Source organism: Sapajus apella, unplaced genomic scaffold, assembly GCF_009761245.1.
Source record: "Sapajus apella isolate SASKATOON/1434 unplaced genomic scaffold, GSC_monkey_1.0 scaffold3, whole genome shotgun sequence".
In the NCBI taxonomy this organism is placed as follows: domain Eukaryota; kingdom Metazoa; phylum Chordata; class Mammalia; order Primates; family Cebidae; genus Sapajus; species Sapajus apella.
In genome coordinates, this window is record NW_022436943.1 from 4,432,260 (window position 1) to 4,576,438 (window position 144,179).

Here is a 144,179-nt window from a genome sequence, read left to right on the forward strand (position 1 = left end):
CTGTACTTAACCTTTGCAAATAATTTCATCTAGTCCCATGGCTTTTAATACCATCTACATGCTGTTCGCTCCTGTGTCATCACCAGGGGTCCAGGAAGGAAAACAGAACCCACACCTGGTAGCGCAATAGAATTTAATACCAGTCGGTGCAAAAATGTTGAAAAAGTTTTAAGGGCAAACTGGAGAGAGAGAGATAACCCAGAGAATGCCAACATCAGGAAGTTGATGCCTCCCCAGGGGTAGAGAAACCAAGGGGAAAGTGGAGTTTTGAGAGTTCAGGAATAGCAGGGGCTAGGGCCATGGAGGAGGGCTTACCTGGTGGGAATTTAACCGCAGAGGAGGTGAACTCATGTGAGAGATGTTGCCCAGAGCAGAGAGAGGGAAAAGCACTCTGGCTTTTTCCTCTCCTGGCAAAAGTATTGCAGTCTTTTGACAGTCTCTTCCATTGACCAAACTTTCCCAGAGGCCAGTTGGCAAGGAAACTTGGGAGAAGTAATTTGCATGGGTCAACCTTGCACACCCCACTCTCCTGGTATCCATTCATCTTCAAGCCATACAGAGTAGAGCAGGAAAGAGCTGGAAATGAATCAGAGTGCCAACAGGTAAATGAACACTAATACTACCCCTAAATTAGTATCTCCAGCTCCAAGAGAGGACGTCTTCTCTGAGCTCAGCTCTGACATTTGTTTACCTGACACCTCCACTTGGTTGTCTAATAGTCCGCTCTAAGTTAACATGACCCAATAGAAACCCTTGGTTTACCAACTAATTCCCCTTGGTATTCCTTCTCAGAACATGATTTACCCACTGCTCAGCCAAAAATGTCAATGTCCTTTTGATTCTTTTACTTCCTACTTCTTCCAACCTTTTAGCAAGACCTGTTGATACTTCCTCCCCAAACAGTTCCTCTCCATCTCCACTATGACCACCCTGGGCCAAGCCAACATGATTTCTTCCCTAGTTGACTATAATGATCTCCTAACTGCCCATGCTACCCCCACTGTGTCCACTTACAATGCATTGTTCAGGGGTCAGTTCCTGCAGACCTTGAGGGCAAGGGTAAGCAGCAGGGACTTTATTCCAAACTAAATAACTTCTAAACATAAACTAATTTCTATCTTAATGAGATCAGTTTAGCTTCCTTGTGGGAAATAAAATATAAGGGAACAAAAGAGGAAGACGACCAATTAAGAAGGAACTGCACTTCTCAGCCCTCTTCTTCTACCCCTTCTACCTCCGCCTCCTCACTCACCAGCTAACTGGTCTTCTCCCTGTTACTCCAACATGCCAAGCTTGTTCCCTCTTCAGGATCTTTTCACAGCTAAAATCATGCTTGTCCTGATTTTAGCACAACTGGCTACACATCAGTCAGAACTTACCCTCTCAGAGGTCTTCGCTGACTCGGCTGTAGTAGTGATGATGGCTGCCCACAAATATCCCCTCTCTCTCTCCTTCTGGGCACAAAGAAAGATTGCACTTCTTTGCTCCATGGACATGAGATGTGGCCATTTGACTTGCTGTGGCGAGTTAAGTATGGGTGGGAGCTTTCAGATCCCACTGTGTGTTTCACCCTTTTTCCTTCTACCACAGTAATAATCAGCAGTGTCTCAGATAATGGCTACTCCATCAGCCTAAGCCCTCGAGAGAGGGTGACAATGATCCAGAGCACAGCTCCCCACCAACCAACGGGACAGAGTGGGAGCAAGAAAGGAATCTCTACTGTTTTAAGTTGCTGAGACTTTTGAGATTGTTATGATAGCATACCTAGCCTCTCCAAACTGTTACAGCCCTTCAGTCCCCCGCCATCAGCCTATATTGTTATATTGTATTGTGTCCTTTATGGAAATTACCAACTGATAATTTCCACTTGTTTCATTTATTGATTTTATTTCCACTCTGCAACCCACACCAAGTTCATGAGAGGTCCATGTGAGCAGGGTCTTCGTCTGTGTGGTTCACCACTGAACCTTCTGCTTCTTGAATTTTCCAGTGCATAGTCAGTAGGCAAATATTTGTTGATTGAACTTCTGATGGATTGCACATACAAGCACTTGTTTTTTGAATGCTATTTTGCCAACAAAACTGGAAGAAATGCATCTTGCACTCAGCATCTCTGAAGCACCAAAGCCTAACATTTCACTCTGCTATTTGTGGGTTGGATTGATGGCTTGGGTTACACCCTTCCAGCTAATTTGCAAGAAACCAAGCTGCTCCCAATGTTGCCACGATTCCATGGTCAGAAAAGGCCTGGCTGGAGATCATATACAGCAGATAAAGAAAAATAAATGAAACTTTACAACCATAAATCGTTAAGAGTGAAGTCACCCAGAGTTCGGAGACAGAGTGGGACAGAACTGATTTTGATAGTGTTTTTACCACTGAAAGATGTTGTTTTACCCTTTTAAAATGTTCTGTGCTGACTTAATGTAATTCCCCAGAAATGGCCAAGTCTCAAATTTCACTATTGTCATAAAATATTAGAACTTTAAAGAACCTTAGTGATCACTCAATTCAGACTACTCCATTTATCATCTGGCTTAATTTTAATTGGAAATCTCTTAGGGTCTCACTGTTGTCTGTTGGGGGCTTAGAGTTTAGAAATTCACATTAGAGATAGTGTTGCTCAAAGTTGTTGCCTTTTTTGGTACTACCAAGTAGGTTTAAAAATATTCTTTTCTTGACCACCCCCTTATGTATTTGCAACAACGCTATAAAGATCACACTTACAAGATTAACCCCACAATATTTTTAGGTTTTTTTATTTATGCTCACCTAACATCTTTCCTTGATGTTTCAAAATGTCTAAGATATTAAAGAATTAAGCTCCTTAAAACTATGAAGTAGGACACAGTAGTTTCTTCAGGGACACTTGAAGAAGGTAATTGTATTCTACTTAATTAGCTTACTCTCCTAGACCCTAACAGACTATAGCCATAACAAACCAGTGCATTTTGTCTAACTTGCAAAGAAGTGCATTAACAAAAAATTAATTCACTAAATGTTTGATGTCAAACTATCAACTCTCAACATTAAGAGATGGCAATTTTTATAATCTTGTTCAATTTTATTAAACAGGTCCTAATCCTAAAATTCAGGTACTATTCACCTGCAGCTAAATCTGAAAACCAAAACCAAAACCCAAGTGCTGCTGACTATTTCCCCCATGGGCTGAAAATGGGACAGTGTGACTATTTCAAGTCTCTCAAACACAAAGCTGTATTCACTCAAAGAAAATCATTTACATGTGGTTAAGGAAACAGGAAATTTTCACATTGACTTTCCTATTTATATTTTACCAAAAATTTCCTGAACTCAGTAATGATTACTACCACTTTTTATAGTATTATTTACTGCATCTTTTAAAAAAAAAAAAAAAAAAAAAAAAAAAACTAAGCAGAAAGTGTACAGTTGAAGAAAACTGGATGTCAGTCTACAAATGATTTACTTTTGGCATGACAGACTTTATTTTGGCACTTTCACAAATATTTTGCTTTACAGCAGTGACAAAATATTTGCCAGAAATTTTTCTTTTCCTGGCACGGATATTCCAAGCAGTTGTTACTCTCTGAATTGAATTTCACTCTGCTTTGCACAGTTAGAGGTATACCCGTTCCTACCCTCTGTTACTGAGGGACACTGTGTGGCTTTAGAAGGTGCTACCGTTTCCTTTGGTCACTCTAAAGTGAATTGATTCTGTAAGTGATGGGGCAGGAATTTGAGAAGTAATTAAGGACTTAAGTAAATACTGTTTCAAGTGTTGCTTTAAAAAAATTGTTTTTAATGACTTCTGTGGCAATTCCAGGGAATGTTCTCCAAATAAAGTATTCATACTTTATTAAAAGTAAATTGTATGTTGGAAAAGTTGCTGTTTTTACTGTCTTCTTCCTTCCTGGAGGGCTCTCAGTTTAAAACAAAATTAATGGTAAAATAGAAAAAGGAAATGTTTAGTACAGAAAGTACCAGCCAGGGTACCCTCAGACCTCCATCTCCTTCCCCAGGCATCACTCTTTCCAGCCACTTCAATCCTAAAGCAGTGAGGCCCTCATTTGAACACACAGAGCCTCCCTGCCTATCTTCCTTCCTTGTAATGTGAGCTAGTATAGTCCATTTATATGTTCTTTAGTTAAGCTTCAGTAGACATTTGGAGCACAATTTCATAGGTAATGTATAGGCCTAAGCCTTAGATACCAACATCAGGAAAGCCCCCTTCAGATCTTTGGAATTTACAGTCTTAAAAGTTCTTTGCAAAAGCAGGCGTCTGTCTTAATATTGCCAACAGCTATTCTATAAAAGTTGCAAACTTCAAAATTCCCTGGCAGCTTTCCAATACCTCTACCTAGACACACACAGGATAATACATTCAAATTTCCTCTGGCCAATTCAGAAGTGAATCTGGTAACAAACAGTCTCATCGACAGGCTCTTTGGTGTTGATTTACAGACACTGTGGAACACTCAGAAATCAAACCCACGTCATCCTTGAGAGCAGATGGCCGTTAGCAAAGGGGAGATGTACATTTGATCAAAAATGCACAAAATTTATAACAGTGACATTTTCAATATTAGGCCACATGATTTATTCAGTAGTTTTTATGTTCCCAAATTACAATTTATGTCTATTCATAAGACTACAAAAGTTACCATTAGAATTGTCTGTGCTTATAAAATACCAACTTTTTTTAAACTGTTATATATACTCATTAACACCAGTCTGCAACAGGTTACATAGAATCAGAGGCACTTCAAAGGCTTAAAAAGACGTTTACAACTTAAATGCATTTTTAAGAACAAAAACCGATTTTTCTTTAAACCTCTACTCATACCTTCAAATTGCAAGAAATTAACAAATACAGTGGCCAAAGGAATCTGCAGCAACTTCTTAAAACACTGTTAGCATCTTTGGGTTTGCTGAGGCTTGTCAGTAACTTATATCAAATCCTCCCAAAAGAAGATCTGATTAGATAGATATGACTAAACAGTTTTGTAGTAATAATCCAATTTTACACATTAATTTGCTGTTGCAAATCTGCCCAAAGCTACAGATAATAAAAAATAAAGCAAGTGTAAAATGGATAGTCTGACACTTAAAAATTTATACAAAGCGGAAGTTAAAGTTTACATATTTGAAAATCACATATACACTAGATTACCATTATCTGAATTTTCCAAAGACAAATTGCACCATGACAGCTACAAAAGGCATAGGGTTTGGTTTTAAGGGCACAAGAAGGGAGGGCAGAGGAGAGGAGGGTGACAACAGATAAATTAAAAAAGTAGGACCAACTTGATAAGGTCAATCTGAGACACGCTGACACAAATGAAATAGCTTTCATCTTTGTGTCATAGGAAAAAGACAATCATTTTGTATTTGCGCATAAAAGTTTAAACCAATTCCATGAACATCGAGGGTTTTCATAACATATTTTGCCACTGCTATTCACAGAACACTGCAGATGTTAAATTTTAATTTTATGATGTTCTAAAGAAATACATGAAAAGTTTTAAATACAATGGGATTTTATCATTAAAGTGCCAGAATGGCTCTTTAATGAAAAAAGCAAAAAACAAAAAACAAAGATCTTCATTATTCTATGCAAAAGCTTTATTTTGAAAAGTTCAGTGATCTCATAAATAGAGACACTAAGTTGGAGTTTTATGCATAAAACTCCTTAGTAGGTGCCTTCTGATAAGCAGCACTGGATGGTTTGCGTTCTCCAAGGTCATAGCTTCCTTCATCCTTCTTTCTCATGCGATACACCAGTAGCAGGATAAGAAAAATTGCAAAGAGAAAGCCAATGACTCCACCAGCAATGACAGCTGAAACAACCAAAAGGAAGATGACTTTAGAAGAGATTTGAGGGTTGCAGACATTAGCTTTGCTGTCAAGCCCAATCTACATACACTTTTATACAAGGCTTAATTTGAAAACCCTAACTGAAAAAAAAAACTAGATTCAATGAAGCAAGCAGGTAACTATGTAAATCTGAAACTCCTCAGGAAGGTACAATAATTTCTTTGATTAGTTTTAATAATACCACCCAAAAACCTCAATAAGAAAAATCTGGCCATGATCTTAACTAATTCCATACCTGAAAACTACTTTTGTCTTTTCAGTAGTTACATTTCATATTCTAATTTTCTAATTGCTTTTTTTAATGCAAAACATAGTATAATTGACTTAAAATTTGAGTATATATGAAAAAATATGCAAATTTATTTCTATTCTTGTATTTGAGACCATCAAGTGTTCTTAACTCTTGAAAACTTCCCCCTTTAAGATAAAATATTTGCACTTCCATCCAATTAAGTTAAAATTGTAACAACATTCTTAACACCTTGGGCAGTAAAAGTTGCCTTCCTGCTAAAGAACTTTATTTTGAAATGTAGGATGCCTTAGAGCAAGACTGATGGATCTTCCCACTCTGCCATCTCTCTACATCCAGCTGCTCTGGATCAATTCAGATGTTAACTTTCCCTCTTCTAGGCTACCTCCCATCACCTGCCCAATGGCTGGCCAAGGGGTAGGTTGAAGGAGCTGGCAGACAATAATGACAATGTTTGCTGAGCCTCTTGCTTCTTTCTCTGGAAGGAAGGGCCCTCAAGACTGCTTTCAGCAGAAAGGTGACAGCAAGCTTTGCTGCACTTTTAAATATGACTCAGACTAACAGAGGCCTGTGTAGGCACCCTCACACCTGACGCCCACCAGGCTACTCACCTGCTAAGACTTCTGTTCGTTTAAACAGACTGTCTGAGTGCTTCTCAGTATACACATTTGTATCCTCTTCAGCTGGGTCATTTTTCCTTTCTGAGTCAGAGAGGTGGCCTTTCTCTTTGTCAGTTTCCTCAGGTGACTGGTTATGGGAAACAGGGAAAGATTACATTGATTTAAGAAAATGTGTTGGAAAGGAGAAATAATAGATGAGTATATTCCAAAATTCTTTTTTTTTCCCCAAAGAATGAGTTTAGGAAATAATTGGAATAATCACTTGTGTGATGTTTATAGCAATGGGTGTCATGATGGACACATGTAGTTCATGGTTTTGTGTAACACCCATCGCATGATCAGCCAAGACAGAGGGCTAATGAGTTCACAATAATCCTAAGGACATGGTGAGGTTGTTTTAGTGGACATTTTCTAAGGTCTCTACTTTCTCACCACTCTTCTGACTTCAGGACACCATCTCCCTTCAACTGCGCCAGCCCAACAGCACTGCCCCAATTCTCCTTACTCCTTCACTTCTGAGCTATACAGGGCAATACAACAACAGCTCCTTTTCAAATATTCTCTCACACCTGACTGAGCTTTTCCTGTCCCCACTCTGTGGGGAACAACCCCCACAGAACCTTACTCCTAGTGCTTCCCCTTAGTCACATTACCTTCAGCAACCCTGGACCAGGACTTCTGGGGACTTGGGTTATCCAAGTGGCTCCTCCCTGACTATTCCATACTTCCTTTCTGCACCTTGGTTTCCTCACCTGTCTAATGAATGACACTTAGAGGGTCTCGGACACTCCACAATGCTCAAGTAGAAATCTATGGGAATACCTCTCACAGCCTCATCTCTAGTCAGCATTATTCCCAACAAGCCAGTAGCCTGCAAGACATTAACTGCTGGCTGCACCACCTTTAACTCTACTCGTCAAGTCTAAGTAGTCATTAACTCATTGCTGAATCAGATCAGCCTTCTTTTCTATTCCCATTAATGGTGGCATATTTGGGGGTGTTCCCAAGCTATCTATTTGGGTACATTTTATATCACAGGTTTTCCATGTCACAGCACTGTCGATTTGCCTCCCACCATGCTCTCACATTACATTCTCCCCTTAGGCTCTCATTGCCACAGCTTTGTTCGGGTTGCTAGCACATCATACTCCAGCTCCTGTCCTGCATGGACCTCAGGGCTGCATGTGTTGGATAGCTCCCAGTCCTTCCCCAACATGCCACTTATTCCCAGCAGAAAACCCTGTGAGGCCATTTCCACCACCTCTTCATTATCAAAAACAATCCTTAACATCTGTGCTACAGTTCAGCAGTCCCCAATCTTTCCATGATAAGGGCAGGGGTGAGAGATTCTCATAAGAGGCACCTGAGATTCTCATAAGGCGCACAACCTAGATTCCTGGCACGCACAGTTCACAACAGCATTTGCGCTCCTAGCTCCTATGAGAATGGGGCGCCTCTGCTGACCCGACGGGAGGCGGAGCTCCGCTGGTAATGCTCACTCACTTCCGACTGTGCCGCCTGGCTCCTACCAGGCCACCGGTACTGGTCCGTGGCCCCGGGGCGGGCGGGGACCCCTGCTCTAGTTCATGCAGTTCTATCCCCAGTCCAAATGTTGCACTTCTTTTACTATATGTTTGTACTTAATGAAGGCTTCTCTGATCTTTTACCTCCCTAAACCCCAGAATTATTTACATAGAAATGATCTGTTGCCTTTCTAACTCTCAGCACCATCACTGGCCATCTTATGTGAATCACCCAAGGTTCTGTTGATCCACATTAGCTGAAAGGCATTAAAAAATAATAATAAAAAAATACAGGCCTACTACTAGAGGTTCCATTTCAATGGGTCTGGGGTGAGGAAGCTGGCACTGATTTTTACTGCTATTTAAGTTCTCCAGACAATTCTGTAGTTTAAGAACCAGTGGGTTAGAGAAGTCCCATTCAAAGGAGTTGTTCCTTCTCTAACAGTCTGAAGCTCTTGTCTGCCAACACCACTCATGAAAACACTGTCAACTTCAGTTGAGGTTTAAAGACTAAATGTGGCTGGGTGGTGAGCCCAGGGTGACAGGATCATTCGAGATCAGCCTGGAAAACATACTGAGACTTTGTCTCTAAAAAAACTTTTTTTTAATTAGCCAGGCATGGTGCTGTGTACCTGCGGAGGATCTCTCAACCCCAGGAGTTGGAGGCTGCAGTGAGCTCTAATTGTGCCACTGCATTCTAGCCTGGGTGACAGAGTGAGACCCCGTCTCCAAAAAAAAGACTGCAGACAATAATCCTTCTCAGCTCTACTACTCTTCCTAAGTTCCTAAGAGCCTCCTACCATCTTCATTAGGACTCCACAGAGTCTAACATACCATGGCTCGGCAAAGCAATTGATTGCTTTCCGAAGGCTACAGTTCATCCAAAATGGCAGCCTGCTAGTTAAGTCTAGAGGCTTAAAGCGCATAATAAGAAAAGATCTCACCTTCTTGGGTTGTGCAAGTGGCTCCTGAGAGACCCTGGCCACATCATACTTCTTTTCTGCGCCTTAAGGCCACCCTCATTGCTAGGAAGGGCCATAAGCTAGACCAGGGGGATCCATTTGCACTCTAGGATATGTAAGATCAATGTCATGTCCCTGTCTCAGCCAGCAGAACACTAGGCTTCCACTGAAGGTGGTATGTAATAAAGTATAATAAAGGGTAGCTGTCATTCCCAAGTTGCAAGAAACTCTGTACTACCCTAAACCTCAACTTGCCATGACTTGCAAAAAGCAGAGGCATTAGAGAAATGTTCATTTCACTGGTACACAATTTGCACTGAAAATGTCACTGTCCTCTCTGTTACTAAGAGAGAAGAAAATCTGATAGGCCTTCCCAGGCCTTCAGGTACCAAAGTAAAGCCAAAGAGAGCAGCTCATTGGCAGTATTTTTCCTGAGTTTTTTTCTATTCTTCTCACGAAAAGCCCATCATTAATTGGCTGCCTGGTGGAAGGAAAGGTAACAGATCAGAGAATGGATTATCTGGGTTCTAGTCTAGAAACCTTTCTCTGCTCATTAGCACTGCTTTGCTATTATAGGTTAGAAATGGGAAGAAAAATCTCAAATAGGTGAATGCTCAGGTTTGTGACTAGGGAGAGAGGTAAACAAATTCTGGTGTGGAATGAAATGGACATAAGTAGTTACTGTCATATGAGCGACTGAGTTTAATGTATCCATAGCCACATCATCTTTGTCCCATTATTATTACGAATCATATGGTTTCACCTTGGGATTTTTGAGTCCCTAAGGTCATTTAAGAGAATTGATCTTTTCCGTTTCCTCTGACTCAGCTTCTGATCTGGCAGGCAGAACAAAGCATGCAATCAGGGGTCTGAGAGTGTGGGGACTAAAGGACTCTGCAGAACTGGAGACACCCTACAGCTGGAGATGCACCAGCCTCAAGCTGCTCTGGGTGGAAAATTCATTTCTGAAGTAAAAATGTTTTATCACATGGAAGCAGAGGCTTGACTAAGAAGAAGCCATTTTGCAATATGGAACTAATCTGAAATACCTTAACTCTTGTATGAATATATGTGCAAAATGCAACTGCAAAAAGGCAGCAGGGGTGATTAAATGAGGCCAAGTAAACATCTGCCACATCCATATCTGATTGTTGGATGCCATGGAAATGGAACAGAAGTAAAAGCTTATGAGTGATGCTCTGCTCAAACAAATAACGAGATTTCTTTTTCACATTTTAGTCACTTAAATTTACAACAAACTAGATAGGATATCTGTAACAGTGACATTAATGCCACTGTGAGACCAATTCAAAAGCAAAATCTACACTAATGGTATCCTAAAGGCAATGTTCAATTCAGCTGTACCACATAAACAGCAGAATGAAAAATTTTATCATTATTATTCATGTTATTCATGATCAATATTATCATTATCAGTGCTGAGAACAGCATTCAACACATAATGAATAGCACTCATAAATGGATGAATTTTTATTATTACTACATTGAACACAAATGATAGTGGGAATATAAATGTATTAAAATCTTTTGGGCTCCTTCATTTTTAAATTCAGCTGTCAAACTTCTGTATTTTTTATTTCAATCTGATGCAATTACTTCCTAAGACCAATTTTTCAAAACACAAATTAGTGGTCAGTCCATTGTTAACAAGCCAGAACTCTATGTCAAATTAAGTCTTGCTTAGGATACAACTCTTTATCACTACAAGCCAAAACTCACCCAGGAGAGTTTCCTCCCTCAAGCTAGTGAGTCCTAATTGTCACTGACTTCAACAGACTTAGTCAAGAGAAGTGGTCAAATAAAAATGTAGTAAAAGCCAAATGCATCTTTAGTAGATAGTAGATAACGGTGCTACACACTCTGAGGCATCCAGTCTTCCTACCACCAATTGCACCTGCACTTTGCATTTCTCCCTTTCTTTTTTTGTTTCATTCACTCAACTGATAAATTGAATACAGTAGCTTATATGCATGGACCCAGCACAGGCCAGGTGAGTCGGCCTCAGTTCTCACAGGGCTCTCCTTGCCTTCCTACCACCTGGCTTGTGAAATCCGTCTACCACTAACAGTAATTGACCCTTCTTGGTCCTACAGAGAGCACTTCAATCTGGAGAGCGCTGGCTTCCTGGCTGTTCCACATCTGCAGAAACCCATCCAGCTGTGCCATTCACCATTCCAGTCACACACACTGGGGGGATGGAGGAAGAGGAGGAAGAATAATCGTAAGAGTAAGAAAAGCCCACATGCATTCCTGCCTAAAGAGGGGACGCTTCCTACTCCAAGGAAGGCCTGTCACCACCTTCATCAAACAGCCTTCCATATCCACATCCTGTCTGCTGCAAAAGCTTGGCAGCATCTCATTTCTAATCAACAGATGGGTGAGCTCCAAAAGGGGATGCTTGTGCTTCTGAGTTTTCATAAACCGTATGTTACCCACCCCTGCACTGACTGCAAAGTCTACCACTACAGTTATTACACATGTTCATTTGGTGAATTGGTTTGGTCTCTTCTGCCCCACCAAATTCAGTGAATGTTTACAGAATGCTGACTAGGTCTCAGGTGCCACGCTACACACACTCACATTTCATCTTCTTAACGGACCATAGGAAATGGGTTCCGAAGCTAAGAAACGTAGACTGGACACAGGATTTGAAATTTAGGTCTTTGCCAGACTTTCATATGCATGTTCTAACTTCAGTGGGTTACATATTAGTGGATGGTCAGCTAACTGCAATATTAACAAGGTCGGAATCACAAGCTCCAAGTTTTCATTAGCTGGTCACTTTACTCAGTTCTAAGGCCAAAGACCTTATTCTGAAAAAGTCAGCTCTCAAAATGAATATATATATATAGATGTACATTTGTATGTACACATACAGATGTTCATCATCATCATTGAGAGAGGTCAAGATTACATATACTGATGGTAGGCCTAAGAACACTTTCAGAAATGACTTATTGAGACTAGCACCATCTCAAGACATAACCGCTTCTTATTACATAACCTGCAAACCAGGAAACTAAAGAAACAGGGCTTTGCTTCTTAACTGGGCTTCAGACGTTCCTTAAGGAAGGCTAGAGCAGTGCGCGGAGGCTCACGCCTATAATCCCAGCACTTTGGGAAGCCAAGGCTGGTGGATCACGAGGTCAAGAGATCAAGATCAGCCTGGCCAATGTGCTGAAACCCCATCTCTACTAAAAATACAAAAACTAGCCGGGCGTGGTGGTGCATGCCTGTAATTCCAGCTACTTGAAAGGCTGAGGTAGGAGAATTGCTTGAACCCGGGAGGCGGAGATTGTAGTGAGTCATGTAGAAAACGTAAAAAATAGTGGTATATAATCTGGGCCTGGATAACAGAAATCATAAGAGGGTAAATACCAAAATGATCAAAAAGAGTAAGGAAGAGCCATTTATAACACTACCATGAAAAGACCATTTGTCCTTACACAGTTTTAAATGGGGCCTCTTAAAAGAACTGCTGTGATACGTTAGTACTTGATGGGTAGCTCCAAAAAGAAGAAAATAAAATAATAAAAAAGGGACTGTCATATACAGTCAGTAAAGTGGTGCATTTATAATAACCTGATAATGCAATGCAATGCAAAACAGAACACACCTTTGTCTGAGCAGGGATCTTGTTCTGTATATTCAGCGTCGTGGTTTCCACTTTCGGAGCAGCACTAGTGAACGGTATCTTTGGCAGTGGTCGAGATGTTGTCAGCTCTGGACTCTCTACGTCCTCATCAGCTCCTGGAAAAATAGGCAATCATGACACAGATATCTCCATTATCAGATACTATTGCCTGAGTTGACACTGACAGAATCATGTTCTTTCAAAATGCTGACTCCTTAAGATTTCAGCACAAAGCTTCCTGTGGTCTTCACCATGATGAAGAAGAGATTTCAAAGGTGTCTGTGGGTAGCCTGGCAAGTTTTTCCTTAATATTATTATCTTCAACACTCAAGTAGCCCTTCTTTCACTCGAATGTTTCATTCTCCCTGCTTGACAACATTTTTTCCAATCTACACGGAAACATGCTCCATTTCCATATTAAGAATATAACAGGCAGGGTGTGGTGGCTCACACCTGTAATCCCAGCATTTTGGGAGGCCAGGACAGGCAGATCATGAGGTCAGGAGATTAAGACCAACATGGCCAACATGGTGAAACCCCATTTCTACTAAAACTACAAAAATTAGCCAGGCGTGGTGGCACACAACTGTAATCCCAGCTACTCCAGAGGCTAAGGCAGGAGAATTGCTTGAACCTGCAAGACGGAGATTGCAGTGAGCGGAGACTGCACCACTGCACTCCAGCCTAGGCAACAGGGCGAGATTACATCTCAAAAAAAAAAAAAAAAGAAAAGAAAAGAATACAACAAAACAAAACACAAAACAGGGTAACTCTCCCATGGCTGACTCCTTATATCATGTGAGTTCCTGCCCTCTCTCCCCATTTTACAGGCAGATTCTTCCAATGGGGGTGGATATTCACTAGCTCTTGTCCTCGCCATCGTCTCCACATTACATTCTGCTCCCTCCAGGAGCATTTTCCCTGTCATCACTATTACTACTGTTTTGTTAAGGTCACCAGTATCCACAGCACCCAATGACACTTTTCAGAATCGCCTTCCTCTCGTAGAACTTCCTAGCACGATCACACATTGTCAAGTGCCATCTGACAAACCCTATTTCTTTGGGCTCTCATGAGTTCCTGGCTTCCCCCTCACCTTTCTGGCTTTTCTGAGTCTCTAGTCTGGTTTATCCTCTTCTACCTGAACACCAAATATCAAAGAGTATCTGAAGGTCTGTCCCTAGGTCTCTTCTTACTCTACACTTTCTCCCTCATCCATGTCCCTAACTTCAATAAGGGATCATCTAAGCACAGATGATACTAAATTTACATCATTGGCTTTTACCACCCCTCTCAAAGTCAGATTCATATATCCAGTGGGCTGCCTGGCATTTTCACTTGAATGACTAAAAGGTATAACACACCTCTAAATATGTCCAAACCAGAACTCATGATCCTTTTGTCTTCTCCCCATGTGACCTTGCAGTGGCTGAAACCCTCTGTTCCTATACACCAAAAACTCTGATTTCCTCTTCCTCACCTTGTTTTTGAATCCATTATCCAGTCCTATCCTATCCTGATCTTATTATCCCTCCACTCCTAACACCTTTCTATAGTTCCAGAGCCACCACTGCAATCCAAGCCACTGTGACCTTTCTATAAACCACTGTACCTGCCTTTTTCCTAACAGGCCCCTTTCAGCCCAGTCCTCTGGCCAGATTGTCTACTGACTTCATCATCCCCTTGTTTAAAGCTCTTACAATGGTCCCCCACTGCTCTTGGAATAAATATATTAAGAAATGACTCAGCCCAAGCTTGTGTGATCCAGCCCCTGACTTGCCTTCTCAGTTTCCTTGCGCATCATTTACCTGTTGGCTCCTGTGCTCTAGCCATGGCATCCTAATCCTTCTGCCTGAAAATCTCACCTACTTAATTCCTAATCTACCCCCAGACCTAAGGGAAAACCTACCCTCTGTATTAGGTCAGAGACCTCTGTTAAATGATTTTTAGCACCACCCTTCTTGCCCTAATTGCACTTACCACAAATTTATAATTACGCATTTGTGTGTATAACAATTAAAGTGTCCCCTACGAGACTGGAAACTCTGTAAGGCCAAGGAATTGCTCGCTGAGGGCCTAACATACTGTCTAGGACATAACAGGCTCTGATCTGGTGTTTGTTCAACAAGTGACTTTCTGGGCACGATTTCTGTTTGTTGTTGCTTTTTCACCAGAATAGCATTTGAGAATTTCTGACATTCAAATACAACATTCCTTTTAAGTTGATCATTTGTCAAATTTGTAACAACTCAAACAAACTCAAACTCTGTAACTCAAACTAACCAGGCCTCCTCAGACAACAATGAATGATAAATACCTCTAAATTCCTCAAACAAAAGAAATTGAGTATTTTCCACAGAATAGTATTAACGCAATAAGCAGGAGGGAGAGCAACAGGTAACATGCTGGCAACATGTGTGATGGCTATGGTTCATTTCTTTCTTTTTCTTTTCTTGCCCTGTCGCCCAGGCCAGAGTGCAGGAGTGCGATCACAGCTCACTGTAGCTTCAAACTTGCAGGCTCAAGCAATCCTCTCACCTCAGCCTCCTGAGTAGCTGGAACTAAATGTATGTGCCATAGTGCCCAGCTAATATTAAAAAAAAAATTTTTTTGTAGACAAGAGGTCTCAACTACATTGCCAGGCTGGTCTCAAGCTCCTGAGCTCAAGGGATCCTCCTGCCTGGGTCTCCCAAAGTGTTGGGACTACAGGTATGAGGCACTGTGCCTGGCTCCTGGCTGGTTCTTTTCTTAATATATCAACCGTCTCCTTTAATTTCAAAACATATACATTTACTATTATAGAGAAGAAACGGCAGGGCATGTTGGAATAAATATAGGGTTTGGTATTTAAAAAGCAAACAAATCCACTACTGGTTTTGGCATCTATTAGCTCTGTACTCTTAGGCAAGTAATACTTGAGTCTTATTTTCTTCATCTGTAAAATGGAGCTAATAATAACTAACACACAAAGGTACATATATGTCACAGATACATATCTCACAAACAGATACATATTTAAAGCATTCTGCATACATGAACTGTTATGTATATAGAGGTCATTAATAATGATGGGTCCAGAAATATTATGCTTTTTTATCAGTTGACTTAATTATCCATCAACATTTTACATATAATTTGCTTGATTTGTTCCTAAAATGAATCATTTTCTTAAAAAGAATAAAACTTCAATGAGAAATGAAAAATTTCAATCAAGAGCTTTTGAAGACCCCCTTGTTTCCCAAGTTATCAATATGAGTCATCAACCTAGAAGAGGGATGAATCTGTATAGGGGAAGAGATTTGTAAAGTAGAAAATTCCCCTTAAGCTGGCACTTTTAAAGTTAAAGACAGGGTTGGGCGCAGTGCCCCATGCCTGTAATTCCAGCATTTTGGGAGGCCGAGGAGGGCGGATCACGAGGTCAGGAGATTGAGACCATCCTAGCTAACATGGTGAAAACTTGTCTCTACTAAAATGCAATTAAAAAAAATAAAAATAAATAAAGTATTAGCCAAACATGGTGGCATGTGCCTGTAGTCCCAGCTACTCGTAGGAGGCTGAGGCAGGAGAGTTGCTTGAATCTGGGAGGCAGAGGTTGCAGTGAGCTGAGATTGTGCCACTGTACTCCAGTCTGGGTGACAGAGCGAGACTCCATCTCAAAAAAAAAAAAAAAAGTTAGAGACAGATGTGGAATCTATCTCAGATGGCTCCGTTGTTTTTATTATCTTTATTAAAAACATTAACCCTCTTGTTCAAACCAGAAATCTGGAAGCCCTGCTAAGTCCCTCCTCCTTCAGGTCCCACTGTCTGAAATAGACTACCCCAAGGCCTGTTCTCCCTGTCTGAAATAGACTACCCTAAGGCCTGTTTCTACCTGGGAAACTTCTGCTCACACTACCAAGTCCAGCATCAATGTCATGCCCTCTCTGAAGGCTTCCTTGATCTCTCCATCAGGGCACTGTTTCTGTCTCTATGTTCCCATGCTCATTCTCTTATCTTTTTTGTTATGTATTTATTTAGAGACACAGTTTCACTCTTCTCACCCAGGATAGAGTGCAATGGCACGATCACAGCTTACTGCAATCTCTGCCACCCGGGTTCAAGCAATACTCCTGACTCACCCTCCTAAGTAGCTGGGATTACAGGCATGTGCCACCATGCCTGGCTAATTTTTGTATCTTTAGTACAGATGGGGTTTTGCCGTGTCAGGCTGGTCTTGAACTTCTGACCTCAGGTGATCCACTGGCCTGTCTCCCAAAGTGCTGGTATTACAGGCATGAGCCACGGCGCCGGGCCTTATTATTTTTTAAAAATAACATTTTCTTTTATTTATGGTATGAATGTGTCTCCCCAAAATCCATATGTTAAAAACTAATCTCCAACGCAATAGTATTAAGAAGAGGGGCCTTTAGGAGGTGATTAGGTCATCAGGGCAGGGCCCTCATGGAATGGAATTAGTGGCCTTTTAAAAGAGACCTGAGGGACACTGTCCCCTTTGCCATATGAGGATGCAGCAAGAAGGCACCATCTAAAAAGCAGAAAAAAAGACCTCACCAGACACCAAATCTGCTGTGCCTTGATCTGTGACTTCCCTGCCTCCAGAACTGAGACCAATAAATTTATACTCTTCATGAACTACCCTATCTAAAGGATTTTGCTATAGCAGTCTAAATAGATTAAGAGAACTTATAAAAATAATACATTTTTAAAAGTACACTTGCATGTATGAATTTGGAAACACAGAAATACATAAAGGAATAAATAAAATTATCCTATCACCAGAGAAAACATTGTTAGGTTTTATTTAGTGAAGTGTCCTTAGAACCTAGAATGGTACCTGTTCCCATGTACTGAGTGGTTAAGAAATACTTCCTCAATAAATAAATACCACTGTCTTCTCCCCTTCTAATGAGATTTTCTTTCTTTCTTTTTTTTTTTTTGAGACGGAGTTTCGCTCTTGTTACCCAGGCTGGAGTGCAATGGCGCGATCTCCGCTCACCGCAACCTCCGCCTCCTGGGTTCAGGAAATTCTCCTGCCTCAGCCTCCTGAGCTGGGATTACAGGCACGCGCCACCATGCCCAGCTAATTTTTTGTATTTTTAGTAGAGATGGGGTTTCACCACGTTGACCAGGATGGTCTCGATCTCTTGACCTCGTGATCCACCCGCCTCAGCCTCCCAAAGTGCTGGGATTACGGGCGTGAGCCACCGCGCCCAGCCGAGATTTTCATTTTTGACATGACAGTCCCCCCCACACACAACTCTTGTGTCTCAGAACGTTCCTGTTTTATAGTATCCTGTTTTTGTGCCATTGTTTGAACATCTGCTTTTCTCTTTGAATTTACTATGTTTTTCTGTAAATTTTCTTTTTCCTGTAAATGGCTGCCCTCTTCCAATTTGGGGGTTTCTCTTTCTCTCATATTACAAGTTTTGCCTAAATGTCTGGGGAACCTTGGTTGCCTGTTTACATTGAAGAGGGCAACACTGAAAAGCGGACTAGAAGCTTTGGGCACACAGGAGAGATGTGTCCAACATGGGCATTGCCGGTTCATATAGAGCTGTGTGTTTTGTTGGAAAGCTCCCAATGCCACTCTCTTTGAGTTGGTCCAGCTTCCCAGAGGGGGGCCTCCCAGTCCCCTACCCAGAGGGTAAAGGACAGACTGCCCATGTTCTGGGAAGAAGACAAGACAACTGGGGATCATACCACATTAAATTATTCTGAATCTAAGAATCATCCTCCCTGTTTTACATAAGGTACCCCCAGCCCCATCTGTTCCTGAAATACCCTCAGTCTCCAGATTTCCTCTAAGGTCAAGGAACATGAGCCCCTTTGCTGCATGACAGAGGAAAGGAATCAGGGGATCTGCTTGCTTCTTAAACCGACTTCCGGCCAATCATCCCGAGTTTAAGACCACTCTCACCCTCCATTTAATGCCACCAATTCCTAGGTCCCAAGAGATTCTGCTGTGTTAACTGAGTTGCTTCTTGGCTCTCCCCACTGGTGACAAACTCGGCCTTCTGAAGCCTGCCAAGTCCGTCACCACCAGCTCATCTTCTTCCCAGCTTTCTAAGCTTCACGGTTTTTGTTTCCTTTACTGTTTTGTTTGTCCTTTGAGTTTACACCCAATTCTTTTATCATCAGTTTAGTTGAGTATTGAAAGGGTAGTGTTCAATCTGCCATCTTTAACCAAAGGTCTGTATTTTAATTCTTAAATTTTGGTTACACAGCACTTTCCTGTATTATGGCACCCGTCACAGGGTATCACCATGATTATTTCTCATGTTTTTATTTCTTTCATTATACTATTGGTCCCCTACGGACAAAGACCAAGTCTTTGTCATCTCTGTGCCCCAAGAGCATGGCACAGTGCACGGCACACAGCAAATGCCCAGGAAGTCCCCTCTGGCCTTCAGCCATTTCTTCCAATCCACTTGCTTTTCTACTGGGTAGCTTGACAGGAGAAGGGACAGAGGGTACACCAGCCAAACTATGGGGTATTTTTAAGCTGAAATCGGGCAGAGCTAGGCAAGGCCTCTTAATTCTGGAAGGGGTTTATGACACAAGGAGGCAGCACAGCAAAGGAATGAAAGAAAACACACTCTCATGCCCAACTCCCTTACTTTCTCACTATCCTGGCTCCATCACTTTCTAACAGTGTGACCTGAGGCAAGTCAATCTCTCTGTGCCTTAGATTTCCTAATGGGAATTATCAAAATAATAACAGACTCTATCCTTTCAAAGATGTTATAGGGATGTCAGAGCAGTTCCTGACACACAGTTACGCCTTAACAAATTTTAGCTAAAAGTACTGCTGCTTTATGCTAAAAAACAACATTCCCAGCTCAGTGTAAGGTGGTTTCCAAAGTCAAGAACGAACCTCTTTCACATCATCACAGCAGTGATCTGCCTAAGGCTAGAGCCTCGGCAGAAGCATTATGAGGCCCAAGTTTAAGCCTCAACTTGATCTATCTGATCAGTGGGTTCAGGATTTCAAATAACCCACCCCAACTCTCTTTTCCCTGGATGGGGGCCCGGGGGTCTGCAGAGGTTGGCGAAGTCATTTTGCTGATTTGCTAAGACTGTCCTTAAGTTTAAATTAAAGAAAACAGTACACTTCAAGCAAATTTTCTTTAAATTAGACTTAAGGACAGTCTTAGCAAATCAGCAAAATGACTTCGCCAACCTGTACGGCCCTCTAACAACTCTTAGATTCTAAGATCTGTGAAATAGGAACAAAAAAAGTGTCCATATTTATTATTTCCTGGGACATATTGAAGATGACAGTTACAAAGTACTCTTGAGGTGCTAGGAAAAAAAGAGGTGCCATGAGTGAAAGATATTTATAGAGCTGTGGGCTATGAAGAATAACTCTTTCCACGCTCATTCTGCGTGTGTGATATATATCACTCTCCCAAGAATAACTAGCGTTATTTTTACATTAGGACTGCATTGTAAGCTCATTGTTACTAGGTCAGCAACCACCTTTCTTGCCTTTCTCAGACTTTCTGCTTTTCAATTTAAAACACTCATGCTTACATGGCTAGATTTCTACCAAAGACACGACTGATTTTAATTTGTTCTGGGTCATTCTGAAACCAAGGCCAATCTGATCAGAAAAGTTATAGTGAATGTACGTGTCTACCAATCTGTGGAATCTATTATAAAAACCCTAAAGCCAAAAAGGTCTGGATAAGTCCTGCCTACCATGGTGCTGACCACAAATTCCTCATTTGACTATTAATTAACTATGTGAAAAGCTCTTCATTTTTTTGAGTTTCTTGGGGGTTGATATGGTTTGACTCTGTCCGCAGCCAAATCTCATCTTGAACTGTAGTTCCCATAATTCCCACATGTTGTGGGAGGGAGTTGGTGGGAGGTCACTGACTCATGGGAGCAGTTACCCTCATGCTGTTCTCATGATAGTGAGTTATTTCTCATGAGATCTGATGGTTTCATAAGGGGCTTAACCCCTCTTCACTCATACTTCTCTCTGCTGCCACAATGTGAAGAAGAGCATGTTTATTTCTCCTTCTGCCATGACTGTGAGTTTCCTGAGACCTCCACAGGCACGCTGAACTGTGAGTCAATGAAACCTCTTTCCTCTCTACATTACCCAATCCCTGTGTTATTAGCAGGGCGAGAGCAGACTCATACAGGGGCCATTCCTAGAACAGGGGAAATATTCATCAGTTATGGTAGATCACAAATGTGACCATAATCCCTTACTCCTCCTTGCACATATCCTCTGTAAATGTGACTATGAATCCTTTCACCAAGAAGTAGAGCCTGTTCTGGCCTTCTGACTTGCTTCAACCAATAAAATGTAGTAAAAGTGATGCTGTGCCACGTTCTGTGGCTTGGCTGCAAGAGGCTTTGCACACTTCTACCTGCGGTCCCTGTGGAAAAATGGCTGGCCTACTAGAAAATGAGAGACCACACGAACTGGGCCCAAGTCTGCTCAGCTTCCCCAGAGATAGGCGTACTCGAAGGCTGCAAACCCAACCTAAAGCTGTACTCTCAACCTGCAGCTGACCATGACACGTGAGGGAGCCCAGTCAGCCCAGCCTACATCGCCAACCTGCAGAATAATGAGTTAAATGAATGACTGTTACTTTAAGCCACCAAGTTTTGGGATGGTTTATTATGTGGCCTTAGAGTGGTAATAGATAACTATTAATAATATACTAAGGAATCTGAGGATGTCACTACATAATCATTTTACTTGGCTGTTGCATTTTCCTCCTCCAATACCATAGAAATAAAAAAGTGTAACTTCTAGGTCTCATCTATAATTTTTAACATAGGATAGGCGGTTTTATAAATCTAGTGCTTGAGGGATTTCTTGAAGGGTGGTTTCCATGACATCACTCTGAAAGTCTTAATCATAAAATTAAAAGCTAATGTTGACAGAGCACTATGTCCCAAGCCCCTAAATCTAAGAGCTTTAGATGTGTCAACTCCCTTTTTATCCTCACAACAACCCTATGGTAAGAGTCATTGTTACTTTTCATTTTATAAATGAAGAAACTGAGGCTCAGCTAATAAATTCTCAAGATCTCACAGCATTAAGTGGCAGAGAGAGCTAGAATTAGCACCCAGGCCCTTTGATTCCAAAGACCATGCCCTTACCCACTGTGCATCCTGCCTGTCTCCTTGAGTAAGCACAGTAAAATGTGTGTGCTCACATGCCTGAAGAATGGGGTCCAGTGTTAAGAAGCAGCCACCTTACCCGAGCCAGATGCAGAAGCATAGTCATCGTCATCAATAGGATACACTCCTGAAGCGTCTTCAATGGAGCTGTTGTCAAGGTACATGTCTTTATCAGACGTCAGCTCTGCTCTCTAAGAAAGGAAAGACAAGGGAGTCAGGATGGTGAGAGAAGAAGAAACACACTTGTGTATCTGACTATTCAGGTGCATACTGCAGTGACCACCCCCGACTCCCATGGTCCCCTGAATCCGCATCTCTGGCCACAGTCTTCCTGAGGCACCCTGACAACTCACAGCAATTCAAGGGGTGAGCATGGACTAATGCCTGCAAGGGAAGCCTATATCACTTAAACCAGTAGAATGAAAACAGTTCGAGACCTAAATTCCTATCTTGGGCTATTTTGTTACATTCCACTAAACTTTCCTGACTTTCAGCCAACCCAATGCTAGTTATTAGCCATCTTGGCCATTTTCTACGTCACTCCCTTACTGGAAAGGGAATGAAACATTTAGGACTTTCTTGGGGACGTATGGAAAGGTATTACAGCTTAGCTTAGGCTAAATAATCACCCAGGGATCCATCAAATCCTACCAGTGCTTGCAGGCCTGGCCATGCTCAGAACTTCACGGCTACAGATGAGAGCTCTCCAATCACACAGGTCCCCCGGCCATGCAGGGCTTTCTACCCCAGCCCAGACCTGTGCTGAGGCCAGGCACAGTGCCCAGAGAGGAGCAGTGCCCATGAGGCTCACCCGACAGGGAGAAAACCCACCGCACGCCTGCATCTAGGGCTCATTGGCTTAGCACAGCCTTAATGACAAATACAGATAAACCCACACGAGCACATTCTCTTTCTATTACTGGCAACTGGTAATAGCAAATCACACGCTTAATATGGAGAGGGATCAGTCACTAAGTATACCAGTTCTACAGCTTCTTAACTCTTCAGTAAGAGTTTGGTATTAAAATTCAACCTAATCCTGCCAAAAGAAGAACTTGTATGAACTGGAGACAGAGTAGAGGTGTAAGACTTTAAAAAATGGTTTTAGTAAATTGATATTTTACCACCAGTATCTCACAAAAGCCCAGAAAAAAAAATAAAAAATAAAGCAGACAGGCAGCTTTTAAACAATGCTTGTTCGGAAACAGGCAACACTCATGATTGCTCTGTTTTCAAAAATCATATAGAATGTTTGTTCCTAAAAGAAATTATAAATAACGTTTCCCTTACTACATTGGCTTTCATTAGCTTTAATCTTAAAAAAAAAAACTTTGTTCCAGCAGTCGCCATGATTGGAACCTTTTTAAGAGGACAGGTCCAACCCTCCGTAACAGTACCACTTTATTTTCTCAGGTTTCAGCGGCTGGCTAAACCTGAGCCCACATTCTCCACCAGGCCTCCGTGCCAACTGACAGCAAAGTATGGGAATCTATTTTGTTTGCGCTATCACATTCGTGGATTCTGAGAACTAAAACCTTAGGGACGGGCGCTCCAGTGACCTGGCTCGCAGGCATCCAGCGACCACCCTGAGCCAAGAGTGTGCTCCAACTTTTCTGCTAGAACCGTCAGAGCTTAACTCTGCAATCGGAGGAAGCCACCCTGTGTTCCACTCATCTCCAAGGCTGTCACCATTCCAGACTGTAATTCCCCGAGCTTGTGAACTGTGTTAGGAGCCCTCTGTTCCACAGCTCTATCATCAGCTGCCTCCTCTTAGGCTCTCAGCTCCTTTAAAGGCAAAGCTCCCCTCCTCCAATCACAGCGCTTCTCATACGGTAGGGTGCCCAGTAAACATCGCTTGGGTTGAACCACTGTTGGCGCTCCCACCTAAAAGCCATTCTCAGTCCTGGTTGTCTTAAACTTTGTCCCATTTACTTCCCCTGAAGAACCTTCTAGTTTCCTCTCCCAAATCCTGTTTACTATGAAACAGGCTGTGACTTCTCTACTCCTTACACACCTCCTGGTTATAAACTACTATTTTAGAATTTTGTAGCATAGGAACAGTTTAAGACATAAATGCTCACTGTTACTTTTCATTGTTTCATGTGTATTTTTCTTGCCCCTCAGCAGAGTACAACTCACTGAAGGCAGGTTCCAAATGACCTGTGTGTGTTCTCTGTCCCTCTCAAAATGCATGAACACAAAATAAATATTTGCCTGAGATTAAACCAAACTGGCCTTGGACTCAGGTTTCAGAATTACATGTCACAAGACCTCCAGGATCCTTATAGTTTAAAATCTCTCCATTTTAAGCCTAGGATCCCATCTGCCCCAAACCTCCTATAGCTTACGTTCCATCTATTTAAGTAACCTAGAGTCTTAAAAGTAAGCAAAATAGTCCCTTTCAATGTTATAAACTTGTTTCCCTTTTCTTAACACTGAATGACTTTCATTTTCCTGCTGGCTCTGCCAATGGAAGTTTGATGTGGCAAGGGTAATATTGAGATACTTAATCCTTGTACGTAAATTGAATTTCAATTCATTAGATGACCCAATTGTATGGACTGACACATCTGTCTCGCTAACAGGCAGATGGGCCAAAAATGCCTCCCAGAGAATTCTAGCCACCTCACCGTTCAACCACACTGGCAGTCTGACAAGCCAACTGATTTTTTGGGACAGCCGTCAGGCCAGTATTTCAACAAGACTTGGGGTAGAAGTCAGGGCGTGTCTGGAGAAGCTGGCCTGTCCTCAGCCACTCAGCTACTTGGGGTCTACAGGGCTCCAGGGTGGTCTCTGGGCTGACCAGATGTTTAACGTGTTTAACGGCAGCCAAAGTATGTTTCTCTGTGATCCAGGATGGTGAAAATAATCTTGACATTAAAGTTCTCTCCCACTCTGATTTCAGGAGCACCAAGAACATAGGAGAAATTACCAATATCTTTCCATAAAGTCCAATTTAATATAAAGCAGGGCCCTTTTCACTCTGTAGCGGATTATGAATACCTCCATTGTCTTTCCCTTTTAAAAAATAAAAAATAAAAAAAACCTCTGCCCTCTTGACAAATTCCTTTTATGAAGACTCCACACTCTGTTCTAAAAGGGTTTCTGGAGTGAACATGTCTAGGAAGGGAAATGAATTATACACCAATATTCCCTTGGGACAAGAAGACAGGCATCTCCTAAGGCCATGAAAAGGGTGATTCAAAACTACCGATTTTACACCTGGCAAAATGTAGTCTGCTTCACTTGAGGAGAAAACCTTGGGACACTCTGCACACACTTCCTTACTCAATGGGATCGTGACACTGGATGAAAACAACTGGAAAGAAACGTGCAGAGGCACAGAAGTCCAGAGCTGCAGCCTGGCTGCAGGGTTTCATAACGAGGCTGTTTAATTTGGACTGATCATCGCTGTGAGGCAGTGCCAATACTGTTGGCTAACAGGGTCCAGAGTACAGGCTGGAAGAAAAACAAAGCTGGTCTTTCAGACCTTTCCCTTTTGGCTGATGCAAGATTTGAATACAGGAGAGCAAAGGGAAGCTGTGGAAAGCAACAAAGTATGACCAAAAGGAAAATATGCGGCAGACAGGGATAGAGGGCGCTACGTAATGCCACGTTCAGCCAGGGAAACCAAAGCACTACATTGCCTCCATAGATGAAATTCCCAGAGGAGAATGTGCATCCGATTCAGTCGGGTAAACCCAGAATGCCTAGAAGGAAGGCAGATACATATTTGTCTCCTATCTCTACCCCGTCACCTCTGGTCCCTCCGGCTTCAGCTACCTCATCATGTTGGGCTCAAGCCTGGACTAAGGCCTCCTGACCTGGTCAATGCCCAAGTCTTTGTCTTGGAAGCCATCTATGCAGAGGAACAGTTCCTGAACTCAAACATCATCATATCACTCTCCTGCCTTTATTGGCTCTCTGCCACATACAGGATGACATAAAAACTTCTTAGCTGGGACTAGCACAGTGGCTCATGCCTGTAATCTCAGCACTTTGGGAGGCTGAGGCAAGTGGATCACCTGAGGTGAGGAGTTGGAGACCAGCCTGGCCAACATGGCGAAACTCCTCTACCAAAAATACAAAAATTAGCCAGGCGTGGTGGTGGGTGCCTGTAGTCCCAGCTACTCAGGAGGCTGAGGCAGGAGAATCACTTGAACCTGGGAGGCAGAGGTTGCAGTGAGCTGAAATTGCTCACTGCACTGCAGCCTGGGAGACAGAGCAATGAGACTCTGTCTCAAAAACAACCACCACCACCACCTCCTTAGACTGGAAGAAGGTTCTTTACCAAGAGGCCTCAGCTGCAGTTCTAGTGTCAGCTGCTGCTGTTTCTTCCACACGAAACCCAGGCACCAACACAAAAACACCAAGAAGAGACCTGGTGACACCAATTTCCTTCATATAAGACCCCTAAGAGGAAATAAACTCCTTTAGGATGGAACAGTGAGGAAAGCAGTAGTGATCTAGGCCTTCCACACTTGATGATAAAAATTTAGAGCTTGATAAACTATTTCAGCGCAAACTTACATGGTATTTGTAATAAAACGACAAGAGCAAGTGTTAATTCAATACACAAAAGATCAAGGGTACTCACCTTGATTTTAGTCAGAAACATCACAAACCTGTCCATTTTCTCAGCAAAGACAATTTGTAGGATAGCAACCGAACAAATTCGTTTGACTTTTCTCACGTAGTTAAAACGGACGTTGAACAAATACCATGTTTCAAACTGCCAGTGTGGAAATCTGTTTTAGAAATTCAAAGCCTTGTTTGAAAAACACAATGCCTTATCTACTAAGCAGAGGTCCTCCACGTGCTTTAAACTAGTGCAACCAGCACAGTGGTCAAAATAATTAAAAGCTCAAAGCAGTAGATGTTAAATTTACTTTATGGCTTTAACTCAGGTTAGCAACGAAAGCAGAAAGTAGAAAACTTAATTATGGATGACTGAGGCTCCCAGACCCAACTTCCAGAAAGTTAGCCTTTGAACATAAAAACAAAGTATCTATGTGGCCTAATCATACATTTCTATATCACATCAGAGACAACAAACACCTAGATGATGCCTCTCGTTTTAAGGAAAAGGCACATCCAACCCCAAGTATGCCTCAGATGTACATTAACTTTTATGATGATTACAAAGTACCAAAAACGCTATAACTGTAGCTTATCTTTCCATAAGTGACTCAGTAAACTATTTTATTACTAGAAACACACATTGTAAAGAAAATAATAATTAGCTAAAAATTTCTTTCACCCACACCAGTCACTCAGATGATATACCTGTCCTTAAGCTAAAGTTGCCAAATCTAACCTAGGTCTAGCCCAAAGGAACATATAATTTTAGAGCTTGACTGGACACTACAGGCACCAAGATCACTGATTTATTTCAAAAATGAAGAAACAGAACACCAGAGTGGCAAAGGAGCTCAAAAGTCCTCAGGTCCAGCTGGTGGCCAAACTGGAGCCCGAAGCTGTTGACACCTACGTGTGGGCTCTTTCTGCCGCACTGGAACGCTCCACAACATGAGTGATGTCAGACCACTCAGCCTCGGGTTCAAAAGGATTAGCTGTGGCTGTTAGGTGTTTATTATGTGCCAGGCATTTTGTGCTTAGCGTTTTATAAGCATTGGCTCATCTAATCATCTCAACAATCTCCAAGGACTACCTAGGAACTGAGGCTTGCCTGAAGTCATACAGCCCCAGAAGTAGGGGGTCCGGACCTCAAAATGTGTGTCACTGAGTGTGTTCAACGCACTGCGTACCACGTCCCTCCCTTTTCCTTTCACACATAATCATAATAAAGGCACGGGGAAGAACTACAATAAAGAGCTGTGTTAAATTTGGCTTAATCCAGGATTTTCAAACTTTGATCATGGAAATTCTCCCCCCTAGAATATCGATTTAACATCTTCCAGAACTAGCATTCTCGGCATCATACATGGGGAAAAAATTGCACTGAGAGTTTTGAGCTCTGGCTTAACAGTTACTTCTCTGCCTAATGCCCCTCAAATTTCCTACATGGAGGATGCCTGGAACCATCCACACCAATTGTCATTCATTCATTTTTGGTAACACCATTTCTAACAAGCAGGTGCCCCACGCAAACTCAAAATGTAACAGAAGGAAAGAACCTTTTGTTTACTGTTCGAAAAAGATATTCTTGTCCTTGAATATGTTAGATATGGCTGACTTATAAGCACATGCTGTTGTCTCTACTAGCACTTATTTTAAGGATTTATTTACAGAGAACTATCTAGTATGTAGTAGTTTAGGCTTACCTTATTATCCTATATATACATACAAACCATCCACGGCAAAAAAGCCAATGTCAAAGGTTAGGTCACACATGAAAGAAAATTCTTAAATCCCCCTACATAAGAAATTCTTAAGAAAAGTCTTTGGGCTGAGCACAGTGGCTCACACCTATATCTCAGTACTTTGGGAGGCTGAAGCTGAAGTGGGTGGATCGCCTGAGGTCAAGAGTTCAAGACCAGCCTGGCCAACATGGTGAAACCCTGTCTCTACTAAAAATACAAAAAATTAGCCAGGCGTGGTGGCAGGTACCTGTTAGTCCAGTTACTTAGGAGGCTGGGGCAGAAGAATCACTTAAACCTGGGAGACAGAGGTTGCAGTGAGCCGAGATTATGCCACTGCATTCCAGCCTAGGCGACAGAGCCAGGCTCCATCTCAAAAACAAAAAAGATAAAAAGAAGAGTCTTTAGTTCCAAACATCTTAAATAGTTCTTAATTCATCATATAGAAAGCTAACATCTCTTTAAGAAACACTTCAACAACCCTTCCACAAAGTGAGGCATGAATTTAAATGATTTACTCATGCATACTAGGAAAACAATCCCAAAGCCGAAAAAATAATTCAGTTACATGAAGGTTGAATCACATTTCGGTGAAAAGTGGGACACATGAGGATGACTGGGCTGGTCATAATGATGTCAAGTCATAGGCAACTTTGGAGAAATTCCTCTAGCTCCATGAAGCTTCTGAAACAACCCAAGGTCTGGGAGGTGACAGAATTCCTACTGTAATTATTCACAGTCCGTGAAGTCTGAAACACTCACTTGGAATGTGCCACTGATGTTGGCTGTTCCTGTTGAATGCCTCTTACGGAATGGGGCTCTTCTCATATCACTGAGAAAGTGAGTTCCTTGAAGAGGCCCCAGACCCTGGCCTAAGCCTAATGCTTTCTGTGTCCTCTCCTTTGACTACTGTTGTGTTGTAGGAACCAACAACACAACAATAGAAGGCTCAATAGAGAGCAGAAGTTCATTTTTTCTAAGGGGCTGAATCCAAGCTTAATGCCACTTGGTGAAAGAAAATAACCAGGCCTTTAAAAAATTACCGGGTTGACCAGGCACAGTGGCTCACGCCTGTAATCCCAGCACTTTTGGAGGCTGAGGTGGGTAGATCACCTGAGGTCAGGAATTCGAGACCAGCCTGCCCTGCATGGTGAAACCCCATCTCTACTAAAAATACAAAAAATTAGCTGGGCGTGGTGGCGGGCGCCTGTCACCGCACTCCAGCCTGGGTGGCAAGAGCAAAACTCTGTCTCAAAAAAAAAAAAGTTACCTGGTTACCCCACAACTGGGAAAAACAGATCAATCTTCTCTTACCTGGTCTCTTTTTAAAAAGCTGGAATTGGGCCTTATTCTGTGAGGGGAACTGCCAGAAAAGTTAACTGTGACCTTGGAAGAAACCTTGGGCTCATGAAGAAAGTCTCCAATTAGCCAGGCACAACTTTGGTCTTTGGAGAACATTTAAATGGCTGAGGACTGTTTTAAAAAGTAACACCAAGTTAGGGTACTTAACTGTAGAAATTCTCCTCTTAGTTTAAATAAAGAGCTGAAGTTGGTTGAAAGCAGTTAGATTTCCTAAGCTAACACAGCTCCAAATAAAATCGTTGTTTCATAAAATGCTCAGCACAATAATCAGTACATTAGCTGACCCCCCCCCAAAAAAAAAACTCTTGCCAGAGGATTACTTGGCACAACTAAACTTGTCATGATTCAATATAATCAGTATCATTTTCAGAAAAGAGGCCCTGCAGTATGTACACTGGGGCATCTGGTGCTGCAAAATGATTTTTCTTCCTACAGTGTTTGTTTATTGATTCTACAGAACCGTACCTGGTGTAATAAATGATTTGTTGGGTAAATTAAAAATAGTATCTCAGATATGATGATCCAGAAAGATCTTGTATGTTTATTTAACTGAATGATGTCCCCTTCCCCTGTCCCCAAGCATCACAACACACAAAACAGGATGTACCCGCCCCATCCTTCTCATTTCTCTTCAATCTAAAACTTGGTAACACAATGAACAGCCTGGGTACACACACTCATTGAGTCTATGCTCACCCCCCGTCATCATATCACGGGCATATCATTCTACAAACTCATGTCATCCAAATCCCTGTTGTTCCAAGCCATCATCTCATGATGAATCCTTAACTGACTTAACCAGCTAAAAGGAATCTAAACCTTTGCACTCAAACTCTTGACACACCTCACGCTTTTTGACCAAAATAATTGCAGAGACAAACTAATTAAAAGCCAAATATCCTACTTGGACAGAATGTTCACATTATGCCCTTTTGTTGCTTTTGAATTTCAAAACACTTACATTACAAAATCCTATCAATACATTTTTTTAAAATACCCTTCATGAAATTGATTTACTGCTTATACTAAAAACAAACAAGAAATCTTCCTCCTTAGCCACAAGGAAAAAAGGCAACTGGGGAAAAAAAACCAAAAACCAAAAAACAAAGAAACAAAGGCAAAGCAGAACACACTGACAATTCTTACTTCTGTTTGTGGTAATGGGTTTAGATTCCTGATCCAGAGAAAGAAGGGAAGCAACCTTTGTCTTGAATTAAATTTTTCTGGCAACAAAAGTAGGGATGTATGAGGCAATGTATACTAAACCAATGCCTGGGACTTTGAGTGGGATTATGTTGAATATGCATGACACACAAAAGGAAAATGTTCATGACTTACAGATGTGCTCCACATTGAGCTTTCTTCCTTTTTTGGAATATCAAACAGAGGGAAGCAAGAGGTTTGCAGCCATGTTATTATAAGCACCGCTGCCTCTCCCACTCCCAAATGAGAATATTCCAGTATTTATTTTGCTATCCATATGACCACAGTTTAGACTAGAGTAAAAATAGAAGCCGTATGAGCCTAACCTGAAAAGTTCCAAGTGCTGGAGAGGGTCAGCATTAATAAATTCTAACTAAAGTAATGAGATTCTGTTTCCTGGTGGAGTTTGGCAGGAGAAGGGGGAAAAAAGATATTTGGAATTTACTTCGTATTCAGAAGTGTTTTGTAAAAACTACCATAATGGAACAGAGTCCAAGTCAAGCACAGGAAGCCAACAGGCTCTGGTTTAGATTTAATAATTCACTTTACAGGTTTTTCAACTGCTACAATTCTAGGCCCCAAGGCATAACTACATATATTCTCCTCCCTATACAGGGGCTGACAGAATGCCACAGAAAGCTTACAGGACAGAAAAATGGGAAAGACCTTGGGTCCGAAGGGCAGACCACACCTTTCCAGGCTTTAGCTCAGGGTGGAGAAAGAATCTGAGTTCTGGGACTTGCCACAGTCAGTAGACAGTATTTCCAAGTGAGCCTGTGTTTCAGAGGTCTGAGCTAGAACTGAGTCTGAATGTCAATAGGAATATGGAACACACTACTGTTGGCCTGTAAAAAGAAGCCTTGGCTATTTGAAAGATGCCAAATAACAGAAATTGGTACAGACCCTTTAGAAATCACATTGGCAATGTGTTTTAAGAAGCTGCAAAATCTTTTATACCATTTGACCAGATGTTTCTTCTCCCCAGGAATTATCCTAATGAAATAAAAGTAAGGGTGTTTACTAACGCATTAAAGACAAATCAGGGAGACAAGCTCAATGCCTACTATAGGGCGGTATTTTGTCTGGTAAATAATACCCCAGCATGATATAGTAGTTTTCTCAATATAGCCATTAAAAATCCTATACCACATAGTAACAAGTAAAAGTGTTTGTATGCTTTAAAAAGCATACATTAATTTTTTCTTATATTGCAATTTCATATACATTTGGCCAAGCATTGAAAAGGGAATGGAAAATGAAGAAGAAAGGCAACTGGTTAGAGTGGTGAATTTTTGTGAAATTGTTTTCCTAATTGATATTACAGTCAGATTTTTTGCACTCTAATGTTGCTAAAAGCACAGAAGGCGCAAGACCAATAAGTCACAGACACAAATGACTAGGAACCAGCTTTCAGACATCAACAGTACAAATAAACTTTGGAAAATTAATCAATTAACAGCAAATACATCCAAACATAAGACACACACACACACACACACAAATATCTATATAAATCTATAAATACACACACACACACACACACACACACACACACATATATATTTATATGTATATATAAAGCAAGCGTCATGAGCTGGTGCAGTGACTCATTCTTATAATCCCAGCATTTTGGGAGGCCAAGGTTGGAGGATTGCTTGAGATCAGGAGTTCAAGAGCAGCCTGGGCAACACAGTGAGACCTCATCTCTACAAAATATTTTTTTAAAAAAGAAGAAAGCAAAGATTATGGAAGTATGTAAGTATATATATATTTTAAAAAATCACACTTCAGAAAAATGCCAACTCAAAGAACAACAGTGCTTGGGCCACTTCTGATCCATTTCATCTGCGGTTATAAAGGCAAAGGGTCTAATAAATGGATATTTAGTTGTAAAATTTCAGGTTTTAAAAATTCCTGGGTCTAATAACCTGTCTTGTTAGCTCCTCCTTGCTCCTGGGTTATTTCAAGTGGAGGAAGCCACTTCAAGTCAAGGACAGCTTGCTCAGTTTCCCAGCATGCAAGCTCCCTTCCAGCTTAGCCCCAGCCAGAGGAGGCTGATGCCTGCACTTGAGCCCCGTGCCTCTGACACACCTGCAGGGCTGACATGCCAGTGAGCTGGGCAGATGTTCGCTACTGCTCCTTGTTTTCAGCATCTGTTCTATTGCACCTACCTCACCTATTTATAACAGGAGCCTCTCCTTCTGCTGATTACAGGAAAGCCGGTAAGTGGACACAGTGACCTGATCTAGGAGAACTTTTTAAATGAAGAAAATGACACTTGCATTCCTTATACTGGGAGCCTGAAGATGTGTCAGGACTTTCAAAGAATCTTTTAAAAATGTAAAAATCTAAACAAAAGCAACAAAACTAAAACAGAAGGGATAAATCTAAAGGCGATGAGACCATTGATTTCAAAGCTGAAGTTAAAAGAAACTGTTTGGAATGGTGGGGCTTTGAATACCTAGCACCAAGTCACCAGAGTAGCTGTACTGTGTGTGCCAAAGAGATTATTCATATTCCTGATATCTACTGCGAAAACAGCCTGATTCTGCCCAAGACTCAGAGCCCCAGGTTCTGTATTTATTTTTGTATATAAAGGAACTGTTCCTGGCCAAACTTTTTAACCAAGTAAAATAAATGATAATGGCCAACCAAGCAACTTTTAAAGAAATGGTTTCCTTGACAGAAGAACCAGAAAAATATTTAAAGATATTAGAGTATATTATGAAATCCATCACAGACACTTTATGAAATTCTCCAGGAAATGAAGCCTTCCCCAAGCTGCACCACGGCAGTTGGGGCAGAAGCATTTGCTCCCGGTCAAACTGACATGCTTCACGCAGATTATACTGATGACCACGCGACCAGTACCATCTCAGAGCAAACACATTTTAGAAAGAACTCCTGTTGGTGTGCTGAAGTGCTGTATATGAATATTTTATCTGAGGAAGACATTCAGGTTCTTGTCAAATGAGGGGAAATGGAAACCTGTGGACAGTAATATTTTTTTCACCAGTGACAAATACTTTATCAGCTGTACAAACTGACATGTAGCCAACACTCTCAAAAATCCAAAAGGTAACCTAATCCATTCTCATGCTGCCTTCTGTCTTTCTAATCCACCTCCATCAGAATCTATGTATGAAGACATTTCAGCATTCTGCTGAATCATATAGTACTCTTTTTTTTGCAGGGGGAGACGGAATCTCGCTCTGTCGCCTGGGCTGGAGTGCAGTGCTGCAATCTCGGCTCACTGCAACCTCTGCCTCCCAGGTCCTCCCGGCTCAGCCTCACGAGTAGCTGGGATTACAGCGTATGTCACCACGCCCAGTTAATTTTTATATTTTTAGTAGAGACGGGGTTTCACCATGTTGGTCAGGCTGGTCTCGAACTTCTGACCTCAAGTGATCCACCGCTTTGGCCTCCCAAAGTGCTGGGATTACAGGCATGAGCCACTGTGCTCGGCCCTCATATAGTACTCTTATCCTTATGATATCAGGGTTGCAGAGGATGAAAGGTAAAAGTGAACTTGCCAAGTGGTAAAATTACATGCTTAATTTCAAAAATAATATTTAAGAAGCACTTTTGAGAATACACTGAAAACAAGAACACATATCATTATTATTTTTTGCCCCCGAATGAGGCTGATTCATAGTTATTCACTAGTGACAAGTCTCAGCTGGAACACACATGTGTAAGTACCATTTCATAAGAGACAGAACATTTTATCTTCTAAAAATATGGAAGATGAAGAAAAGCAAAACAGGAATTAAAAATAGATCATCTCAGGAATTTTTTTTTTCCAAGTTAGTCCCGTAATGATTAAAAAAAAAAAAAGCTGATTTTACTAGTTCTGAGGCAACCCGTACTACAGAGGCCCCTGTGGGATCTGGCACCCAGGGGTGCTAACTAAAAAGTGATGCTAAACTCAACACTATTTTATAAAAATCCCCATACTCTCCAGGATCAATTCTTCCCAAATTAATGGGGCTCCCCATTCCTGCAAATGCCTTCTGTAAAGCAGCCAATGGCAGTTAAGTGCCCCATCCCCTCTTTCAGTATGAAAGCACCTGGACTACCTGTTACATCTGAATTTTCTAGAGCACACACAGTCTTACTGAGTTAAACTCTGGGAGCCCAGGCCATATTAATGGTCTCTCGCTTGGGCCCCGTCACATGTCTTGTATTGGAACCAGTTTCTAATACTCAATAGCTTTAACTGCTCCAGGCACACTTGCTTCCAGACTGGGCCTCTGCTCACAGAGTGGAGTTTATTATTTAATTGGTATGAGATGAGCCCGTAGTCATGATGCTCACATGTAAGATGCCAAATGAAGACATGTCTACTCCTCGGTGGCCTCAAGCAACAGCTGAAGATATGGAGGTTTGGGAGCTATTGGTTGCCTTATCCCTTTGACTGGACATACCTGGCTTTAGCCAATGCTCTCGAACAAAGACATCCTCTGACTCTCCCTTCCTGCTGCTTAACCTTACACTCTGCCTGTAGAAAAATGACACGCTTCTTGCCCCTCCTGCTTTGGAGGCTGAAGAATGGGGCTGAGTGATTGCAGCTGCCACGGTAACCTCTTTGGCATGCGTGCCAGCAATGCCTCACCTAAGAGCCTTTCCCCTGCCTCGCTGCCCTGGCCCACCGGTGATGACCACAATCCCTTCAAGTGGTCACATTGCAGGGCAGCCCCCATGGAAACCCATTTGGAGCTGTTCAAGCTCATACCAAAGAATGATGTTTTTAATACAGATTGTTCTTTTTAAATCCTTTACAAAAGCAGCTGTAATCAATCGTGCTGGGGGCGCTCTGTAAAAAGCTGCCATTGGGAAAGCCCTAATATTGATTCTTTTCCCTTTCATGGCTTTTAAGAAAACAATCTCACATGCTAAGAAACCATAATCAATTTTTCTAGACTTTGCTAACATGAAACAGTATCTAAATCAAAATGTTACCTTCAAAAATTACAGAAAAAATGTAGCAGATATAAGCAAGCCATCTGTTATCCTGCCTTTCATGTAAGGGACAACGTGTTTGTTTAAGACAAATGCCAGTTGAACAAATTCAATAATTGTTAAATACTGATTAAAACTCTGCAACTCTTATAAGAGTTCTTTAGCAGATGACGATTGCTTAAAGGCTGAGGGAAAATCTGTCTTCATTTGAGATCTGGCATTTTCAATTTTTAATTTGCAAGATAATGTACTATTTTCTCTGTGCCTATTCTTAGAGAAAACTATCAATTCTAAGCCTGTGTTTATAGACAGTCATGATTCCAAGTGGTCACATCCTGACTGAACTTCCAAATACTAGAATATTTTAAGTCTTTTCACAGGAATTACAGCAGATATATTACTTTGTCAAGTTTGCCTTTTCATGTGAGGCCTCTTAGAAACTCAAGCATTTCAAAAGGCACAAAGTCAATATTTAAAGCTACAATGTGCAGACAAAGCAGTTTGGCATTTTCATTTAAAAATTATATTAAAAACCCTCACTAGCATCAACAGCCAATTTCCAGATTAGACATTAAAGGAAAGCACAATGTAATCTACTCTGTTATCTGTACTTCTGTTTAGAAGGAAAAAAAATTAAGACTTTATTAAAATGCCATACATAAAACAAATACAGAACTGAAATCTAAGTATACTGACAGCCCACAATGCTTTATTGTCAGCATGGCACCTACCACGTGAATGAAATTAGATCTGATCAAATCTAAACTGCTGGCAAAAAAAAAAAAAAAAGAAACACAAAAAAACTTAACTACTATTTGCTTTGCTACCAAATAAGAGCAATTTCAGTTTCAAGGGAGTGAGCTACAATTTCTGTGGCCAAGTATCCAACAGGCATTCAGGTTTCACATTCCCGCTCTCCAACAACCACAGGAGTTTACTGAGGGAATGGGTATATAATTTGCAAATTTATTAGTTGGGAAGTTTAACTCCCTTTCCACACCCACCCTATCATCCCCTCAAATTAGGGAAGGCCCCTGCTTTTTCTTCTTTCTTTCTTTTTTTTTAAACACCAAACTAAATAAGCAAGAGCTGAGAGTTCTGTAAAACTCCTTAACACTAGCTGATCAAGGGCCTAAACCATTGTCAAGCCATGCCGCCCGGGGCTGTCACACAGGGTGCATTTCACAGCTTCACTGGCCTGGCAGCCTTTTTATCCCCAAAGTCATCTTAAGCAACTGTTCTTCAGCAAACAGACTTCTGAGCTTCATCTCTTCCATTGTAAAACTGTGGCACAAAAGAGCTAAGCATTAAAGAGAAACCAGAATCAGCCCGGTCAACTATAATTTCAATCCCATCCTTCTCACTGAATGCTTTCATTTGAATTACGGCTGTCTAATAAAATCTGTGATAATGGAAATTTTCTACATATGCACTGTCCAAAATAACAGCAAATAGCCACATATGGCTATTGAATAGCTGATACGTGGTTAGTACAACCAAGGCACTGAATTCTTCATCTTGTTTACTTTTCAATCAATTTAAGTTCAAACAGACACATGTGGCTATTTTTCCAGACTTTTCTAGTAGCTAGCAAACTGGTCAGGGCAGTTCTAAAGAGAATTTAAGAAACTGCTGTTGGAAGCCTGGACACATCAAAGCCACCTACCTTTGCCGGGCTAAGCCACTGCAGGGTTAAATGCTCTCTCCTTAAATATTAACTGCACATTAGCAGAAGTCAATGCCTAATAACATAATTGCCTTTTCCATCACAACTCTCCCTTGGCACTATACGCCTGGCAGAAAAATTAAGGAGTCCATGTAACTAGGTTATTTAATGACTATTTATCAAATAACTGCTATGTGCTGGAATGTCCTATTATTTGTTTAAAAGTAAAACAATAAGCTTCATGAATGGATAGGCAAACTATGGTACAGCCATACAATGGAATGTTATATATGAGCTATCAAAATACATGAAGGAGGCCAGGCGCAGTGGCTCACACCTGTAATCCCAGCACTTTGGGAGGCCAAGTTGGGCAGATCACGAAGTCAGGAGATCAAGACCATCCTAGCCAATGTGCTGAAATCCCGTCTCTACTAAAAGTACAAAAATTAGCATGTGGTGGCACATGCCTGTAATCCTAGCTACTCAGGAGGCTGAGGCAAGACAATCACTTGAACCAGGGAGTCAGAGGTTGCAGTGAGCCAAGATCACAACATGGCACTCCAGCCTGGTGACAGAGCAAGACTCAGTCTCAAATAAATAAAGACACGAAGAAACTTAAAATGCACATTGCTAAGTGAAAGAAGCCAATCTGAAGGGGCTCTATACTGTATGATTCCAGGTATATAACATAATGAAAAGGCAAAGATGAGTACAAAGATGAGTAGTTGCCAGGGGTTCTGGGGAAGAAGGTTTGAGTAAATAGGTAGAGCATGGGGTATTTTTAGGGCAGTGAAACTATTCTGTATGATAATATAATAGTGGATACATGACATTATGCATTTGTCAAAACTCATGTAAGTGTATAACACAAGGTGTAAAGCTTAAACTATTGACTACAGCTAATAATAATGTATCAATGTTGGTTCATTAATTACAGTACATGTACCACACTAATAAAAGATATGTTAGTATACAGTAAGAAGCAAAATGGGGGAATGGATGGCGGGTATATGGAACACATATACCATATTCTCGATGATTCTGCTTGATTATTCTATAAATCTTAGACTCTACCAAAAAAATAGTCTATTAATTATCACAAAATACAAGTACCTGGAGAACTCCTGAGGCCTGCTCATATAGTCTTCCCTGACCAACCATTTCTTCTACAGTGAAACCAGGATTTGGACAAATCACACAAAAGATGGTTCTTGTTTGCTAGTGATGTGTGTACCTAGCTGCCTCACCTCTCTGGCATCAGACTCAATTAGCTTCAACAAATAAATGACACATTTCTGGACTTCTAGAAGTTATAAGTAGCCCATTTAGACTTGTAATGGGTGTTATACATTCATTCTCATTCATTCATTCTTGCCTGCACTGTTACATCAAGCAAGAAAGTAAGATGCTGGCAACAGATATGGGAAGTGCAGTCTTTTCTGGGAAAGCGGCTCATTTGTGTACAAGTATTAAATAATGAGTTGCACCGCTGTTCCATCCACTTAGCCAGTACAATCACTGGGATTTCTTTGATGTATTAATCAACTGCAGAGGATAAAAGTCTACTAGATCTCAAGACATTCTTGGGACAACTGAGAAATCTAAATATGGACTGGATATTAGGAAATACTATATATTTATCATCAATTGTCTTAGGTGAAATTGTGTTTTCTCCTTTTTCCCAGGGGACGAATGTTGAAGTCCTCAGGAGTGAAGTATCCTGACAACCGAAATTTACTATCAATGGTACTACTAAAAAACAACAAAAATCCGTATTTAAAGAGAATAATAAGGCAAATCTGGTAAAAACACGACCAATTATTAAACTCAGGAGGAGAATATTGTCTTATGCTTTTCAACTTTTATGGATGTTTGAGAATTCATAATTTAAAAGTTGGGAGGCAGTAGGGTAACTCCAGCTGAAAAAAACTTCAGGTGACACCAGGGCTGGTATTAATCACCGATGGGACGCGAAAGTGCTGCCTTGTACCAGGTACAAGAATGAGCTGACCTTTACTAAAAATTATACCAGCCTGTGGTTAGTTGAGTAAAACAAATTGGGCCCACAAAAGACTGCATGATATGTTTGTGTGTGGGGACTGGAGAGGGCGGCAACCATATAATCTTCTAGGAGAAAAGATGGCTGTGAACTTCACAGATAAGCTAGGGCCCTAAAGGGAAAAGGTTTCTTTGACAACAGGGTGAAGACAGAAAAGTAGGTAAGAGAGGCATAAGGACAGAAAACAAGTCTAGCAAGGTAAGAAGCTTCCTTATCAGAACTACTCGCAGAGCAAACTCTTTGGTGCCCTTTCATTGGGCAAACAATATCCGACATGCAGAACAGAAATCATTTTTCTATGTGTGCATTTTTAATGGAATTCATGTCTGTATGCAAATAGCTAAAGAAATAGAATCAGAGTAAATATTCCAGGCTGTAAGTGGCTCAGATACTACCGACAAAAAAATAAAACCCTGCCTCCTGGAACAAGTGAGTGAGGGGAAATGATTAAACAGTTATGTCAACAGAACAGAACTCAGAACTTGGCTCCTATCCCCATCCTCACCAGCTCTTTAATTTAATTAAAGAAGAAATTGTTGGTGACAACAATACATAAATTAAGTCATGTATTGTATATTATTAAAAGGATGACTTGAAAATTCAAGCTGTGCACTTATGATTTGTGTACTTTTCTGATTGTGTACTTTTCTGATTGTGTTATACTTCAGTGAAAAGTTGACTAAAACAAACACAGTCACCTGAATCTTAGAAACCCTCCCCCCACCCCACCCTGCAGGTTTGCAAGTACAGGTACTTCTTAGACACCCACCAGGTGGATATTATGGTTCTTTCAGGTTTTCCACTTGTTACCTGTGTATGTGAGCACTGAAGTCAAAGAGATGCCAGTGCTCACTCAGGAAACATATTTAGAAGGCTTTGCATCTCTACAGTTTTCACAAAGGAGAAAGGCTTATATTTCTGGTTGTCTAGATCAGGGCTCCCAACCCCCAAGCCACAGACTGATACCCGTCATCGCCTGTTAGGAACCAGGCCACAGAGCAGAGGTGAGTGGCCAGTGAGCATTACAGCCTGAGCTCTGCCTCCTGTGAGATCAGTGGTGCCATGAGATTCTCATAGGACTGTGAACCCGATTGTGAACTGCAAATGCAGGGAATCTAGGTTGTGCACTCCTTATAAGAATCTAATGATAAATGTAATGTGCTTGAATCATCCCAAAACCATCTCCCATCCCTGCCCTCGGTCCATGGAAAAACTGTCTTCCACAAAACCCGTCCCTAGTGCCAAAAAGGCTGGGGACCGCTGGTCTAGAACCTACAGAAAATGCAATACATTTTCCATAGTTCTTCCATTTACCAAAGATGTAAAACATAAATATGGGAGGCACCATGTCTTTCTCCCAGAACAAAGACAAGCCTAGCACTTCAACACTTTGAGTAGAAAGCAGTCAAATGACTGTGAACAGGGATAATTCCTACCACAGAGAACAAGGTCCTGCAGACCACACAGATGGCAGGCCTGGCTGTTGCTTTTCAGCTAATGGAGATTTTGGACCTGGTAACCACAGATAACCAATCTTGCCTGGTTGCTGCTTGGTGGGGAAGGGCAGTTACTTCTGCAGAGAATATTTAGGAAGCAATTGTGGTTTAAATTCTAAACAATGGCAGCTCTAGATAAATTTCTGATGGGACAGCTGCTGCAGGCATATATCTGAATTCAGATCAACCACAGGTAAGCTTTTTTTGCTGCTGATAAAGCAGGTGTTTTGGTGACTCTGATCTCATTTCTCTTCCCCTCAGGTTCCAGGTGCAGACTCCAGGTCTTCAGGTGGCTCTGCTGCCATCTCAGGGTCTTCCCATGAAGACGTAGTCTGTGTCCAGACTTGCCAACCCCTTGGAAAAGCTAGAGACTTGAGAGACCCCCCCACCCACAATCCCAAGGCTGAAGATGCTGGCTACTGTATCCACCTATACCAAGAGTTAATTCATGTATTCACTGAGCGTTGTGCAGGGTGTGTGCATGGTGCTAAATTCCCAAAGCTAAAGGTGAGTTGGTGCTAGCTATGCAGAGGGGAGGTGGTGTGGGGGGCAGGGGGAAAATAGGGTCAAATGAGGTACAGGGAATGCAGGCATTTAGGGGACCAAGGCAAGACGAGAAAAGAGAGGAGTTTTAGTTCCACATGATGGTGGGGAGGGCGTGTGTTCGGGAGAGATGAAATAAGGCTAAGAAGAGGGTCAGATCATGAAGAATCTTTGGTGAGAAACAAGGGGATTTATATTTATTCTGTAAGCAAATAAGGGATTTTCATGGAGAAGGTCCAAATTATGTGTTTGGAAAGATCAGGCTGGATGTAGTACAGATGACAGATTAGAGGGGCTTGACTGGAGGCAGCATGATGCATCCAATTACGGCAGGAATTATGTAAGAAGTGCCAAACCAGAAGGATTGGAAGGCCAGGGCAGAGTCAATGGTATTAAAGTAAGTAAAATCTCCTGGTCTCGTCAACTGATTGAATGAAGGGTGAGTGAGAGGATGTAACTATTTATTTTTTAAATGACAACAGTCACTGCTGTCCTCATAGAGCAATTGTCAGGCGCTGTTATGACTTTACACGGATAAGACCTCCAAATCCTCCCAGCATCCAATGCTGCAAGTATGAGCCCCAATGTACAGCTGTGGAAACTGAGCCTTAGTGATCCCATGGTTTCCCCTTCATCACCCACACATGAAGTATAAGCACGGCACCTAGGTTTCTGATTTGGGGTCCTGGCTGAGGGATAGAGTCCTTCACTGACAACTGCCATACAGGAAGTACGTGTGGGCTCAGACAGCAAGTCGTACTGAGACATGATTAGCTGGACGAACGAGGAGGCAGGACATGCTGGTGGGAGTTATGAATGAAAGAAAGAAAAATGACCTTCAATAGAGGACTGTTGTCTCTGCTTCTGCTGAATGATTGGCTATTTGTGGCACTCTTGGAAACTTGCCAGAAGGTCAGGCAACATGGTTGTTGGGGGAAGCATCCTGAAGTCAGACACCTGGACTGAAGCTCTGAGGTTGAGTTTTTCTGTCTATAAAATGAGATAATAAGCGTGCTCATCTCCCAAAACTCATGTGAAGATGAAAGAGAAAAAAAAAGTGAAATAGTTCATGTTGACTGTAAAAAACAAAACAAAAAACAAGAACACAAGTAATTTTTTATATTTATGCAGATGCATCTACTCTTTCAGGCAAGCAAGGCACCACGTTAAGAAAGTGCCTATTCCTGGAGCTCAAGTCACCTCCGGGGAGTCCTGCAGCTTTCCTATTCTGTGTCACAACTAAGCTGGTGGTCATAACAATCTGGCCAATTCTGTCATGAACAAAACAAAATATACAAACGAAGCTGATTAGGACTGAAAAATAAACAAAGACTCTGCAGCTAAGCCTAAAGCTAACCCAACCTTCATATAAACCTACTGCAATAAGGAATTCCTTGAGGTTAGAAAGTATTCAACTAACATAGAATGACTTACAGCACTTGAAAATTGCACAGCAAATAAACAAAGATGACACCAACAGTGATCCTATAGTAATGGACCACCATATGTACAGAGCTGGAAATCTGGAAACTGTGGGATGGTTTCCGGGCATAGACTTCTGGTTTGTGGCTCAGCTATCAATAATTACATAACATGGGGCCTTTGTTGTTTTTAGCAAATTAGCTTACACAGCACCTAGATTATAAGGAAATACCTGTTCATCCCAAGGGAGCACAAAGTACCCAGTCAACTTTTAAACTTGGCCCAGCTTGGAGAACCAAACGCAGACACCTCTCTTCTTCACACCTGAGACACCACTAGAACCACCTGACTGGGGAGTTCAAATGTGGCACAGAACTCCTCCACAGAAGAGCAGTGCACAGGCAATGGGCATTACTGCTGGCCAGGCTCACTGGTCCTCAGCAGGTAGCCAGAGATGTTTCAAAGCCCAAAAAGATGTTTCCATAAAATGAAAGATTTTTAGGTATTAACCAGCTTCCCCTTAAATATGAACAGACATTTTCCATCAGGGGTTCTGGAGTCAAAAACCATTAAGAAAATGATTCATTCTGCAGCACCTCCTGTAGGGTTGCCTCCTATTGTCCCAGACCCCCTGCTCCAGGAAAAGCAGCAGTTACACATAATGAGGCCACTGAGGTGGAATGGGGAAACAAAATGGGGTGGCAGCAGTCTCCACAAGACTGCTTGAGCCAGCACTGATGGCCTTTAATAGAAGGATAAACAAACCCCAATTTACCTTCCTAGCAACCCTTCCCTACTGAGAAAGCCAACCCTTCAATTTACTTGTCCTGAGCCAAGACCTTTCCAGAAAGAAAAGTCTACCTGTGCAATAATAATAAATGCTCCCAGTGACTTAGTAGTGCCAGGATCCAGAGGTGCTAATGATACTATTATTGCTCCCTCTGGGTTCCAAAAGCCACCAAGCTGACAAAGACGAGGCTTATGAAATAGAAAATGTTCCAGGTACTGTCTGCAGGATTTTTTATTACTTGTGACAGTTTTAGTTTGTAAGCAGCTAGGTTTCCTTCCATTTCACCATAGATTTTTTGTCAGGCACAGTGGTATGAAAGCCAGCAAGAGGGGGTGCTGTCTTTTGAGGTACCCACCAATTAGCAAACAATTAGAAATCAAGGCAGTGCATTCTCTGCTAGCCAACCAGACACATCACTAGGGAAAGGATCAAACCCCAGAGCCACAAACACAAGATTAGGTTGAATCATATAAATAGGTCAGAAATATCAGCAATTTCACATGGTTTAATCTGTATGGAGATTTGAGCTTTTTATGGCTTTGTTTCTATTTTCAAGTTTTATGCAGAGCAGTAGTATTCAAACTGTTCACCATGCCATGGCCCTTAAGACCCTGGTGATCGGGGCCCTGCCTCTTCATCCTAATTTCATCCCACCTCCCCAAGTATACAAACTTTTCCCACCCCAGGGCCTTTGCAGCGGCCCTTCCTCTGCCTGAGTCTCCTCCGTCACGCCTTTTGTGTGGTCAGTTCCTTCTTGTTTCATAGGTCACAAATGTGACCCTCTCCAAAGTGGCCTTTCCTGACCATCTTACCTATTACTCTCTAACCCAGCCCAGTCCAACAGAACTATAACGCAAGCCACACGTGCAATTTAAAATTTTTAGTAGTCGCATTTTTTTTAAAGTGTGACACATATTTTTTGGCTTTTTAAAGTCATAGTAAAATGCACCTAAGATTGACCATTTTAACTAGTTTCAAGTGCATAGTTCAGTGGCATTCAGTATAGTCACACTGTTGTGCAACCATTACCACATCCATCTCTAGACCTTTCATCATCCCAAATGGAAACTCTACCCACTAAACAGTAACTCCCAGTTCTCCCTTCCCCCCGGTACCCACCATTCTTCTTTCTGCTTCCATGAACTTGACTATTCCGGTTACCTCATAAGTGCAATAGCACAATATTGTCCTTTTATGCCTAGCTTATTTCACTTAGCATTCATTTTAATAATATACTCTATTTAACCCAACGTACATTTGGGTTTCATTTTGATTATATCTTAAACATTCTTTAAGATATAATCAATGTAAAATTTATTAATCAGATATTTTATATATTTTTTTCATACTAAGTTTGAATTCCAGTGTATATTTCACCCTTACAGCATTACTTTCTCAATCTGGACTGACCGTAGTTCAAGTACTCAATGGGCACATGCACCTAGCGGCTATCACAGTGGAATGCACAGGTCTCTTTCATTGGCTTGTTTTATTTTCTTCATCTGCCTTTCTCCACTGAAATTATTTTTTTCTCTGTAAACATACAAACTTCTCTATCTTCCCTTAGCAGAGTATGAGTTTGCCAAGAGCAGGACCTGTGTCTTTGGTTTTTGTTTGTTTGCCTGCTCGAAACCAAGCATATCTTAAATGTGATACAATCATATAAATATTTCTAGACAAATGTCTTTAAGGCAGATGCTTTTGAAAATGGAAGGATCTGTCTCCAAAATATCACTTTGATCCTGTACTATCTGTAACAGAAACATCACTGGAGACTTAGTCACCCTTCCTTTTGTACAGGAAGACTAAGGAGAGCTTGGGACAGTCGTTGAAACCCTGGGACCAGACTTCCCTGGCCCTGCCACTTACCAGCTGTGGGACCTCTCTGAATCTCAGGTTCATTATCTATAAAATGGAGAGAATAGTGATAGTGTCTACCTCACGTGGCTGCCAAAAGCATTAAGTCAGTTAACATCTGTAAGGCACTTTCAACAGTGCCTAGCACTTAGTGAGCACCCTGTGTGTTAGATCAACAAATCACATGAGTATGTTTTGCATTGCCATTTCAGGGGTGACTCTGAATTGCCTTGGCGATTCCTCTTTCTGTAGTCCATCTACACATAAGGTCAGGACTCCTTTCCCAGAGAGCACACCTGCTCACACCTTCTGGCCCCTTATAGCACTAACAGTCCCCACCACCACCAGGAGCCAGTCTAAATTTCCTAGCAGGATGGAAGCCAGAGGCAGGGAGCAAAGTGAATGACCTTTGAGAAGACACCCAGCTTCCCGTGCCTCAGGTTCATCTAGAAAATGGAATAATAATAGTACCTACTTTATAGGTTATTGAAAAATTAAATGAGTTAATACATGCCAAATACCTTTACAGTGCCTAAAACATAATAAGCACTCAATCAATATCATCTACAGGGCTCTCAACAACTGGACTCCAACTTTTATAGCTTCATTTTAATTCATTTAGCAAATATTTAAGTACCTACTATGTACTGGGCACTGTCTCTACAAGGCTCTTGCCCTTATAGGAGCTCAGAGTCAGGTAGGAGAGAGGTTAAGAGCTGTGATAATCCAGGAGGCAGATGCTCTGCTAAACGTGGTATACTGTACTCTACAACAGCCCAGTAAGGGGACCTAAGCCAGAACTGCAGAGTGGGTCAGGGAAGGCATTTAATGGAGGAACGGATGTCTACGCTGAGAGTATAAGAAGAAGGAAGAGGCCAGGAGCAGTGGCTCACACCTGTAATCCCAACACTTTGGAAGGCCGAGGCAGAAGGATCACTTGAGGCCAGGAGTTCAACACCAGCCTGAGCATCATAGTGAGACCCTGTCTCTACAAAACATTTTTAAAATTAGCCAGACATAGTGGTGTGCACCTGCAGTCCTAGCTACTCGGGAGGCTGAGACAATGATCACTTGAGCCTAGGAGTTCCAGGCTGCAGTGAGCCATATTGTGCCACTGTACTCCAGCCTGGGCAGAAGAGCAAGAGCAAGACCCTGTCTCCAACAACAACAACAACAACAACAACAACAAAAAACAAGGACGAGGAGCAGGAGAAGGCAGTGAGCATTCTGCATTCTATCACTCTTATCTACCATTCTCATCCAAGCAGCAGCCATGTGAAATTTTCCTTCCCTGACACCCAATGACTTTTCCTTACCCTTCACGCTGCTCACCTGCATTGCACTCTGGCTTCCATCTTCCTACCCCAAATGGATGAACAGTTTCCCCTCTACCTGTTCCCCTACCTGTAATGAAGCAATACATGTTTACTGAATGAATTAACTCTTGCCCTAGTTTCTCTTAGGACTAAAGACCCATATCTCTAAAATGGTGGCCTGAGTTATGCACTAGACAGGGCTGTGCTAATCAGCTTTGAGTTCAGCACACCCATGCTCAATTTACAGTATTTAATCAGTCCACACTCTCCAGATCTACAGATACAATAAAGGGTGGCACTATTTCCATGATATTTATTTCTACCTATAAATCAAGAACTCCAACCAAGAGCTCCACTTCCAGGTTTTCACGTAGGGCAAGTTTTTGTTCCTCTTTGACCACATACATCACTCCAACTTCCATACCTGTCTGGCAAATACAGACAGAGCTTTGGGGATCCACCACAAGAAACTAAAACTATTGTGTTAGCAACTGACAGTCGATTGGTATGTCTGACAGGTTTGGTTATGTGTTAAAAGTACCTATGAAAAGCAGATTCATTCAAGCTGTTCCCCACTTCTGTCTAAACCAACTCTTTGGGGTGGCCAACAATCTTATTCATTATAGTCAGCATTTCATTTTCCACCCCCACAAGGTATATTCTTTCACCACAACATGTGCCAACCATAATTAAGAACTTCTGAGGAAGAGAGGAAAAACCCACAGGCATTGTTGGAAACAGAGGGTGTACCTAGCTTAACCCTCCTATAACTTTGTAACAGCAGGCAAAGAAAATTGAGGCAATTCTCCTTTAAGTTTACTGATGCTAAAACACATGAATAAGTTTTACTGGCAAAGACTAGGATAAAGAGCCAATAATTATGCCTCTATAAAAAAGCATCAGAGAAAATATGGACCTTCTAGTGTGCAGAAGACCAGGGTTCGAATGACAGTAACACTCTGAAGGAGTTTTCTCTTCTAAAAAGTGAGGATGAAACCAGCGCATTCTATGGGAGTTGTAATAACTGCCTGCACATTGTGTAACAGTGCCTGGCACATAATGGGTGCTCAACAGATGTTACTACACTCCACCTCTCAGAATATGGGTAATTAGGTGTTTATGATAAAAGTAAGTTTAGGAAAAAATATCTATGACAACTAAATTATTCTTGTGATTCTTAATCAGATTAAAAATGGCAGAAGAAGAGCAAAATAATGTCTTTCGCAGCAACTTGGATGGAACTGGGGACCACTATTCTAAGTGAAGTACTCAGGAATCGAAAATCAAATACCACACGTTCTTACTCCTAAGCGGGAGCTAAGCTACAGGGGTGCAAAGGCATACAAAATGGGAAGGTGGACACTGGAGACTCAGACTGGGGAGGGAGAAAGGAGGGTGAAGGATGAAAAACTACCTATTATTTACAATGGACACTCTTCAGGTGACGAACCAAAATCCTAGCCTTCATCACATACAACTAATCCATATAACCAAAAACCATGTATCCCTAAAGCTATTGAAATTTAAAAAAATGTTTAATGGCAAAACATGCCAAAATTAAGACCTTTATAAGATGCCACTTTCTGTTCAAACCACAATTGAGAGGTAAGAAATCTTCCCTTTTTGCTACCAGAATTCTTGAAGTCAGGTTTTGACTACATTTGAATAGAAACTGTTACTGCTATGAAAGCTTACTAATAAACTACCGCTTTGTAAACTTTTAAAAATAAAGATAATAGCCCAGGCATGGTGGCTTACGCCTGTAATCCCAGCACTTTGGGAAGCCAAGGCAGGTGGATCACTTGAGATCAGGAGTTCAAGACCAGCCTGGCCAACATGATGAAACCCCATCTCTACTAAAAATACAAAAATTAGCCAGGTGTGGTGGGGAGCACCTGTAATCCCAGGAGGCAGGGGTTAGAAAGAGCCAAGATCGTGCCACTGCACTCCAGCCTGGGCGACAGAGTGAGACTCTGTCTCAAAAAATAAAATAAAAAGATATGCTTGAACATACATATACAAACATATAACCACACCACTCCCTAAATATAGATGCTTACAATAAAATTAAAGCATGAAAACAGGGCCCATGCTTCTTAAATTATAACGTCAGATGACTTAATTATGACTAATTAAATTAATGATAAAATAAATACAAAATATTTACTTAATAAAAAAGTTTACAAAATAGACCAATTTCAGAGAAACTAAATACAATCAGCAAAATCTTTTTATGTGTATATGCTTGCTGGTTGTATTTCACATAAAACTAATACACATGAGAGTTATTATAAAATCCTCTTTAGACATGAAAACATATCCAAATAAAATTTGTTATAATCCACATTTTGATAGTTATGAACAGAATGCCTGAAACCCTCTGCACAATATGCTTTATTATTCTAATGAATTCAAATGAATTACTGCTTGTTTCCAGAGCTATCATACCATTAATGGTTTTATAAACTCCATAGCATTAGGACAAACCAAATGCTCTGAAATAATCAAGAGACATTTAAAAGCCTGAGAGAGTTTAAGTGTTTAAGTTCATGAATTCTCAAAGTGAACTCCAATATTCTTACATAATATGCATTTTTAAATTAAAATTCTGCCTTTACGAGAAGTATCTAAGAGGCCCACGAGAAAGTCAACCAAGTATAATACTCATGAAAAACCACCAGACCTTTCAGTTTGCTGCTTTACATCTATGACAGGCTTTCACCCCATCCCAGTGAGTGCTCGCTGTGCCCACATGAGGAAGACCAGGCAGTCGTCATCACCAACATTTTACAGATGGGAAGAGGACTTCATCTAAGGTCCTGCCCATGATCACACAGCTGATGTGTGGTGTACAGGGCAGGAAGGGAGCAAGACTCAAGCCCCAGGTCTTCTGGGTGGCATATTTTTCATGAACAATATGAATCATCTGTTGAGTAACAAGGCAGCTATGTCAACTGGCTGTAGAACTCTTAATTCCACAACTTCCTGGTCCTTGATCACTCCACTGCCTATCTCTGAATCCTTCAACTCCCATCCCCAAGAGGCACACCAATACATTAAAACTGTATTCAGTTTCTTTACTGCAGTTATCTACCCAGCCTTCCTAGTCTTTCCCAAACTATGTGTAATGCAGGTAAAACTGGAGTCAGGGAAAACTGAGACACAGACATAAAGGCCACACATTCTGTACTATAGTTACTGAAGCAACTGTCCCGAGGGTCCCAGATTTTCAGTTCTCTGTCTCCCAACATCACACTTCCTATTATGTCTCTACCCTAATACATATACATATAGATTACCTATGCTAAACTCTATCCAAAACCCCATTAAATTAAAACAAACTAAATTCATTTATTCAACATGAAGGAAAAAAATGAAGATTCTTCTCGGTACATGGATCCTATAAGACTCTGAGATATCTTGTGAATCAAAGATTAAATCAGATTTAGGATGGTCTCCGTGATCATCAGTATGCTTACCACACTGTAATTTTCCTAAAAATTACTTTCCCTTCCTCAATGTACATTTTTTAAAGAATAAATATACCTAGGCAGAAAAGGATATCCCAGTGCTAACTTATCAAAGTTTATGAAGCAAAGTGAAGGATGTACAGAGACCGACTAAAATGCAACAACAAACAATTAAAAGCTGGTTTTCTAAACAATCACAAAGTTCAAGTCCCAAAACAGTGGGCAAGGTGCTTTCCAAAGGCACTAGCAAGGCAGACTTCATCACTTACCTATGGGATGTGATAACACTTGTAAGATAAGCTGTAGGAAAAAGCCTGGAATCTTGAGGTGTTTCCTTGGAAAGTTTTATGTCAGATATCAAAAACCTACAGGTATGTAAGGAAAACATGAAAATATATCCAAATAAAATGTATCATAGGTACATTCACCAGTCAGAAAGCACTCTGCACATTTTTACTTTAGAATCCGTCACAAAGGTCCATTACATTAGAGGCCCTTACAAGTGAGGCTCAACCATGTGCAACACACACAGCTCTATGCTCAAGGGGCTGCAGTCTACACCAGCAAAATGCAAGTGCAATGGAAGTGAAAATTCCATTGGGTAAAATATCTATTAGGTATTGATTATCTTCTAAAAAGTTCCAGATGCCCTACCCAAATCACATTCATCCTTGGACATCCCATCCCCCTGCAAATTTGAAGGTACTCAAATCAAGTACCTCTAGTACGCTACAGACCTGGACAGATGACATGTATCCATGGCCACAGTGATTCCTCATCCCTTCTTTCCCCACCACCACTAATGGTACAGGTGGCTGACAATTCCACTGTGAATCAGACAAAAGAATAATTCCTGCCTTTTTTTATTCCTACATTTAAACATAACACTAAAATGCAAAATCTTTCGCCAGTACAACTGGGGACACCTGAGTCTTTAGAAGGGTGGAGTCACAAAGCTACAAGACAATGCCTGGGCCTGGTAACTGTGGGAACAACAGAGATGCTGGCATCCCTTGGCGAAACTGTCTCCAGGATACAAGCCTGTAGTTTGTTAATTGGCAGTTGACTGGCTGTAGGGCCTGTTAGTCTGTAATGACAGAGTGTAGCCAGTGGCTCACAGCTAAATATGGTTAAGTGTCCTCATCCAACATGCAGAGAGGAAACAGAAGTATAACCTTCAATTCACCAGTAGTTTTATGGACAAAGGGCCTGTCAGCTGGCACCACGTAGGAGCTCAGAATGTCTTTATGTTCAAAACACAATTCTAGCACTACTGTATGTAAAATCCAATGCACATATCTGAATAATCAATGGCCTCCTTATGAATCAGATGTTTCCTTTAAACAAAATGTATCAGCATGAGAAAACTGCTTACAAGAGTGGTTCTCAAGGTGCGGTCCCTGGGGCTGGCAGCATCCTCTGGACACCTGTTAGGAATACAAATTCTCAGGCCCCACCCCAGACCTAATGAATCAGAAACTCTGGGACTTGGGCCCAGTATTCCCTGCTACAACAAGGTCTCCATGTGGAGTCTGTTACATTTCTAAGTTTGAGGACCACTGGCTTAGAAGTCTAAGAACAAAGACATAAAAGTGGAAAAGTACAAGATATTTATAGGAAATGGAGGGAAGGGAGAACACTCAGCGAAGAGCATGAGAGGATGTGCTAGAATTAATATGACAGTTACATAAAAGCCAGGAAATTCAAGACACTGAGTCCTAGCCTAGGAAGCCTGCACTCTCCCAGAAAATTTGGAGCTCTTGAAACTTTTGGAGGCTGGAAGAGAGGCTGTTAGAATGGTAGGCTAGGAAGGGCTGGGGAGGCCAGATGGAATGCTGCCAAGACAGCTGATCTGAGCAAGGCTGGAGAGATTTATAAGGTTTCAAAACTGTAACCTTTGACAAGACTTGACAACACAGGCACCTTGCTGAGGTGTCTGAGATACAGGCAGCATGTGTCAAAGGAAAATGTGTTTCAGGTAGCTGGAACAATGGGACAATAATTGGGAGAGAAAAGGGGTACAGAGCTACAGAAACAAATTAGGGCTGATGTACATGAAAATGATAGTCTGAAGCCACAAAGTTAGGAAATATTGTCAGGGAAGTAAAAAAGAGTGGAGCTCTACTGCAAACACGTCCCCTACCAGAGTCACTAAGCTGTCACTAAATTCACCTTGGTCTCCACAAGAGAACCATCCAAGTCCCCAAATGGGAAATCTGGAATGGAGGTCAGCCTGAAGATATGGAAGAGAAATGGAGTAACTTAAGCACAAAAGCTCTGCTTGAAAGCAATGCTAACTTTACTTTAGGTTTCACTAGAATGAAGATTTGAAGGTAAGGATGACCAATTCTAATTGCGTTGATGGAATGCCTGTTTCTAACAGTTACACAAAATTTTGCTCTAATTATCTCATCAGTTAGAATGAGTGCGTTAGGAATAAGAATCATGCACAACAGGAGAAAACGAGGGAAGGACTCATTAATCCATGAATGCGGAGCTTCTGACATTCACTCCAATAACAATGAGTCTCTTCCTCAGAAGCCCCCCAGAGCTACCAAGTCCCACAGGGACCCTGTGCCAGCTCCCTGCCATCCTGACTTCCCAGGCTGACTGTGGCCTTCAGAAAACCCGCCATGGGCCAGCAGGGGAGTCAGCTCCAGGGAAAAATGCCACCTCTTTTCATCATTAAGTCACTGAAAGGTTATGGATTCAAAAAAGACCCACATAAATATAGGAAACTGATCTTTGACAAAGGAGCAAAGGCAATGCAATGGAGAAAGGACTGTCTTTTTAACAAATAGTGCTGGAACAATGGGGCACCACATGCAAAAAGAAAATGAATCCAGACACAGATCTTAAAAACTCTTCACAAAAATTAACTCAAAATGGATCACAGACCTACATGTAACAGGCAAAACTATAAAATGCCTAGAAGGTCAACTCGGGGGAAAATCTCAATGACCTTGGATATGACAATGACTTTTGAGATGCAACACCAAAAACATGATCCATAGGAGAAATAATTGATAAGCTAGACTGCATTAAAATTAAAAACATCCCTGTGAAAGACACTGCCAAAAGGATGAGAGGACAAGCCATAGACTCGGAAAAAATATTTGCAAAAAAAACCCTATGCCTGACAAAGGACTGTTATCCAAAGTTGTGTAGCAAGTGGTCTGCCCTCTTACTTGATAGGACCACCTGGATACTCCATTAACTAGGATTTCTTTTTTCCCCTTTCCAGCCCCTCTGAGTTTTGTTCTCAGCTGGATTCTTTCACCACTGGTACCCAAATGCTTCCCACAAAAATGCATCTCAAATGAAGGGAAACAACGGGAGGACAGACTTGGTAAGGAAGGAATTTGCTTTTTAGACATGGTAAGAACGTTTTTGTTACATGGATTGAGGGATGCTGTATGGTTGGGCCATCTAACAATGAAATAAACAACAGAGGTTATTAAGTGGCCTGTGAGTAACAGCTATCTGGAGAATAAACTCAATCAGGCCACCCCACACAGCCTGTACAGCATTCCTACTTCCCCAGGGCCTTTGGGAATTCAATGCTTGTTTATAAAGAATTCTAAAATGTGCAGCCCAAAGGGTGTTGCTACAGTATGAAAGACACTCTGGTTGCCTGTTCTTCCTGCCCTCAGCTCTGTCTTCAAGAGTTGTTTTCATGTCTTCTTTATGTATGACGTATTTACAATCTCATAGCTAAAAGAAAATCCCCCTTGCTTGAGCAAGCATGTGCTGAGCATACTTTTATACAGACAACAGAACAACATATGCAAAAGGACAGTAAATAAACATACCTTGGGGTGACTGGCTGTGTCTTCCTACCAATGTGTGGAATCACTTGGCCAAGCTTTGAAGAACTATTTTACCTCTCTTTTTATTATTAAAATGAGACCATTTAACAAAATAATTCAGTTACATATCTTTGGTAGAACAATTAACTCGTATAGCACTTAATACATTTTACATAAATATCCTTTAATCACAATAAGCTGTGAAGATATGACTATCCATGTTTTACAGATATGGAGACAGACTGTACATAAGAAATTTTCTCAAGGTCATACTACTAGGCAAGCTGAGGCTGAACTACCTTCTGATGCCAAAATCCACAGTAAAATTTTATAAAATACTAGTTTAGAAAGATACCAATTGAACTATAGAGACAAAAATTAGACTAGTGATGGCCTAGGATTGGGAGGGGTTGAGAATGACAGGGTTGGGCAGGGGTGACCGCTAATGAATACAAGTTCTTCAGGAAGGTGATGAAAAATTTCTAAAATTAGATTGCAGTGATGGTTCCACAACTCCAAATATCCTAAAAACTACTGAATTTGACATTTTTTAAATGGATGAATTATATGATATATAAATCACATTTTACAGAAACTGCTTAAAAATCAGTTGAAAATTAAGGGGGCAAATGAATTCTTGATATTTTATCATTTTAAGATCAAATTATCAAGAATACAAACTCAAAAATGAAAATTTAGCCCAGGTGTTTTGTTCCAAAACAGACAATTCATTTCACATTAGGAAGTTCAGTAGTAAGTGGAAGAGAAAAGCTGGCTTACTATTCCTGGATGGATTCCAACTTGGTTAGAATTCTGCTGAAGAATTCTTGAGTATCATCTCTCTTCTTATAGAATGGAGATTACAATACCTACTTGCACTCTATAACTCATGGAGGTATAAAACTCAAGATAAAACTTGATGTTTAGAAAGGCTCAATCACTAAGTCATCACTGGTCATCCACTAAAAAGGGCAGGAGGCAAAACCTACTGGAGGCAATATCTGGTATATGGCTACATAAGCAACAAATTATACCAGTGTCATGAGAAGTACTCATGAACATAGCAAATCAAGCTTCTTTAAGCTGCAGTTTCGCTCTTCTCTTCAGAAATCTGCAGTGGTTTCCTATTGCTACTTATTTTAGTAAATCCCAATTCCTCTGCCTGGTCCCACAATACCATGTCATTTCCCACCTTTTAACAACAGACAACCTCCAACAAGGTCAGTCACCCTCTTTACTATCCAATCTCCAAGTTAGTGAAGATTCTCTAGCAATTCCTTCCTTTTTCTTTCTCTAGCTGTCAAAATCTGAAATCTTTCAAGCCACCCCCTCTGCTTCATCACTGCTCCCAGTGCCCAAACCCTGAGCCAGAACCCCCAACCCTGCGCCAGAATCTCCAACCTCCTCTCCTTTCCCAAGAACCAGGGAAAATCCAGCTCCTTTCCTCTCCCCCTATCTCCACTCACCAGAAAAGCTGCATGTCTGAACCCTAGCAAACCATTTCTAAATGACACACAGCTCTACCCTACACTTATAATCTTCTCAACCACCAAGAACAGAATGAATCCTCTCAGACAGGTTTCATGCAATTAGAACTGCTCTAACTACTCATGTGTACCAATTATGGGCTTTATTTACAAAGTACCCTATATGTAGACAAGGTTTAGACACACCCTAACATCTATCCTCAGGATAAGTTTAACACACTGTGTTCCTCCAATACTCATGTATCTTCTTTTTAAAAAACAAAAATACTCAGCATGGAATTCTAGGATCTTCCTGCTACAAAATAGTGTGTTCTTAGTTCAGGGAAAGTCATCACAGAGATAAAAATACTGTTCAGCAAGAAATGGTACCATTCTTATATAAAGACACCAACTGATCAGACATGTGGCAAAATGTTTAATTGATACCATCCTAAAACTGGTTAAAAGTGTGCGTATGGGGGAAGCAGATAAAGAGAAGAAATAATTTGTTTAGTTTCTTTCTCTGTTAAATATAATACAGTTTCTTACTAAGGCCAATATATAGTTAACTTCTCAAATTACCAGCCCCAAAAAGGGGAATATAAGGGTGAGAAATATGAAATAACATTACAAAAATAATCCAAACCATAAACTTTCTAGTCAAGTCTGACTTTCCAGTAGATAATCAGATTTGAGTGTGTGTGTGTGTGTGTCTGTGTGTGTGTGTGTGTGTGTGTGTTGTGTATGATATTCTAATAATTCATTCCAAACAAACAATATTTTGGCAACCAAGCTGACAAAGTTGAAAAATGTAGCTTTCACTGGGTTTAACAACGTATTATAGCTCAGGGTGGAAATACACTATTCTTGGACTAAGAAAATTTACACTATCTTAAACCTTCCCTGCAACAAAGTAGTTAAAAATGTAGGTCTGTATGGGTGTCCCAACTTGCACTCATCCTGCAACCAAGGTCAATAAAGGGATTTTGAAAAATGAGCAAAGAAAATATACTGGTTGGCCAGGCACGGTGGCTCAAGCCTGTAATCCCAGCACTTTGGGAGGCAGAGGTGGGTGGATCATGAGGTCAAGAGTTTGAGACCAGCCTGGCTAATATGGCGAAACCCCTTGTCTCCTAAAAAACACAAATTAGTAGACAAGGGGTTTCACCATATTAGCGTGGTGGTGCATGCCTGTAGTCCCAGCTACCCGGGAGGCTGAGGCAGGAGAGTCGCTGGAACCCAGGAGGTGGAGGTTGCAGTGAGCCGAGATCACGCCACTGCACTCCAGCCTGGCAACAGAGCAAGACTCTGCCTCAAAAAAAAAAAAAAAAAATAGATAGATAGATAGATAGATATCTGTGAGGAAAATGCTTGCTGTCACACTCGAAGAGCAAGTTTTATCTCGAGTAACTGAGAAGTGGTCCCATTTTGTGAAAATGTTCAAAACCATGAAGAATTACAAATCAATGGGAAAAATTTTAAATCTAGCCTAGTTTATGAAATTCTACGGATGACATAGCTTACATTTAATACATGTGCATATGTTTATGTAGCTTCCCTCATACTGGTGTTTGTTCTCTGTACACTTTGACCTGCCGGCTTTCAATAACTACCTGAATCATGCTCGATGATCTGTAAATATGAATAAATGCTAAGATAGAGAAACAGAGATACAGCACTTCACATTTTGCCTCCCACTTGATAAATACTGGTTAATTGACTGGAGTTGGAACTAAACATAACACAGGATTCCTAATTTGTTCAAATCTAGCCAAGTGCTATACCAGCTGATTCTAATGGTCTAAGAAAGGAAACTAAGTCCATATAATGAAGGAATCTGCATTATTCACTCATTCATTCATCCATGCACCTAAATATGTGGGTATCTTTTATGTATGAGGCATCCTGCTAAGGGGTGAGAATACAACGGGTGAAAAATTGGCCAAAAGACCCCATCCTCCCAGAGTTTGGTCTAAGGACAAAAACACTCAAGTGCCACAAAAATACACTGCAGAAAAAGAGTTCCAAGGAGAGAGAAGTGGAATTCGGAGAGTGGAATTGGGGAAAGCAGGAGGAAGCCGTAACGTGGATGGTAATTAGGCTTAAACTCGGAGAAGGAGGAAAGGAAGGAAGAGAGGCAAGAGAAGGGAACAGAGTTCCATGCAGAAAGAGCAGTTTCTGCAAAGGCCCCTGGAGCGAGGAGTTGGGTCCATGGGAAGAACCGTCCAGCAGCCTGTGCTGAAGGCAGGACGTCAGGGAACACAGGGTTTGAGGATCATCCCAAAGCAAGCAGCCGCCAGACCTGCAGTCCTAGTCAGAGTTACATGTGTCTTAACATAAAAAAGAAGAAAAACAAAATCAAAAGGCTTCTGTGACCTAGGAGAAAGCAGACTGGATCCCAAATCAGATAACCTAACCAAAGTCCTAACTGCCAGTTCAACCACCCCTGGGTGCCCAACATCCTTGAGCCCATCTCTGTCCCATCAATGTCAAGTGACAGTAGGAACACCTCACTTGGAGCCCTGCTGTCAAGAGTGAACTAGATACAAGTACGTGAAATTGCTCTGTAAAGTGTACAGCAAATTAACAGCATTATAAGATTATGACTTTTTAACTAAATGCTAGAACATAAACCATGACCTGCTTAAAACCTACATTATTCCTTTTAAAATCATATTAAGAAACACGTGCCCAAAGATATAATAGTTTTACAAGAGTAACCTAATACTTGAGCTTTGCTGAAGAAAATGGTATTCACAAAACTCAAAATTTTATTTAAATTAGAAGTTAACTTGCATTATAACTTTACAAATGGCAGGCTACTCAAATACTCACATATTTCAATATACCAGAATCCTATATTTTAAGTAATTGCCATGTAAAATTCCTTATAAAACATGTATCTGGCATAAATCCAGAACTGCATATTATCTTATCAATTACTTAATTATATAAAGAGCTTAAAGCCAAACCAGACAGACAGCTTAAGAATCTTTATATAAAATTAGGCCGGGCAGAGTGGCTCACACCTGTAATCCTAATACTTTGGCAGGCTGAGGCGGGCAGATTGACTCCAGGAGTTCGAGACCAGCCTAGGCAACATGGCAAAACCCCGTCTCTACTAAAAATACCAAAACAAAAGGCAAACAAACAAAAAAACTGGGTAGGTGTGGTGGCGCCCACCTACAGTCCCAGCTACTTGGGAGGCTGAGGTGGAAAAATAGCCTATAGTCCTAGCTACTCAGGAGGTTGAGGTGGGAGAATCACCTGAGCCCAGGAGGTCAAGGCTGCCAGTGAGCCAAGATTATGCCAGTGTACTATAGCCTGGGCAACCAGAGTGAGATCCTGTCTCAAAAAAAAAAAAAAAAAAAAAAGAATATTTAAATAAAAATCATAAATTCATAAACGGGTACAATTTCACACTCGAAAGGCAATATTCTGAAGTGAAGTGATAAAGCATAAAGAATAACACATGTGGTTCTTTAAGGTTGACAAATGGCTGTATTATCTATTCTACTACTGGTGTGGGCAGTTCTTGTTGCAAAAAAAATAGCAAGAAAAAAAACAGTGGCTCTAAAACTGGAGCTGGTATAAGTTTAGTTTTTCTCCACAACTTCCCATTACCTTTATCTCTTCCTGAGCGACGTCATTAAAGCAATCAAACTTAGTTGTGGACAAAAAAAAAACAAAAAACACTAATTTTCTAAAAAGGTATCTTATAATGTATAACTTCTGAGCCATTTACACTTAAAATATGCTACAGGTATCTTCAAAATTATTTTTTAAATCAAAATAAAACAATATTAAAATCCAATAAGAATGCATTTTCATATAAAACCTGCATAAACAGAATATATATTTCATATATTAGCATCAAAATTGAATATCTGTAATAGTATTTTCTAAAGTTAATACCATCAAAAATACTGGTTTGTGGGGGTTGAGTCTTTTAAAAGACTCAACAGACACATTTCTATTTTAAATATTTATCAGATAAAACTTATTTTAAACCTTTCAGTAATTTCTCTCTTAATGTAGAAAAGGCATTTTCTAAAATAAATGTTAGATCTCTGCGTCATGTTTAAAATTTGAAACTTTTATTATGTATTACCCACATCTAAAATGGCTTTTTTTCCATCAGTCTGATTATAAAACAGCTATTCAGGAATTCCTGAAATACCTACAATTCTTTTTCATTCAATACCAGAAAACTCTTAGTAGCTTAATGAATTGGAGAAACATTACTTTCTAAAAAGATGCTTCAAGACACCAGAGGAATTTCATCATTCAGAGTCTCCCAACTCGGGGGAGGGGAAATAGATATCATTTTATATGAAAAGTTAACTAAATACACTCAACAATTTTAAGTATTCCTTCTAAAAGAACAACATAACCACGAAACAAAATGGAGATTCAAAATAGTACAAAATGACCTTAATTACATGCTATGAATCAGGGACAAAACCTAAAAACTTCTTTGTCCCCTTCCATCCTAAGTTTAGAGGAAGACAGCCTGTAAGTAGAACTATTTAAAAAAAAAAAATTATTGGCCGGGCGCGGTGGCTCAAGCCTGTAATCCCAGCACTTTGGGAGGCCGAGGCGGGTGGATCACGAGGTCAGGAGATCGAGACCATCCTGGTCAACATGGTGAAACCCCGTCTCTACTAAAAATACAAAACATTAGCTGAGCATGGTGGTGCGTGCCTGTAATCCCAGCTACTCAGGAGGCTGAGGCAGGAGAATTGCCTGAACCCAGGAGGCGGAGGTTGCGGTGAGCCGAGATCACGCCATGGCACTCCAGCCTGGGTAACATGAGTGAAACTCCGTCTCAAAAAAAAAAAAAAATTATTATTGAAGTAAAATTTAGGACTTTACAATGATATGGAATCAGAGTAAATCCTTTCCTGTGGCACACATCAAATGTATTGAACTGATCAATTTTTTAGGACAGCAAAGTGTAAACTGATTTTATGTTAAAAGACTGCAGCTTGATACATTTCCTTTCCTTTAGAGGTTGAACAGAATTCAGCCAAATGCACAGTAACACCACAGCACCATTTACTTCTCTCCCAATTTTCAAACCCACATTTGCCAAGATCAATAGCATGGGATATAATTCAAGAACTTTAATAAATCAAAACAAAGGAGGGAGAGAAGTTCCTCAGGGCTTCTGGATAGAATATAGTCCCAAGATGGAGCTCAGAGTAAAAACAAGTTATGGTTTTATATTAGATACTAAAATCGGTATTTCATTCCTCATTTCACCTGGAGGCTGAAATATTCACTCAAACAAGATTTGGGTAAAGCAGTTTTGTTCAAGCCTCATGAGAAAACAGTAACATCAAATCAGAGGCAAGCCAAACACCCACCAATGTGTGGCTGGTTCTGTTGCAGAACCAAGTGGGGTGTTACTTGCCCAAATTGGGGGACATTCAAGATGTCTAGGGAGGCAGCATGAACAGTCACTTCCCCTACCAATCAAGTCCCTGACTCATGTGGATATATACCCTGCCCCTACCAGTAAACAGGCTCATCTTGCTTAAGAAAAAGGAAGAAGGAAGAGAAGATTGGAAGGAAGATGGAGATTACCTGAGAAAATCTATTCCTAGAAAACGGTAATGGGAACAAGAAGACTTGGCACTCAAGTTCATTGGAATCAGAGGGGGAAGCAAGGAAAGTCCCAGAATATGGAGGCCTGCCAAACTTACTGAGTTAGTAAGGTCTCTTCCTTGGCATATCCTACTTGCCTGCTCCCACAAATGATTAAATTCAATCACCTGTAAAACTCATCAGACTCCAAAATTAACCACCATGAAACTAGCTTGTATTTGGTGATGAGAGGCATGAGAGATGAGGAGGTGGGTTTTGGGGCTGGATGGGTTATTCCAGGTTCCACTGGGCCGGGGACCTTGGACAAGTTACTGAACTGCTCTGAGTGTCTCCAGTTTTCTCACCCATAAACTAGAGCTAATAACAGTATCCCTGTCTCATGAGATTGCTGGGAGGATTCAGTGACTTAAAATACATAGAAAGCTTGGAATAGGTACTTGGCACATAGTAAACAGGCAGTATATGAGTGTTAGTTATTAGTCATTATTTACTGAGAAAGTAGTCTGTTTTGTACTGTCCTATTGATAAAGAGCTGAGTTTTGATTAGGAAAATTGTAACTATGGGCAGGTTTTCTCTCAATCCCACTTAGTGAGTGAGAATTGAACTTCTTGGAGCTTATAGGAGGAATGTGATGCAACCCATGGCAAGGATGTGGCAGGTGTCTCAGGTGTCTCTGGACCTACACCACCTGCGTAGGCTAGGTGTGGGCCAAAGAAGTCCTCCCCATGGTAATGGTGCTTCAGCCAGGCAGAGCTCCGCAGGGAGAGCCACCTACTATTCTGGTAGCCCTGCTGGCCAGTGGACACTTGCATGAACATGCTATCGCTGGCTGGGCAGAAGGCAAGTTCCAAGTTCTCCCCAATAGTAACTTGTGAGCTGCAGATACCTGGAGACCTTGCCAGACAGATGATCACGAAGACTCCAGGAAGGAACCCACAGCTGATAATATGAAACCTAGAAAAAAGATCAGGATACCCACCAGCAGGAAGCACTTTGATTCCTGCCACCCCATGGGTGAGACTTCCGCAGGAGGCTCCTAGATGCTCCTGAGGCTGATGAAAAACAATCACAAAAGGGCACTGGTCTGTCTTGATTTGTGAGTTAATCTACGATGAATCACTGTAATATGCTTTATATAGAACATTTCTTATTTTCCAATGAAATGTCCCTATACAGCAGAAGTCAGGGGTCTGGTTTGGGCTGCCTAAGTTACTTCCCCAGGATCCTGAGGTCTGTGTGTTGAGTGGGAACCAGCTCAAGTCAATGGACATGTTGGAGAGATCAAAACTCCCTTTTCCACAAGCACCTTTGACACAAGTGTGAGTTAATAATGATAATAATACTATCAGTCATTCAACTTGCCAATGGAACTTGTCTGCCTCTGAAAGTGACTGTCAACATTCTCCATCAAGTGCTTGGATTAAATGGGTTGAGTATCCCTTATCCATGATGCTTGGGACCAGAAGTGTTTTGGATTTCATATTTTTTTCAAATGTTCCAATATTAGCATTATCCTTACCAGTTGAGAATCCCAAATCTGAAAAGCCAAGATCCAAAATGCTCCCATGAGCATTTCCTTTGTGCGTCATGTCAGTGCTCAAAAGTTTTGAATTTTGGAGCATTTCAGATTTTTGGATTTGGGATCCCCAACCTGTAACTGTATTCTAATCAAAATCCTACTGAGAGGCTGGGAAAACCATCCTGGTTTTCATTTTGATTTTTTTTTTGCACTTTACATTATACTTGTTTATTTGAAAATATGAGATCTCTGACAAAGTTTTGAGCTCCCATTTTCAGATGAGCTAAGAGACCCATCTGTCTATGCTACTTATATTTGGAAGTACTATACACTACCAAGGAGACCCCCAAATTCCAAGTTTAAAATTCCAAACTTAGAAGATAGAACAATCTTAAAGGTGAGCTGAATTTCAGGTTCAACACTCAAAACAAATGAATTAGAAAGTAGATTATAACTCTACTCTTTAGCTAAAAGCAGAATGTACATGCCACTACCTTGCGACAGTTTCTGGGCTCTGAGTCAAAATTAGGAAATGATTTTTGTTTAAAATATGTTTATTTGGCCAGGCGCAGTAGCTCAAGCCTGTAATCCCAGCATTTTGGGAGGTTGAGGTAGGTGGATCATGAGGTCAGGAGATCGAGATCATCCTGGCCAACATAGTGAAACCCCACCTGTACTAAAAACACAAAAATTAGCTGGGCATGGTGGCATGTGCCTATAATCCTAGCTACTCTGGAAGCTGACGCAGGAGATCACTTGAACTGAGAAAGCAGAAGTTGCAGTTAGCTCAGATCGTGCCACTGCACTCCAGCCTGGCAACAGAGCAAGGACTCAGTCTCCAAAAAAAAAAAAAAAAAAAAAAAAAAAAGTTTACTCAACTAAAAAACTGAAATTTAATAGTAAATACTTACTGAGTCCCTAAACAAAGGTACTTGGAAGTATGCAAACATATATGAATTATTACTCCTACTCTGAGAAGAGAAACTGACATGAAAACTTACAAAACCACATTTTCCATGATGCGAGATACCATGATAACATAGCCTGATGAACTTACTCTATATGAAGACAAACACAAAGCAAATTAATAAACATCCCCCCAAATTATTGGCTCCAATTAGCCTACAAGAGGCCCAACTGGTTCTACCCATCAGCTGTAACAGAGACTGCTGATTTCCAAAACAGCTTTTTTTGGATTTACAGCAGTCACCGTCAGTTCTGAAAGATAAAGACTTCAGTCCCATTTCAGCGTTATTACATGATAAGGCTTTTGTTATTCACCCTCAGCCTATCCTATGCTTCACAGGGGAGCCTTAAAGCCAGCAGGATGCTCAGGGTGGCTGTCATTCAAGAGTAGCAAAGAGGAAAAGAAAAAAGATTTTATTAGTTTGTTTTCTCTAAGCCAAGCCCTCTGGTTGGTGAAAAAAATGTGAAGGAGAAAAAATAAAGAAAAAGTTTAGAAATATACAAAATTGTTTTTAAATAGCATGCTTTCCTAAGTTTTCCTGAGGAACTGATGTCTCAATTTTAGTACAAGAGTATTTGGTGTTTAGATTCCTATACTCATCTAAGAAATGTTTCTGACATTTAATTTTCTATACAAGAGATAAAAAGTATACAGGAACATTTGAGTTCAATTTACTGGGGCACAGTGGTAAGAGGGAATTTTACAGAACACAGTATTACACTGCAAAATCCCACTGAATATGGCATCTACTCCACGTGCAGTTTTCTAAGATGCTCTAGGGAGTTCTGTCCCTCAAGGAATTGGGGTCAAAGCGTTTTCATTGCCATGGGCCTTCTTACCACCAACACTGACCTCAAGTCAGTAAAGTGTGTGACCCTCAATGCTGCAAATTCCTTGTTTCATGTTCATTGCAAAGCACATGCTCCCAATGTTAAAATTGGAAGTTTAAAAAGAAGGCTCAGACCAGGAAGTTCATTGGCCCATTTCCGGTGACAGCTACTGCTAGGAGCTCCTCACCTTTCACTAAGATTCATGCCACTTCAAGAAGAGAAAAAGGAGATACTAAAGTGATAGAATAATGTACAGGTTAAAAACAAGTTAAAAGGTGGCACTTTGCTCACTCCTATCTGCAGATTACCTGACAAAGAGGAGAATCCCTCTGTCAAGATAAATCATATCATGTATCTGAGCAAAAAGCGTCTGTGATTCTTAGAATGAACTTTCTCTTTGATCGTTCATGTCTAGGGAAACATTTTGAAATGTTTGCATTATCCTTACCAGTTGAGAATCCCAAATCTGAAAATCCGAGATCCAAAATGTTCCCATGAGCATTTCCTTTGTGCATTATGTCAGTGCTCAAAAAACTTTGATTTGGAACATTTCAGGTTTTTGGATTTCGGATGCCCTACCTGTAACTGTACTCTAATCAAAATCATACAGAGGGGCTGAAGCCATCCTGTTTTTCATTTTATTTTAAGTTTTGCATTTTACAAAAATCACCTGCTTCAGCTGAGACCACTGAAATTGCTCCGCCTAGCAAACAGTAGACATTTCAACATTTATTATTTATCATTATTATTGTTGTTGGAAGTAAGAAGCATCTATAAAAAGCTGCCATCAAAGGGTTAAAAAAAAATCAAACAAGGACTGGGCGTGGTGGTTCATGCCTATAATCCCAGCACTTTAGAAGACCAAGGCAGGACTTTGAGACCAGCCTGGGCAACATAGCAAAACCCTGGCTCTACAAAAAATTTCTTAAAAATAGCCAGGGGTGGTGGTGCATGCCTGTAGTTTCAGTTATTTGGGAGGCTCAGGTGGGACGATCACTTGAGCAGTGGGAGGTCAAGGCTGCAGTCAACTATGATCATGCCACTGCACTCCAGCCTGGGCAACAGAGCAAAAGACCCTGTCTCAAAAGTAAATATATACATACACAATTTTTTTTAACTCAAACAAGGATCCATGCCAAGTCAACTCAGATACTAACACAAATAATCCTTTAAACCTAGACCCCCATGCTTTTGGCATATGAGCCACCCTAGTGACCTCTATCAGCAGGCAAAAACATACACTCCCCAGGTACACCCAGACACCTCTTAATCCCATCTGTAACTCTTAGGAAGCATGCATACTAGCTTCAAGACTGAATACTGTGATGAGGCGAATGAATAAAGGCCCTGTTAGCCAGACCCATGGAGCCACCTAACAATTCCCAGTGCTTTCTTCCATAAACAGCCCAGTGGAGAACAGTGCGAAGGTGGTCCTTATGGGTGAGCTTATGGGTGAGCTCGAGTCATAATTAGGACTTCTAGATACATATTTACTGACTGTGACTCACACTGTAAGTGGAGCTATAGAACTCTTACATAGTGTAAACCAATGAACCAGATTTTTACACCTATTATCAAGGCATGAGATGCAAGTAGACTTTTCAACAGGAAGAAAATATCATGACCAAAACATTGTCAACTTAAATCTTTAAGATACAATAACAATAAATTAAAAATAGCCTGAATCTTTTTTACTCAGCTCAGATATGAAACCATTCAAGCCAACACAAAAAGATTTTGCAAATCAATAGCCCATTTTGAAATGGCTCATTTTCATTCTAGCATGATGGCTTTTTAAAAATTGTCACACCCAATATAGCGTCCTACAGGCTGCATGGAATGTGCCAGTTCAGAAAAGCTTTACTCATTGTAAGAGTTACCATCAGCAGACGGAATTCACAGCAGGATGCTCTGCTGGGTCCATTAATCAATATATGGAAATCCAGACAAAAGGCTTGTTTAGCCCCTCTTCCCAAAAGCATTTTTAATTCCACAAAGGAATCAGAATCAAGAGACTGAAACATGGTTAGAGGCCTAACCATTCTGATGGATCTTTAATGAAACACTTGAGAAATCCATTCACACATGGTCCTGTTTCACACACCAGCTTTCTCCCCAGCTCCAAAGTTGATAGCAATAACTAGTAATTCACCTCCTTACTGTTAATGTAGCCCTCTCTGTGTATTTCAGCTGAGAGTACTGAAATTGCTCCACAAGGAACAGAAAAATTCATTACACATTCTACAAAGAGCTTCTCAATCCTCCTTCCCCCTGGTTTACTATTAATCATGGCACACCCATCCACACAAAAACAAAGGGTGGGTCTTCTGTTGGAAAATCTTGAGCTGTTCTATCATTGTATCTTATGGACTGTTCTTTGAGCTATTGTTTCTCCAAGCTATTGTTCCTTTTTCACTGATAGGAATTCGTTCTGGGATTTTAAAAAAGAGAGGAGAGAGAAAGCCATCCATCCAGTCAACCAAGTACTAAATCATCTTCTAAATCCAAGTAAGGGCATGTCTGAGAATGTGGTCAAGACTCTAGGCCCTCTCTCCAGAAAACATGCATCCACATGAAATTGCACAGTTTCAAGTGAGTTGCCCTCAAGTCCATCCAGAGTTCATAGATTCCAAGTAGACGAGTCTCTGATTTTAGTTTACTTTGGATATCTGGGAGGGACCACTGTCAGGCCTTTAGCGGGGTGGATGAAGAAGGTTACCTTTCTAAAATACATCAGCAGATTACACACGGAACATTTCTTTGCAATTTCTTAGCAGTTTACAGAAGAGTGAACTCCTTTGTCAGTAGTCTATACCTTCGTCTGAGGATAAGTTCTACCCTGTAGTTCCCGATCACTGTCGCCTCACTGCACGCATCAACTCACCAGGATTATGCAGCAGCCCTGGACCTGATTTCCCAGCTAGAGCTCTAGTGTTCCCATCTTAACTCCAAAACCTCATCTAAAACTGTAAGGATTGTCAAAATGCACCCCTGCTGCCTTGTCAGCATACCTTCTCTTATTCCATAAAGCAGGGATTCCATCACTCCATGTTCAGCTGGAAGTCTGTTAGAAATGCAGATGCCCAGGCCACCACCCTAAGTCCGCAGAATGTCCAAATAAGGAATTTCGGGGTCGGGGTGGAAGGCATGAATGTGGCTATTTAACAAGCCCACAGGACACTTCTAACACACCCACAGATAGAAAACACTGCTCTAAAATAATCCTACACTGAAAGCTGGTTAGTTTCCTCCTTTCCCACCTTCCCTCCTAATATTAAATGCTCATTCTCACCTTAGATTTTGCTCTATTTTTTTACTTCCACAAGGAAAGCATCTCCTCTCCATCCACCTAAATCTTACTCATTTTGAAAGGCTAATCTCAAAGTCCTCATTCCCCAATGCTGATCTATTATGGTGTCTCTCGAGATGAATTTTTCTCTGTCTCCCTGACATCAGAACTACCTTGTTGGGGGAAGGGGAAGTGAAAAGGTTATTTAAAATGCCAGATCCTAGACCAGCCTGAGATCTGTAGGAATAGAAGAAAATGGAGTAAAATGTAAACATTTTTTTTAAACAAAGGTTACATAAAACAAAGAGAACACTCAAAACTATCAGTCTTACCCATTGAATTTTGACTTTCTAAAAACCCTCTAAAATATTTCTGAAACCCAGGCTAGGTAGAGAAGAGTTAAAAATCTTAAAACCTGTTCTCTCAGCTAATGCAATGTAAGAGCCACAGGAGGAAAGCTAGTCAGGTGGGACAGCTGTGCTACGGCTTAGCCTAACAGGATAATACAGACAGCAAAAGGGGCCAACTCCCTGAGCTTCTGAAAAAGGCCTCAACTCTGCACTTCTTCACAGCAGCATTCTAAAAAGCATCTATGCAATTTTACTAAATGGTAGGCCCATAAAAAACTGTACACACTTAAAACAGTACATGATCACCTACTGCATAAAAATATACAATTACATTTTTAATTATGCACAAACCAGGTGATAATTATACCAATATAAGGTTCTCTGTAATATCCATGTGCTGTAAAAATCTACAATCACCTCATATCTTATGAGTGGGTGTAACCACATCTAAACCTATTCATTTATTTAAAACAAAATGAACTGCAGAGTTTCCAAGGGATGTGGCACTGCGCAAAGTGCTGTGGGGACACCAAGATGAATGAGAAACAGCCACTGCCCTTGAGGAGCTCACCACAATCTTGTAAGGAGGTATATAATAAAGACAAACGGCTATGGTATAAAGCATATTGTGATTAGGGCCAGAAAAGAAATTCAAGGCACTGCAGAAACTCAAGAGGGAAAACAGCGATCACTAGAATAAACAGAGAAAACATCATTGAGGTGGCAGCATTTCAGGTGGTTCTTGAAGGAAAAGCATAAGTCTTTTAAGCGGAGGTTAGAATAGAAAAGACAGTCTGCAAGCAAGAAGAACAAGAGGTAAAGAATACAGACAGAAAAACTCCTATGCTACAAACGTACTGAGATGGCAATTGAGGCAGAGTTATAGAAAGGATGAACCGAGACTGACATCAAGGTATACCTGTAGGATGGCGATAATTTTGCATCAGTAAGTTCACTTTGCAGATAGGTAAGGACATATCCAATTAGCCCAAAGGCACGCAGGTTATTTTTTTTTTTCCTAACAAGGAATACTATAGGAAAACATCAAATTAAACCAAAATAGAAAAGCAATTGGAAAAAAATTCTTTCTGAAATATACTGAGCAAGATGTTTAACAGGCAACGTCATGGCTAGGGTGATGGACACAGAGTCAGAAGACCTGGGTTTGAGTCTAAGTTCATTCTGCCAGCCCGAACACCTCGAGTAAGTCACTAACATGCAAAATACAATTGATAATTTCTCCACCTCATAAATTTGTTTGCTGATCCAACAACATAAATGTTCCTTTCTAAAACTGTAATCCTCTTTCAAAATGTAAAGCAATACCACCAGATAACTTTGAAAAATCATAAATTTATTTTTAAGTACACAAGGAACACACACATATAATACACACTCATATACACATATTGCTATGATTTTTAAAAACTCAAATATGATGGCTCTCCCAGAGCAAGGGGAGCGTTTGGGTCAGGCTGAAGCAGACACCAGGGACGCCAGAGAAGAGAAATGGAAAGACACAAGATGGGGCTGAGATTGCTGGGCTGCTGGATGGAACAACCCTAGAAGCTCTAGACTTTCCATTGATCTAAACTGATACTGATACATCCCCTTCACCGAAAACCAGCTCAAACTGATTTAAACAAAAACTTTGAACCTAAAAAATTCCAAAATGACACTTGATTATACAACACTTACTTTGTTCAGACTACATGATGTTCCTTTAACAAATATGAAGGAATTAATATGGTCCTACCTAATTTCCTGTATTACCAATGTGGCTTTTCCTCATACCTAAGGTTCATCAATATTGAATATCCATCATACAATTATCTAAGTTAAATACATATGCAAATAAAAACAGGATTTTAAACAGACTAAATTCATTTTCATAGTTAAAGAAACAAATGTGAGATATATACACACATTTGTACATTACAGTGACTCTTTTGCCATTAGCCATAAAATACTTGAAGCTCTCAGTAAACATATTAACCTGTTAACCTGCACTAAAAGGTACTATATTATGACTGATTAAATAAAATCTCCCTTTGATCAAGACCTTCAAATCCTAACTTATTAGACTAGCTTGTTTACAATTTAAAAGCCAAGTAATTTTTTCTATCCAAAGAATATCTAAATGTTCGACTACACAGCTATTTCTCACATTCCTTACCTTCTGAATCTCCAGCAGCCTGTTTCCCTCCCTCTCTCTCCCCACCTTCCCCTGTATAATTAATCCACACTATATGTTCCCCTTTATAACAAGGATGGCAATCACATTTATCATCCAAACCAGGGCACTCTTGAAAGGGGGAGCTATTAATAATTAATCCAGGCAAATAGGTATTAAAACTGGGACATATGGTCACTCTACTTACAACTATCATGCTACACAGAAGGAGAAGTCTATTCACTGAGGAAGAGATGGAAAGTCTCATGTTTAATAAGCTGAACTAGTACATAAATATTCTGACTTGCCCCCGCCCTGAATTCCCACCTTGGAACCATGCACCAGGAGGAGAAGATGCTTGTCTTCTCTGGGGGAAGCTGCCCCACTGCCCCAACTGTCCCTTTCATTCTCTGGGATGCTAAGTTCAGGTCAGTGTGTACTAGGGCAACACCCAACAGAGAATTCTTTGAGACCACTGGAAAAAACTTGAGGGCAGCTGGGCGCGGTGGCTCATACCTGTAATCTCAGCACTTTGGGAGGCTGAGGTGGGTGGATCACGAGATCAAGAGATCAAGACCATCTTGGCCAACATGGTGAAACCCCATCTCTACTAAAAATACAAAAATTAGTTGGGCATGGTGGCACAGCCTATATAGTCCAAGCTACTCGGGAGACTGAGGCTGGAGAATCGCCTTTACCCAGGAGGCAGAGGCTGCAGTGAGCAGAGATCCTGCCATTGCATTCCAGCTGTCCTAGGCTGTCCTAGCATGAGACTCGAGACTCTGTCTCGAAGAAAAAAATTTTAAAAAGCTTGAGGGGCTTGTTCCTTCTCTGCTGTAAACAGAAGACTGACTATCCTTCACTGCTAAAGAGGCATTAACAACCCTCAATTAAACATGCATTAGCAATGTCAGCTTCCAACTTCAGAGCCTCTTTCTCATCCAAAACATTCATTATGGTTTATTGTGCTGGGTGCTGTGAAGGTCAAAGTGCATAGCCCACGTCTTCTCTGAATTTATAGTCCAAGATGAAAAATGACGTGAGCTATAAAATGGGAGATGCACGCACATCAAGTAAAGGCCTTACAAGTGCAGGCCAAGGAGGAAGAGCAGAGCTAGATTTGGGAAAAGAGCAGAAGACAAGCCAGTTAAAGCAGCAGCCGGTTACAATGACCCACAGCGCTGGCTATGGGACGCAGCAGTGGGGCGGCACTACTTACAGAGAGGGGGAGCTGAGCAGAAGTGAAAACTACAAAGAGAACCACTTCTGGTCCTTTTCCGTGGCTAGGTTCAGGTTCACCTGCACTGAAGACCACAGCAGCCTTAACCAAGACAATGACCTTGGGTTCCCTCTTCCAGCAGCGTCACACTCTCACCTCTCATTCACCTGTCAGCTCCCTCAAGTCTGAGGGCTTTTGTTTCAGTCATTGGAGCTCAACAGGAACCAAAGAACAGGTGCTCAATAAACATTATTTTTTTAAATGGTGGTAAAATACACACAACATAAAATTTACCCTCTTAACCATTTTTAAGTCTACAGTTCAATAGCATTAAATATACTCACATTGTTCTGCAACAATCACCACATCCATCTCTAGAACTCTTATGTCAAAAAACTGAAACTCTGCATCCATTAAACACTAACTCTCTATTCCTAGCTCCCTCAGCCCCTGGAAGCCACCATTGTACTTTCTGCCTCTATGAATTTGACTACTCTGGTTACTTCATATAAATGGAATCATGAAATATTTGTCTTTTTGTTTCTGGCTTCTTTCACTTAGCATAATGTCCTCAAAGTTCATCCATGTTGTAGCATAATTTCCTTCTTTAAGGCTGAATGATATTCCACTATATGTATACACATCTCCATAAAAATACTTTGTTTACCTACAATAAATACCTTTTAATCAATTAAATAACTATACTTCTGAGACTAAAGCACCATCTCCTTAAATTTGAGAGAATTTCAAATTTCTCTTAGATTGGACTATTTGAAATTTCTTAGATAAACATAAATGTACTAGCAATTTTTTAAAAATCAGGAATGAAAATGCTTCCCCAAGGCTCTCTTCCATTTCCTATCACTCAAGAATGCATGACTCAATAACCTACTTGGCCTATGTGAACTGAAATTTTTCTGGTAAACTTCCTTGCTCTTATCAGCTTATATTTTAATACTTCACTTTCAATGCTGTGGTAAAACCTACTTCACGAAGGCCAAAAGGATAGCCTCTTCAACCAGAAAGAGAAAATAAAAACACTGATAAATCTCTTTTCAAGTCCTGACTTCCATAACCACAGAAGTTTGAAAAAGGAGTGTGGGGGGAAAGGAGTATGGTGGAGGGGGGCCTCAGCCAGCCACTGTCTTTCTAAGACTGACTTTCTAAAGATGGGCAGGTGGATGGATCTGGAAACCATCATTCTCAGCAAACTGACACAAGAACAGAAAACCAAACACTGCATGTCATCACTCATAGGCAGGTGTCGAACAATGAGAACACATGGGCACAAGGAGGGGAACATCACACACTGGGGTCTGTTGTAGGGTGGGGGTTGGGGGGGACAGCAGTGGGGGCAGGGAGGTTGGGGAGGGATAACCCTGGGAGAAATGTCTGATGTCGGTGATGGGGGGATGGAGATAGCAAACCACCATGGCATGTGTATACCGATGCAACAATCCTGCAAGATCTGCACGTGTACCCCAGAAATTAAAGTACAATTTAAAAAAAAAAGATGGGCAGGTGACCAGAGGGAGGCCCAGGTGAAGTTACTGTACAAATTTTTTTTTGGAGACAGGGTCTCACTGTCACCCAGGTTGAAGTACAGTGGTGCAATCTTGGCTTACTGCAACTTCTTATCTCCCAGGCTCAAGTGATCCTCCCATCTCAGCCTTCTGAATAGCTGGGACCACAGTCGCACACTACCACACCCAACTAATTTATACACACACACACAGAGAGAGAGAGAGAGAGAGAGAGAGAGAGAGAGAGAGAGACAGGGTTTTGCTATGTTGCCCAAGCTAGGCTTGAACTCCCAAGCTCAAGCAATCCACCCACCTTGGCCTTTTAAAGTGCTGGGATTACAGGCGTGAGCGATCATGCCCGGCCTCCTGTACAATTCTGACAGGTTGTAAAGGTTGTATTGGGGGGCTTTTTTTTCCTTTCCTCTCCCGTTCTTGAGATTCTGAACAGACATCAGAAGGGCATAATCACAGATGATTTTCATGTAATGAACACTGCATTTTTCTTCCTATTCCTTGAAACTTACTAAATGATTGACTGGTTTTAAAAGGATTTCTTCCATCAATATGTCCTCATTTTCCCAACCAAGTTAACTGGTCAGAACTGCTTCTGTTAATTTATATCATATGGTGCCCTAAGGGTAGGTAAGGGTTAAATTATACCTTGCTCCAGAAATGACACCTTAGAAAATTGGAAAACCTGGGTAGGGGAATGACTAAAGACTATAAATATCAGAAAGGCCATCTAACATGAGAAAACAGAATGAATAAAAAAAAAATGGAGTAGACTGCCTTGCGGTGAAAACCTAATTAAATTCATGTCATATTGCTTTTCAACTGTGCATAAGGGGTTATAAAATCAGACTGGGCAACTTAAAGGATGCAGGCATCATTTTCCACATTTCCTTTTGATTCCTATGGTATAGTGCCAGGCAAGCAAATATGTACGACACACATGTTGATTTACCGATTGATGTTTACTTGACTGTTAGCAATAATGCAATAATGCAATGTTTCTCTTCCTTTCTTAACATAATTTAATAACTGTTAAAAATACAAATACAAAACTACAAATTCAACCAGAAAATCAGAGTCAACATATCATAAAATCCATAAATACTTCAGTACTGTGCGCAACCCTACAGAGCACAAAATCTAGTCAAGAAGATCAGTAAGAAAATATAAGTACCCAAAAATGTTTGAAGAAAAAAATTTCATATCACCTCATTCACACTTAGATGTGTTTCATCTTTGAAAACATGGGAGATTAAAGATCTCTCTTTCAGGTCGTGTCTGCAGGAACTCTGACAATTCATGAAGGCATAGACATGGACACATCCAATTTTATGCTCAGTACTGGTTATTTCAAGATAATGTCAGGCCTTGCTTTGTCCCATTATTTAAAAGGAAAACCAGAAAATTATTACAGCATAAACGTGGTCTTTTAGCCAAAATGTATATGTTCTTTACTTTCTTCAGACTCACAAATCATTTCCAAACACACAGATTAAAGGAATGCAACCTAATGATATTCAGTCACCAATCTAACTCAAAGACAGCTCAACCTGTTACTGCCTTTCTTAAGATTTTCACAGGAATGACCAAAACCAGATGACTATCAGACTCACCAAGGACTGTGTCCAGAAGGCAACGCCTTAGTGGACTGCTAAGGCTGACTCAATAGCGGACAGCATAGGCCCAGCCAGCTGTTTGGTCTAACTGTGCACAGGGCAAATGATTTTCTTTAGCAACTGCTCTTCACATTCCGAAGATTTGATTGAATTCTTAATCCTGCATTCACAGTTCAACAAAGAATATCCTTCTGAAATATCAGAGCATGGGTTACTGAAGAAGTTGCCATGGAAACTGCCCCTCCTTCAACTTTTAGCAATTAACAAACTTCCCAGCATTTCTACATTTTTCATATGCATAGAATTGGAAGCAGATGACTCCATTTTTTTAAACACAATTTGAAAGTCCTTGAATCACTGGGAAAAAATACCTCTATATGCTTTAGAAAGACTTAAGATTGGACTTTAAAAGCTTCAGTCAACTCAACCTCAGCTGAAAAAATTCCCTGAAAGTAACATTTACAGTAAACCCTTTTTTTTTTAATCTTTAGTACCTTTGTTTGAAATAGTTAATATGTGCATGTAAGAGGTACATTCGTATTTCTGACACACTTTCATGTTGACTTTGTTATTTTTACAGTATAAAACTGACTTTCAGGAATGGAAGCACAATATATAACATAAGCTTTACAGATAATGCAGCCTGTAGGAAGTAAGAGTTTGTGTTATGATCATGCCTCAAGACTAACCGTTCAGGAACTAATTAGGCCTGAAGTCAGGAGTCACTTGTCAATAAAAAGATTCTAAAGGCATAACTGACAAGTATTTTTAAGTGCATTGGCCCTTGAGGAATAGAAGAAAGAACTTTTAAAATCTAAGTTATCCTTCATATTTATGGGCCTTCAAAATACAAACAAAATAGTATCTGAAACCAGTAAAAAATAACCAAAATAGCCCAAAGCAAAATCACACAGAAGAAAGTTGTTAATTTCTTTTAAATTCTCCGAACACCTAAAGGCACTGATTTCTATGCAGTTGTTCTGACCTCACATCTCATTACTGTCTGATTTGCTATTTCCCCCAACAGAAAATGCTGCCGTGGAACACCACTCCATTGCATGCCTGTGTCCCTTAAGTATATGGTTTTCGGAATTTTCAGAGAAATTTATGACTATTCTCAAATACCTGGACACTGTGAGATCCTGTAAACTTCAGGCTAGGGATCCCAAGCAATTCAGGACACTTTTAGAATACAGGCAAGAGTTCAAATTCCAAAGGGTTTTAGAATCAAACTGGGTTTTTTTTTTTTTCCTTATCTAAAAAAAAAAGAAAACTAGAACTGCCAAAACCACTAGCCATCTTTCATTTTCCGTACCATTTAGAAATTCTTTGGGTAAGGAAGAAAAACCTTAATGTCACAGTACAATCTTTTTAGCCCCCTAAAATTGATCAAAATGTCATTAGGATGAATCAAGCTGTACTATTTTTCGTAACAGCAGACCCCCTACACACAAAGGTACTGATAATGCACCAATATTAGAAGGTTCTCTATCTGATATGAGATGGAGCATGCCTTCACCATTTTATAATATAGATAATCTGATTGACTGATTTTACGGAAGCCCGCCATTGTCAGTTTAGACCGGCTGCTGAAGATTCTGACATAAAACTCCTCAATGGGAACCTGAAGTCTGATGAGCTTTCTTAACAATGCACAGTTACCTGCCAGTTATCCACTATTCTGGCCAACATCACACTGAGTCTTCAATTGCCACAGAAGGAAAAGCATAGGTAATCAACACTGAGGAAGCTCCTAGAGGCCAGAATTCCCTACTCTACCTGATTTATCTTTGCATCTCTCTAAGTACCCACAATGACAGCACACAAGCTCTACAGAGCTAAGACTCTGCCTTTGCTGATTGCTGCTACATCCCCAGCACCCAACACCATGCCAGGCACTCAAATATGACGACAACCCATCTAAATGGCACTCAACTCAGTGGCTCACGTCTGTAATCCCAGCACTCTGGGAGGCCAAGTCAGGAGGATTACTTGAGTCCAGGAATTCGAGATCAGCCTGGACAACATGGTGAAATCCTGTGTCTACAAAAAATACAAAAATTAGCCAGGCATGGTGGTACACACCTGTAGTCTCAGCTACTTGGGAGACTGAGGTAGGAGGATCCCTCGGGCCCCAGAGGTCGAGGCTACAGTGAGCAGAGATCACGCTACTGCATTCCAGCCTGGGCAACAGAGTGAGACCCTGTCTCAAAATAATAAAATTAAATTAAATTAAAATTAAACAAAAGGTATTCAAGAAATATTCCTGAATCATCACAGTGCAGCCTCTATGTGGAGGCGCCCATGTCACTGCCTCCCTTCACGCAATTATTCCTATCCATAGCTGTGGCAGACCACTTTCTGTCTCTTGGGGGAAAATTTTTGAAAGAAACAAAAGGGAAAAAAAAGGAAAGGCTAGGATAAACCACTTTCTTTCAAATTTCTCACCCATAAATTAAATTCCTTGAGGGGCGAGTCCATGTCATCTGATTGCTTCGGTATTGCCCATGGACATTTCCATAAATGTTAGTGGGCTGACATACACAAATCGTTCCTTTTTGGTCTTTCCCTTTCTACATCATGCCTTTGAGCTGCATGAAAAAGCCATTTCTACGTTTCATAAAACTGCCTCATGTCATACTTAACTGGTCTCAACCATCTTTTTATACTGTATCTCAAGTCTCCATCCCCAAAACTCATTCACAACATCCTCTAAGGCAGACTTCTTTGTTCTGTTCAGTTAATACCTGATCATTAGGAACGTGAATTAGATATGGAAGACAAGAGTTTTCTAAGTTTTGAATGGAGTTGGAATGGCACGTGGATATGAAACTTAACTTTCACCTACTTCCAGAGTTGACATTCAGCCCAAAATACAGACACCTCACATTTACCAAGTGATCTCCCAAATCAAAGTCGATATATATGTCAATCCCTAAAATCACAGGAATCACTCTCAATTGTCAGAATCTCCTATTAACCTGTTGGCATTTTCTCTTTAAGTTTCTCAAAACAGCCTCTTTTATTCCTCTTGGCAAAAAACACGCTACTATGTGGGTAAAAACTTACAACAGCAGAACTGGTACAGATATTTGTGGAGTAGCCAGACTTAAATATACAGGATGCTTAGTTAAATTTCAATTTCAGATAAACAAACAATTTTTAGTATTAAGTGTGTCCCAAATAGTGGTTGGGCCACACTTAGGCTAAAAAATTGTTTAGCATTTACCTGAAATTCCATCTTAACTGGGTGTCCAATATTTTGCCTAGCAATCCTATTTGTGATAGAAGAAAAAAAAGGCTAACCTGTCAGTGAGAAGGCAAGAACAGTGAAGCTTTGAATTGTAAGGGTGAGAAGGGCAGTGGGAGATGAGCCTGAGAACCATTAATACAAAGTGAAAAGGCCAGCCAGGCACAGTAGCTCACGCCTGTAATCCCAGCACACTTGGAGGCTGAGGTAGGAGGACTGCTTGAGTCCAGGAGTTTGAGATCAGCCTGGGCAACATGATGAGCCCTCATCTGTATAAAAATTAAAGAAATTAGCCAGGTATGGTGGTACACACCTATAGTCCCAGCTACTCAGGAGGCTGAGGTAGAGGATCGCTGCAGCCCAGGAGTTTGAAGTTGCAATGAGCTATGACGGCACCACTGCACTCCAGCCTGGGCAATAGAGCAAGACCCCATCTGAAAAAAAAAAAAAAAGAAAATGAAAAAGCCACTGGCATGAAACAGCCTCAGATATGCCACCACAAGACATTGCCCAAAGTATGCACTTTAAAAAAAAAAAATCTCTTTAGCAAAGACGAACTCAAAAAAATGTGGGCACATTCAGAGCACAGGGCCTATGCTGCTGGCACTTTGCTGGTCTCTTACAGCACCTCTAGAAGATGACTCCAACCTGGAAGACGTGCCAGAGAAGGTGAATGCACAGCCCAGACATACTCAGCCATTAAGTGTGGACTAGGGACTGAACTCAGCCTGTCTGACTTCACACTGTGTTGTTTTGAGGGGATGGGGTGGCAGTGATAACTGAAAAAGTGTCATGCTGTCTGCGTACTCATTACATGCATTCTTAAAGTCCAAAGTTGGGATCTTTACTCCTCCTTTCCATTCCACAACATTTCTGCAAAAGAATGACTGGAATTTAAGGTTAACTAAGGGAAAAAAAATAATATTTTACCCATGTCCCTGGAAATAGACCTTTTTTTCCCCCAAAGAAAGCCCTACCAAAAAAAAAAAAAAGAAAAAAAGAAAAAGAAAAGAAAACTCAATATGCAGAGACTCAGAGACATCTGGTAATAATAATCCTACTCCTTGGTGCCCCGAGAACTCAGTTAGGAGACGACTATTTTGATAAAAGGCTGGCAAAGTAGGGTAGGTCTTGTGTATACCTGGAGGCCCGTAACTGCTCCCTATTCAATGACAACTCATGGCAGCTCTTGCTAATAATGGGGATGAAAACAGCCCACATTCACTGTAGTTATTGATCATATTTATTTCTGTGTGCACCAGGTGTTGTTCTTAAGACTTTGCATTAACTAATGTATCTAATCCATACAACGATCCTAGCAGGTAGGTAGTCTGTCCCCCACTTCACAGATGAGAAAATGGAGGCAAAAAAAGAGACTACAGAACTTCTCTAAGGTCACCCAGCTGTTAAAGGTAGGTGTCACCAGTCTACAACTGCCATCTTGAGGTCATGGTGGAACAAATCACTCTGATGTTACAAACCTAGCGCCACAAACTGTCCTGAACTGGCACACAAATTTTCTAATTCTGGCAAAGAACTGAAGATGAGATGCCATGTACCCATGTATATCTTGGTTGGCACACACATAAATGTGTGTAAGGCTGACCAAGCCCCAATTACACTAAAATCGGTGAATCATCATGGGGTTGAAGGAGAATTTAGAGGCTACCAGAACAGAATTATAAAACCATGCCAAGTAACCATGGTTTCCTAATATTCTTGAAGGGTTTAAATAGTTGATGGCTAAGAAATCTAAGGATGGAGGTAGTAGTGATTCATTAAAACGTTTACAATTTTAATTTTCTTTCCCATCTTACTTTTTTCTCCTGAATTTTTTAAAGTGAGGCAACTACCAGCATCTAAGTTTCACAGACTGAGTACACTCTTTGTGTAAGTAAAATGTTTTTAAATGGTTTTGTTGTTTTTACGTGTTAGACTAGTTTTAGCTTCATAACCTTAATTTTTAACTTGAATTTGGGGTTTAAAAGAGTCTTTTATACTTTACGTTGTCCAAAAGAGACATATCTGTAATTTACTAATATTAATCATACATTTCTCCATATACAATATGGCAGAGGTAAACCTTTTGGAAAAACATGCCTTATAAAAGTTTTATCATCCTTAATAAGAACATAATGAGGCATGCAATGTAAAAGAGAAGTTATATTAAACTTCAGTTTCTGAAGTGGATTTCAAATTCTGTTTATCATAATGTCACTAATTTGCTGTGTGTGTGACCTTGAACAAACTACTTTACCTCTCTGGGTCTCCATATGTAAATAGAGAAATGTGTCTCATAGGTAAAACGGCAGCATTGGGTTAGATCACCGTTCCCAGCTGGAATGCCCTAGGACAGCTGTGCCAAGATTCTAATTCCTATCTGCCCTCTGGGGAGCTGGACACAGCCTAGGCTGGAGGCCTCAGAGCCTCCACCTCCAGCCAACAGCAGTCATTTGCTTCCCCAGGGTGTGCTGTGCAAGTTTTCAGTGTGTGCCATGATGTGAAACTAGTTGGGAAACACTGGATCAGATGACCCTAAGGTCCCTCTTAGCTCGGCCATTCTGTCAGTCTTCCTGAGACTGTAAGGCTTCCTGAGGTACTGCCCATGACCAACTGCTTTGTAGTTCTATCATTTGCAATGTAGAGCACAGTGCTTTATAAACCATATAAAACAGTACTTCCTCTTATCTTCATTTGTTATCTATGCTCAGAAAGTTAAGGAACACTGTAAGATCCTAAAATGTTATATAAACACAGTAACTTACACTGAGCACAGTTTTTTGTTTTGTTTTGTTTTGGATGGAGTCTCGCTCTGTCACCCAGGCTGGAGTGCAATGGCGCAATCTTGGCTCACTGCAACCTCCTCCTCCTGGGTTCCAGCAATTCTCCTGCCTCAGCCTCCCAAATAGATGGGATTACAGGCTCCTGCTACCACACCCAGCTATATTTATATTTTTGGTAGAGATGGGGTTTTACCATGTTTGCCAGGCTGGTCTTGACCTCCTGACCTCAAGTGATCCACGGGCCTTCGCCTCCCCAAGTGCTGGTATTACAGGCGTGAGCCACCTTCCCCAGCCTAGCACAGTTTCAATACTAACAATGTGGTGGTCTATTCTGTTTTTTATAAGTAGTTATTTTATGGTGTGTTAACATAGCTATTAATCATTCCAAAATTTTGCTGAAGGATTATAATGACAATTAGTTTTCTCCTAATTCCCCATATGCACTCCAGCCCATGATTTAAACAAAACAATCACACTTCAGAGAATTAAAATGTTAGGAGTCAATGAAAAGTAACCCCTTTAGGAAGTCAGAGAAAACACTATTTAAACACCTTTAATGTATATAGTGTTTATGTCAAAGTAAAGAAAAACCAAAGGACAGAGAAAGCCTACTTTTTTCCCCCACTAAATCTGGTTTAAACTAATAGGTTGGAAAGTCTGAGGCATCTCATTCCTAGAAAGATGTAAATAAGCAGATGAAAGCTGGGGGCGGGAAGGCGGTAATGACTAAAGAACTAGATGGGTTGGCATATGAGGGACAAGTTAAAAATGGAATCTCTGTGGCTCAGCTACTACTGGGCAGCAGGGACTTCTAACCATATACACACAGGAGATTGAAAAGAACAAAGAAGGAAAGGAATCAATTCAGAGGTCATAGGGAAGGGGGAAAAAGGCATCAAAGGATGGACATGGAGAGGAAGAATAATTTTGGGATCAGCTGCCCCCAATAAGAAGGCTACTCACTCATTCACTCTACATACAGGTCTTCTGCTCAAAGGTTCTTCCTCAAATGACAGAGATGGAGAGGAAGAAGAATTTTGGGATCAGCTGCCCCCAATAAGAAGGCTACTCACTCACTCACTCTACAAACCGGCCTTCTGCTCAAAGGTTCTTCCTCACACCTGAAATCAGCCTTGAAAGTAAGCACTGAGCAAGCCAGGTGCAGTGGCTCACACCTGTAATCCCAGCACTTAGGAGGCAAATCACGAGGTCAAGAGATCAAGACCATCCTGGCTAACATGGTGAAACCCTGTCTCTACTAAAAATATACAAATTAGCCATGCGTGGTGGTGTGCACCTGTGGTCCCAGCTACTCGGGAGGCTGAGACAAGAGAATCGCTTCAATCCGGGAGGCAGAGGTTACAGTGAGTTAAGATGGCATCGCCACTGCACTCCAGCCTGCGTGACAGAGCTAGGCTCCATATCAAAAGAAAAAAGGAAGCACTGAGCAAGAAACTTTGAGATGAAAATGTCCCAGGATATTTCCATAATGGGAAATGGGCCCATTTTTGATGTTTAATTGTGTTAGATTCTCAACTCTGACAGCTACGGCCGTAACTTGTACTCATGAAGTTTTGAAATATAAAGATGGCTACAGGTTGGGATTTGTTTTAAATAACTTTTCTTAAATTCTTAACAGTAAATTTGAATGAGGCAGAATATTATAAGGAAATAAAATTACCTGTAAGTCAATCACCAGAGATGATTACTAATAACATTCTGATGTATTTTCTTCCACTCATTTGTTAACACAGGTACTGAATATTGAGTGGGAAGGATGAGTGGTTCACTGTGATATCCAAAATTATCTCCTCTTCTACCTAGCTTTCAGCTCTTGAATTTACAAGTAAGACAACTCATTATATAAGAGTGCATGGAGAGTGATTTGTGGTACTATTTTCCTGGGGGAAACAAATGGCTCCCCTTGGATGGAAGTAATTGACCTAGGGCCTCCACCCCAGCTCTGCCCAGCTGTCCTGAGGGCTGAGAAGCATCAGAATTTTGGCCCAGCTGTGTCAGGGCATCTCAGCTGGGAAACTGATCTAACCCAACCCTCCCATTTCACAGATGAAGACACTGAGACCAAGAGAAGTAAAGTAGCTTGTTAAAGACACACTATAATTTACAATTTGAGCACTTCATAAACTGAAACCCTGTGTGATTTCTCTATTACATAAGATGCCTCATTATGGTCTTCTTCTGGGATATTAAGGATCATAAATCCCCTTCATAGGGCATATTTTCTCAGTTTATCTTTCTGCCATTTTTATATGGAGAACGGTATGATTAAGAACAGTAAATTATAGACGTGTAATTTATAATTTTGGACAGCCTAAAGACTAAAAGTTTGTTAAAAATCAAAGATTAAAAACAAACATTATGAAATTAAAATTAGAAAGATGATTTTAATTTTGAAATAATTAACTCTAGTCTTTAGTAAGTTTCCCCAGTATACGTAAAAACCAAACCATTTAAAAAATATTTTCTTTTGTATTTATTTTAACATTTTCCTTTTACGAAGTGTCTAACCATATTCTTATTAGCACTGAGTATTTGCATTTCTAAATCTTTCTTAATTTTATGAGAGGACAATGAATACCTGGATTTTCATTTTCTTTGGGTATTTTTTATTCTAGTGATCATTATTAGTTATTTGTAATTCTTCAGTAAAATGAATACTGTTACGTACGTAAGGTGAGCAATCACCGTTTCTTGCTTTTAGGCTTTAAAAAAATCCTCTTTCAGAGATCAAATTGTCTCCAATTTTTTTTTCTAGCTTAGAGCTTTAAATATATATATTTAAATCCAATCCATATGAATGATATTTTGGTGTGTTACCTCAAGCAAGGATCTAAATAGATTTTTTTAAACATCTAATTTCACAACCCCCTTTATCAAATAATCTGTTCCTTCCTCAATGGCTTATAATTAAGTTTATTCCATACACTAAAAAAAGTTTTGCAAAGTGCTAATTTGTTGGATTATTTGCATGTGTTTATGCCCATATCATCTTCTTTTATTATCATCACTTTATAACGTGTTTTAAGCTTTGGTAGTAGAAGTTTCTGCTTCATTTTTCTATTCTAAACTAATATATCACACATCAAATGAACTACAGAATCAGTTGTAAAACAGGCTTTTTGTTTAATTGTTTTTTGAAAACTATATGCACAGATCCCTTAATAACCTCAATTTTCTCTGGTGACTTAACATTAATTGTTGCACTCCCATTCCAAAAAGTCGGTGCCTTTTTTAAAAACACACCCTACAGCTCCATCTCAAATATGTTGATTCCCAGCTCATTTGAAGACCCAACTCAAAGCAGCTTGGTTTTAAGACCCAACAAGTATAACTCAAACTGGTAGGTTATGAGCCCCCCTTGAACAGCCTGCATACAGAGGCCCTGGGACTTGCTGCTACAGAGCACGTGGGACCAGGTCGCACATGGTTCTGTGTGCCACAGCAGAAAGGCTCTGATGGGCACGTAAGTAGGAAAGTGACATGATCAGGTTTCTGATGGAGAGAGGGAGAACCATGCAAGCAGAAGCTAGATCAGTGTCAAGCACCCACCAGAGGATCAGGAGTCTCCTATGATGTCTGTCTTACAAGAGCAGTGATAAGGGCAGTGGTAATGGAACAAAGAATGATTCGAGTGGATTTATGTCATTGCAGTGTTTCCCCCATAGCAAAAGAGGGTGGATTCAAACCCTCCCAAGGCGGAAATAATGAAGCTCCCAAACCTGTCCGTAAGTAAGGTCTCTCTTCCCACCAGGTCAACAAGCAGAACGTACCTGCCCTCTTCCCCCTGTGGAGTGAAGTGTTTACTAGGCACCTACTATGGCTAGGTCAGGCACCGTGACAGCTACTGAAATAAATCCTGGATGGGTCAATGCCAAAAATCAGCTGGAGACATGGAGAATAAAGAATATGACTCTGACATCCCAAAAGGGAGCCAAGTATTGGGAACAAGAATCACCCAGATATCAGGAACAGACTGAGGTACATACAGAGCTACCGACTCCCTAGAGGCTACCTGCCTGTTTGCTCCAACCCAGTGGCCACGCCCCCCTAATTCCCCTGCAGGTCCAAGCCTCCCCTGTACCAGAAAGCAGTCCCACTGGCTTTGTTCTACAGATGCATCATTGGGGTAAATCAAGAGCCCTGGCCACAGCTACACAGGATTCTACAACAGAATCCAAGTTTTAGTTCTGTGACTTGACCCTTCAGCACTTGGTCTTTGAGAGGTACACCAAGTATTTATGAAGACCCTTAAAAATTGTCCCAAAAAAAGGCCTCTTTTCACTTTTACTACCCTGATTCTTTAATTTTCACTCATTCCCTTCCTCCTCAACCGTGGTTTCCATAGTTCTCTGGGTACAACCTGCGTTGGCCTTTCTGTAGGTGGAAAAGACCTTCTGTCTCCCCGCCTCCTTCAAAACAGGCAAATGTTTGATCCACTTTTTAAAACTTCAAGGAAGGAGAGAAGAAATTTCTGTAACTATAAAATATTTGGTCACTCCATTTACTGGAAATATGCTACATAACAAGAAACAAACAATCTTATAACAATGGGGTGGTTTTCACAACTAATTTAAGGAGATCAGCTTGGTATGTTGAGCATGTAAAATTCTTCTTTACCTTTTTACTATGTAAAGCTATTTTTGCCCCTGCGTTACAACAAAACAAAGTATTGGCTTTAAAGAGACCTATGTTTAAAATCAGAATTAAAAAATCAGTACATATTCACAGAATTCTAACTTCCTTACACCCATAACAAAAATAGGTACAAAGCCACTTTGGGGAGGCCCACAGGACCAAAATATCAGGAAAGAACCACAAGGCAAAAACATGCCTGTCAGGCACATCCGAAAGCCATGACTATCTCTACCACTTGATGCCTGAACTTCAAGCCAAATGCTCAGCTTTGATAAGCCTCCGTTCAGGCTCTCTGGGACTGCCTTTGTTCGTCTTTGAAACAGGTGAATGATGCCTATCTCACCAGGTTCCTGTGCAGTCCCACCCTGACCATGCATGGAAAGTACTCTAAATAAAGCCTCTTCAGGAGGCTTTCATTGTCTTAGTTTTCTTCACAAAACCACCCCCTTCAATTACATGAATTCATGGTCTTATTCTGATTTTATATGTAGAGAAACTGAGGCCCAAGCAGTGTATTTTCCAGGAAAAGAAAACTCCAACAAATTAAGAGACATCCTCAGAGATCAGTAAAGACATGGGAATGCAGTTTGCCAGTTAGGTATCATCTTGAACAAGTCCTTTAACCTTTCTGAGCATCAGTCTGAGTTTGACTCACCTGCCTGGAGGGTAGACCAGCTGAGGAAGGTTTTGTCACCAGCGAGCTCTAAAGGAGATGGCAAACACTGGAGGAACTGAACCCCACATAAAGCACCAAGGGCAAGAGTCTTCTCCATGCCCCTTAGCAACTCACAAACAAAGCAGGCCCAGGGAGGATGGCGTACAGCCTCACTCCAGTGGGAAAGGGGCTCTGACGAGGAACTTGTCCAGGGACCTCAGCATCGCACTCCAGTGCCACTGGAAAACAAGGCCTGCAGGTGGAAGTGAGCACAGGCGGGAGGGAGGCAGCTATTAGAAGAGAAGCAGGAAGGAGACTACAGCAGCACCAAGGAGGGTAGTTTCCCAAGGCCAGGCACAGAAGCTTCTCCAGGGCAGCCAGTGTCAGTTCCTGCCCTAAGTGACATCACACACCCACCAGAAGCCTCACCACAGAGGGGGAATGGACAGCGTTGAACATTTCAAGAATACCTGAGCACAGGCCAAAATCACGCCAGAGGTCTGCATGCAGAAGAGAGGGAGAGCAGGGCTTCCAATCATTCCTCTGAAATGAGCTGAAGTACAGACTATGATTTTATAATATTGTGACCCAATGATTCCAGTATCCTCATAGCTCCTACGGAAATCCAGGTAACCTGATAAGTAATGGCCAAAGCCTTGTCTCACTCAAACTCTGGTTCCACCAAAGAGTATAACTGAAAAAAACTCTCGAACCCCACATCTTCCCAAGATTGAGCAGTAAACCACACAAAAATATAAATAGGAACCACCCACTAAAGTGCACAAATGATACTACATTAGGTCTCATTAAACAGCCCAATGAAGCCTGCAGTATTTATTAGGTGGAACCACAGCAGTGCTCTGACTTGTATTGGAAAGGAGAAAAAGGGAGGAGGAATGATTTCTAAATATGACCTGAGCATGTTCATAATAAGCTTTGTGGTACTGCTCATTATTCCAGCCACCCTGCAATCATTAACCCCACGTAGTTATGTCTTAGTGGGGGAGCTAAGACAAAGAACCCCACTGCCCTGCCCGAGGAGATTTCCTCATGCTGCCTTCAACAACCACTTTTAGGAAGTCATAACTTCTACCCCTGAAACCAGAAGAGTTGATAACCTAAACTGGAATATATAACTGAAATTAGTTCTGACTGGTTTTAATTAAATCTTTGTAGCCAGTTGTCAGTGTGCTTGAGATTTTTCAAAATCTCTCTCTCACATGCTCAACAGATGTGAGCGGTCATGAAAGCAGAGTTGATCGGAGCTGCACAGACAGCGAGCAAGCAGCAGCTCCCCCAAACAAAAGGTCAGCCATGATAATGACATCCCCAGAGTGATATATGTGCACGTTAGAGAGTTAAATCTCATGAAAACAATAAAGCCATCCGTTTTATTTTGGGTTCATCTGCCTGCAATTTCTGCCCACAGTCATGTCGTTCCAGGAAAAGTTAGCACCGTGCAGGCACCTGGATTCACTTCAGGGTCTCTGGTATATGAACTATGACATTCCATACATAGTTTCCCAACGCAAGGACTGAAACGCCTGCGCCCCACTTCTTAGCTCACTGTCTGTAAAACATTCCCTGCCCTTTGATGTGAAAGAAAAATACTCCACTTTACAACATTACCCTGGGCTGGACTTCTTTTTTGAAAGAAGCCTAAACAACACTACCATTGTGGCCACCCTGAGTGTCTGTGGCAACAACCAGAGAAGAAATCATCTTGTTACCAACACATTGAGCAAGTTTATACCCACCTAAATCCTATCCCCCTGTATATGGTATTTTAAGGGAAAAGAAATCATTAGCAGAATTTCCCACAATTATCTTAGAAACAAAAATCCCCGTCGTTTTTTGGATGGATTCTTGTACCAAATACCTAAGCATTCCCCTGTCTTTAAAGCACCAGGGTCATCTGTTATTAAATGCACATTTAAACCAACGTTTTATACCCTTGCTGCTGTTTTCAATGAGTCTCCGCCTCTTCCTACCAGGCATTTGGGGCTATAACAGCCGTCCCACAGCCACCTCCTACTGAATAATTATAATAGTGGGCCAATTAAACTAATCACCTTTCCACATATTTTTATCCGGCTTACAGATGTAAATCTCCCTCAGAATGCAGAGAATGAAAGGTTCCTCTCCACTACCACCTAGGACTCGAAGACTTACCCCTGGCAGAGAGCCCATCCATCAGGGGCAAGCTTAACTCTCAACCAAAACTAGTAAATAACACATTCAAATATGTGATATTCATATATATTCACCAGACACTCATCTTTCCTCTTACAGGAAATCTAAAGGATTCATGAACTACCTCCACAGTACAAAAGTTTAAACTTCGTATTAATGTGGTTTAGCTTAAGCAGCAAAACAACACCAAATACTCTACAAAACGATTACCAGGAATGACAATGCTGAACAGTGTAGGATTTTAGCTGCTCAACAACCCATTGTATGCATTTTTTTAAAGAAAGATTTCAAATTCAGAGGTTTATCACTGTTGCGTGAGCCATTTACTATGGAGCAATTAACTGAATTAATAACTCCTGGGAGAAATTTTTCCTGATGACTTACACATCAAGGATACATTTCCATCCAAACCCAAGTAACAAGCAGTGAAAAGGAAACATTCCAACCCCAGGCAAAAGCAGCAGGTGGGAAATACACTCATTTGTATAAAGCTAATCAGAAACAGACATTTCCCTTTCCTAGTTAAATCCACCACCTGAGGAATGCTACTTCTTCTGGTCAGGGTGAGAATTTGGATGCAGTTCATGTACCGGATTTATCTTATACCTTACATCCTGAAACTGCTCTACTCTGTTCTCCAAAAATCCAATTATATAAGTTAATAACTATTTCAAATGTGGATCATAGACCCTTAGGCCATTTCCCTTACCTTAGTACTCCAATGATTCTCCCCAATAGTTTTATAATACATCCTATAAACTAGAATAAGTGTCTACAGAGAAAATCGCTTTTACAAATAGTTGACTCCTCTGATATCATCACAGTACACTGACAGATTTGAGAAAGTGCTTCTTGGTGGGGTGCAGAAACACTGCAAGCAACTGGGGACGAAATGGAGAAAAGGATTAACCACCATTTGATACCTTCCTTCTTTTTCTAAAGTAGCCAAGACTATGTCTTTAGTGAAGAACAACAAAAATACAGAGTATGCCCTTCTTTTCTAACTCTTCTCCAGCCAGAGGGGGAAAAAAATCAGGTAACCACTTGAAAAATTCTCTTTCAGGCAATAGGTACTTCAAAAGCTCATTCATCAATAAATAGACACAGGCATGTCCTGATTAGGTTACTAAATAAAAAGCATTTCCCAAGGCACAGCTCTAAGGCAAGACTTTTTTTCCTTCTTGGGACCTCTTATCCTAGGAGGCACTCCAAGTCTTCCTTTCCCCTTTATTTACAGCTATAGATGTAACCAAAATCCTAGAAAAAGAATAAATGCAAACAGAGACATTCCACTAGATCTCAATAAGGCATCCTAAATAAATCACTTCCACTTGAGTTTTGCAGAAAAGGATGGTGAGACTACAGAAAAAGATGCACATTCAGCTCACATTCAACCTTTAAAATGAATAAAGCAATTTAAAATCTCATGACGAAAAAGTATAAAAACACAATCCAAATCTACTTGGAATTTTAGTGAATTAGGCCATCCTGATTTTTCTCTTGGTCACTCAAAATGCTTTAGGTTGACAATGTTCAATAAGTACCCTCATAGCAAACAAAATGCTAACAGCTCAATCTTTTAATTGAGCAAAAAGAGAAGGCACACATGTTTTAGTGATACTCTTGGATTTAATGTGCTATTTTTTTTTTACAAGAAATTAGCTCCCCAACCTTTAACAGGAAGAAAGCTGAGGATTTTGTTACAACTGCAAAGCAAGGAAAATGCTCAATACTCAACACAGATGTGAAATAAATAGCAACATATTACTCTCAAAGAACTCTAAATAGACATATTTTTTGACAGAGTCTTTTGTTACCTGGACAGCATTAGGCTCAAAGACCCCACACACATTCTTCCAACACAGATAATGTGAGCCCACCTACCTTCCCCAGACTGGAGGCCATAAATCCTCCAAGGCTGCCCGATCCAGACATCGCCATGGTTGAACAAAAGAGTTCGTTCCATAAACATCCTTCCTTGTTTTCAGAGCAGTCTCCCTAGATCCAAGCTTTCCCTCCTAACACCGTCCCAGGATGCCTGTTCTGCCTGTAAGAATCATACATGGTATGTACTGGAACTACCTAGTTACCTGTCACTTATTAAGATTTACATACTTATAAAATACTATTTGAAAGAAAAATCTGAATATCCCTGGACAGTCTATAAAAAAAGTGATTAACACATAAACCATAAAATTTTTTTTTGTTTCCTCTCAGTGCAATTTTCAAACACACACAACATATTACTTACACAAATGTGAAAATCCCGCCATGATGGATGTGCTTCTATATGAAACAGCTTAGCTGGGAATGAAGACAACTGGAGTTCAGTTTTGACTGATTCTCCTTGGGCAAGTCACTTAACTTCTCTGAGCCTCTGCTTCTGAATCAATAAAATGAAAGGGTCTTAAGAGGCACTTGCAGTTCCAAAATTCTACAATCCGTTTCCTTCCCAGATTGTTCTCTCAAACCCAGTCTCCCAGAGTTCCGCCTTCTTTTAACCTCCATACTGTTTTGGCTTTTGACCCTGGGTGTCCAGGGGAAGAGTCCTTTGTTTAGAAGACAGCCCTGAGGTTCCCCAGGGGCCCAAGGGTTAATGCAGATCTCAGGATGTGCATAATCAAACTCAGACAGCAGCTGCTGAGTTGCAGCTAATCCTTAGAGAACCGCATCAGACCTCCTCTTTCTCTCACGGTGAAATTGCCTGGCACCAGGCCTGTTCCGGCTGTTTGGACCTTATGTTTTCGGCACACTGAAAACAACATCTTCTTGTGGATTCAACTCTCCAAATACCACTGGGTTTTTCTGTTTTGCTTTTTTTAGCTAGCTCTCCAGAAACAAATACTTAAAACATAAGCACACACTCTGTCCACAAGCTGAACAACACATATAAACAGCTTTGGATGTGAGGAGAGGCTCCTGAAGGGAAAAGGCAGTAAGACTCCCTGTTAGTGAATTATTACTGCTCCTCTGGTCACTTTGACAAGCAATACTTCGGGAAACAATAAGAGTGAGGGAAGCAGCAGAAATCATCTTTAGGAACTGCTCAATGTATGGATCTCACATTAATTTCTAATACTAATCTGATGTTTCCATAAAGTCACTACTTTTCTCTACTTCAGTCCGATGGCCCTCAAAAGTGACAATGATGCTGTGGTTTCTTGGAAATACCATGTAACTAATAGCCTAGCTTTAGTAAAACGGATTCTAGTTGTAGATTCAAGAGAGCATTTTACAATGTATACTTTTAAAAGTAAAAAACTGTCACTACAAAGTTTTATTGGCTGGATTCTGTATCAGCTCTACCCAACAAAAGTAATCTTGTTCCAGGAAGTCCCATGAGAAAGGCAAAGACGACATATTATGAGAAATCATTTAGTTTCAGGTAATGGCGATTTACTAAATTAGCCAAATTAGTGGGCAGCAAAAATTATGAAAAGCTATCAACTTGTTGATATCATCAATTTTATACTACTACTTCTAAGGCCGAGCCCTGGCTTGTGCCTGGCCTATAATCCCAACACTTTGGGAGGCTGAGGCAGGTGGATCACTTGAGGTCAGGAGTTCGAGACCAGCCTGGCCCACATGACCAGACGAAACCGTCTCTACAAAACACAAAAAATGAGCCAGGTGTGGAGGTGCACAACTGTAATCCCAGCTACTTGGGAGGTTAAGGCACGAGAATCTCTTGAACCCGGGAGGTAGAGAGATCACACCACTACACTCTAGCCTGGGCAACAGAGCTAAGACTCTGTCTCAAAAGAAAAAAATATTTATACTACTTCTAAAAAATAATTAAATTGGGATTAAAAATTTTTTTTGCCACTTAAGTGTAAATGTAGGATTTTCCCCCCAGAATCTAAGAGAAAAGAGGTATCATTAAATAACCTGATATTAAGATGTGTTCTCCTAAGACATCTATTTTGCTGTTAAACTATCCCAGAAAACAACCTCCAACCAAATCACTCTTCCAGAACACATTCCTTTTTAATTCTTATTCTCTACTATTCATCATTCTGAAACATTTTGAAAAATTTCGGTAATATGGGGCACTAAGAAACGAACAAAAGTAAAGACATCACTAATAAACTGTACTAATACTTTGAAATTTGAGGATTTTACAAAAAATAGTGTGTGGGGGAGGGGCAGGGAATAAATAACTTTGTAAATCAGCTTTATGATTTCCAAGACTACTCTGTGGGGAATTACACTGAGCAAGCATTCACAAGAGACTTAGAGCAAAACCCTCTCTTCCCTACCATGGCTCCTCCCACTGCACAGGGCTGCAGGAGAGGCTGCAAGCTCCCTATAACTTTACTACAGGCGCTTGTCACTCAAGGGCTCTGTAGCGGGTGTGTCTGGATGAATTCTATTTAGTGTGGGAGCTGGATTTGCACACACGCTTTTCGATAGAAAACATTAAAATCAAACCATAGAATCATTGTAACAAATTAGCAGAACAAGACAGACATGCACACTTCTTGACTGAAACCTAGGATGGATTGCCTCCAAATGGTCTCACTTGAAGACTTTGCCATTCTTCTGATCAAAAAAATGTAACAGATTAGAACTAACAGCTTAGGAGGTGAACCATATTATTCCTAATTATTATTACCGTGCTATTCATGCACCAGCTGTGATCAATTAAAAGCCTATATTTCTAAATTCCCACGGACCCAAGAAAAAAATTAAGACATTTTCACAAGAAGTTTCAGCTCTTCATCTGTAGTTAAAGGCTCTCAAGGTAAGGCAGTCTCTCTAACTAGGTCCACAAGGCAGAAGCACACCATGTCACAGCAAAATCCTGGGTTTTTTTTTTTTTCTCTGTCAGCCACCTTTTACTATTAAAAATTAAAATAACCAAGGAACATTGCGAAGATCACATGAATAGGCTTTTTATACCATGAGATCACATGACTAGGCTTTTTATACCATGAAGCAAAACAACTTAAGAAAAATCAGCTGCTTAAGGGTGGCAAGGGGGGGCACTCAGAACCTATTAAGTATCTTAGCCAAGACCTCATTGTCAGGGTTAGGTCAAAAACCAGAGATACCTAAAATGCGCTTCACTCCAAAACATTCTGTAAGGCATTCCATTTCAGGGAGGGAGAAAAAAAGAATAAAAACCAATAGCAAACCAATCACTCTGTGGCTTACTCTGTGTGTGTGTGTGTGTGTGTGTGTACACACACATGCAAACATGTATACATATACACACATATATACATAAATATGTACATATAGTACTTCATATAAAGCATATAGATAAAAAGAATAGAGAGTCCAGAAATAAACTCTTACATTTATGGTCAATATATTTTCAACAAGTGTTCCAAGAATTCAATGGGGAAAGAATAAGACTTTTTAAGAAGAAGTGTTGGGACTACTGGATACCACATGCATAAAGAAGAAAATAAATAATACCCCTACCCCACAACATATGCAAAAACTAATTCAAAGTGGATTTTAGGTCTAAATGTAAGAACTAAAACCATAAAACTCTTGGAAGAAATAGGAATAGATGTTTGCAAGCTTCAGTTAGGCAGTGTTTCTTATATATAACACCAAAAAACACAAGCAACAAAAGAAAAAAATTGATAAATTTGACTTCAGAAACATGTTAAACTTCTGTACTTCAAAGGACACTATCAAGAGAATGAAAAGACAAGGCACAGAATAAACATCTCAATAGACATTCTTCACAGAGTAAATACAAATGGCTAAGAAGAACACAAAAAGACACGTTGCTCAACATCATCGGTCAGTAAGAAAATTCAAACTAGAACCACAATAAAATACCACTGCATACCCAATACAGTGACTGTCATCAAAAGGAGAGACAATAATTATGGATCGGATGTAGAGAAACTGGAACTCTGTGCACTGCTGCTGGGAATGTAAAACAGTACAGCTACCTTGAAAACTGTGTGGCAGTTTCTTGAAATGTTATACAGATACCCTACGACCCAGAAATTGCACTCCCAGGTACATACACTCAAGAGAAATGGAAATGTAGGAACATATATCCCCATAAAACTTGTACACTTGTACACAAATGCTTATGGCAGCATTACTCCTAATAACCAAATACGTAAACTGAAACAACCCTAACATCCACCAACCAACAAATGGAAAAAGGGGTATGACTATATACAATGCACAATAAATATTTATTTATTTGGCAATGAAGAGAAATGAAGTACTAGTGCTACAACATGGATGAACCTTGAAAACATGCTAGCTGAAAGGAGTTGATCACAAAAGGCCACATGTTACATGATTCCACTTATACAAAATGTCCAGAAGAGGCAAATCTATTATAAGGACAGGAGGCAGATTAGCGGTTGCCTAGGACTTAAAGCTGGTGGAATGAAGAGTGACTGCCAATGGATACAGGTTTTTGTTGATGTGGGGGGTTAATTAAAATCTTCTAAACTTAGATTGTGGTCACTGTTGCACAACTGTGTGAATACACTAAAAACTACACTTTAAATGGGTGAATTTCTGTGGTAGGTAAATTACACTTCAACAAAGCTGTTCTATGTTATATACATATATGCACAACTCTAAGGAGCATAAAATACAGTTTGACAGTTACCCTACTGCATGGCTAAACTATTTTTAAAGGAATAATTTCTAGATAATGCTAGCTATGTTTTAATCTTTAGCTCAGTGTCAAATTTTGCATTTTAGAGAGGAGAGGGCCTTAGAACTAAAAACCCCAAAAAGGTTAAGCAGAGAGGTGGGGTCCACAGAAAGCCATTACAAGCTTTCTAGGTTTTCAGCCAAAAGCAATGATCCTGTAACTTCAACAGAGTTAGGCTACATTCAAATGCAGGGTCTGAAGTGGGAACCAAGAACGTGCATTTTTTTTTTTTTGAGATGGAGTTTCGCTCTTGTCTCCCAGGCTGAGTGTAATGGTATGATCTCAGCTCACTGCAACCTCCACCTCCCAAGTTCAAGTGATTCTCCTGCCTCAACCTCCAAAGTAGTTGGGATCAGAGGTGCATGCCACCACGCCCAGCTAATCTGTGTATTTTTAGTAGAGATGAGGTTTCACCATTTGGCCAGGTTGCTCTCAACTCCTCACCTCACGTCATCTGCCCACCTCAGCCTCCCAAAGTGCTGAGATTACAGACATAAGCCACTGTGCCCAGCCAGAATGTGCATTTTAAAAAAATAATCCCAATCCCCAAGACCATTCGAATACGGGCAGTGTGAGGACAGCACTTACGGAAAAGAGATCCAACAGCCTGGAAGGGCTCCCCTTCCAGCCCAACACTGGAGTCTTCAGCCAGTCCCAGGGCTAAGGAGCCATAAGTTGGTGAAAGTGTCATGATCACAGTTGGGCAGCACGTTCCACCTGCCTCTAGTAATTCTTGCCATCAAAATCATAGGCGTTGGGGAGATTTTCAAATTAAAATTTTCTGGGTGACTCATGCTGGTGAAATATTCGCCTTTGCCAGAAAAGATTCATCAACTTCTTGGGACCTCAGAATATAATACCTGTGGCCTCATGATCTTTTTGGAGTATGTTCACTTGTCCAGTGTTTAAGAGAACTATTAGATTCCAGGACAAGACTCAATGTTCAGTGTATAATATTCAGAGCCAAAAATACAGAAAAAAATCTGGGAATGTTCATCCATAGAACATGGACAGCTGGCCTTCACACCCCAGTTGTTTCCTGCCCCTAACAGGTGGACACTTTCCCCCTACAGTGGGAAATTTACCTCCTACTCCAACATTTATTTCCCATTTCAAAAGCAACCTCCATCCTCTTATCTGTGAGGAAGAAATCCGAGCTATGGCAGCTACATGAAGTGGCATCTCCAAGAGAGGAAATGGTTAGTCATGAAAGATGACTGCATTCTAAATGACAACTGTAACCAATTTAGTTGGCTGCTGAAGGAGAAGAGAGGAGAACAGAGCACAGTGTTAAAGTCTGGACTGGAATTTTAAAAACTTTATTGCAAGCTAGTAGGGAGAAAGTAGGGGGGAAAAGTGACTCCCTTAAGAAAAACACAGCCATTACAGACCTATTGAATGTTTGACTGCAGAGACCAGCTGGTTTTACAAAAAGGAAAACTGAGGTAAAAGAGGTTAAGTGATTTGCCAGAGGTCACAGCTGGTTACTGGCAGAGAAAGGCCAGCCTATAAGAACCCAAGTTTCTGGCTATCCGTCCAGCATTCTCTTGCTTTACCCAGAATAAAGAAGGAAGCATGGAAGTGAGTGCTGGTACAGGAAGAATCAAGAAGGAGAGAAATGGTTCATCGCCTAGAGCAGGGGTCCCCAACCCCTGGACTGCAGACCAGTACTGGTCCACGGCCTGTTACGAACCCAGCCCCACAGCAGCAGGTGAGCAGTGGTCCTGCCTCATTACCACCTGTGCTCCACCTCCTGTCAGATCAGTGGCAGCATTAGATTCTCCTCGGAATGCAAACCCTACTGTGAACTGCACAGGCGAGGAATCTAGTCTGCAAGCTCTTTGTGAAAGGAGTCTGATGCCTGATGATCCAAAGTGGAACAGTTTCATCCCCAAACCATCCCCCCAACACCCGTGGAAAAGTTGTCTCCCACGAAACCAGTCCCTGGTGACAAAAAGGTTGGGGACCATGGCCCTAGAATTCTGTGCATCAGGTGTTTCAGTGGTGCTTGTCACACTGGTCACTTAAACCTCAGAAGGAAAGCTCTGCCCTTGACACATGAGTCATGGGTGATCGAGGTCCAGCATGAGGGTCCCCATCCATCCTAAGAAAGGTTGCCTGGTCCAGGCAGCAAAGTATGGATAAGTGAATGCTTGGGAAATTAAGAGTCTCTCCCAAATCCCTGGCAGGTTGGGACAGTGGCCACTTTCCCTTTATACTCTTTGTGCTGGCCTGTGGGCCCTCTGCCTCTCTTCCCTCTCCCTAGAGGCCACTCATCGTGTCTTGAGGTTGCTATTTTCTCCCAGGCACACACAAACCAGACTGTCAATCATTCTGCCCGGTTAAAGTACCTGTCAGGGCCCCTTGAAATCTGAGGTAACGTCAGATTTCAATGGTTACACACAGTTCCCTAACTTTGGCAAATAAAGATTTTGCCATCAGTTTAACAGGAAGTTGATCCTAGAACGCCAGACTCCTTCAACTATGGGCAACAAAAGATATCTAGTCTCAGTCAATCCAAGTTATCAGAAAGGAAATAAAATATAGTTTAAGTTGCTTAGCACTCACCTTTAAAATGTTGTACAGAATCTTCTAAGGTTAGAAGGAAGCTATAAAGGTCAACGACTCTCCCCAGCCAGTTGATGACTTGAATCTCCTCTAAAGATTGTCAACAACCAACCATCCAAACACACACCTGCTTAGCTCCAGGTATGGGCTCCCCTCACTCCTGCTGAAGTAGCCTGTTCCATCTCTGACCACCCCTTAGAAAGGCTTTCCTTTTATTCAATCGAGATTGGAAGTTTCCGCCCTTTTCACTCTTGGTTGTCTAAAAGTATGTAAGATCCAAGAAGACAAAGGGTCAGATGCAAGTCATCAAACCACATCTCTCTGGTGCTTGTTAGACAATGATACTACCAGAAGATGTTTCTTTTTGTCATTTTTTAAATTTCCAATAAAAAAAAAACAGAACCCCTTGCACATGTAGAATACTAAAGTGGATTTATATTCAATAAACTAAAAGGTTCTATTGAATGAATACTAAACACATCTGTAAACAGTTTATAGTATTAAATTTGTTTGCATCTTCCGGGTTTTCTGCCTCTATTTATACCTCAAGGCACAAAACAACAAAAGCAGCCTGGTGAAGGCTCAGAAGAGTAGTTAATGCTCAGAGGAGAGAAACAGCAAACGCCAGGAGGCACATCCCAAATGCTCTCTTAATATTTATTAAACCAACAATAGTGTTTTGGGTAAATCTTATTAACGGAATACACAAGGTTCTGGGCAAATGAAATTTTAATTCATTTAGAGCAGATGTGCCTACAATCCACATTTTTATTAAAAGGACAATAAGCAGTTGAGAGGCTTGGAAATACCATGTTATTTTGAATATGATGCATTATTTTTCTATCATGTAAGACTGTTAAAACTTTTTTTAAAAGCAGTATGTAATATGCTTTTAGAATTTTCTTCTAAAGCTTGTGGGAAAGGCCTGAGTCTTAGAAATTACCTCAAATCCTTTGTGTAATGAATAAAGTTTAAAAAACATACTAATATCAAGTATAAAAAACGTACTAAGAAAACAAAACTTTGAGAAGGAGACAGTAAACAGAAGTTCATTCATCATCTCTCCAACACTCATCATTGTCTGATGTACTAAAGGCTTCTACTGACACAATCTTTAGCAGTTAAAGATCAAATCATTTAGCTGAAAACATCTTTTAAAAGCATTTACCAAGATTATATTTTCCTTTATTCTTTTTTTTATTTTTTGACATAAAGTCTCGCTCTGTCACCCAGGCTGGAATCCAGTGGCGCAGTCTCAGCTCACTGCAACCTCCACCTCCCGAGTTCAAGCTATTCTCCTGCCTCAGCCTCCCAAGTAGCTGGGATTACAGGCACGCAACACCACGCATGGCTAATTTTTTGTATTTTTAGTAGAGCTGGGGTTTCACCATGTTGGCCAGGCTGGTCTCGAACCCCTGACCTCACGATCCACTCGCCTTGGCCTGCCAAAGTGCTGGGATTACAGGCGTGAGCCACCGCGCCCGGCCTTCCTTTATTCTTATTTACCAACCCCTAAATTAAGAGATCAGAAGATCAAAAGTACATTGATTGCTACAGTCTCCTACATTTATTAAACTCAGCAAACACACTTCTTCCTAAATGCCCTTTATGTCATGTGCTAATAATCTTCAAATATTCCATACTTGACTAACTCGACAGTAAATAGTCCCCAAGGCCCCGCACCCAGCTTGAACACCCCCTTGTTCTCTACTTTCCTTTCTTGTCTGGGTCCAAATGCCAATTAACAAAGGAGTGAGGTAAAGGTCTCTCTGTAGTTGCCTGCTCTTTCATGTGTCACAAAACAGTTCTCTTTAGGGAGCCAATCCTTTCTATCAGAATCCACGAGATTCTGGGGACACTTCTTTATGTGTAGTTCCCAGAAATTAAGGAACTAGGAAGCTATTCTGGGATTCTTACTGGAAGGATTGGGAAAGAGTAGTGCTTTCTACTGCAACTGCTGAGAGGTTGGGCTGTTAACCTGAAGTTGCCAGACCCCATCTCACCACCACCAGAAGAGAAGGCGCTCCTGGTTGTCATCAATAACTAAAGTCTTCCCTTTTTAGTAGCACAACCTCCCCAGATTTAGTTGGGCACGTGGCCACCCATGTAGAGACTATACTTCCCAGCCCGCATAGCACCTTGGGTAACCATGTGACTATGTTGCAAACAGTGGGGTATGAGTGTGAGGTGATATGTTACAGCTCCAGGCTGTGGCATTAAAAGGAATGGCTATGTTCTCCCCCTTGACTCTCTCTCCTGGCTGAGACAGTATGGATGGACCGGCCACCTTCAGCCAGCAAGTAAGAACTGCATATGAGCACAGCAGAGCTCTCCCACCAGACCTGTCTTGAGACTGTTATGTCAAAGAGAAATAAATCTACTTTCAGCCACTATGTTTAGGAATCTCTTTTTAACAACAGCTTAGCTGGTACCCTAATTCTATAAGACCTGAAAGTGAATCTCACAAAGGAAGGTTGAGCTGAGAGTTATGTAAGACCTGAGGCCTGATAAAAAAAAAAAAAAAAAACACATAAGCCTCTTGATGCAGCCAGACCTGAAAACAGAACTACTCCTGAACTTTTCCATCATCTGAGCCAAAACGTTTTCACTGTCTAAGCCAGTCTGAGTTGCGATTTTCATTACTTGCAACAGCACTCACTGGATGAAAGGGTCCTGGGTCCTTTGCAGCTTTCTGAGCCTTTCCTTTCCCCCAGTCGTTGCTTCCCTGAGTCACTGCCAGGCAGAAGCCAAAACAGCTGTTCTACCTCCTCACAAAACTTTTAAATTAAGGGCGTTCCAAGGGCTGCATTCTATAAAGGAAACTCACTATTTCTATAAATCAGTGTTTCATAAACTTTAATGTGCTTATGAGTCACTGGGAATCTTGTTAAACTTCAAATATGATTCAGTAAGTCTCAGGTGGGGTTTGATAGCCCGGATTTCTAGAGAGCTCCCCGGTGATGCCCACGCTGCTGGTCTGGGACCCGCATTTTGGATAGCAAGGTCCTACAGCAACAGCCTCCAATCCTGACTGCACGTTGGAATCACCAAGGCAGCTTAAGAAACAAAAATACTGACACCCAGGCCCTACAACCAGGGACTCTTAATAGCATCTGTGCTGTCAAGGATGAGAACTGTGGCTCAGAGGTTCTGGAATGCTAGCACACAAAAGAATCCCCTGAAGGGCTTTTTAAAGCTCAAGACTGCTGGGCCACAGCAATCCCATTACTGGATATATACCCAAAGGATTATAAAACATTCAATTATAAAGACACATGCATACATATGTTTATTACGGCACTGTTTACAATAGCAAAGTCTTGGAGCCAACCCAAACGCCCATCAATGATAGACAGGATAAAGAAAATGTGGCACATATACACCATGGAATACTATGCAGTCATAAAAAAGGATGAGTTCATGTCCTCTTCAGGGACATGGATGAAGCTGGAAACCATCATTCCCAGCAAACTGACACAAGAACAGAAAACCAAACACCACATGTTCTCACTCATAAGTGGGGGTTGAACAATGAGAATGTATGGACACAGGGAGGGGAACATCACACACTGGGGCCTGTTGGTGGGTGGCGGGACTAGGGGAAGGATAGCAGGGGTGGGGGGATTGGGGAGGGATAACATTAGGAGAAATACCTAATGTAGATGACGGTGGGGGGAGATGGATGCAACACACCACCATGGCATGTGTATCTACGTAACCTACGCGTTCTGCACATGTACCCCAGAGCTCAAAGTATAATGAAAGAAGAAAAAAAAAGGTTGCTGCTCCCTACCTGTCAAGTTTCTGATTGGTTGGCCTGGAGTGAGGCCCAGAATCTCTAACAAGTTCTGAGGAGCTGTAGATGCTGCTGATCAGTCCCTACTTCGAGAACCACTGGCCTAATCTGAAAGCTAGTGACTCCTTGTAACAGACCTCAATTTCCACTGAGAAAAAGCACTTCTATCTACTAATTGTATTACATTAATGCTCTGGAACATCTATCAGGCATACAGTCCTGACAGGGAGAGAAGGGAGAGACTTCACATTTCCAGTTCCTCTGTGTGTACTTAATACTTTGTAAAGACACATTTAACCCCATCATCACCAAAATAATAAACTGACATTGAATTTTACTCTAGATATTACAGACTTACTGGGTTTAAAAGCCTATGAATCACAGTAAATGGTTCGTTTTAATAGCCTTCTTAGAATAATCCCTCTTCCAACTCCATTGTAGGACAGATAAATGTTGAGTGGCAGTTTCTAAAGGGTCAGCATTTTAATGTTATCCTGCAGAGCAATTTTTAAAAGCTTTGAGAAATCCAGAATTCTTCAACAGAGTTTTGTTCTGAATCAATTAAAGGTAGACCCTTTTATTCAATGGATGGAAAATTGTGTGTTTTAGAAATGAGTGAGGGCAAGCATGCTCCCAAATTAGATACCCAAACAAAGTAAACTATGCTATTAGATGATGGGCTGCTGCTTTTGTGCTTAAGCATGAGCTAAGGACAACTCAGATGTCTTGTTCACAAGACAGCCTAAAGCACTCTCTCTCCCAACTTCAGCCACAAACAATACAGCTCCATGGAATTGATGCGACTTGAACCGGGTCCAAATTGTTGCCCTTAAGTGCAGGTACAATAGGAAGGCCATTATTAAGACACATATGTAGGACCTACACGTGATCACTATATTCCATCAAGTCCCAGAATGTATTTCCAATCAGTAAAACATGGAATTTTCTGTTCAAAGTACGAATGCAGGAAAATCTGGTAAACTGGCCAAACATACTTTTTTGCAACCAGACCAAGAGGACAAGTGTCCTTTGTTCCATTAGGAAAAGTCTTCCTCCACGTTTGCATTTTTAAAAAGACATCCTCAGATGAATTCACTTTATAGCTATATAGTCTTTTGTCTAAAGACCTTTCAGATGTTTCCAAATCCACCAAAATAATTGTCAAAAAAAAAAAAAAGTATGATCCAGCAGAAAAGACATTGGAGAAAAGAAAGAAGCTGGACGGGAGCAAGAATTTTCCAGTTCTACACTGCTCAGACTGTGACAGGGAGCAGATGAGTCCTGGAAAGCCACCTCATTCCACAGGGCTTAATCACAGCAGTGGACAGCATACATTAAGAACACAAAATCTTACCTGCTAGACTGCCCTCCAAATTGGAGACTAAGAAGTCCTCTAGAACAGGGTTCTCAAGCCTTCTGGAAGTGAGAATTAGCTTTTATAGGGAGCTGGACCCCAACCACATAGATTTTGATTTAATTGCCTGGAATGGGGCCAAGGCATGAAAAGTTTCTAAAAGCTCCCAAGTTTTCGTAACCTGCAGCGGGGGTTGAGAACCCGCAATGGAGAACATGCCCTCCACTACCCAGATGGAAAAGCTAGAGAAGCCAAAATGCCTCCTCCTTTCACCAAAACACAACAGCCACAAAAAGAAAAGAAGAAAGAAGAGGAAAAAAATTGGCCTGTCCTTCTGAACTGGTCAGTGGTACCATCACTCTTCTCTGCCTCATGTTCAAAGCCTCAAAAGACTACTCCATCTCCTTTGATCAGTACATCTAATTAGCTGTCCATTTCAATCATCGTCAACATGGACAGTCTAGTGCAGGCCCCATACTGGGCACTCTTATTAGTGCTTGACACCCATTAATTAACGCATTAGCCCCCCACAGCACCTCTATGAGGTGGCTACTATGACTTATCTCCTTTTTACAGATGTGAAAATTGAAGCATAGAGAGGTTAAATCACCTGCCCAATTCCAGAAATTAGCAGAGATGAGTTTGGAGGGTTCCATTAATTCTACCTCTTAGTTCTCCCATCACCAGACTGAAGCTTACTGACAGAAGCTATCAAAGCAATATGCTAAAAGTTGCTAAAGAAATCAGAATATCAGTGACCTGGAGGATTAGGCCAACCAATGAAAAGGAAGACTCTTGACACTTCATGATTCGGGGTTGCAACCATTCATTAGACACTTCATGATTTGAGGCTGCAACCATTAGACACCTCATGATTCAGGGTTGTACCCATTAGACTACATTAAACAATGCTGACACATTTAGACACTTTCACCGCTCTCCTGAAATATTACAGTATCACAGCAAGACGATTTAAATCTAAAAAAAACTGAGGATCTAACTTATGCTGGACCACATAAAATGCAGCCTTGGCAAGTAATACTGCCTAGCAGTTGTGAGCCAGTTATAGACAATGAATGGAAAATGCCTATCATAGTTCTAACTATATAGCAGGAGAGGGTTGTCGTAATTTTTAATGTTACTGCCTTTTAATAAATTCTTTCCTTAAAAATATCTCACAGACTCATTTTTCTGAAAAAGCTTGACTCAAATATATGTTATGATAAAATTTACAAAATCAATTTTTGTAAAATCAATAAAAGAATTTTATCCTCTTTTTTCTAGATGGAGTCTTGCTCTGTCCCCCTAGGCTGGACTACAGTGGTGCAATCTTGGCTCACTGCAACCTCTGCCTCCTGGGTTCAAGCAATTCTCCTGCCTCAGCCTCCTGAGTAGCTGGGATTACAGGTACCTGCCCCCATGCCTGGCTAATTTTTTTTTTTTCTATTTTTAGTAGACACGGCATTTCACCATGTTGGCCAGGCCGGTCCCGAACTCCTGACCTCGCGATCCCGCCTGCCTCAGCCTCCCAAAGTGCTGGAATTACAGGCATGAGCCACTGGGCCTGGCCAATATTCAAGAGGAAACTCTTGGGAGAAAAGAAGAGCCTACATTTAAGACTGGCAAAAGAAAATGGGTAAAAAAGCACTTCTACCTCGGCTGTGAGTACATCAGGCCCTTTCCTGGAAGGCACTTACATATTTTTAGTACAAAAACCCAAGGAATGCTCTTTTTTCTGTCAACTACAATAGCAACCTTTTTTTCCACCAGAAAATGCAGCATTAATTCATGAGGATTTTGCTTCTGGTCCCGATTCTTATCTCCAGGAAGCTTTTATCTCCCTTTCTATCTATAAGTCTCCAAAATCTTCCTAAGACATAAGTCAACTCTATTTCAGTCTCTGCGTCTTCCAAATCTCAGTGCTCTCAACTCTCCTCCCATAATTAGCCCAAAGTGTCACCAGCAGGTAAAAGAATTAGTTGGAGCACAGTTTTGCTGGAAATTGAAAAAATATCTAAACACTAAAGGATTCTGCACAAAACCCACTAACCACATTGATGCTGAATGTATAACATAAAATGTATGTTCCATGGTATTTCATTTATTTATCAAACATGCATCGGAAGTAAGTGCATTAGGTGTTAATCGTTAACGTGGGGAATGAGGGAGTAGAAGCAGGCAGAGAAGGAACGTTTTATGATAAGAAAAAATACTAATAAAACAACCTCAGCTAAATTTACAACTGTGCCACTAATTATCTATGTAATCTTGGATAAATCACTTAACTTCTCTGGATGTGTTTCCTTTAAAAAGTCAATTCCAGGCCGGGCACGGTGGCTCAAGCCTACAATCCCAGCACTTTGGGAGGCCGAGGCGGGTGGATCACGAGGTCAAGAGATCGAGACCATCCTGGTCAACATGGTGAAACCCCATCTCTACTAAAAAAATACAAAAAATTAGCTGGGCATGGTGGTGTGTGCCTGTAATCCCAGCTACTCAGGAGGTTGAGGCAGGAGAATTGCCTGAACCCAGGAGGCGGAGGTTGTGGTGAGCCGAGATCGCGCCATTGCACTCTAGCCTGGGTAACATGAGTGAAACTCCGTCTCAAAAAAAAAAAAAAAAAAGTCAATTCCAGCTCTATAGCCCAGTTACAAAAAACTAAAAAAGCAAAATCCAAAATACAGTGAGAATTAACCCAACACTTTTATACCTCTTTCATTACTTAGCTAAGGCTATTCAATCTTAACAGAACACGTAATATGAGGTCCACAGCCTGGGCCACATAGTGAGACCCCCACATGAACAACAACAACAACAAAAACTTAGCCAGAACTGGTACCTGTAGTTCTGGCTACTCAGGAGGCTGAGGCAGTAAGATGCCTTGAGCCCAGGAGTTTGGGGCTGCAATGAGCCATAATCACACCACTACACTGCAGCCTGGGCACCAGAGTGAGACTCCATCTCTTACATGTTTTCACCTGATACATATAATATATGTAATGTATATAATATATGATGTATATAATATACAAATATATATTATATACAAAGGCCCAGCTCTCACTTTTAGGAGCCCAAAGTTTATAGAATATGGAGAATCAGACTGGTTGAAATGTAAGGTTCTTTCTCCCCTGATGGAAACATCAAGCATTCATTCCGGTTCTAAACAATTTCTTGCACCTTGTACCTTTTGTACACTTTACCATTTGGAGGTCTTTCTTTGAAGAGAAGATTGGAAAAAAGAGAAACTTGAAAATCAAGTGTCTCTGCCGGGTGTGGTGGCTCACCCCTGTAATCTCAGCACTTTAGGAGGCCGAGGCAGGGGGATCACCTGAGGTCAGGAGTTCAAGACCAGCCTGGCCAACATGGTGAAACCCCATTGGAAAGGAAAGGAAATGAAAGGGAAAAGGAAAGAAGGAAAGAAAGACAGAAAGACAGGAAGGAAAGAAAGAAAGAAGGAAGGGAGGGAGGGAGGGAGGGAGAGAGGGAGGGAAAGAAAATCTAGTGTCTCCAAGTCATCAACAGAATTCTGATTTTCTCCAACATACTGTGCCACTTCACAAGGAAGGTTTTAGGAAGGTTTTGTTTTTCCAGGAGACAAGTGACTTCTCTTCTCCAAGGGGCTCTTCTTAGCCTTCTCCATTGTTGTTTTATGACAATTTTGATTGTACGAATATCCAACTAGATTCAACAAAAACTGACACATTTTACATATAACACATATGTTAAGTGTTTGCCCAACTCATCAGTTCTCTAAATAATCATAAAGTAGACAGACAGTAGTTAGTTGAAGGCGGATACCATGTCATAATTTCTTTTTAACTTGCAGAACCAACAAAGAGCTTTGTCCTTAGTAGGCTTACAGTAATGTGTGTCAACTGTTAAACTGACTTATCAAGTATAAAACTTAATTCAATAACTAATCAGAATCACAAAATCTAATCAAATCTAATAATCAAATCACAACACCACTCTTATCTAAGTGAGTTCAGAAGTGGGATATAAATAAAGATTTTAATTCATTAGTAAATTTATATAAAACTGTTTAAAATTTAGGGTTCCAATGCTGACCTTCAAGTATTTTACAATTATAATCACAAGTACTACTAAAGATTTTCCAGTCTTAACTAAATTTCCAACTTGTATGCAACTTTTAGCTAAGTATTATTCAGGAAATATGGGCGATGGGGGAAACAAAAAATATAATTAAGCATCATAAGTTGCTTGATTAAAAATAAACCAATTTTAAATTTGTGAAAATATATGTCCCATAGTGTCAAGAGTCAGATGCAAGTAAGAAACATGAAACATATGCATATATATTTACATATAAGCATACAATATACTGCAGAATCACAAAACTTAAAAGATAGAAGAAAAGAGAAACCAACAGGTTTAAAACACCTACTACAGGTCAGGCTTGGGACAGAAGACTTTAGTCACTATTGAGGCTAATCTTCAAACTAACCAAAAAGCAAAATATTCTAACCCCAGTTTTATACTGAAGAAACAGGCTTAGAGATGATAAGAGATTTCCCATGGCTTTTAAGGTCACGTAGCTTTTAAGTGGTAATACCAGAAACTGAACCCCAATTTATCTGATTCTAAAACATTCAAAACCACCTCTTTCACTTTCTTGATTTGGGGGAGTACACAGTGAACTTGGGCAATGCTAGAACAACTCCATATGAATTAGAATCTATATATGTCATGGCCCATCCTTTATTGGGTTGTCACACACCTGTCACTCATGCAACTAGAGACTGTTGCCTAACGACTTTGTAAACAGAGGCCTTTTGGTTCCTAAACATGTCAAGTGAATTGAGTCCTAAGCACACATGTACTAGCCAAATATAATATGCCTTCAGTTAACCGGAATTTAGGGACCTTTATATTAATACTTTCACATGTTCTTTTGTCAGGTGCTTTTTCTGCATCTGTTAAGATGATTATATCTCCCTTAAACTGTTAATATCTGTACTGTTTTTCTGATGTTGAAACTTTCCTTGGATAAATCCCATTTGGGCTCATCATTATTCTTTTAATAAACTGCTGTATTCAATTTGGTAATACTCTATTTAAAATTTTGACATCTAATATAAATGACATTGGCCTACAGGTTTGTTTTTTCTGCTTTTCTTGCCTGGTTTTGACACAGAGTGATGCTAGTCTCCTAAAATGGAAAGGGACAGCCTTCCATCACTCTCTAAGCTCCGTAACAACTATCTTTCTCTGAAGGATCAGCAGAGCTTACTTGAACAACGATCTAGCTCTGGTGCCATCTTTTAATTGAAATTTTTGTTGAGATAACTGTAGATTCACACAGAGTTGTAAGAAATAATAGAAAGATCTCTTGTGCCCCTTCCATGTTTCCCCCATTTATAAAACTACAGTAAACATCACAACAAGGATATTGACATTGATACAATGGTTGATACAATGTACCAATCTTATTCTGATTTTCCTAGTTTTACTTGTATTCATCCTGTATGTGTTTGTGTGTGTGCGCATCTACACAGTTCTATGGCATGTATAGATTTGTATATATACATTATCTTTATACACACATATCTTTTAAAATATAACCAAGGTCTCACTATATATAGTTTTATATCCAACTTTCTGTGTACTATATTTTCTGAGTTATAAATGCCCTTCAAATAAATCTCTAATGGCCATATATTTATAAATATAATGGCCATATATTTGTATGTATAAATAATCTTTTATTTAACAATTACTCTATTATTGTACACTCAGGTTGTTTCCTTTTTTTTAGCTATTATAAGTAAGGCTTCAACAAACATATTTTTAAACACTATTTACCTGGTAATGCTTTCCTTCGGACATATCTGCAGAGGTAAAATTACTGGAAAAGATGAGCTTTTCACATCTTAACAAAGATTTGTCCTGTCCCTGTAAGGAACCTTTCATCAGCCAGAAATAATAAATGGCATATTTTCTCACATCATCCCACTTTTCGGGAAAAGCTGACTACAAACATATTCCCAATATCTCAGCATAGAACTAGTCTACCCCAGACAAGAATAAAGTTCCAGTTATGAAAAAGTAGGCTTCAGCATGCATATGCTGAGTTACCCTCTGGGCTAGAGCTCATCAGATGAGCCCATGGAATGTGTGTGCCAAGCCCTTATTCTTCAGAGAGGCAGAAAACCAGGAATTATAACAAGCATGTGACACAAAGCATGGACATTCCCTTATGCTAAAAAGCCCCTACCTATTATGTCTCACATAATCCTAAAAACTTATCTTAGGTATTTCATTTTACAGATGAGAAAACTGAGCTCAGAAAGGCTAAGAAACTTGCCCAAGGTTACATAGTAAGTGCATCCAAACACAGGCAACACTACCATAGTCTGCTCATTTTGATTCCTGCTTGTTGTCTGCACAGTACTCAGACCAGGCTCAAGTGCTCTAAAAGGAACCAAAGGGAAGGCACCAGTTAAAAGCCCCACTCTGGAAATGGAGATCCAGGCCAGAAAACTTATAAGGATGGTAAAACACTTTATGAGACTTATGGTTTAAAAAGCCCCCCAGATTATATTGAGTCATGTTACCTTCCATCTAAAATGGAAGTGATTTTTACCACTCAGCTGTTCTTTATGTTACACTGGCTTGTATCAGAAATACATTTAAAAATACTAGTGATATGGTTTAACTGTGGACCCAACCATATCTCACCTTGAACTGTAATAATCCCCATGTTTCAAGGTCAGGGCCAGGTGGAAATAATTAATACATGGGAACAGTTTGAGTAGTCGGTCTCACAAGATCTGATGGTTTTATAAATGGGAGTTCCCCTGCACAAGCTCTCTTGTCTGCCTCCATGTAGGATGTGCGTTTGCTTCTCCTCTGCACCTTCCGCCATGATTGTGAGACCTCCCCCACCATGTGGAACTGTGAGTCTATTAAACCTCTTTCCTTTATAAATTACCCAGTCTCAGGTATGTCTTTATTAGCAGAGTGAGAGCAGATTAATACAACTAGACATTAGATCATGAAAACTCAGGACAATGTATACACTTCTAATAAACGAGTACTCAATTCAAGATAACAGGTTACCGTGAACTATTAGAAATTACTTACCTTTCTGCAATGTGAATGAACTCCATGTTTCAATAATAAAATCAGAAGTATTTGACAGGGGATTAATAATTACTTATTAAGTTAATCTTAACATTTCTCCTACTACACCCTGAAGTGCAGAAAAAGTAAATATTAAAGACAGAGAGATCTCTAGTTCAACTCCATCATTTTAGAGATGGGAAAACTGAGGTCCCACAGGGATTGAGATCATTAATTACATGTGTACAAAACCTCGCTTTTGCCTTGACTTAAAATGTTGTATGTTTAGTGTATTGTACTTACATTTAATAATAAATTACACAGAAATACATACTTAACTCGGCTGCATGCAGTGGCTTACATCTGTAGTCCTAGCACTTTGGGAGGCCGAAGAAAGTGGATCAATTGAGGTCAGGAGATCAAGACCAGCCAGGCCAACATGGTGAAACCCCATCTTTACTAATAGAAAACATTAGCCAGGCCTGGAGGTGCACACTGTAATCCCAGCTACTCGGGAGGCTGAGGCAGGAGAAGCATTTCAACGGCGGGAGGAGGCTGCAGTGAGCCTCAATTGTGCCACTGCACTGCAGCCTGGGTGACAGTAAGATAAGGTAAGGTAAGGTAAGGTAAGGTAAGGTAAGGTAAGACAAGACAAGACAAGACAAGACAGAAAGAGAAAGAGAGAGAGAGAGAAAGAGAGAGAGAGAAAGAAAAAAAGAAAGAAAGAAAGAAAAAGGAAGGGAGGGAGGGGGAGGGGAGGGGAAGGGAAGGGAGGGAGGACAAACTTAACTTTTCCTTTTAAAGAGCTTGAAAAAAATAATTTTCCCATAATAACTGTGTATCCTGTTTCATGTGTCTTACCATGAGACTAAATTCTATTAACTGCACATACTCCTTAAATATCAGAGCAACTTGCATTTAATATACCTGTATAATCATTTTATAAAAATACCAAAATGCTTTGTAAAGAGAATATTTACTGAGTCTGTGTGACATTTTTCCAAAATAGATTGAACAGTAGAGAAAAAAATGTGAAAACATGTCTTTAATAACATTTTTCCATTTTTCTGAGACTGTGCATTGGCTATCACACCACCAGCTGCATACTCATTGGCTTCACTCTGCTGATGTGAAATGCAAACAGAAAATCTCCAAAGACTTCAAGGCTCCCTTCTCCCACTCCTACCAATTCTTTGAGATACTCAAGAAAAACAGACATGCACAATTCTATTTCAACAGTGTCCTCTCCTATCAGAGGCAGTCACCCCTCTATCCTTGTTGCTAAAGCTAATGCTGCCCTGGAAACAGAATTAACAAAATGCAATCACGATTTTTAATAGTAAAAGAAGAAATTTCATGCTTTTCCACTTTTAAAAATATAAAAATACACCTTTTTCTGCCTTCAGTTCCCCTAAATTTACTCACTACTCCTGCCAACCCATTCTAAATGACCAATGGCATACCAACACATGATACAGACTAAATTCTAACTTGCTCCTTCTGATGTGCTGGGATCTTAGCACAGCCACAGGAAACAGGAGGAGGTGTGATTGCACACTGCTGATGTGTCAGGACATTACATCAATGACTTGTTTATTCTTGACACCAACCCTGCAATGTTGATGACACAGAGTGCAGAGGCAACAAAACTGGACAACCAGCCCAGGTCCACTGGAGGCTGGTGTATTCAGCTGACCCTGAACCATAATGCCTTCAGTGGCCAGCGTGGCAGTTCTGCAGGAGTGCCAACCAACCCCAAAATAACGCTGGCCCACAGGTACCTGCCCTTCAACATGCAGCATCAACAGGTGTTTACTCAGCTCCTAACCTGAGCTCAGCACTGCACAGGCGTAAGAGGTTTGGAAATATGGTTTCTTCCCACAGCACTAATCTTGATGGGAGAGAAAATTCACCTTTTAGAATGTCAGAGAAGTAAGAACATCTTACATGGCTCCCTCATTTCATTCCTTTCATTGCCCAAAAAAAGAGGCCAAGAGAGGAAGAGAAGAAAAAAATTTAGTATCTTCTGTGCCTCAAGTACCATTTAATGCTCCCTCCATTTCATCTTCACAACAGGCATATTTAAAGGCATTCTTAGGTCCAATTTACACACACACACTTTTGTAAGTGACTCAGAGCTTTAATATACTGTCCAAGTTCTGACACATTAAATGGCCAGGTACCAGCATCTGAACCCAGACTTGACTTCCTCCCAAGCCCAAGCCCTTTGTACTCTAAGCCCAGCTACTGCTGAGAACCCTAGTAGAAACACAGAATAGCACATAATTAAGGGGTAATGCTGTGATCTAGACCAGCGATTCCCAAATAAGACTGATTCATTAGGATCACCTTGGTTGCTTTATAAAAATACAGATTCCCCTACACTCCCACCCCCATTCAGGCTTCTGATTGTGTAAGTCTGAGAGGAGGTCTGAAATCTGTATTTTCACGTACTTCCAACGATTCTGATCATCAATCTGCCTCGCTATTTACAGAAGGATTAAAAACAATAGGGCTGGATCAGCCACGAAAAGCTATTTGGAGCTTGGATTTACCTGACAGCATTTAAAAGGAGAAACACTGAAGGGGTAGCAATGTCCAGGGAGCATTCATGACAGTGATACCAATTGGCCAGGGCTGGGAGACATAACAGAAAGTGATCAAGGGGGTAACTAGAAAGGAAGGCTATTACGGAGTAGCTTATAAATCCAGCAGAGGTGCAGAGACTATACACCATGAAAACAAGGACAGTCAGAGGCGTCTAGACCATGAGCAATGTGATCAAAGTGGTGGAGGAGAAACCAAACTGCATGTAAGTATCTGGGCCAGAAATGGCGACTACAAGGGTAATGACATAGAAGCACAAGCTGGCAAGCCCCCAAGGAAGAAAAAAAGAAAGGAAAGCTCTTCATTTGAAAGAAATTTTCTCTCCCAACAAGATTAGCACTACAAGAGATCACTGGCCAGGCGTGCTGGCTCACACCTGTAATCCCAGCACTCTGGGAGGCCGAGGCGAGTGGATCACCTGAGGTCAGGGGTTGGAGACTCACCTGGCCAACATGCTGAAACCCCGTCTCTACTGAAAATACAAAAATTAGCTGGTGTGGTGGCACGTGCCTGTAGTCCCAGCTACTCGGGAGACTGAGGTAGGAGAATTGCTTGAACCTAGGAGGCAGTGGTTGCAGTGAGCCAAGATCATGCCATTGTACTCCAGCCTGGGCGACAGAATGAGACTCCATCTCAAGAAAAAAAAAAAAGATTAGCGTTGTGAGAAGAAACCACGTTTTGAAACCCCTGACCCCTTTGCAATGCTGAGCTTAGGCCAGCAGCCGGGTAAACACCTGTTGATGCCGCATCTTTAAATGCAGGTTCCCATGGGCCAGGAGCTTCTGGGGCCAGTTGGCACTCCTGCAGAAGTTTCACACTGGCCACTGAAGGCATGAAAAAAATGAAGGGAAAGATCACTAGAATGCAAGCTCCAAGAAGGCAGGGGTATATTTGCCTGCTTTGCTCACTGCCTTACCCTAAACACCTGGTAGGCAGGAAATAAATATTTGCAGGATGAATGCACAGCTGGATTTAGAGTCAGACTGGACGTGGAAACCAACAAAGATGAATGAGTCCAGGGTTTCCTCAAGATTTAAATCCAAATGACTAGAATCAAAATGATAGTGCTGGCACAGCTGACTTAAAAAGTTAAATAAGAGTAGCTTGTTTTAGCAAAGATTCTTCTTCATTACTTCTGGCTTTTCTCTAAGGCTTTATTTTGGCTACTAGTCTATGGAAAGAAATCAGTGGTTTTGAGATTCTGCAGTGCACCTTTCTGCCTTGGGAAGAAGAAAAGGATGGGCAAAATCTTTTAGTTTAATTTTTATCAATGGAAGAAGGACAATCTAGTGAGAATCTAAACTCAGATGCCATTCCTTGGATCCCCATCGGCAGGTATGCCAACAGCGCAGTGGCTTGACTGGACTCCCTATAAATCTTAATGAAAGGGCTGGTGGGGCTCTGCGTGACTGGTCAGCCTCGGGGGCCTTGCCAACCTAAGGAGACTCCAAGCCATCTCTAGCTGGCCAGTCAGGTCTCTGGGGCTTTTGGAGACTTGAAAACTAGTTCCACCTAGGGAACAAACTAGCTCACCTTTTGAAATCCTTCCAAACTAATGATTATCCAAGGCGCCGTTTAAGTGATCACATTACACAGGCCCCGATAGGCTACCCCTGGAAGGGTGGTTACCACCTGGGGTGAGTTGGGGGGAAATAGGGGAGGGACAGTGGGGGGTGGGGAGTCAGGTAGAGCTAGCAAGGGGAGAGATGCCAGATGTAGGTGACGGGGAGAAAGGCAGCAAATCACACTGCCACGTGTGTACCTATGCAACAATCTTGCATGTTCTTCACATGTACCCCAAAACCTAAAACACAATAAAATAAATAAATGAGAAAAAAAAAAAAAAAAACTAAACTATCAGGTCCTAGAAGCAGGAGCTGAAGCGCATGCTCAAATTGCTTCTCAGACATCCATTTTCTACAAGCCTGATCTTATAAGATCTTTCCTTCTTAAATGACATCTACCTACTGCTAATATCCAACTAAAAGAGAAAGAGCCTTTGTTTTTATAAAATTCCCTAGCAAAAGCAATTTGTTTCACCCATAAAACAGCCAAACTATGTTTTCTAAAGAACTGCAAACAGTTACATGATTTCAATTTTAGTTACCCTTCTAATGCAAACTTTCCAGAGTCTGCCTTTCATAATACAGGGGGAGATAATGCATGGGTCCAAATGACTTGACAGTTTCTTTTAATTTACAGACATCTAAGAATGTTTATAAAATTCCTCTAGTTCAAAACACTTCCTTTTCTTAAACATATTTCCAGTTCAAATTATGTGTTTATAGCAGTCTGCAATATATTATTTCTAAAGATAAACAGTCATGTACAAAATGGACAGAAAACCAGCAGCATATCACTACTGCCACACTCAGTCAGATTTTCCCCTTGCCTGGTGTTCCGCAGTGAAAGTCCTAACTTGCTAGTGTAAAAAGTATGAATGGATTACTAGGAACAGGCTTTCCCAGCTGTCTCCAGGATCCATAAAGGAACAGCTACTGGTTCCTTTTCATAGGCAGTTTTGAGCCTTAGTTCCTGAGAACCTCTTTTTTTTCCCTAGAGCTCAAAATAAAACTCAAGAATTCAGTAACTATAGGCAGTTTTCCTTTCTTCCCTTTAAAGAGAGGCTTTAAACCCAGATCACTACTGCTAAATCCCAGGAAACAGTTGCAGTTTCCAAATTAAAGCGCAAAGTCCTGGAAATAATATTCTATAATTGCTAATTTACTTAAAATTAAGTCTTTTGACTTCATGTATATTTTTGCTGCTGTACATGAAACAGAGACTGAAAAAGTAATTTAAATGGACTGTTAGCCATTCTGGGCCCTGAAATGGCTTCTATTGAGAAAGACTGACTCACTGCCTAACAGAGATTCTCTGCTAGTCTCCAAGTTGACATTATATAAATATCTAATTACCCTTTTTGGATGATATTCCAATTACTGAAAATAGTGTCTATCACAATGAAGCAGTTCACTCGGAAAGCATCCAGTTGTGGTTCAAACTGAGAAATATTAGAACCTCAAAGATACACAGCTCAGAGGAAAGCTGTCACCAGGGAGGACAGGTATATAGTTCCGCCAAAAAATTTCCTTAAGGAGCCCTGGCAGATTTATGCAAAAACGAAGCGGGGCAGAAAACAGAAACACTCTTTCTCCAGAATCCCAAAACACTAATATTTCCTAGCAAATCCCTGTATAAGACTCAGAGGAAAAAAAAAAGAAAAAAGAAAAGTCCTCCTTACCCATGCACAGTTTTTTAGGCAGGCTTCTTCTGAAATCTATTAGATGAAGTTGTCCCTTTGCCCTGTTTTGCAACAAGATGAGCAACAACGTTTATCTGAAATAAACAAGAGAACTGCTGCCTTTTGGTGTACAATAAGCCAAAGTTCGTCACAACTGGCTGAGAGATAACTAATACTAACGGGTTAAACCATCATTTGCCAAAAGAAAACACTGATAAGGCTCGGAGTTCTATTTTGCAACCTGAACGACCAAAATACTCATGTAGTCTGTACAGTTTCCAATTCTACATGCTTTCCAACCAGTAAGAACGTATGGAGACCTGCTAGCACACACACAGACTCCAACACCGATTAAAAATGTCCATCTGCCCCTCGATGCCAAAGAGGTTTCCCAGTCTTAAACTAGCCTCAGCACAAGAAGGCGGGGGGGGGGGGGCGATGGGGGAACTCAAACTCATAAAACCACCTAAAGACCTTAAGATGATATAATTTGTCTTTGAAGAGACAATTCAATTAATAAGAAATTGACACGTTATTAGGTGGCAAAGGGAGAGGACATGGGGAACCAGAAAGGCCAGAAACAGCCGCACTCCCTAACTCAGACCCCAGAGGGCACTGAGGCTGCAGACGAAATGTGGGGTGCCAGGGCTTCCACCTGGCCAGACAGAGCTCCAGGCGCCCAGGTAGAGGCAGCCGGGGACGAGAGGAGGCCAAGGAGGCAGCTCCCTTTAGAGGGCACTCATTGGGCGACGTGGGGGAAACAAGCTCCAGCCCTCGAAGCGCGACCAAAAGGAGAAATCAAGTTCCCACTGCCAGGGCAGGGGAGGGGAGGCTGGGTGCCCGCAGGCGCCCCGCAGGAGTAGACTCCTGCCGGCCTCAGAAGCGCCCCGCCAGGGCCAGAGAGGGCGAGAGTGGCGGGAGGGAAGCCTCTGTCCCTGAGCTGCCAGGCGACCGAGGCCGAGTGCCGTGTCACACGTACCCGGCCTCGCCCCGCTTGCCGCACTCCCAGGCAACTTATATTAAAATGTCCTCCCGCCCCAGGCGCTCCTCGGTCCAACCTCCGCCCCTCAACGAGGAGGGGGTCGCTGCAGGACTGGGAATCCAGTGGCCGGCGTCCCACCATTTTCGGACGCGTTCCGGGCAACCCCCAGTGTCCCCTTGCAGGACCGCGGACTGCGATTCCACGTAGTGTCGGTTACCTCGCCCTAGCCGCAGGGAGCATCAAACAAAAGAACTTTTGCAAACTTTTCTCTCTGGACACTCGCGGGTCTCTTAAATCTGCCCCCCTATCTCCCCAGAACGTGCATGCAGTCAAGTAGGAAAGCTGGCGTGCGGGGATGGTGTGTGGAGGAAGGGACCCCGAAGTTTCCAGGTCATTCCTGGGTCTCGAGGAGCGCGCGGAGCGGAGCCGTTCCCTCGCGGGCCCGACCCCGGCTCCCCGCTCCTGCCACCCTTTCCCCTCCATCCTTCCCGGACCACGCAGCAAGACCCGCCGAAGGCGGAGAAGTTGAGAGTGACTTCAGGGGCCTCTGCAGCTAGACCAAACTGCAATTCTCGTGCCCTCATTCCCGAGGACCGTGGGGCAACGCCAGCGAGCAGCGCTTTTCTGAGGAAGGGAAGAGTGGGAAAGGGTGGCCGGGCGAGCGCATTTGTCCCAGCGGATCTCCGGTGTACGGGGGTGAAAGGCTAGGGGGTTCCCCAGGTGGCGCTCCCCTATTCCCTGCGGGCTCCTCTCGTAGCTTGGAGCACCCCAAACGGCGCGCGCGTCCCCCCACCCCCGGCCCACTCACCGACTCCGCCGACACGCAGGCCACCAAGCCCAAGGTGAGCAGGATCCACGCACGCCGCATATTCCCGAGGGACCGGCTGCTCCCAGCCGCCGCTCGCAATCAGAGTGAAACGAAGCCTCCTGCCCAGCGCTCCGCGCAGCCCGCGCACAAGAATCCGGAGCAGTGTAGCCGCAGCGACTGCGGCTCGGGCTCGGGGGCTCGGGCCCGGGGCTCGGGGGCGCTCGCTTCCTCCTCCTGCGCCTGCTCCTGCCGCCCGCAGCTGCGCCCCGCGAACGCGGCGCCCTCTCACTTGTTGGTTTCTGCACTCCCGACACCGAGTTGGTGCTCCGGGGAGGCTGCTCTCTGAAGCCCTTCTTGTTCTCCTGTGGTTTTGCTCCTCCGCGGACTCCTTTCCCGTGCCGAGGTTCAGTTTCTGGTTTTAAGGAATAAAATCGCTGGCTTGAAAGGGAGCTGCAGCAGAAGTTTTGGGGGCAGAGCTGCGGTGGCGCGCGATGCGCGCGGCTGGAGCTCCGGGAGTATCTGGAGAGCAGCGCGTCCGAGTGGGGCCCCTGCCGCGGCTGCGTCCCTCCTCCTCCCGCGCCGCGCCTCCCTCCTCGGGTCCTCCTCCTCCTTCCCCTCCTCCTCTTTTCCTCGGGCTCTCTCCCTCCCTCCCTCCCGAGCCTGCTTCTCCCGGCTCCCCCGGGCGACTGGGGAGAGGAGGCGGCAGTGTGACTCCCAGATAAACCCGGGAGAAATTCCTACAGGATTACATCCCGATTGGCAGCTCCGAGGACCAGTGGGCGTCGCGGCTCCACGGTCTGGCTGCGCCGGGTCTGCTCACCGGCAAACCTGGGCTTCTGCGTTTTCTCGCTCCCTTTCTTCCTTTCTCTCCCCACTTTTCCTGCCTCCTTCTCTATGCTCTTTTCTTCCTTGTTTTCTTTTCTCTTTCTCTTCACTATCCCTTTTCTAGAGAACAATTAGTGAAGAAACGAGAAACATACGTAGCTTTCTGCGTTGAGCATTCGACCAGTAGAAAGAAACTGCCTTGTGAGTTGGGCGGGGGGAAGTGTAAGATGCCTTCAAGCAATGTGGGGTGTTCATAAATCCCCAGCTTAAGAAAACTGCATTTTAAAAGAGAAGACTAAATGTAATCGATATGTAGTGAGAGTATTTCCCACACTCCCAAATTCTCCCGCACCCACAAAGAAAGAGACAAGGAGGAAGGATCCTGTAAACCCAAAATGCAACAGTTTCAAAGCTCCTAACTTCATTAAGGGCTTAAATACCATTTCTGCCTCACATACAGTTTATGCCCCTGAGGCTTTTTATAGGCTCCATTTCAGCAGAGAGGTGTTAACGTTTGGAAGCTACAAATAGGGTAATTTGATGAAAAGTTGGATAGAGACCCTGAATAATAACAGATTTAAGATAACTTCAAAGAAAAGAGGGATAAAGTAATTTCTAGTTTGAAGAAAATAATGAACATGTATTTCCTAAATGGAAGTAACTGACATGAAATATTTTGTTACAAAGTTATTTTTTTTCCTTTCAATCCAATGTCTATGGCATATTACAGAACATGGCAAATGCGTATTTCCTTCTGGTTTCTTTTCTTTTTCTTACTGTCACGAATTTTACACACAATCCCTTCCAGTTTGTACCATCATTTTTCTCTCTGACTTATGGAGTAAATGAGTTATGAAGCCATTTTGCTCCTAGAATGCCCACTACAGGAGACCATAGACTTTTCTGTCTGTTCACCACTGTATTCTCATTCCTGGTACATAAAGACACATGACAAGTATTATCTTGAATAAATTTTGCTCTAAAGCTCAATTTATACCGTATACAAGTTGTGAGCCTTTAAAATACACAGATGTAGATATACAGATATGAGGCCATGGTAATTTTTCAACTCAGTATTAGAATAAAATACAGTCATACCCTAAGTGAGAATTACAATGTTTTAGTAACCTATTACTGCAATAAATCTCAAAGAAAGAAATTTAACTGGAGAATTACAATTCAAACTCGGAGACACTCAATTCTTTGGTTTTGTGTGCCAACTACAAAACCTAGAAATTCTCATGAGCAAATCTAAGGCACTGGCAACCAAAAAGGTAATATAGCGACATAGAAGACTAAGCAAAGGAGAAAGAAGAAAAAGAGCAAGAGGCCAGAAGTTATAACATCCGATGATGCTTCTGATTCCACAGACACTGTAGCTGGCACCTGTGCCAATGTGGGCTCCACTTAGCTTTTGAAAGAAGTAACCACAGCCTTTCTTTTGTTTGTTTGTTTTTGTTCTGTTTTGTTTTGTTCGAGACAGGGTCTCACTCTGTTGCTCAGGCTTGAGTGCAGTGGTGATCACAGCTCACTGTAGCTTCGACCTCCCAGGTTCAAACAATCCTCCTGCCTCAGCCTACCAAGTAGCTGGGACTACAGGCGCAGGCCACTGCACCAGCTAATTTTTGTGTTTGTTATAGAGATAGGGTTTTCCATTGTTGCCCAGGTTGGTCTCAAACTCTTGGACTCAAGTGATCCTCCTGCCTCAGCCTCCCAAAGTGCTGGGATTACAGGCATGAGCCACCAGCCTAGTGCCCTTATTTTTAAGATAGAGTCTTTGTGGTTTGAAGAATTTCATGAGATGGGGAGACTTCTAAAAGAAGGCTCCAAAGGAAAATCAGCAATGCAAAATACATGCAAAGAGCCATCAAATATCAGCGCTGTCCTCCTAAGAGACCTAGTCTACTCTCCAGCCTTCAGGCAAGGCCACACCTCCATTGTCCCCAAGAGTTAAGTATTCATCAAACAAATTGGAATTCCAGTAAAACAGGAAAATGTACTCCACTCTTTGCCGGTTCTCACGGGTATTGCTGTTTACTGGGGCACCCGTGTAACAAGAAGCATGGTGAATGCTCTCTCATTCAGCTTGGGCAGACAGTGATAAAAAATGACTAAGTGGATACACATGTTGAAGGGATGTATCTGTCTGTTGCCCTGAAAGCACACCCCAAGGCTCTTGGTGTTTATGAGATGCCAAAAGCCTTAGCATCTTTGCTAAGTGACTTGTTTCTTTAAAGATGATAAATACTCCATTGAGAGTATATATAATAAGAGAATTGGTACAGTTTTGAAGGTGACACAATATTAAGTCGATGAAAACAAATATTCAAGATCTTGTGTTCAGATTTATCAACAGCCATGGCAAGAAGGATAATCTGACGGTATAAAAAGCATGTACACAAGAGCTGGCTACAAAGAGGTTGCCCATGCTGAGTGGGGATGGGGACAGAGTTCAGAGGAAGTCCAACTGGTATTATAAGGATTTATCTAAATTTGCAATGATGTCGGCCTGTTTGTGTGTTTTGCTAATGGAAACGCTTAAAAAACTGATGGAGACTAAAATTTGGCAGAATTTTATAATTTTTATAATTTAAAAATTCACTAAGTATAGCTTGTGACTAGAACCAAAGGTTCTTTGCTAATATAATTTAAGTCCTCGGGTTTGAAGACTATGCTTTGAGGGGCACAGCTTCACCAGTCACCTCCCAAATAGCTTCATTGATTGATAAAAGAATAATCACCACACTTCAAGAATCTCAGAAGAAGAAAATGTTAAAGAACATAGAGATTAAGATGCAAATATGTAAACAAAAATAGAAAATAAAGAGAACGAGACAAGTGAAAAAATAGAAACGAAAGCTACTAAAGACAGTTTTTAACCTAAACTGACACTTTGGACTCTGTCACTACAGTATCATATGATACCACATTACAACCATGGAGAAACAGGTGTTCTGTCCTCAGGTGAGCTGTCAGAGTAGGGGATAGCAGAAAAGAAAAAAGATGCCATTCTGTTGTTCTCGGTTGTTGTTCTGCTTGGCACCCCCTGGACTGTTACCAGGAGCCCGGGCTAGAAATCAATCTGGTAGCATCAGCTCTTATGAAATTCACTTGAAAGATGACAGAAGCTGAGAGGAAGAGGAAATCCAGCCAGGCAACCATTAATGAGCGTTAGCTAATAACGGCAAGTGAGCTGAGGCCATGACCAAAATCTACAGGCAATCCCAAAAAAATCTATTTTCAGGCCCAAGCAGTGGCTCATGCCTGTAATCCTAACACTTTGGGAGGCTGAGGTGGGCGTATTGCCTGAGCTCAGGAGTTCAAGACCAGCCTGGGCAACACGATGAAACTCCATCTCTTCTAAAATACAAAAATAAAATGAAATTAGCCAGGTGTGGCAGTGGACACCTGTAGTCCCAGCTACTTGGGACTCTGAGGCAGGAGAATCGCTTGAACCGGGGAGGCAGAAATTGCAGTGAGCTGAGACCACACCACTGCACTCCAGCCTAGGCAACAGAGCAAGATTGTCTCAAAAAATATATATATTAAGCCTCAAACTTTCCACTATTCTCTTTATTCACCTCCATCAATGCCTTGCCAGGGAAGTTGGCAGATTTGAGTTTTATAAAATGATATGATGCTGATGTTGAACAAAATTGTTACATGTTTGGATAGTAGGACACAGGAAAATCAAGGAAGGGCAGAATACATAAAATAAGACAGGAGACAAAACACCAAAACACTGTGTCCGTTTTTCTTTTTCTTTTTTCTTTTCTTTTTCTTTCTTTTCCCAGGCTGGTCTCGAACTCCTGGGCTCAAGTGATCCTCCCCCTTTGGCCTCCTGAAGTTCTCAGATTATAGGTGTGAGCCATCCCACCTGGCCCTTTATGTCAGATTTTCTAACAGTGTGGTATGGTTCTTAAAAGACTAGCAAAACTTGACATTCAGTCAACAAGCATGTGTGGATCACCTGCTGCAACTCAGGTACTCACAGCCTAGGCACGTGAATTTTCTTGAACCTTGTTAGAGTTAATTCATTTTTAAACTAAAAGTTGTTCTCAAATCATGAATCTTTGACTATGAGGTACATGATGAATTTCATTGTAAAATCAGATATAGTTTAAATAATACATTATTTATGGGCCAGGCGTGATAGCCCACACCTGTAATCCCAGCACTTTGGGAGGCTGAGGGAGGCGGATAACAAGGTCAGGAGTTCATTCGATACCAGCCTGGCCAACATGATGAAACCCCATTCCTACCCAAAATATAAAACATCAGCTGGGTATGGTGGCACACACCTGTAATCCCAGCTACTAGGGAGGCTGAGGCAAGAGAACTGCTTGAACCTGAGAGGCGGAGGTTGCCGTGAGCCGAGATTTCGCCACTGCACTCCAGCCTGGGCAACAGAGCAAGACTCAGTTTCAAAAAAAGAAAGAAAAGAAAGAAAGAAATGAGAGAGAGAGAGAAAGAGAGTGAGAAAGAAGAAAAGAAAAAAGGAAAGAAAGAAAAAAAACATTATTTATGGACTAAAATAGTATTCAAAGAGCCATATTTGAATTTTATGGACTTGGATGTATGAATCCAGGAAAGATCTTTGCATTGCATTTGTATATATCCAGTTTAACAGGAAAGTCTAACCTTGATTAATTTTATGTAAAATGGTACTATTTTTTAAATTGACAAATAAAAATTGTATGTATCTATGGTGTACAGCATGCTGTTTAAAAATATGTAGCCGGGTGTAATGGCACATACCTGTAGTCCCAGCTACTGGGGTGGCTGAGGTAAGAGGATCACTTGAGCCTAGGAGTTCAAGGTTACGGTGAGCTATGATCGAACCACTACACTCCAGCCAGGAGGACAGAGCAAGAACCTGTCTGTTAAAAAATTAATTACTTAATTATGTATACATCGTGGAATGATTAAATCAAGCTAATTAACAAACGCATTGCCTCACAAACTAATTTTTGTGGTAAGAGCACTTAAAATCTCTTTTCTCAGCAGTTTTCAAGGATATGATATATTGTTAGCTGTAGTCACCATGACCTACAACAGATCTCTTGAACTTATCATGAATCAACTTTTTAAGATTCCACATAAGAATCACGTGGTATTTACCCTTCTACACCTGGCGTAACATAATGTCCTCCAGGTTCATCCATATCATCACAAATGACAGGATTTCTTTTTTTTGAGACAGGGTCTGGCTATGTTGCCCAGGCTGAACTACAACTTCTGGGCTCAAGCAATCCTTCCCTGTAGCTGGAAGAGCCCCACTCCTTTCTTTTATAAGGCTAAGTGGTATTCCGTTGTGTATATGTGCCACGTTTTCTTCATCCATTGATGGACAGTCCCACTCTTTTTTTTTTTTTCTTTCTCTTTTTAGAAAACAGGTGTTACTCTTTGGCCCAGGCTGGGGTGCAGTAGTACGATCATAACTTGCTGCAGCCTCAAACTCCTGGATTGAAGTGATCCTCCTTCCTCAGCCTCCCAAGTAGCTGGTACTACTCTTATTACTACTCTTTGCAGATAATTACTTTAATGGCAGCTAGCTCTAACCTCATTGACTCTTCTTAGAAATCCATTCCTCTCCAAGGCTCTAGAACAGGGCCTGCATGTTACATACTAAATGGTTCCACACCTCCTTTTATGTAGACAGGGCTGGGAGTAGGGGAGGCAATTTTTTGGTGGGTCAGTGGCCAATCAGATTCACCTTTCAGATCATTTGAACCAAGAAACTCAAGGGTCCAACTAGCTTGTACGTTGTTGACCTGGGAGTCATCCAGGAGTGCTAAGGGGTCCTTGTGTGGTGAGAGAGAAGATGTTGATCTAAAGTGGAAAGAATGAAGCAGATGAACAGAGAGAAGCAGCAACAAAGAACATATGGCTCCAGAATAATGTAGGTTTCTGCTTTTTTTCCCCAGTCCCTTTTCTAGCCTCTTTTGAAACCAAAATAAATTTTCTTCCTTTAGGAAATACATGATACTATGGTATCTTAAGGTAAATTCCTGATTTTTCCCTAGCTAAAGAGCTAAATTTACTAGTTATTAATTTATTACTTGTTCTTGGTAAACAAATAAACCCACTCAAAGACAGAGATGAAAATGAAGCAGAGCTTGACTACCTTAGCTTTACTCTGGATGGAATGGAAATCTTGCCACTTAGTGTTTTATGAGCCGTATATAGTTAAGAACAGTTTTAGTGAAGATAAACTACTACTAACATTATTTAGATTTTCAGGAAAAAAAAAAAACTTCTAAAGAAAACATGTTTTATTTATTGAATTGCCTTGGGAGAAATGTTTTCCGTGTAGAATTTGGTATCTTTAAAACTCTAAAAGCAGAAAAGAATACATAGATTCTTTGCTGAATAAAATAATATTAACACTGGGAACACCTAGAAGTTAATGCCAGGAATTGCCTCACTGAACACTTTTCTAAAAGCTCTAGAGATCAAGGCACACAAATGTGCAGGTGTGAAAATGTTACTAAATTCTTTCAGCTAGTGAAATGAGAAACAGGTAGGATAGCCATGCCTGGGTGAGTTATTAAGTAACCCATTACATTAAGGATACCTAACCCAGGCTCTTACACCTGCTGTTAGGGTAGGTTGTGCCCTGCAGTGGTTAAAACATCAGACTCTGGAAATACACAGACTCAGGTTTGAATCCCAGCTCCACCTCTTACCGTGTTCTTTGAGGCCTTGACCCCTGAGCAGGCCACTCAATTTAAGCCTGTTTCTCCATCTGTAGTTTGGAGATAATAGGGTTAATGTGTAGAGCCTCTGAGTTAATAATCCATATAAAGTATTTAGCAAGCTGCCTTGCACATAGTGAACTTTCAGTAAATGCCAGTTGTCTCAATAAATGCCAGTTGTGGTTATTAGTATTTACTCTCAATAAATGCCAGTTGTTATAAATGCCGGTGGTGACTAGTATTTTTTCCTGCCTGGAATAACCCATCTGTTCCCTCAACTCTCTTTGCCTGCCTAATTCCTGCTTGTTTTCTAAGGGTCATTTTAGAAGTGTCCTTGTTAGCAAATACCTGAATGCTTAGGATGTGTTGCACACCTCCTCCAGGAAGCCTTTGCTGATCCATCAGGTTAGATAACAGACCTTTATGATAATTAATTCTAGCCTAGCATGGAATGTTTGAATTGTTGTAAAATTTGCTCTTAGAAACATGTTCTGTTGTGGCTAAAAGTATAAACGTAAGACTGAACACCTCACACCTGTAATCCCAGCACTTTTGGGAGGCTGAGTCGGGCAGATCACGAGGTCAAGAGATAGAGATCGTCCTGGCCAACATGGTGAAACCCCCGTCTCTACTAAAACTACAAAAATTAGCTGAGCGTGGTGGCGCTGCGCCTGTAGTCCCAGCTACTCAGGAGACTGAGACAGGAGAATTGCTTGAACCTGGGAGGCGGAGGTTACAGTGAGCCGAGATCGCGCCACTGCACTCCAACCTGGCGACACAGTGAGACTCCGTCTCAGAAAAACAAAAAACAACCAAAAAAAAAAAAAAAAAACTAAAAACCCCCCAAAAAAAAAAAAAAAAAAAAAAAAAAACCCCCTTTTATTTTTAAAAAAAAAAAAAAAAAAAAAGATTCGTAACAAGTTTAAATCCAACTAAAAACCCAGGAAGAGTATAAGATTCCAAACTTTCAAGTTCTGAAACAGCAATAAATAGTTTCGAATTATTTTTGTTCGTTTGTTTGTTTTTGAGACGGAGTCTCACTGTCGCCCAGGTTGGAGTGCAGTGTCGTGACCTTGGCTCACCGCAACCTTCGCCTCCGGGGTTCAACTGATTCTTCTGGCTCAGCCTCCCAAATAGCTGGGATTATAGGCGCCCGCCACCACGCCCAGCTAATTTTTGTGTATTTTTAGTAGAGACGCGGTTTCACCATGTTGATCAGGTTGGCCTCCATCTCGACATCGTGATCCGCTCGCCTCGGCCTCCCAAAGTGCTGAGATTACAGGCGTGTGAGCCACACCGCCCGGTCTAGTTTTGAACTGTTAAAATGAAAATCACAGGCTCCATTGAATTCAGATAGAAATCAGAAAAGTGCTTCAGGGAAAGAAAAAAATACAATTTTTCTTGAAATGGGACTCAAAATGTCTACTTTTTGCTCTTGTTCTTGTAGCTATTAGTGATGCAAATGACAAATGATGAGGGTTTCTCTACAGATTTAATTCCAGTGTCGCACCACAAAAACTAGTGTCTCCTCCTCTCCTCCAACCCCTACTCACCACAGACACACCCTAACACCCCAAGGTGACCCACGTGAATAGCCTGGATTGAACTGTCCTCTCTTTCTCTACTTATATACTCCCATAAGGACACACTCACAGATCCATTGCACACATGAGTTTTTTTTGTCTAAATGCTTTGTTTGTCTCGTACTTTTTTTTTTTTTTTTGAGACAGAGTTTTGCTCTTCCGCCAGGCTGGAGTGCAATGGTGCCATCTGGGTTCACTACAACTTCCGCCTCCTGAGTTCAAGCAATTCTCCCGCCTCAGCCTCTCCAGTAGATAGGATTACAGGCACCTGCTGCCACATTCAGCTAATTTTTGTATTTTTAGTAGAGATGGGGTTTCACTGTGTTGGCCCAGGCTGGTGTCGAACTCCTGACCTCAGATGATCCACCCGCCTCGGCCTCCCAAAGTGCTGGGATTACAGGCGTGAGCCACCATGCCTGGCTCCACACATGAGTTTTTAATGCTTGTTTTGTTCTTAGTTGTTTTACAAAAATGGAATCCTATTAAACACACTTTCATCTTGCAGAAATCCCTCCAAGTCACCCGGCAGAACCTTCATTTATGTATATAAATGTGGGCCTTTTACCACTTGGTAAGGGTATTGCATACTTGATCTAGCCATTTCCCTGTAATAAGCATCTCTTTTGTTTCCAGTTGAATATTTTCCCCTCCGGCAAATAATATGACAGGAAATACCTTTTACATATTTCCTTAATGACTGGTGATTTTCTTTCTGTGGGCTACATTCCCTAGAGTGGGATTGTTGGGTTGGAAGGTATAAATGTTTGTAGTTTTATGGGACGTTGCTTGACAGTTTTACAACAACAAAAAGTTCTCACACTCCCACCAGTGATGTTGACAGTATCTTTTTTTTTCCTTTCTCTACATCCCAGACAGCAATAGGTGTTAGCTTTCTTCTCAGTTTGTTAGCTTTCTTTCCCAGTCTGATAAGTATGAAGTGACAGCTCATTGCTCTTGTTATGTTCCGTTTCCTGACTACCAGTGCTTTAGAGCACCTTTTCATGTGTTTGTTACATTTGGAGTTGGTCTTCTGTGAACTGTCTGTTCATATCTTTTCCCCACCTTTCTACATGGTAATATGCTTTTTTTTGGATGAGCTCTGATATTATTGCTATTAATATTACTATATTCTTATATTGCGTATATTCTTGTATATACTGTGGCCATTTCCAATTCTCTATTCTACTCACCGATCTGTTTGTTCCCATGTCATAGCACATTCATTTGAGTACCATGAATTTATGCAGCCCTCTGATATTCCCAAAGTCAATCTCCCTGCTCTCCCTAACCAGACACTGGTGGTTGTTTTTTCCCATGCCTTTCTTGGATATTTTTGGGCATTTTCTTCATCCACATAAATTCTAAAGATATTTTAGACAATTAAAATAAACCATTTTAGGATTCCATTTGGAATTGAACTAAATTTATGCATTGGTTTTGGGACAAGTAACATTTTTATGATATTAAGTCATCTCTAACCAGAAAATGTTATATTGAACTTTGTTCAGATCTTTTTTAAATGTCTGCTCATAAGATTTTATAGTTTTTCTATAGATCTTGTGAAACTCTTGTTAAATATATTCCCATTATTTACATACATTGTGTCACTATTATACATAGAATTTCCCCTATTTTCATTTAAGAACTTACTGCTAGAGCAAAGAAAAAATATCTTTTAATATTTATTTTGTATACTACCATTTTACCAATAGTTTTTAAGTGAATCTAATACATATTTTACTAGAATCTCATGGATTTCTAGTTACGCAATTATGTCATCAGCAAAAATGTGGCTTTAATATCTTTTTAATGTCTACGCCAGTTGTTTAGGAACTAGTTTTAACGAAAATGGTTCAGTGTACTGTGTTTTATAATTTGGAATGACAGTTGTGGTTTGTGAATTATCTTTAGTAGATCAAAAAGTGTCATTATTTATCTTGAGTTTTTGTTAGAGATGGTTGTTGAGTTTTTCTCAAGCTTTTTCAGAATCTACTGATATAATCCTATGGATTTTATCCTTTAGTTTGTTGACGTAATCGATTGTGCTGATGGTCACTGAGAGCGATTTTCAGAAAGCAAATCACTTTCACGTTCCTTGAGAAAAACTTGCTTGATCTTAGTGCACCAATTTTGAGAACTTGCTGATGTCTGCTCATATTTTGTTTAGAAGTTTTTGCATCATATTTGAAAGTGATATAGATGTGTAATTGTTTATTCTGTGTTCTACCAGATCAGGCTGTGGCATTAAAGTCGTGCTGGCTATGTAAAATGAGTTGGAGGCTTTTCTGTATTTCTTCTCTGTCCTGGATTAATTTGAATAGCATTGAAATGATGAGTTCTTTAGAAATTAGATAGCACCCAGTCTAGGAGCCCATTTGGTCTTGGTGCCTATTTAAGTGGTAGCTCTCTTACTGCCCTTTCTTTGGTCATAATGAGTCTATTCAGATTTACTCTTTCTTCTTGGGTTCATTTTAGTCATTTATATTTTGCTCTATTATCCTCTAGGTGTTAAAATTTGTTGTCATAGATCTGCTTTTAGAGAGAGAAATATTTCCTTAATGTTAAAAATTTCCCTGGCATTTTTTTTTCTCATTTTTTTACCTTATCTCTTTGGCTTTCTCTTCTGTCTCATCAGGCTCCTGAGGGGTTTATTTCTATTATTAATCTTTTTCAAAAGACGCTTTTACATAAACTTATCCTTACTCTTTTTATGTTTGTTTACTTTCTGTTTTATCTTCGTTAACTCTTATTCCTGTATTCTGTTTTAAAAATTGATCTCTTTATAATTTCTTAAATGAAATTCTAAGTTCTTTTACTTTTAATTACTTTAATGCTAACAAAGCATTTGAGGCTATGCATTTTCTGTAGATAATTTGTCCTTTCTGCTTAGGAGCTTTTACGATTTTCCAAATGTCCCTAGAATTTAGGGAGTTTACTGTGCTATGCCTAAACACTTGTGATTTCTCTTCAATGGATCATTTCGTTTACTGACTCAAGTCTTTCTCCCCAAGTGAAAGGTTTCATTTGTTTAGTTTTTTAAAAAGTGTTTTCTCTCTTTCAAAATGTTGCTTTTTCTTTCTGAAACTCCTATTATTTGTCTTTTAAATGTCCTGAATAGATAGCCTCCAAATCCTTTACATTTTCTGTCATGATTTCCAACTTCTCACATTTTTGTTTGATTGCGTCCATGAATTTCCAGACCACTAATTCAGATCAGCGACCATTCTCTCCTTTAATTTACCTGCAAAATTTCTATTGAGAAATCGTGTGTTTTTACTATTAATGAATTATTATTATTATTTGCAGATGCACTTGGGCTCTTTAAGTGCTTGCTTTTGTTTGTTTTGTTTTCCACTTAGGCTTTCACCTGTCTCCTGCAGCAGCTGTATTTCCTCGAGCGTGTGCCTGTTCTCTTGGTTTTTCCTCTCTCTGGCTGCTGGGCGCCATCACATGCAGTGTCATGTTTCTTTGTTGGCTGGTTCGATCTCAGATCTGGTGGGTGGAGAATCCTTACAACGGGGACCCACAGGTGGTGGAAGACAAAGGCCGTCTTCTCAGGTGTCCCTACACCCATGGGCCAGTCTGCTGCCAGTTATCTTTCTTCTCTGCCAGGTTACCTGGAGGAAACTTCTCTCTTCCTTGGTCCTCAGTCTCAAGGGCAGGAAGAATTGCCCCCTTTTGGCCTTTGCAGAGGTGGCCAAGAAGACTTAACATACCCACATAGAGCAGGCAGTGTTTCCTACCTCACAGACGCTGCATACCCATTTATTCCTCTTCTGGATCCTCTTTGAGGAAACCAAGGGTATATTTGAGGGCAAGTGGGATGTGCTCAGGACTACCATTACCGTCAACTCTCCAAGTTATATTTTCTAAAAGGAAATAAACTGACAAAATTATAACAGGGTAAATGGAAAGGGATATGGAGTCAAACAGATCTGGGTTTGAAGCGGATTTAGTGAGAACAGAGGAAGTTTAAATAACAAGAGTACTTTGCTGCCTCATGCCTGTAATCCAGGTACTTTTTAAGCTGGCCAAGCTGCTTTACACCTGTAATCCCAGCACTTTGGGAAGCTAAGGGAGGATCACCTGAGCCCAGGAGTTGAAGACCTTCCTGGGATACATAGTGAAACTCCATCTATGAAAATAAAAATTAAAAAAGTTGCCTGGGTGTGGTGGCATGTGTCTGTAGTCCCATATACTTTGGAAGCTGAGGCGGGAGGACTGCTTGAGCACAGGAGGTAGAGGCTGCAGCGAGCAGTGATTGTGCCACTGCACTCTAGTCTGGGCAACAGAGCGAGACCCTGTCTTAAAATACACACACACACACACACACACACACACACACACACAGACACACACACACACACACACACACATATTCCTGGATCATATGGTACGAGTATATATAAAATAAGGTGAGTATTTTTTGTTGTCGTTTTTGCCTAGGCTGGAGTGCAATGGTGTGATCTCTGCTCACTGCAACCTCTGCCTCTTGGGTTCAAGCAATTCTCCTGCATCAGCCTCCCAAGCAGCTGAGATTACAGGCATGCGCCACCAGGCCTGGTTAATGTCTGTATTTTTAGTAGAGATGGGGTTTCTCCATGTTGGTCAGGCTGGTCTTCAACTCCCAGCATAGGTGATCCGCCTGCCTTGGCCTCTCAATGTTTAGGATTATAGGCGTGAGCCACCATGCCCTGCCAATGTGAGTACTTTAGGGAAAAATTCTTGAAGACCACGGAATGTCTGCATTTATAGACCAGAAACGATAGCTGAAAGAGTTGTCCAATTGACTCAGCTAGTGAATTTTAGAGCCAGGATTTCCCAGCCCAATGTATCTGGAGCTTTAGAAAGTCTTCTGAAATCTTTTCCATAAATTCTTCTTGGCCAGGAATTGGAAGCATTAGCTACCTGTTAGCTTTTTAAAGACTCAAGCAAAATTTATAAATATCTCACCAAGGGTGTTTTCAGTCTGGTTTTTTAATGTGATTTTTAGTTTCCCCATTTGGATATTTTAAAAATCTTTTTACTATAAAGTGCTAAATGACTTGTACTGCCATCAGAGAATGTAATTTGGATATTTCTATCTGTCACTGCTATGTGTTTTGAGCAAAAGAGGACCTTAGAAAAAGCAAAAGAAAGTCTTTCTTCTTGGAGATAACTATAGTGGATGCTCACCTGGAATACCAGGTGCAGCTGGGGTTGATGTGTTTCAGAAAGAGGCATAAAGGAAGTTTGAAAGTCCTGCAGAAAAGCAGCAAAGAAGCCCACAGTGTTCACTCTTAATATTGTGCGTTCTACCCCAACACAGCATTCTATGGGTTTGGACAAATTTGTAATGACACGTGTCTGCCGTTATAATATCATACAGAATAGTCTCTCTGCCCTAAAAGTCCTCTGTGCTCTATTCATCCTTCCTTTCCCCAACCCTTGGTTGCCAGGAGTTACTGATCTTTTTACTAATGTCTACATACTTCAGCTTTCCCAGAATGTCATACAATTGAAATCATAGAGTATGCAACCTTTTAAGACAAGCTTTTTTCACTTAGTAATATGCATTTAAGTTTCTTTCGTGTCTTTTCATGACTTAATAGCTCATTTCTTTTTAGTGCTAAGTGATATTCCATTGTCTGGATGTACCACTGTTTACTCATTCACCTACTGAAAGGGCATCTTCATTGCTTCCAAGTTTGGGCAACTGTGAATAAAGCTGCTATAAGCATCTATGTGTGGGTTTTGTGTGGACATAGTTTTCAACTCCTTTAAGTAAATACCAAGGCATAGGATTCCTGGATCATATGGTACGAGTATATTTAGTTTTGTAAGAAACAGTCAAACTGTCTTCCACAGTGGCTGTACAATTTTGCATTCCTACCAGCAGTAAATGAGAGCTCCTGTTGCTCTACATCCTCACTAGTGTTTGGTGTTGTGAATGTTTTAGAGTTTCCCATTCTAATAGGTGTATAGTGGTAGACACCTGTTGTTTTTATTTGCATTTCCCTGATGACAAATGACAAGAAACACCTTTTATATGCTTTTCTGCTATCAGTATATCTAAGAGGAAAAGAGAAGGAACCATTATGAGGCCAGTGTGACCCCAACAACAAAACCTATCAAAGATGTTACAAAGAAAGAAAATTGCAAACCAATATCACTTTTGAATATCAATATAAAAATCTTAACAAAAGATTATAAAATCAAATCCAGCAATATATTAAAAGAATAAGGAATGCAAGGATGGCCTTATATTTAAAAATGATCTATACATTTTAGCATATTACAAAAAAGGAGGAAACATTTTATTAATAGATGCAGCAAAAGTATTTAAATAAAAATTATGAATTTATTACAAAAACTCTCAGCACATGAACAACAGAAAATAACTTTCTCAGTCTAATGAGCATCTGCTTCAGTTATTTATTACTACAAAACAATCCACCCCAACACAAAGCAGCTTTAACAGCAAGCAATTTTTTTCTTTTGACATAGAGTCTGGCTATGTTGCCCCGACTGGAGTGCAGTGGTGTGATCTCAGCTCACTGCAACCTCTGCTCCCTGGGTTCAAGCAATTTTCATGTCTCAACCTCCCAAGTAACTGGGAATATAGGTACCTGCCACCACGTCCAGCTAATGTTTGTGATTTTAGTAGAGGTGGGGTTTCTCCATGTTGGCCAGGTTGGTTTGGAACTCCTGACTTCAAGTGATCCTCCCACCTCGGCCTCCCAAAGCCCTGGTATTACAGTCATAAGCCACTGCACCTGGCCCCAATTTTATATATATATATATAAATTTTTATTTTAGGTTTGGGGGCACATGTGAAGGTTTATTACATAGATAAACGAGTCACAGTGGTGGGTTGTACATATTATTACATCACCCAGGTATTAAGCTCAGTACCCAATAGTTATCTTTTCTGCTCCTCTCCCTCCTCCCACCCTTCACCCTAAGTAGAAGGTAAATGATAAAAACATATTAACCCAAAACAGGAAACAAAAGTCACTTCTACCCCAGTGACTTTTGTTTCCTGTTTGGGGTTAATATGTTTTTATCATTTACCTTTTACTTATAAGTGAGAACATGTGGTATTTGATTTTCTGTTCCTGAGTTAGTTTGCTAAGGATAATAGCCTCCAGCTCCATCCATGTTCCCAAAAAAGAGATGACCTCATTCTTTTTTATGGCAGCATAATATTCCATGGTGTATATGTACCACATTCTTTATCCAGTCTGTCATTAATGGGTATTTAGAACAACCAATTTTTTCACAAGTCTGCACTCTGAGTAAGGCTCAGGGAGTACAGGTCAACTTGTTTCATGTAATGTTGGCTGGGGCAGTTAGATCCCAAGCTGGGGGCTCTGTTTTTGAGATGACTCAGTCACACAGTCCACAAGTTGGTACTGGCTGTCAGATAGGAACTCAGCTGAGCTGTGAGCTGGAAGGCTTGGTTTCTTTCCATATGCTCAGTCTTCTTTGGCTTCCTCACAACAAGGCAGTGGGGTCCTGAGAATGAGTATCTCAAAAGTTCCAGGGAGAAGAGCATGGCATCTTTTATGACCAACCCTTAGAAGTCACACGCTTCCCTTCCATCATACTCTATTACTTGAGACAGTCACGAATCCTTGCTCACATTCAAGAGGAGAGAAAATAAACTCCACCCTCTACTGGTATAGTGGCAAGGTGCTAGAAAAACATGTAGGATAAAAAATATTGTTGGGGTCATCTTTGAACAATATCTGCCGTAATAATTTTGAAAGACCTTAAGCTAACATCAATGTTAATTATGAAACATTGAGCACTTTCTCTCTAAAATTGGTACTATAGACTGAATGTTTATGCTTCTCTAAAATCCATGTGTTAAAGTTTAATCCTCAGTGTAATGGTATTTGGTGGTAAGTGTTAGTGAGGATGTGAAGAAATTGAGCCCCTCGTACACTGCTCCTGGGAATATTGCACATACTGGCTAAATGCTTACAGTGGATTAACTGCCTTGCCAATACTGACAGTCTATCTTCCTAGAAATAAATATATTCACAAAATAACCCTTAACAACATAATATTTGGATTAACCATTGTCATGAACCCATATAACGTTTTCTGTTTTTCTGTTGTTTCCTGATTAACCTCCTTCCATCATAGAATCTCCCCTCCCCTTTTAATATACAACTGCCTCTGCTCAGAATTATTTGAAGAAGATGAAAAACTAGCTGCTAATCAAGGTCTGAATTATGTTGGCAGACATTCATGGAAAAGAGACCTAAGAATTCAGTTAAACTAAAACAGTGGGGGTTTTGTTAATATCAGCCCCAATACTGTGCCTTTAAATGAAACTGAACTAAACTGACTCATTCTCACATTTTAGGATACTTTAATCTTTTTCCTTGCGATAGCCCAAGACTTTACCACCGGAATTCCACTGGTTCCTGTCCTATTGGCTTTGTCTTCCTTTTCTTTTGGCTCCATTCACCCTTTAGGTTTGGTAGGCTGAACTCCGATTTTCCCATTTGGACTGCGCAGAACACTTGAGAAACGTGGATCCTACTCAACTCTTGCTGCACAGACTGCTGCAGGCAAAATACCTACCTACCTTTGGAGTCTGAGTCTGGTGCCAGACTGGGTCCTGTTCCAATTGCCCAGTGGGTGGAGGGTTGGGAGGAGGTGGATTAGCCACTAGAGTTCTAAAGATAACAGCCTTCTTGTCCCTACAAGTCTTACTAATGCCCTTTTCAAGTCCCAATAGCTCCTTGGTTACCAACAGCATTCAAAGCCCATTTTGATTTCTAGTGGTAACGTAAATTTTAGAGCCTGGAAGAAGCAAGATAAAATCCAAGTAGCCCCATAGGCAAAAATGAAAAACTCAAAGAAATATGCATGTCACTTGCTGCTATTAGGGTGAAATATGCACTGATGAATTGTTGCGTATAGTGATAAAAGCCCAGGAAGTCATTTTTCTAGGCTCACCATTGATATTTGAGAATAACATTTGAGTATTTTCTCCTTTTTTGTCTCTTTCTTCAACTGTAAGTCAAAAAGGGAAAACAGAAAGTGGGAGGAGGGGTAAGAAGACTTCAAGCTACGAAGACTCTTTGAATTGAAACTTGTAAGATACTTTATAATTCTTGAAATAGTAGAAGAGAACAAATAACCAATTGTGAAATCACTAGTTTTATTTTGATTTAATTTTTTTGCAATATGGAGGAATCTCATACATACAAAACTGGGTTAATTGTAATCAATCCTTGGTTTATAAATGCTATATTATCTTTGGCTCACATAAGCTATCTTTTCTTTTCATTTATTTATTTTCTCATTTGTTTTTGCTTAATTATTAAATGAAAACCTATGAACCTCCCATTCAATCTAAGAGTTACAATTTTCCCAAAACTTAAAACTTTGCCAGGTATGGTGGTGCATACCTGTAGTCCTAGCCACTCTGGGAAGCTGAAGCAGGAGGATCACTTGAGCCCAGGAGGTCAAGGCTGCAGCGAGCTGTGGTCATGCCACTGAACTCCAGCCTAGGTGACAGAATGAAATTCCATCTCTAAAAATAAAAATAAAAATAAACTTGCCTGTGTGCTATCTTCCTCAATTCCAGAAACACCCCCACTTTGAGTTTTGTGTTTATCATACTTTGTATATGCATAAATAATATATTATTTAGTTTTGCTTATTTTATATCTCAAATTTGCTGTTCTCACTCAATATTATGTTACTCAAATTCATTTATGTTCTGGTGGGTAGCTATGGTTCACTTATTCTATTAGGTGACTGTGTCACAGAATATTCTGCTAGTGTGACTCTCAGTTTTTGCTCTTCCCAGAAATATGAATGTTGAGGTAGGACATGAGAATATGCCTAGGAGTACAATTGCTGGGTCATGAGATATGGGAATGTTCAACTTTACAAGATAATGCCAAATTGTTTTTCCAAAATGGATGTAGCAATTGACATTCTGGTCTGCAATCCTGTTGAGTCCCTTCCTTCTGAAACTTAATGTCAAATTAGTTAATTTTTGCCCATTGAAAGGATATAAAATGGTATCACATTGTGGTCTTGACTTGCATTTCCCTTCTAACTAATAAATTTGAGCATCTCTTCAAATGTTGCTTTATTATCTCTTCTGTGAAATGCCTCTCCATCACTTTTGGCTAAGCCTCTATTAGGTTATTTGTGTTTTTCTTATTAACTCTTATTAGCTTTATATATTCTAAAACTATAATTATCTATTATATGTGTTACAAATACCTTATTTCAATATGTAGCTTATGTTTTCACTTTTGAAAGGCCTCTTTTGATGAGCAGAAATTCTTTATTTTAATGTAGTCAAAGTTATCAAGCTCTTATTTTATGAACAGTGCATTTTCATGTATTATTTAAAAGATCCATGGTCAGAAAGTTTTAAAGTTTTACATTTGACACATAAATCCTTAGACCATTTAGAATTGATTTTTGTGTTTGGTATGAGGTAGGGATCCAATGTCACTTATTGCTGTTTTTCTCTTTATAAATAACATATCTATATTCTATGTTTTCAGGTAGAAAAAGTAACAGAATGCGTAAGAAGAAAACTTCTCAATACATATTTTTCTCATTAGAGTCAAAGCTGAGAAGACCATGTCACCCATTTATGAGAACACAAATCTAATGCACTGTCCAGAGATTTATTGTTAGATTATAGGAATGGGAAGGGCTTTCAGAGTTGTAGAATTCATCACTCAGTCTCCAGAGAAGCTTCAACTAAATCACTCAGGATAAACAAGTATCTGACTCATTTTAAGATGTCTCTGAGAAAAGATTTCTCATTTCAACATGTGATTGTTTTTGTTAAAAAGTTTCCCCTCAGCCTAGTCATGGAATTATGCTCATTTCCTTATATTGACCCCTACAGGGAATTAACTTATTGTAATAATACTTTGCATGCATAGCTCAAATCTCACCAGAGATTCGAACCCCAAATTAATTTAAATTAGTGTTGCAGATGAAGGTTTTGAACCTGACTCTTATAAAGATTTTTACTGGCCTGTGGAACATTTACCTCTCTCCTGGACTACGTCATAACATTGATGAGCTGATGACAGTTATTACTAATAACACGAAGAATATTGCAGTCCTTTTTTTTTTAATTGAAAGATATTGCATTCAGTTTAATTTTATCTAAGCCTAATCCAATTTATTTTTAGCTCTAATGAACCTAGGAGAGAGAATAAATATACAGATGGAACTATTGTTCTAAACAATAACAACAGCAACAACCAACTAAAAACTGAATTACAAACTGAATTTAAATCTAATTCTCAGGGTTTTAGATAACAGGAAAACAAGGGCAAAAATAATTAAATAGGCATTAGTTCCATTTTAGTCAATTATGTGCTGAAAACAGAACAAGGAAGCCCTTCTTACAATTCAAATGTAAGATCATACTCTTGGACAGGTATTTTATCTGACAATAAATGTAAGCATCTTCTTATTCATAAAGTATTAAGACAAAAATAAGCCAAGAAACCTACCCAAAACTGATAATTTTAAGAAAGGCCATACATTCTTTTATGTCTTCCCACTGTGTATGTTCTGATGTTCTTCTTCCCTGTAAGATTTCTTGGTACCTCTCAATTTGCCCGCCTTTAACATTCTCACTGTAGACCCTTTGTTAGAGGCTAAAGAATACTTTTTTTTTTTAAGTGCAGGGCTTGAGTTAAGAGTTCTTCTGTACCTCTTTAGTGGTCTCAGTATAGTTATCCAAGAGGTAACTCATAAAAGCCCTTATCAGTTTGTTAACTGTAGGGTATTGACTACACATCGTCCAGATTCTTGGCGTTTTGAATAAAGCAACAAAAGCATAGATTTATTGAAACAGAAATATATACCACAGAGTGAGAGCAGGCTGCAGCAAGGAGCTCAAGAGCCCTGGTTACAGAATTTTCTGGGGTTTAAATATCTTCTATTGGTATCCCATTGGTTACTTGATTACACCCTATGTAAATGAAGACTTGGCCAGCAACCAGTCTGATTGGTTGCAGGAGGGGACCAATTAGAGGTACTTTCCATTTTTCATCTGAAATCGGATTGCAAAGGAAGTAGCCTGTGATCCTGTTGTTACTTGGGGTCCAGAGGTGGGTTTTTTTTTTTTTAATTCAGTTCTAGGAAGTTCAGTCTTTTTTATTCAGTTCAGCCTTAGGTTCTTTGCCTCCAGATCCTATTCTCCTGCCTCAAGTTTAGGTGAAAATTGTTGACAATGGCTTTATTGCTTTTTTGTACAATAGAAAACAGTAATGCACATTTAGGGGTGGGGGCGAGGAGATACATAAACATTTATTTCTTTTTGGTTAGCAAATCTCTTGTGTAATAAAGTTGCTAATAGCAATCTAAATGAAGGCTCAATTGAGGCCATCCATCATAAAACTATTCAAATATTGAAACACACTTTTATATTCTAAAACTGAAAGTTGCATTCTCTCATAATTAGCAAATGAACTAGAAGTTATATTTCTGTTTTCATATTATGTTCAAACGTGTACTCACAACTTTTCCCCCTAATTGGAAGCTATACAAGCTCTTTTGGGTTCCCATCAAAGAGCTGTTAATTTCTTGCTTTGCCTATACCATAAATGTCATGAGTTTTTAACAAATCATTCTATTTTTCATTCGTTTAGTTAATATGTTAACTGGAGATTACCAACACATTTTGCAAACCTTTGTCAGAAATAAAAATAGTTGAGAATGATTAAGTATACATACTGTGCTTACTAGTCCAATACCTTATTTCCCCTTGAAGTAGTTCATAAGACATCTAGGTTCTGGTCTATCACTATTCTTGCTTTAGAACTAAAAAGAATAATGAAAGAGTCCTAGGAAAGACTCTGTAAACAAACAAAGGTCCCAAAGCTTATATTACTGTATATTTTTAAGAGAAGAATGAGAAGAAAGAGTAAAAGTATCTTTTCTGTCCTTTCCTTCCAAGTTTCAACTTTCTAACCTAAAAACACAAAGTCAATTAATTATATTGGATACTTAATAAGAAAGTGTCAACACAAATGCCAGTGTGCTTCTGAGTTGGAAATTAACAGAGGGCAGGTCAGGAGTAGCTTCTCTTCCATCCCTTCTGAGTTCCACCTTTGATGCCTAAGGACCTCTGTCCCGGGAAGGACCTGCAGCCTTCCATCTGGCCATGGCTGGGGCAACCTCCCCAGGCCAGGCTGTCCCTATTCACATCCTGTAGGCCTGGAGGAGCCTGGTCCCCTTACTGAGTCAGCTCAAGTCAGGTCCCACAGTTCAGTTTAGTCTGTATTTGGTTCTTGACAACTGCTCAGAAAAAAATAGGAAGGTGGTGGATAATAGGAAGGGGCCAGAGAAGAAAATGGATGGTGACGAGTCACTAATTGTCATTTTCTTGTCCACTTCAATGGCAAATAATTGATCGTTGTCAGTTGCTCCTTTCATTGAACACTTTTATGTCCTAGGGGGACACGGTCCTTTAGATTTGCTGTCTGGACCTCCCCGGAATATATAATCAGTGTCTTTCAGTGAATTTGTCCAACTTTTTAGTGAATCCAAGAAACGATGCTCTTTCAGCTCCCAAGGTAGCTTGCCAATGGCCATAGTTCTTTTGTTAAAAAAAAAAAAAGTAATATATGGGGGCGAGGAGGAGCAGCATTTATATGGATGATATGAAAGAGAAGAGTGTAAACCAAGGAAGGAGTTGTCTTGGGTAGTAGGGAAAGTCAGGTAGAAACATAAATATGTAAATGACAGAAAATGTAATGACAAAAACTCAAAAAGTACTGCGCTGCTATGGCAATAAACGCTTACATATTGAACAATATATCACCTAAAGGAAAAATAAAAAGATAATAGTATGAATTGCTGAGATGTCTCAAAATTTAATGGTTGATTTGATCTTTTTCTGTATTTCTCTCACTCTTCAGGAAAAACTCCAAATATAATTTTGCTTGTCTTGAAAACTTTTTATTGGTTTTCTAGTTGCACCAAAAATTTGGGCTTCTAAGTTTTGCTTTTAAGATCTAGGACATAGGGAGGCCTTAAGGGTTAGAAGTGCTTGTACCTTTTCTCTCAGAAAATGAATTGACTTTGTGGCAATTAAGGCTGGGTTGAAAATAGCATTGCACATTCTGTATGCATAGGACGCAACGACATCTGAAGGTGGCCAATAGAGCAAAGCCTGGTCTAAATGTGATTTTTTGATTAGGAGTGTGCAGGCTGAATGTTGGCTCAGCCCATTCTGTGAGGCTGTCCCTGCTCCTCCAGCCCAACCCTCTTCTTCCTCTGCAGTCCCACAGCTCCTTATTGTTTCCTGGGCTACCTATTATGTGCCTACACAGCCAACAGGGTCTTGAGGCTTCAGACCACATTTTAGGTCACATTTCCTTTAAAGCCCATGACAAAACTTGGTGTGCATGCGACATATTGAGAGCGCTCTCTCAGGAGACATCTACAGGGGAGGGAGGCAGCAGGACAAGGAAGTGAAAGGACTTGGCTCCCATCAGGTCCTCGGGGGCTCTGGGGCATAAATTACACTGCAGAGTCTGTCCTGCCATGAGACACGGAGCAGGACTTTCGTACCCTTCTCTAAGGCTTCCTGGACACACATGAGCGCATCTCAACTCTGAGGATGGTGACTTCCATTGCCCAAAGGCAATTCTCTGGACATGTTTTCAGGAGTGAGCTTTCAGTCAAGCATCCACAGAAGCTGGGGGACAAGCATGCCAACCAACAGTAAAAGGGATTCAAGGGATCCTACTGGAGCACCAGGATCTTCTGCCCCATGGGGGACCGACTTGGCAGAAACCTGCATGGATTATGACTGAGGAGCAGAATCTGGCAGCATGGACTTCTCAAGACCTAGGACCAGATGATAACAATAAGAGTAAGTACAATAGGGTCAGGCGCAGTGGCTCAGGCTTGTAATCCCAGCATTTTGGGAGGCTGAGGTAGGAGGTTCACTCGAGGTCAGGGGTTTGAAACCAGCCTGGCCAACATAATGAAACCCCTTTTCCACTAAAACATACAAAAATTAGCTGGGCATGGTAGTGGGCATCTGTAATCCCAGCTACTTGGGAGGCTGAGGCAGGAGAATTGTTTGAACACCGGAGGCGGAGTTTGCAGTGAGCTGAGATCGCACCACTGCATTCCAGCCTGGGTGACAGAGCAAGACTCCATCTCAAAAATAAATAAATTAATTAAATAAAGGAAAAAAAGAGTAATCACAATAATAGCTAATACTTACATCGTGTTTACTACATGCAAGACACTGTACTAGGCCCTTTTGTTAAATGAACATATTTAATCCTCACAGTAACCTGATGAGGTAGGTACTGTTCTTCCCAATTTACAGGTGAGGAAATTAACATGCAGAGTGGTTGCATCACTTCACTCAGGCTAACCCCAGGCAGGTGACTGAGCTCAGTTTTGAATCCAGGTGGTTTCCAACTCCGAGTCTCTGTACTCTGTGGTCTCTCTGTAGCCCCATTTTCTTTCCAGTCCAGAATTCAGCCACTGGTGCCAGGAAAGTGACAGTGGGGTGTGTATTAGTCTTCAATGGCTGCTACAACAAATTATCACACTTGTTGGTGTAAAACAACACAAATGTATTATCTTACAGTTCCAGAGGTCAGAAGTCTGAAAAGGCTTTCACTGGACTAATCTCAAGGTGTCAGCAGAGCAGCGTTCCTTCTGGAAGCTCTAGGGGAGAATCCAGTTTTGATCTGGTTTGTTGTTGTTGTTGTTGTTTCTCATTTTCCAACTTCTAGAAGCCGCCTACATTCCTTTGCTTATGGCCCCTTCCTCCTTCTTCAAGGCCAGCAGTATAGTATCTTCAAATTCGTCTCTCTAACTCTGACCCCCGTATCTGTTGCCATATCTTCTTTGACTCTCCTGCCTCCCCCTTTTACTTACAAGGACTCTTGTGATTACACTGGACCCAACCAAGTAATCCAGGATATTCTCCTAATCTCTTGATATTTAACTTAATCATATCTGCAAAATCCCCTTTGCCATGTAAGGTAACTTTCACAGCTTCTAAGAATTAGGACCCAAGCATCCTTGGGGGCCATTATTCTGCCTACATTAGAGTAGCAAGGAGTTGTCTCAGATTTCATTTTGGCCACTTAACCCAGCAGAAGGAAGGTTCAAGATATATTTTAATTATGGAAGAATAAAGCCACATTTCTTTCACATCTGAGTTGGTAACCTGAGATTCATATCTGGTAATATGATTTGTACATGTCTTACAGGCCACATCCATTCACTTATTCATTCATGTATTCACTTAACAAGTATTTATTTACCACATACATGGACTGTTTGATGAGATAAATTATCTTCTATAGTGTTTTAGCCATTTACACTTGGGGGACAACTTGCTACTGGGATCTAGGCTACCCCAAATAATACAACTAAATTTGAGAATGCAATTTTAAATGTGAACCCACAGAGGTTACTCTAAGTCAGATTCCTTGTTACTCTAGCAGATTCCTTATTATTTGGGTTGGATGGTTTGTAATTTTAAAAAATTGTAAAAAAAATTTAAAAAATTGTAATAAAAAATATGTAATAAAAAAATACATAAAACATAAAATTGACCATTTTAACCATTTTTAGGTATACAGTAGTGTTAAGGATATTTATATTGTGCTGCAACTGATCTCCAGAACTTTTTCACCTTGCTAAATGAAAACTCTATACCCATTAGAAAACAACTTTTCATTTTCCACTCCACCTAGTCCCTGACAACCACGCTTCTGTTCTCTGTCTCTATGAATTTGACTACTGTAGGTACCTCATATAAATGGATTCATAAAGTATACGTCTGTTTTTGTTTTGTTCTGTTTTTTTGAGATGGAGTCTTGCTCTTCACCCAGGCTGAAGTGCAGTGGCACAATCTTGGTTCACTGTGACCTTTGCCTCCCAAGTTCAAGAGATTCTCCTGTCTCAGCCTCCCATGTAGCTGGGATTGCAGGCATTCTCCAACATGCCCAGCTAATTTTTGTATTTTTAGTAGAGACAGGGTGTCACCATGTTGGCCAAGCTGGTCTCAAATTCCTGACTTCAAGTGATCCACCCGCCTCGGCCACCTAAAGTACTGGGATTATAGGCATGAGCCACTGCGCCTGGCCAGGTTGTGACTGGATTATTTCACTTAGCATTATGCCCTCAAGATTCACCCATGCTGTAGAATGTGTCAGAATATTCTTCATTTTTAAGGCTGAACATTATTTCATTGTATGTATATGCCACATTTTGTTTATCCATTCATCCATCAGTGGACATTTCCTCTACCTATCTATAATTCCTTCTGAGCCTAGGAGGCTTCGCTTCAAGAGAAGGGTTCCACAGGTGATATTTTAGATCAACTCTGTTTCTCTACCCCCAACAGACCCTCCTCACCAACCATATTTAATTCTGAAATAACACACTCAGATATTTAAATGATAGTGAATCAATGCATGAATAGATGCAATGTAAAGGCTTTGGTCACTAATACATATTCCCCACATTTTGGTGTGCCATGCAGAAAAAACAAATCTACACAAGAAATCAATTGAAAACATGACTAATGAAGAGCATTGCTGTAAGAT

The 144,179-nt window shown here is 40.8% G+C and overlaps 1 protein-coding gene across 3 annotated transcripts; it reads right to left on the reverse strand.

Moving 5' to 3' along the window:
- Nucleotides 1-3,440: 3,440 nt before the first annotated feature.
- Nucleotides 3,441-118,470, reverse strand: SDC2 (syndecan 2). 3 transcript variants are annotated; one of them, XM_032245670.1, is made up of 5 exons: nt 117,489-118,470; nt 22,090-22,201; nt 12,846-12,979; nt 6,715-6,850; nt 3,441-5,816 (listed from the first exon to the last, which is right to left on the reverse strand). In XM_032245670.1, exons 1-5 carry the CDS (start codon nt 117,546-117,548, stop codon nt 5,653-5,655), a joined length of 606 nt encoding a protein of 201 aa, XP_032101561.1. In that variant the 5' UTR covers nt 117,549-118,470; the 3' UTR covers nt 3,441-5,652. The 3 variants fall into 3 exon arrangements, with proteins under 3 accessions (XP_032101561.1, XP_032101570.1, XP_032101575.1); XM_032245679.1 differs by lacking the exon at nt 117,489-118,470 and adding an exon at nt 51,214-51,270; XM_032245684.1 differs by lacking the exon at nt 117,489-118,470 and adding an exon at nt 30,839-30,902.
- Nucleotides 118,471-144,179: the final 25,709 nt, after the last annotated feature.

Excerpts from the sequence above, each read along its gene's own strand:
- SDC2 (XM_032245670.1), bottom strand. The coding sequence starts at position 117,548 with ATGCGGCGTGCGTGGATCCTGCTCACCTTGGGCTTGGTGGCCTGCGTG. Across the intron at positions 12,980-22,089 it reads TGCTTCTGCATCTGGCTCGG|GAGCTGATGAGGACGTAGAG; the intron begins GTAAGGTGGCTG and ends CTATTTTTCCAG. Across the intron at positions 5,817-6,714 it reads ACGAACAGAAGTCTTAGCAG|CTGTCATTGCTGGTGGAGTC; the intron begins GTGAGTAGCCTG and ends TGGTTGTTTCAG.